This window comes from Cavia porcellus, unplaced genomic scaffold (genome assembly GCF_034190915.1).
Source record: "Cavia porcellus strain 051 isolate PalLab524CR breed Dunkin Hartley unplaced genomic scaffold, mCavPor4.1 scaffold_1, whole genome shotgun sequence".
NCBI lineage: Eukaryota > Metazoa > Chordata > Mammalia > Rodentia > Caviidae > Cavia > Cavia porcellus.
In genome coordinates, this window is record NW_026947484.1 from 172,773,237 (window position 1) to 172,895,132 (window position 121,896).

The window sequence follows — 121,896 nt, forward strand, 5'->3', positions numbered from 1 at the left end:
GAAGATCTCTATATTGCATTTCACTACAGCAGTGAAATGCCTATAGCTACAGTCTTTATTTAGTTAATTGGAGTTGGAACCAGATGTCTTCAGCTGTGACCTCATCTTGGCCTTTGAGGTGTCTCTTTGTTCTCAGATCGGCCATGCCCTGCACATGTGTTCATTTTCCAGTTTTAATGGCTCCCAACAAGTTCTGTTTTTAGTACTAATATCCATTATTTTTCCCTGGCTTGTTCTCTACTATCATTGATCAAGTGATTGCAGCAACTTCAGTGTTATTTGCCTACAGTCTTTCTCTTCCTACCCATTCACCAGACACAGCTATGTCTCAAATATTGTGTGATAATTCATTATTCTGCATAAAAACTTCAGTGACTTTATTACACAGTGTGGTTTCTAAACTTCTTACACTGTGGAAAATTTTTGCAAGTAAATGTTGTAGTGCTACACAATATGTAAGATACAAAATTATAGTTTCCCTAACTTAAATGCAGTAAGGACCCATGCCATAGACACACACGCACACACACACACACACACACACACACACACACAGAGAGAGAGAGAGAGAGAGAGAGAGAGAGAGAGAGAGAGAGAAGAGCAGAGCAGATATGGTCCTGAAAGGATTCCTAAAACTACTGGGGAATCAAGGATGATAGTATAAATATTTTTTTGGAAACTGTCTCTTAGAGTTGCTCCAGTAATGTTCAGGAAGGGATGAATAGTATACTTGAAGGAAAGGATTTCAGGTAACAGAATAGTCACAGCCACTGGGGATAAAATGTAGTGAGTACCGTGCACTTGAGCACTGAACTCTAGACTTATACACAAAAGAAAAAGAAATTTATGTTTTGCTTATGCCTATGTCACTTGGGGAAAATGTCAGTATGACTCTGAGCCAAGTTAAACCCTTGTGGAAACAAAAAACCTTTCCATTTTGTGAAGATGGAAAGAGATTCTCCACATAAACTACTGATGCACATCATTCTACAATGATGCACAATGTAGAATTCTTCAAATAGGGTGTTGATTGTGGTGGGCTGGGTATATTTTGCACATTGAGGAAACGTTTTCCTTTATCTTCTCTTCCTCAAATGCAATCTCAACCCCTCTTTCCAGTCCAGTCTTTCGAGGAACACCAGGCTAGTCATACTTCATTATTCCCAAACACATATCTGTTCTTCCAGATATTTACAGTTTTCTTCTTCCTGTCTAAACTATCCTTTCCTGCCTTCCATCTGGTGACTCTGATTTTGCTTTCATGTCTCTGATGACCTCACTCCTCCACTCCCAGGAAAAGAAATAAGCCTTCACACTATACTCACCCACTACCCTACCCCACTCTGCAATATATCACCCAATACTCTGTATCTCCACCATCTGTGAATTCCATTGTGCCTGGAATTGTTTCCTTGAAGCAGCGTATCTTTCATCACTTTCTGGACATCACTCCAAATTATGATCATGTTTCCTGCTTCATCAAGACTCAAGTTTTGAGGCTGACATGTGATTGTACACCTAATCCAAACTTGATCCATGTGATAAAAAATGCAATGTGTCATTTTCAGATTGTGTGGTATTTCTCTAGAGACAGGCTACCGCCAAAGCAATGACTTGAAAACACAACGAGATGTTTCAAAAGACCACAATGCTAAAAGCATTGCCTTATTCAAAAGATTGCTTTTGAAAGTACATCTAAGAGTTAACAATAAGCATGCTATTTACCCTTCTTAGTCAAGAGGTGAACAACAAATCAGAAAAGTAATGATTCTATTCAAAGATATAGGTAGTAAAATTCAGGACAGAACTTGTAGCCAGTGTGTTCTGATGCCAATGATAATATCATATCACAAGTCAGTTCACATCACTGCATAAGAAACAAACAACAGTAAGAATGACAACCAGAGCTAATATTTATTGAACACATACATATTAGATACTGGAAAATGACTCCAATCACAGCCTAATGATTATCTTATTTGTTCTCTCTCTCTCTCTCTCTCTCTCTCTCTCTCTCTCTCTCCCTCTCTCTCTCTCTCTCTCTCTCTCCCTCTCTCTCTCTCTCTCTCTCTCTCTCTCTATATATATATATATATATATATATGGAGTTCATCTATAGATAGATATAGATATCTCTCTCTCTCACTCTCTTGTCATTACTCCAACAAAAAGTTATTGCCTGTAGATTCCAAATCAGCAAGAGAGAGAAAGAGAGAGAGAAAGAGAGAAAGAGAGAGAGAGAGAGAACTCCTTCCTTCCTCATTGCACAGATAAAGAAATAAATCTAGAAAGCTTGGTGACTTGTCTGAGTTAATGTGTGGGTGGCAAGTGGATATCTACAAGGCAAATTATCAGTTAACTAGATAAGACCCTCACCACTTTACTAGAATGTATTTCTCCAAAAATAATGCCTACTATAACTTTGCTTTTATTTTCAGCCTCTTCCTAAAAGAAATGCAAGTCTCTCCTCTTCACTGCCACAAAACTGGGTACAGCCTTCTATTAGAACACTCATCAAATTGAAATTGCATTATAGCTATTAGTTTAAATATCTGTCTCCTCAACTGGTTTGAATGTCTCGTGAGTCACATTCTGTATAATTTATCTTTATGCTGGGCACCTAGAAGAATGACTCATACACAATGATTGTTCATTAAATATAAAAAATTATCAGAGGCATTTAATATGTGTTTATTGATTTGGAATAGCTCTTACCTTCTCTATCTGTGAAATGGGAACATGTCTCCTGTAAATGGACATGATTCCCATTTTTTATGCCAAGCAGTGCTTAAGATTTTGTGAGCCAACACATGTGTGACTTGGCAAGAAACATCTTGGGAAAATGCTGCCCTGTTATTACAATACATTACTGACAATGGACCAAAAGAGAAAATTCCTACCATCCTAACATAATCCAGCTGCAACAGACAAGTTGTCATTACACCAGCAGAAAGTTATTGCCTGTAGACTCCAAATCAGTTTCATTGTAGAAACTTCAACCACACCATCCAAATACATGCTATCCCTGCAAGGGGGAAGCTGCCATTGAGTCTCACCATCAGGTATGCAATCAGTGTCTGCTAGGCAGATTGCCAGGCTGGCCATCTGTGTTGTGCTTGGTTGCTATGGTACTGAGGGGAGCTCTGTAGTGTCTTACTTTCACCCTAGCCACAAAAGCTTGGATCAGTGACAGAGACTTCTCAGAGTGCTACAGCATCAAGGAAATGTACATATTTGGCATAATTCATGAAACTTTCATTGAAGACCAGCCTAGAAAATCATGATTTTTGTTCAAACTCTGAAGTTTTTGGATACCAGCTTAGACATACACGTCTCTTAGTATGTCAAGTCCTCATGTGAAAATAAGAAATAAATGTCTATAGGTGCTACATGGACAAACTTCTAAGCATATTAGCAGTTATGAATGGTAACGTATACAAAAACATTATCATCAAAAGCTGGACATGATACAGTAGATGCTTAGAATAAATATAAATAGCTCCAATCTTCAATGTTCTTTTGTTTTAAATTTTTAAATAAAGAATCTATGAGAGAAAATGCAATGGTGGTAGAGGCAGTCAGCTGCGATGGGTAATGTGAACCTGGAGCTCTGATGGCTGGAGCTGGGAAATAGAACCTAACACTGTAGCATTGCAGTTTGCAGCGCTATCACCAGTGACTAAATGTGGACAAGATAGGCAAAAATAAATTTATTCTGAAAATTACTCCATTAATACAGGCCAAATCTATCTCAACAAATACTTTTGAAAACCTACAGGGCATTGTGACTTCACCAGGCATTGTGAATAAGAAGGAAGACGGGCTTGGCACAGTCTAGCTAGGGTTGTACCTGGGAAAATAATTAATTTCAATTTAGTGTGGTATTTACAATCATGTGAAGTAATGTGGGTATGAGAGAAAGAACACCAATGCTGCCTGGGGAAGGAACAACAAGGAAGTCCTCATTGGAGGTCCACAAAGGAGGAACATTGAATTGAATCTTAAACCCAAAGTAAACATTATCTGAATATGTAAGAAGGGAAAGACACTTCAGGAAGAAGGAGAAGCAAGTGAAAACTTCTGATTGCAAATCAAATAAACAAATTATATTTGTATTTCAGTTGTAAATAAAAAACTCATGAGTTTATTTTGGGCTCTCCATAAGGAATAAATCTAACTGTTGAATAAATTATATATAATCCCAAGCCTAGATTCTTTCTAATATGTCACATCATATTTGTTATTCATATTGGAGACCTCTTCAGTGTGCACCAATTTTTGTATTTGTACTGTATTTACTCTTTACCCAGCAAGCGTAGAATAATAGTCAACAAAAGAAGGAATAATGGGATATAATTTTAAAGGTCAGGATCCTAATAACTATGTAAATTCTGAACTTCACATAACCATTTTCTCTAAAAAAAAAAAAAAAAAATCCTCTGTAGAATAATTCCCCAAGACACTACATTGATTATTTTAGGGAGAAATCCATTGAGTTCTAGTAGAACTCTCCCAAGGACTCCTGTCAGCTTCTACGAAGTCAGATTCCTTAGAAACAAAAATAATGGGAAGATCCTATCCTAAGGGAGAATTTCATTAGAGACAAGGCAAGAAAGATGCATATGGATCTTCGATGCCAAAAGATGGCATTGATTTAAAAAAAACCCTGACATTCGAGGATTCACAGCTAGGGAATGTTCCATGAAAACTTCATTCTCGTGAGGTCACTTAAACTAATCAAATTGGAAAAACAACACCTCCACATTCTGCCTCCTATTCCTTCAAGTTTTAACTTAAGTAATCAAAACACACTGCTCAGATTTTTTACATTCAACTTTTAAAACAAAAGAGTTAATTCAAAAATAGCACAAGCTCTAGTTGTTTATTTTTTTTTTTTTTCACTATCCAAAAAGCAGCTATTCTAAACCAAACTACGTATGTATGGTCAACCAACTATGGATTGGCACATGTCACTTATGGGGATAGTACAAAAACTCTAAGGAAGCCAAACGTGAAAAAAGTTCACTGACATTTTATGGAAGTTCCAGGAAGCAAAATTGTAGGTGAGGTCTGCCTTAATGGATTTCTTCTCCCTAGGACACTCCCTAGACACAGTATCCAAGATCCTCATTGCTGAAGAACAGAGATTTATTTTTGCTCACCTTTTCAATCCATGATGCATCAGCCCCAAGACAGTAAAGGAATGAAGAGAGCAGAAAAAGGCTGCCCGCACTGCGATGACCAGCAAGCAGAGAGATACATTGCTGACTTGCTGTGAAGAAGGTTGAATCTAGTCAGAAGAGGAAGGTCACTGGGAATGTCACCATCCAAAAGTCCCACATATAGGTACATTAAGACTTTGTAGAAAATTCTTGATCCTGATCATAACAGTCTTCACATAAAATAACACATCTTCACATTAAGTGGATAGTTCTAAACATATAACTCAACCTGTACAGCATGGCTCAGTAAAATAGCAGAATGAAACAAAAGCATAAAACTATAAGGTTTAGAGTCAGAGAAGAATTTTAATAGTACTGTGCCATTTGGTAGGCATATAATCTCAAGCCTCTTCCACATCACTGCTTTTTCATATGAAAAACAGGACTCAGACATTCCATAAAGTTTACTCTGAGGATCATGGCACCAAGTATAAAAGCAATTGACAGATAAATAAACTATGATTTTCTTGTTCAATTCAGTTCAATTCAACTCAGTTCTTTTGACTGACATTTATTTTTCTAATAGAAGAAAGGGATGATGGATAGTCTGGATTTCTTCGCCAATGGTATTTTGTTGTTCTTGTTGTTTTGTTTAATGTATATCATTAAATAGTCCATTTCTTTGATTGGTGTTTGGCCCACTTATCCCATATCTGGACAACTTTTAAATGGCTTTATCTATGTCATTTTTACTTTTGTTCATTCTCTATGATTCTCCACATATAAAATGCAATTATCTAAAATAGTGATTATTCTACTCCTTTTGTTCTAATATTTACCTCTTTTCTTTATCTTGTTAATGGCTAATGTTAAACTGACTGTCACATTCTAGGCTCTGTCCTAACTTCATGACTAAACAGTGTGCTGTAGGTGGTGCCTACACTCTACACTATCACTCTCCTTTTGTTGGACTCAACAAAAATGAATTCAAATGAACCAAGCCAAGTTTTCTTTGGAGTTAGGCAAATAACAAAGTGACCCGACACATTCAAGCTTCCTGCAGTGACAGCTAAGGAGCAAGTTCCCAAATGGTTTTTCCCAAAGGTACATCTATCAGCAGCATTGCATCAAAAATGTGCTAGATTAGGGCCATTGGACCAAGAGCCAATTCTGGAGCACTGGAAAGAAGCCACAGAACAAATAGGTTGTTATTTCTGAGCAAGGTTGGGCTGTGCCCCAAAGGACTTTGTTTCACAACTTAGTTGAAGACAACACATATATAGGCATGTCGGCCACCATGAATTGAAGATGTGAAGAGCCTCAAATCTTAAAATGAGCAGCTTCCTGGCCTCTAGTTTCAGGCCCAAGAATTCAGTGCTGTCATTAAAACGAAGAAAATGTTTCTGGTTTATGGCATAAATTTCAAAGAATCCATTCTCACAAATGAGGCATTTCAGGGAAACAGATTCATAATGTATGAACACCGGGGCTAGGGGATTTAGCTCAACGGCATAAGCACCTGCCTTGCAAGCAGGCAGTCGTGAGTTCGATCCCTGGTACCGATAAAAAGGAAAAAAAAAAATGTATGAACACCTTCTACCCTAGAAACATTTTACCTTCCATCTTTAATTCTCCATAGCCTCTGACATCTTTATACCCCATAGTCAGCAGAGGTATTTTATAGCACCTGTATTCAACCAATAAGTTTCTATATTAAGTCAATGACTGATATTTCACATTCTAAAATTAATACCCACATCACCCTTCCTCAGCTTTCAATATCTTGTGCTCTTCTACTAATTTTTCTATAATGCCAGTTTTTCCCTTTGTAACTTATATGCACAGTAAATTCTTGATTAGTCAAGGCAAAATTTTATTCAGATTTCTTCTGAACTCATATTATGTCCTATGTTTTCATTATCATAGCATATATCATATCATATAAATTAAATATTTATAATATTTAATTTACCTTGAGGAAATAGATATTCATTTGTCTCTGAATTTCAATTGCCAAGAACTAAGCCTGATATATTATTGTTGTCCATGCATATCTCTTAGTTGTTCTCATCAGCAAGTTACAGAAAATATTCTAATTTGCTTAGTTAAATAAGAAAAATCACAATTCCTAGATCAAAAGATAGAGCATTTTTCAGCCTTTTTTTTTTTTTTTTTTTTTTTTTTGTCTTTTTCGTTTTTATCAATACCAGGGATCAAACTCAGGACTGCCTGTTTGCAAGACAGGCGCTTATGCCACTGGGCTAAATCCCCAGCCCCCTATTTCAGCCTTTTTAAATGCTGCAATTCTGACTTACATTCCTCTGTGTGTTGTCTTCATATTTTGTCAGGTAGCTAGATGGCTACAACAATCATAAACCTCAGATCCTGCAGATCAGTTACATGATTGAGGAAACAGGCCACTTGGCCCTACTCTCTTCTCATATTTCCAAACCTGATTCGCATGCTGATCCTTAAATTGATCAATGAAATGTGGACTAGAGCTACTGTTAGACCAGTCCTATCTGACTTTATGCTACAGATGGAATGAAGCACATAGGCCTATGCTCAAGTTGAGGTTCAGTTAAGAATTCATTCACTATGACATATGAGCTTAACTATTAACTTGATTGGTTTGGGAGCTGCCTAGAGGATTAGCAATCACACTCCTAGAATTTCTGCATGGATCCTGGAGGTATGACCTTGGGTTCTACATCTGGTCTTTGGCACTTTCCTTTTTGGTGTTTGCTTTGCTTCCTAGTCACCATGAAGCGAGCTGCTTTGCTTTATCACGTCTTCCTAATCATTTTGCTTTAGAGGTAGCTGACCATGGACTGAACTCCTGAAACCACGAGCCAGTCTCCACTGCTTTTAACCTGTAGGTATCAGGTAATTTGTTCTATTGATGGAAAAGTTGACTGATACAGGCATTCAGCTCCTAGACTTGCAGCAGTTAAATTAACAGGGCTTTTACTTTCTTCACATAACAAAACATAAGTGTCTGCTAGCATTAATTGAACTATCTAAAGTCATTAACATGACTGACAACCTTGAGATTCTCTTGCAGTTCCCATATACTTACAAGATGGCTTTTACATCTTCAGAAGGAAATAGAAGAAGGCAAGTAGAGCCAAATTTCTCATAAAGTTAAAATCTAGGAATATTTGATAACATTTTTGCAGGAGTTGCAACTAGACCACAGTCACTTCCATAAGCCAGAGTCTAAAATTTGAAAATCTAGCTTTCCTATTAAATGATAAAACTAGAGATAATGGAGTTAAAATGAGTAGAATTCCTTGCTACTGTACGAAAGAAAGAATAAAACGTCTTCCCTCTTTTGGCTCTCCTGTCCTTCACACTTGATTAGAATTAATGTTTTGCCATGAAGTCTTGCCAGGCATAAGAAAGGTAGCTGGATTTTCTCCTTTATAGTTTCTCTTATGCTACTATCACCAGTTATTTTATCAAAACCATTTTTTCCCAGAACATAAGGAATGGCAGCTTATACAGGGCTTTTATCCATCTCTTTCTTCCCACTTATCTTTTATATTTTCTTTACTGGGGACAAAATTTCATAACACAGGAGTTGGGAGCTCACAGAAATGCCAGCACCATCAGAAAATGTGTTACATGTAAAAATGACTGAAAAAATTAGTAAATAGTTTAAAGATCTTGTGAGCTTGGTTATCAATTGACAGTGAAGAAATTTACAAATATGGAGAGTGATATGACTAGACTAAGTTGAATGATGTGATATAGACTGAAATTGAAGATGATGAAGTAAAGAAATTTATTTTAATTTCTATAAATAAATACTGATATACGTGTATATATCTATATGTGCCTGTGTGTCTATTTTACATATATTTCTGTGTGTATCATGTATCTACATGTGTTCTAGCTCTTTCTATCTTAAAGATCTAGAAATATTGACATTCCACTTTACTTATAAGGGGTATGGCTTAATACTTAGCACCTTAGTTTTTATATACAATGGACTTTTTATTTTTATATACAATTCTTCTCTAAATACACTAGGTCTACTAAGAGTATCTGGTTACTCAGAGATGGAGAAAGGAAATTTAATTCAATTGCACATTCTGGAATATTTTGTAGTATCAAAAGCAAACAGTTCTTGAGACATGTATAAGAGAAATTCAAAAGACCACCAGAGACAATTTGAAAAGCTCCACTGGCAAGTCCAAAACAAAGTGTCAAAATGAGTGACATTTCAAACAGCAATACACGGTGCAGTAGAAAGAGTTTCAGCTTCCAGTAGGAGACATGAAGTACATCCTCCAAATACATTTTCATTAACCCTCAGTTAATGAACATAAAATAATTATTGGCTAACTTCACAATGAAGCAGATACACACATGTGATGAAAATGAAGTAATGAGAATGAATATTCCAGGTAATGACCCATATTAGCATTTGGTGCCTAATGGTAGGATGCTATAGAATATTTGGCAAATGTCACTGTCAAAAACTCACAAAACTTGAGGAAACGTCAGAAAAACTCACACTCAGGGACAGGCTACAAAATTACTGGTCTGCTCCACTAAACAAGTCAATCATGAAAAAGGAAAAAAGGTTGGGAAATTTTTTCAGATTGAAGGAGAAGGAAACAACGTGACTACTAGAATGAATACATATTCCTAGGTGGTACACAGGACATATAAAGGGTGTTATTGACACAACAGAAATTTCTGTTGTGCATACTCATTGGTTAGCAATAGTGAGTCAGTGTCAGCATTCTGATTTTTATGGTTATACTGATATTATATAGGAGAACATTCTTGTGTTTTAAAAGTAAACTTTTATGAAATTGTAAACTGTACTAAAAATAGTATATATGAATTTGAATATAAGACAAGGAGAATGCAAAGATAAATGTGGGAAAGTGTAAACAATTGAAAAGGCTGGGTGAAGGGACTATGGGAGTTCTTTGTACTGTTTTGCAACTTGCCTGAACTTTTAACATTCTTTCAAAAAAAAAAAAAAAAATAAGAAGGCCCGAGGATTTAGCTTTGCGGCTTAAGCACCTGCCCTGGCAAGCACGAGGTTGTGAGTTCAATCCTTGGTACCAAAAAAAGAAAGAAAGAAAGAAAAATTTAAAAAAAGAAAGATAGAACACAAGAAGTCGCTTGGCAACCAAGAGTGTTTATGATAACATATAGCTCAAACTTCACAAGCCAAACCCTACCACTAAAATGATGCAGGGTTTTTTCTTTTTTGTCAGATTGAAGGAGATTTACCGGCATCCCTCCTCCTACTGCTTGAGTAGAGCAAATGTGTTCTTTTAACAGCTTTGCTGTTCAGTTCACCCATTATCTCCAGGAATCTCCAGGACATTTTAAAATGTTCCGCAACCTTTCCTAGTTGTCACTTTACTATAAACCAGATGTCTGTTTCTAGACAGCCATATGCTTCTTGACAGGTCACCCTTTGCTTTACTGAGATGATTTCACCCCATTTGCAGCTGTTACGCTTCCTGATCTTCTTGGTACAGCCTCATCACCTGCCCGTGACATCACTGCAATCACAGCTTGCCTAGACCAGCTGTCTTCCACAGGGACAGAATGGGCTTCATGGCATAAAGAGTCTTCCTTTGCCTGCTGCCTCAAAATACAGAAAGTACTTACTTTGAAAGCCAAACTTCAGAGATGATTCTCTCCATCAAGAATCTCCAGAGATCCCTAAAACTGAGCATAGCCCCCACTGACTTCCAAAAACAGTGGATAGTTGTTTGCTTTACATCTGTAACAAGAGTTGGCCAAATTTGCCATATAAGCTAAATACAATCCACTACCTAGGTTTATGAATCATAAGCAACTAAATTTTGTAATTTTAAAGCACTAGAAAAAATCAGAGGACTATATTTCATGACTCATAAAAGGAATATGATTTGAAACGAATCTTTAAGTAAAGACCTGTTGAAATATAGCCACACTTGTTCATTTATGTGTTCCCAGGGCTTCTTTTCACTCTATCATTAGTACTGAGTAGGTGTGGCAAAGACCACCTGGCCACCAAGTTTACCACACTTACTAACTCAGCTTTGTATAGAAAGAGTTTGTCAATCTCTGTCCTAGATAATAGCAAACACACAAAGTGCAATCCTTCTTCAAACAAGAGCCAAATCTTCAGTCTTTTCCTCCTCTATCCAGCCTGCCTCTGTATGTTAGAAAACTATAAACTGGTTATTATTTAAACATAACATTTGCATCCTCAAAACCACCTTAAGTTACTGAAACTGATACATTTGATTCCAGGTAAACCTGCATTGAGTTGAAGTGAGCCTTGGGGAGTGGGGCTGCTTGAGTTCTGGCTCCTAATCAAATCTACTATGTTTCTCAAGTAATTGATCCAGGTCAGGATAGGAATTAGTGAATGCCACCAAATCATTTATGAAGCTCATAAATGGAAGGGAAAGAAATGTAGAACAAGAAGGATAGTAGAAAAACATATTTTTGGAATGTAAATTAAACCATACAGTAGGACTAACTAAAGATCTAAGATTCTAATTTAGTTAAAGCTTGTTTCCTGCTATCAGTTCAATTAACAGGCCCATACACTAAAGGAAAAATAGTCTCAGACTCCCTGAATTCTGTTTTGGTCATTCATTCCATGTGATAAATATTTGATATCCTCATTAATCGGGTTGAATTTAACAGAAAAACACTTCCTTCAAAATTGATGTCTATATGGCTTCTGAATGAATTTTAAATCCTTGTACTTATGGAATATTGCTTATATTATTTTCACTCAACTGGAAAAGAAAATTAATTGAGAGAATAGAAACATAGATTTGCTGACAACCACTAAAATTTCACATTTCTCAGCCATCTAGCCACAAAGAAATGAATTCTGTCAGCAACTGTAATGAGCTTGAAAGTGACTCCTTCCACAGACATGGTTCCAGACAGCAGCAACCAGACCAGCTGGCTTTGTTCAACCTTCTAAAGCCTAAAGCAGAGAACTGAGCTATGGGATGTTAGACTAATCCACAGAAACTGCAGGATGATGTTTTGCTATTGTACAGGTGATAAATTTGTGGTAATTTGTCACACAACAGACAATGGATACTGTGGTCAACATTCTTGTCATAGTATATTCAGGCTTCTATAAGTATCGTAAACTAAGTAACTTATAAATAACAAAATTGTGTTTCACATTGCTTTGGAGCCTGAGAAGTGCAAAGTTAAAAGTGTCAGAAGAGTTGACATATGGTGTGGGCCCACTTCCTGGTTTACAAAAGTGGTGACTTTATCTGTGCCTTTGCATGGTACTTTTTCTGTAAACACACTTAGCCATATCTGCTCTCACATCGAATCCTCTCCTGTGGCACCACACCTAATGCCATCACAGTGTTGATTAATGTCCAGTCCATGCATTTGAGAGAATACTGCCGTTCGGGTTATAGCAACCCCTATATGCCCATTTCTTTGTTCTCAAGGATTACCATTTACTGCTGCTGTGGCCCATTTGTGCCTTCATACGTTATTCATGTTCGTAAGAGCCCCCAAACCCTTACAGACAGGCTTACAGGGGCTGCCCTCAGGCACCAGCTGTAAATGCTGCTGCAGCACCTGCAAGCTGAGAAGGGACTCAGAATGCAACCTCCATATGCCCCTTTACCAGTCTTCACCCAGCACCCATCCCCACACAAACACAAGAATATAGTAGGCGATAAAGCTAAGAGCACAGGGAACCAATCTGAATGCAAATGACTTTGAAACTCTGTTCAAAAAAAAAAAAAAACAGGAAACTTGCCCACCAATATAGTAGAGAAGAAATGGTATGATATCAGGTGTTTGAACATTTGAGCATGACAGGACAAATTTCTGCCATTTACAGTATGGAGTAAGGCTTTACATGTAAGTTTTCTGATTCACATCGCTCCCCAAAATATCTAGTAATGATATCTGAAACTATTTCAGCACAATACACTGGACATTGTCAGTATATACAAGGCACAGTACTAAGTACTGGGAATGCAAAAATAAATGAAATGTTTTACAGGTCCTCAAAACTTAGAACAGAAGGATAAAATGCAAACAAAGCTTTGCAAATGAGGAAAAGAGGTGTTACTAGGAGGAGAGGATCTTTGCAAATAAGGAAGGGAAGAAGGCTCAAAAGAAGGAAGACACATGAAGATATATTATGTACAGCTACAAAACCCATATGATGAATGTGCTCATTGTATATACATAAATTATACTAAGAAATTTAAACAAAAAAGTAAATGGGACAAAAAAATCAGGAATTTAGGGCTGGGGATTTGGCTCAGCGGCAGGCAGTCGTGAGTTCGATCCCTGGTACCGAAAAAGACAAAAAAAAAAAAAAAAAAAAGAAAGAAAATCAGGAATTTCCTTTTTCATTTCTGTAGTCAGTAGATTCAGGCCTTACATGATAGCCAGTTTGTCTATAGAGTCAATGTAGAGTGAAAAAAATGACTACTGTAAGCTATTGTGATTCAATTTTACATAGGAGAGAGGAGAGATTTTAGGGAGAAAATCTCTCCTGTGTTACTTTATCATTAAAAACCAGCAGTACTCAAAGCCAGGATAAAACATAAATATTTTTCTACAGAAGAAAAAGCCTGAAGTTTAGAGTAGATGGTGTAAAGCACTGGAAGGAGGCATGTGGCAGAATGAGAATGGAGGTTGATCTTAAATAACTCTCATATTCAGGCACAAAGTTGCCCTCTGATAATAGACATTGATTGCCAGTAAGTCTGCTTCCACAATTCTTTTGTGTAAGTTTGGGAGAAGTAAATTAAAAGGAACCGCATTCCAGTGATGAATGAATGATGGAATGTTGAAATAACTGGTAAGGGAATGGAAGAGATTGCAAATGCAAGACACATGAGCCTGGGGTATTGGGTGAGATGGTAACTCAGGTCCCCAGGCTGAATCCCTGGGACCTGATTCCAGAACCTTGGAATGGAGTTTTGAGCCAAAGTGCATCTTAACTGTAACAGACAAGGTGATCACTGAGAGCTGAAGACGTAGGGGATATGTAGGGTGGAAAGATGCAGAGGAATGGACAAAATGCCAAGAGCACGAGAAGACAGACATGACTCTGAGGGAAGCTAGAGAAAGCTGTGTCATCATCCGCTGTTGTCAGCAGGGAATCAAGTTATGAATGAGGAAGCGAAGTAGGCGAGGTACATGTAGGTGTGATCTCTTCCCCAGGGCATGGATGTGTACTTGGAGAAGAAAACCACCTGGAAACAGTGATGGGAATTCTGAGGCACAGTAAACACCACAGTGAGTAGGAAGAACTCAACAGTCCTGGTACCCATGGCTTCAAGACTCTAGAGGGCCCATGATGGGAGGGATTGCTGCTCCTGCCAGTAGACCTGCCACTCCTGCTGGGTTAGGGGGTGATGTGTGCCTAATTTTCCTTTCTTTTCATTTTCAGTCTAAACTCAGTGCCTGAGACCTGGCCCTTGTACTAGTTCTTTTCCCAGAAAGATCAGGAAACTTTTGAAAATAGGAAAGAAAAGAGAGAAAATAAATACATAAGGCAAACAGTGCACTCAAAGGAACTGAATATGTTTTCAGAGGGGCAAACCCATCCTTTAAAATGGAATAGGCCTTTGGTGCCAAATAGTTGAGTTTCTGCCAGTCTTTTTATTACTCTTTCTTTATCATTTCCCCTCAGAGGAGGCAGATCAGAACAGATCCGCATTCCTTCCCCTGTGCTTGGGGCCTCTCCTGGCCTTTGTCAGCTGCTGGTTCGCTGGGACTCTTGAGTTTGAGAAAACCCACCTGGCAGCTCCCATTCTGTTTGCTGCAGCCATTTATGCATATGGAGTGTCATCCAGGAGCCATGGCAGCAGAGACACAACAAACAGACACAATCCACTGCCTTCTGGGGGTAAACAAGGAAGTTTTCCCTAGCTCCTCAGTATGTTTATGAGTAGCTGAGTGGCCGCATATCCCCGGTGCCCCAAAGCTAGACAGTGGGCAGCTGTTGTAAATTCTTCCTGAAGAACTTATACATAAAATAATAAAAGCCAGGCTGGACTGTGAGAGCACAATCGTCTCCTGCTGCTACTGATGATAACTGTCCATTACCTTCTCTCTTCCATTCATTTGTCCTGTCTTCTTTCCTTCCATCCTTCCTGCTTCCCTTCCTTGCTTCTTTCCTTCCATTCTTTCTTCTTACCTTTTTTTCCTTCTTACTTTTCTGTTTTGTCTCCCTTCCCCTCCCTTCCTCCACCCTTCCTTTTTCTTTCCATTATTGTAGCAGAGCAGTAAATAAATGCAGAAAATACATCAGAGAGCAAAGACACTATTTTCATGCTCGTGGAACTCAGTTAACAGGAGAAGCAGTCAAACACATGACATATCACATTTAGAATTGAGTAATGAAACAGAAAATACGAGAGTGTCTCAAAATAGAAGAGTGATTCCCTATTCAAGATAAGGACTTTTAGAGAAGTGTCAAGGAAATGACAAGACCATATAAGGTGGGCTTTTAGATACCAACTAACTGAATGGCGAAAAAATAGATAAACATCTCCACAGATGATAATACTGCAAGGGAAGACATGTAGACTAAAGAAACTCAGACATATTTAAAGAGCTGCTCAGCAACTCAAGTACAAAGTATAGTTGAGTCAGAGAAGCAGGCTCCTAGATCCAAGCAGGAATGAGATCATAAAATCAACACAAAAAGAGTTAATCATTTAAACCTGAGACCTGAAACTATAAAATTCTTAGAAGAAAATACAGTAGAAATTTTTATAACATTGAGCTTGGTACTGTTTCTTGGACATGACACAAAAGCACAAGCAACAAAAGCAAACTTAAATAAATGAGACTAATCTAAAATTTTTCTATGTGGCAAAAGAAGCAATCTCAGATTTTAAAGAAATGACCCAGAGAAAGGGAGAAAACATTGCAGAGTACACAAATGATAAAAATATACAAAATACATAAAGAACCAACATCAATGAATAGGAAGAAAAAAATAATCTGATTTTTAGAAATGAGCAAAAGACTTGAATAGATGTTACTCCACAGAAGAACCACCAATGGCTACAAGTGTATGAAAGATGCTCTGCTTCCCTAGTCAGGGAAATGTAAATCAATGCCATAATAAGACATCGACTTGCATCTGCCAGGATGGCTATTTGCAAAGGGAAAAAAGCAAAAGATAAATGTTGGCAAGAAGGGAGAGAAATTGAAAGCTTTGTGTATTATAAGGAATGTAAAATGGGGCAGCCATTGTAGGAAACAATGCGACTGTTGCTCAAGAATTTACAAATAGAATTATCATGTAATCCAGCAATCACACTTTTCAAAACAGTTGAAATCAGGATCTCAAAGAAATCTGTTCACCCTCATCGTGTTCACCGCAGCATTATTCCAGCCAACATACAGTATATATGAAATATTTCAGCCACTAATTAATACCCTAGATATAAAAATAATGTAAATGTATTCTGACAAATGAACAGACCTGGAAAATATATGTACACAATGCAATATTACTCCACCTTCAAAAAATAAAGAATTTTTGCCATTAGTGACAACTTAGTTGAGCCTGGACGGCGTTACATAAGTGAAATAAAGCAGTCACAGAAGTGTAAGTATTCCACTCATGTCAGGAATCTAAAATAGTCAAACTCACAAAAACAGAAAGTAGAGTGATAGCTTCCAGGGACTGAGGGAAGAGGAAATGGGAGAAAGTTTCAGTTATCCAAGATGAATGATTTCTAGAGACCTGTTCCACAGCATTGTGCCTAGAGCTAACAGTACTGTATTGTGTACATAAAGGTTTGTATGAGAGTATATCTCATGTTAAAATATTCTTACCACAATTTTCTAAAGCAGTCTACAAAGAAGGTTACACAAATGATCCAATCTGTGCTTCAGAAAGACCTTGAATGACATGCAGAACAAAGAGACAAGACGGCTGAAAAAAGAAAGGTCTTGCATTCAGACCTCAATACAAACAGCAGGAGAAGAGATTCACAAGATGCAGTAAGAGTTTAGCATTCTGGGGAATAGCTGCTGAGCTACTGGCTAAGGCTGATTCACTCCAAAAAATACGAAAATTCTCCATATACCTGCTTCACTCAACCTTCAGTCTTCCTCAGCTGAACTTAGTTCTTATCTGCTGTTACCTAATTTGTGCAAACATGACTCCAGGCACAAAGGTATCAAAATAGCTCATACTTTGTACCTTCATGACCTGATTATGAATGGCTATCAATCCTATTACAATAAGATAATGACTGATAATTTACCCCATTCATCAACTGCCACTATTAGATAATTTATTTTTATTTGCCTCATTTATGCCAAAAAAAAATAAAAGAAAATAGTTTGTTGAATGCTTTTCAGATTAAGTTTGCCATGGAAAGACACACAATTTCAGTGGAGGCCAAAGTAGCTCGAAGGGAACCTAATGAAAACCAGGCTGAGCGCTCATTGAGAAAGCAATGTGCTGAGGCCTCAGGGCTGGTGCCCCGCAGTCTGATTTGGATGGAAATCTTCACTATGGGCAGAAGCTGATTCTGGCACAGCTTATTATCACACCCAGCTGACAAAGGCACAGGCTCTGAGAAGGGTTTTGGAATATTCAGGGAAGCCCAAAGAGTAATTCCTCCCTGAAAAAACTGGTATCATGGAATTACACCGGATTGGAATATATCTGAGTTTGCTTTCAACCCTACATGCTCTGAGATTTGAATACTCTCTGTTCTAAATTTCCTCTTATCTGTGTAATGGACATGTATTTCTCTTCTAGAACATTTTCTACGTAGTTTCAATGAAGCCAGAAGAGAGCTACTAAAAGCATTTTCTACATCTTGCCTGTAACAGAGTAGACATTTCAAAATTATACGTGTAATAAAATACTATGAAGCTATAGTATAGGAAGTTATATTCAAATATTTCAAGGAAAAAAACACTATGGTAACTACTATTAAGTCGGGTTATTTGGTGGTGAAGCACTGGGTTGCTGAAACTGTCATGCTTTGACCTGTATTGTTATGTTGTTATGTCCTCTTTTATCTCAATCTCTCCCTTATTCATTAAAAAATTATTTAGTTATTTTTATGATTTTTTTAATTAAGGGGAAAATCAAAAAAATTAGCAGGATATATTATAGTAGCTTTTTTGATTTCCTATTAACTTGATTTGAAGTCCTATAGTATTCCCACTATCTTTTTTTTTGTTGTTGTTGTTTTTTCATTTTTTTTTTTTTTTTCATTTTTATCAGTACCGGGGATCGAACTGACGACCGCCTGCTTGCAAGGCAGGTGCTTAAGCCGCTGAGCTAAATCCCCAGCCCCCATTATTCCCACTATCTTGTTTTGACTGATTAGACTCTGTTCTGTTCTGTATGATAGTATCAAGTTCGAGGGTATAGGCAACTACTTTGAAGGCAATAAGATTCACTATGATGCCCATTCTGGTTTGACTATTATCTTCTTTGGAAGTCCTGTAATGTTTACAAGGTTTAGGTTTTATTGGTCTTGTTCTCTACTGTTTTGTTCAACTTTATAATACCTAATGAGATAGACAATTCTTTTTAAGGAAGCAAGAGGCATTATGGTAACCATTGTTGATACCTTGTACTCTGTTTTTACATCATGTGCTATGTGTATCCTTGATTTTGACTGACAGCTTTGTTTTGCCATATTTGACTTTATTCTCTTCCAAAAAAAAAAAGTAATAAGAACTAAGGAGTAATAAAACCCAAAATGTGTAAATTTTGTTGTAAAAAAGAAAGGAAAAAAAATTACTCTAAAGGATACAACTGCAAGTGTGTTTAGGGGTGTTAAATAGATGACCATATTAATGTTTTTGGTTGGGTCATTGAACACAACTGTTTGCAGTCTCACTGTTTGAATGTCCACTTTGTATGCTTTGATAGTGTGATTTGAGCAACTATCTCTAAGATGATAATGTATAATCTACTAACTGGTGATTTCTTACTGTTTTTTTTTTTATGTAGTTCTATATTACTTCTACCATTACACCGCTTTGTTTTGTTTTTTCTCTTTTTCCTTTTAAATAAAATTTAAAAAAAGAAAGATATGGGATACGCTATGCTCTGCTATGCTGAGATATGAAACAATGTGCTGTGTTCTGCCTTCCCTGAACTATGTCAGGCATGACACTATTAACTTTAATGACAGTACAGCTGCTTACTCATTTTTGTTGCATTAGACTTAATGGTAACTATAATTAGTAAAAATTTATGTGTATTTGTTAAAAGAAAAAATAAATGGTAAGGAATGCAAAGGAAAGGGTGATGAAAAGCCAGCAAAAGAGGAAAAAAAAAAAAAAACAAAGATAACATTCTCTTCCCCCAGTTTAAAAAAACACTACACACTTTTAAAAAAAGAGTCTCAAGTATTTATCTCAATAACTCAGACTGTTTCTCTTTCACTCAGGACTCTTGTACATTTGCAGTCAAATATTAAGAAAAAGTGAAAATGCAGATTCCCTGTATCGAAACCCAGAGAAGGCCAATTATTCACACTTTAAGAATCAGATAAGGAAAAAACAGAAAAACTTTACCTGAAAGTCCGTGTCATTCAAGTGTGTACAGGTAATGTATTGTGAGAACTGAGAGAGAGAGGGAAGTTAATTCTGCCTCGGAAGATCAAGAAAGGACTTTGAGATGGGTTTTGAAAGCCAGATAGGAAACCTACCTTGGAGGGGAAGTCTATTTCTAGGAAATTAGACTTTATCAGGATGAATCCTAAAGATTTCCAGTATCATGAGTCAAATGGTAAGAAGAATTTGACTATTTTTAGCAACAGTTATAACGGTAAATGTGCCACTACTCTTTCAAAGCTGTTCTTGAGGGTGGATTCCGGTAGGTTTGACTCATAAACAAAGTGAGAGTACACAGTCTAACTTGCTTGCTTCACAGTTAGCAAACCTGGGGAACAGGAAGGAGACTCACTAAAGTTTATTCACACAAAACAAGAGACAAGACCAGACGGAAATAAGTTTACTTTAGAAGATCCAAATGGCAATAACTGAGTCTGACAGAACATCCTGGGGAATGATCTCCTGGTTGACTTAGTGTGTGGGGGTGTCTGTGCATGTGGGTGTGTGAGTGTGTGTGTTCTTTATAGAGAGTGCCTCTTATTCTACATGCCTTCACCCTAAAATGAACTTACAAAATCCCATCCTCATCAACACAAACTTGTGATGAATTCATGATACCCTGTGTCTAGAAAAATCAGCATAGCTTTTAGGTACAGTAGCTTAAATCAGATGCCCAAATATATATATTCATTTTTACTCCCAGAACTTTTGTGTGTTATTTTATTTGGAAAGGGATTTTGGCAGATACAGTTCTGTTAAGGATGACAACATAAGATAATTCTAGATTATTTAGGCAGCTCTAAATTCAAGTCAAGAGTCCTTATAAAAGGTACATAGAGAAGAGAAGGAGGAAAAGTGAGCACAGAGACAGCACATAGAATGATTCAGTCACAAGCTGAGAAGCACCCGGACCTAGAACAAGATGAAAATGACAAGGAACAGAATCTGCCCCCTAGAACCTCTGCAGGGATCATCATCCTGATAACACTTTAATTTCAGTCTTCTGGCCTCCAGAAATGTCAGATTAAAAATTCTGTTGTTTTAAACCACCCACTTTGTGCCAGTTTAAGATAGCAGCCATGGGACACCAGTATAAGAACAAGAAGCTGGAATATACTATGTGTAAGTCCATAACTTTAACTGCCAGAAAGCTCATGATAAAAACACAGCTGATGTCTGCATCCCTTTCCTTCTGTTTTTCCTTCGGCTGGGCAGGAAGGGGTCTGGGGCTGTGAGGTATTTTCTCCATGAGCGCTGGGCCCCATTATGAGCTGTGATATTTGTCTAGTGAGGAGTAAATGACAGAAACAATACTGAAATTGTAGTGAAAATAAAACCTCCCAAGACAGGGATGCCTAGGAGAGGATAGTGGAAAAACCAGTGTGAATGTTAACTCTTTTAAATAGCACTGATATGAGATAAACAAGGAATGGCTATTTCTTTGGTTTTTTCTTTCTATAAAATCTCTTTGCGGGTAGAAGCATCACTGAGGTGGGTGTTTTCAGACTTCTCTGGCCACTTTTTCTCTGCCATTAACTGCTCGTAATTCTTCCTTTTCTCACAGTAGTTTTCTTTAAAAAATGTAATGGCAAATACTGTATAATTTTGACAGCAAAATTAAACCCTCAATAAGACACTATCCACTTCAAATTGTACTAGGCTAATTTTACTCTATGTTTCCAAACTTTAAGGTAATGATGATAAATAATTCACCCAGTTGTATGGACATAGCTTTTATTATCTTCTACTCCAGACTCCTCAGGACATTGTATAATGCCCACTACTCTGCATGCAAGTCCCTGCACTCTCTCCCAGTTCTTCCCTTACTATCCCAGCCCCTCACACTTTAAACTTCAACATCACTGAGTAGTTTCCTCCTTTTACTGCTTCCCTATCCCAGAAGGGACCCTCAGGGAAACCCTAACACACAATTGTAAAGTGCAGCACAGGTTCCGCTGTAAGTCCGTCCTTGCTTTAGCTCACGGCATGTGCATCTTGGGAAACAAAATTCTATCTTGACTTTTAAGATACAAAGGATTATTTGTGGGGAATTTAGTGTCTTTGTCCCAAGTTATTCAGCAAAGTAATTTTGTAATATGATTTCCCCTTCGTGGCTCAAATCGCATCCATTTGTATCAGAAAATAAGAGCGTGACATGAATAGAGGTCATCTTCCCATTTTGCCAGTTTTGAAGCCCAAGACCAGAAAAGGAAAGAGATTCCCAGCTACAGAATACAGATCAGTATTAGAGAAAGATTAGACCCAAAGTACCTGAGTCATATAACCTGCACCTTTGACAGTCGAGCTTCTCAGTGCCCAATGACAGGATGCTTCAGTGCAATAGAATGTGCATAGAAAGGAAAGTACAGGTTATAAGAGCTTGAAACCAGTGCATCCAGGCAGCATTCTCTCTATACTACATCCTTTGGGACTGAGGATGAAAAAGAAAGAGGTGGGAACTACTGTATAGCTCGATTCCATTAGCACGATTCTTCTTAAAGGCAAAGGTAGTATGTCCCCAAGGTTATGGCATTATCTGAAGACATTTCTGGTTGTTACAAGGAGGGGGAGGTGCTATTGCAATGGGTAAAGACCAGCGATGTTGTAAACATCCTACAATGCACAGACAGTCCTCCACAGCAAAGAGTTTTCCAGCCGAAAATGTCAATAGTTCACTGTTCATATGGAATCTTTCTACAACCATAACAGCTTTAAATAACATTATTACCTCGATAATTTATCTCTTCTAGGTATTGAGAATATAGTTCATTGAGGCTTTCAGAACACAAAAAGGGTCACTGTAATCACGTCTATAGAAGCTAAAGATACTAGTATTTATAGTAATAACTTGTAATAGCATAATTTTTAATTTGCTTAATACTCTTTTTTTCTCTTCTTTGCTTCATCTGGTAATATACTCATCTGCCTCATATTAAGTGGAAAGAGTTTTAAGATATAAATAATATCAGTACTCCATTCCTGTGAGCTCAATTACAAGGCCAAGGAAGTTGTCCATTGGAATCCTTTCTTGAAATGACTATACAGGAGATTATTGGCAGCTTTTCCCTTCTCCCTGACTTAAGACCATAAAGACATTAGAGGTCTGAGTTCCTGGTGCCATTTCCTAATTAAACTGAGGAGACTTAGGAGGAAGGGAGAGAGCACAGCCTTTGAAGATGACAGGTGAGTATCAGCCCTCCATTCCAGTTCATGATGACTGTCAGCTTCGACTCCTAAAGCTCTGTCTTTTGAGATTCTTTATTTTGTGTCTGTGAATTACCCTGGAACCAGACACAAGAACCAATAATTATTTTTCTTGGCGTATGCTGTTTTGAGTTGAATTTTTCTCACTTGTAGAAAGAGCTCCAACTAACAAACTAACATTTATAAGGCATTTGAGACTTAGCTAAGTGTTTTCACGTTTGTGATCTTATTGAAGCCTCCAAAAAACCTGCACTGTATCTGTCTACCAAGAGAAGTGGAGCACTGTGTGATTGGCATGTGTGAAACTGAAGCACACAGTGCCTAAGGGTGAATGACTATTCCAACACCACTCCCGAATACTGAAAACTATGAAACCTCCCCCAGCAGGAAATCCACATTCCTTACAGTCAGAATGACACTGCGAGAGGCTGTATAATAAAAATAGGAGAATCATAGTTAGCACTTACAGTGCATACCATCTGTCAAACTCCGCTCAAGTGCTTTGTATATATTAACTCATCAGCTCTCACAATTCATAACACCAGCTTATAACTATAGGTACAATCATTTTCTCCATTTTACAAATGAAGAAATAAAATCATTTGAGTAAATGGCCCTAGGTCCTTAAATTATTAATGACAGAACCAGGATTAAATTCAGAGCCCTAATGCTTAACCACTGCACCATATGCAAATAGAGAGCACTTACGTGATTTGACACAAATGTCTCCCACATGTGGCTAGAAAGAAATGGAGCCAGGCTCTTAACCCTGATTTAAGTGATTAAAGGTCTTTATTTTAGGTAGTACTCAACACCCCCTCTCACTTTAGAAGATGGCCTGCAGAGCCATGATCTGAGCCTAGTGACATGTCTTCCAGTGAACCCCTGGGGTACACATTGGTGTGCCTAGCACATGAGAAATCTGTTAAGAATACAGAATGGGGATGATGTGCAAGGAGACTTACTGAGCTACAAACCTATTCCTATTCTTAAAGGAGATGCGATTCATACTGAGACACAGCTTTGGGGATTGAAGAACTTGCAGAGTCCCATCTGCATTTTATTTGGCAAGAATCAGCCTCAGAAGCCGAGTTAAAAATATGTTGGTTCACAGTTCACAGCAAACGTTGGATCTGTCATGCCCAAGTCCCTTTTGTTTCCAAGAGCACATGTGGTGAGACTGCTGAGGATTTGTTTATTTCATGGCTTCCTAGTGGTAAATGTGGACCGAGGATTTTGCTGTCCCTTTTTATGCCTTGCTACTGAAAAAAAAAAAAATAACTAAAATATGACTAAAATGAAAGAAACCTTTGGGTCTAAAACAGATGGTTTTTACAGAGATGGGGACATTTTTTTTTTTGAAAGAGGAAAACATGATACTTAAGAGCAAAATTCATTTCACAATCTTTGGAAACATGATATGCAAGGAATAAATATAAAATAAAAACGATTCCAACAGTTTTCAAAATTTCAGATTCTTTCTGGGTCACCTTTGTATAGTAAGACTTTTAAACTTATTCCTATGAATTCTCAGGAAGTTTCTCCACTTCTGGGAACCTTGCAATGCAATCTGTCACCTTGACACCAAGATTGAACAGCAGGAACATAATCCATGGACAAGTGTGAAACCACAGGCCAGTCCACCAGGCTGGGAGAATTTGTAAAGCCCTAATATGATCAACAGGCTCAATGCTGGCTCAGCAGGAGAAATCTGTAAGTTTTATGGATTGAGGTAGTTTTGCTTATTTTCCTCTTAATTAGTGTACAAAAGGCTCTAATGAAAAGAGTTCAATGCAAGCAGTTCTTTTAGTTCCTTAGGCAAAGTAATATTTCCCTGAAAATTAAGTATTATTTTCCACTTCTAAAATGAGGTAAATATGTAAAAGAGAACGAAATCATTTATTCAAGGTCAAACAATAAATTGGAATAACTTGGAGCACGATTTTTTTCACAACTCTCCACTCTTTTTGAAGCCTAATATATTGCCTTCCCTCAAAATGGAAACTCCTGTGCTCCTTAATCTTGGGATTGGCGGCATCTTCCAGCTGCCCTCAAGGTCAGATATCCTAGATGTCTCTCATTTTCATTTTTCTGTCAATCACTGGTTTCCACAGATTTGAATTCCACACTCTCCTTGATATGTTCAATTATCTTATGCCCCTATGCCTACCTAGACTGTGACTCATTCCTCCAATCTAGTTTCTTTGTCCTGGTTACTTTTCTCATTGCTGACACAATAACCAACATCCACAGTTCAAGGGAGAAGGAGCTAATTTGGCTGGCTCCAAGGCAAACGCAGTTTGATGAAAGGGCAGGGTAAAAGGAAGCAGTGCATATCATGGATTCTGGAAGCAGCCAGTAAAGGGAGGAGCCAGGGAGGCAGTTATGCCATTCCAGTCACACCTATCTTGATGACCTCTAACCAGGTCCACCCTCTGAAAGCATCTTCAGCTGCTGAACTCACCAGTGGATGAATTCACCAATGATGCGGTGCCCCCATGACCCAACTGACCTCCAACACCTTCACCTCTGAGTGCATGAGACTTTGAGGGGAATTAATTTCCAGATCCAAACCCTAGCAATCTTATTCAATCTTCCGTGCAACGCCAGGGTAGAATAGATTTGATAACATTGCTGCCCTACTCCAAGTCCAGTCCATGTCACTGGAAGGATAAGTGTAAGATTCTTCCTGAGCTCAGAAAGCACTGAACTTCTGGTCCTGCCTCACCTCCTCAAGCCTCTCTTGTCTCCTCCTGTCGCTCTCTGTCTCTGTCTCTCTCTCTGTCTCTCTCTCTGTCTCTCTCTCTGTCTCTCTCTCTCTCTCTGTCTCTCTCTCTCTCTCTCTTTCTCTCTCTCTCTCTCTCTCTCTCTGTCTCTCTGTCTGTCTCTCTCTGTCTCTCTCTCTCTCTCACTTTCTCTGTCTCTCTTTTCCAAGCCTTGATTTCCTCTTCATTATAATTATTTGTAGTCTTGCTTTTTGTTTTTGACTTTTATTAGTACATATTTGCAGTACATATTGATTACATTCCTTTTAGGAGATTGGTATATATACATAATACACTTCAATTCCCTTTTTTCCCTACTCTCACCTCCATTTATCCTCCCAGTGTCAGATTCATTTTTTTACCATATAAAACTCATAAAGTTAATTGTCGTATTACAAAAATTGAAACCAATATGCTAAAAAACATTAAAAAACACATAAGATAATTTACTAAGTAGAAGCACACATTTAGATTCATTGTTCATACTGGCTTACAATACTTTTTTGTTTTGCTTTTTTCCTATTATCTGGCTTTTATTCTGCATTTTATACGTATATATTGAGTTTTCACATAAGAAAACCCATGTGCTATTTAAACCTTTGTGATATTCATGCTATTTCACTTAAAATCCAGGTCTCAAGGTGCATCCATTTCCCCATGAATGGTTCGAGTTTATCCTTATTTATGGAAGTGTAGTACTCCATTGTACATAAACACCACATTTCTTTTTATCCTTCCATCTGTAGAGGGATGTATAGGCTGCTTCCAAGATTTAGCTATTGTGAATAGTGATTCATTAAATAGTATACATACATCTATATGGCATCATGTGTTTAACTTTTTTGGGAACATAACTAGAAAGGAAATAGCAGAGTCAAATGGAGTTACTACTTTCTGGTTTTTGAGGAATCTCCAAATTGATACCGATTTAGACAGTGGTTGTATCAATTTGAATTCCCACCAATAATGAAAAAAAAAAGGTTTCTTTCTTCCCATAGATTTGTCACTATTTGTTATTGGTTTATTTCTTGATAGTAACCACTCTTTCTAGAGCGAAATGGAATCTTGTTTTCATTAGCATTTCTCAAATGGCCAAGAATGTTAAATACTTTTTTCATGTATTTATTGGTCATTTGTATTTCATCTAAGAAGTGTCTATTCATTTAAATGCTCGTTTTAATTTGTTCTTTAAATTTGAGGGATCTAGGTTTTGAGTTTTTTATGTGTTCTAGGCTTTAGCCCTTCATTTGAGGAGTAGCTTTCAAATTTTTTACCATTCTCTAAGCTGTCTCTTCACTCTGTTAGTGATTTCCTTTGCTATGAAGAAGCTTTTTAATTTGATGTGATCCCATTTGTTGATCCTTAGTATTATTTCCTGTTCAGCTGGAGCTTTGTTCAGAAAGTCTTTGGTTACAATTAGAACTTCAAGAATTTTACCTATTGGGACTGGGGATTTAGCTCAGTGAAGTAATTGCCTGCCTGGAAAGCACAAGATTGTGAGTTTGATCATTGGTACCACCAAAAGAAAACAAAAACTACATATTTTGTCTTCCAACAGACTGTTTCTATTCTAACTTTTAGATCTTTGCTCTATTTAGATTTCAGTTTAGTGCATGGTAAGAAATATGGGTCTCGATTCAATCTTCAGCATTTAGAAAGCCTTTCCCCCAGCACTATTTGCTAATAAGGCTGTTCTTCCCCCAGTACAGGGATTTGACTCCTTTGTCAACAATATCAAAGCTGAGTTGTTTCTTTGTTTTCTACCCCCTTCCACTGAGCTATGAACCCATTGTTTGTTTTGTTTTTCTTATTTGCCAGTACCATGCTGTTTTTATCACTATAGCTTTTTAATATAATTTGAAGCTATTCTAGGTCTCTTCTTATTCCATATGAGTTTTAGGATTGTTTTCTTCTGTTCTGTAAGGAAAGTTTTACACATCTACATTCTTCAAATTAAATTATATTGAATTTACCACTTTTCAAGAATTAAACATGATTATTTGAATCCCAAAATCTATTTCTCTTCAAACTACGCCAATGAGCCACTCAATGAAAAAAAAAAATCTTTGAAGAATGTAAAGGTTCATGCAGTCAAACATTTTATTGTAATTATTATTATTATTATTACAAGGTGCTCTTTATAAAAACAAGATCCTAGGAGAAAAACATAAAGCTAGAAAAATATTCAGCCTCAGAATTAAGTGATGGCCAAAAGCAGTGGAAAATGAAGACAGGAGGGTGAAGCAGGGCAATCGCACTATGAGGGTCACATCAGGGGCAAGGCAGTCTGGAGGAAGAAGGTGTGGTCCACACAGCAGAGGGCTTGGCAGGGAGGCCTGAGGATCAACAGGTTTTTATAGTCAATGACTATTTCCAAGCATCTGAGCCAGGGGGGCACTTGGCCCAGAAAACATTCTTGGAACCAGGGGCTGTAAAATGAGGCACAAATGAAAATAAATCATGAGCTCCATGTTTTGGGGCTCCCGGAATGCTTTGACTTTGGAGCCACTTTCCATATTGGCACCAGGATTTTTCCACAGAAGTCCTATCCCAAGCTACAATTGCTTACTTGAGAGCTATTGAGAATTATGTTGGAAACAGGTTCCAAAATAACTATTTCACCCTTCTGTCTTGGAGGCCAAGTCTACTTAATCATTTTTACCCAAGAAGAGTAGGCACTGGTTAATAACCCAGTGTCTCAATCTCAAGGGTCTCCCACCCTCTCTGTTTTCTGCGATGATACAACTGGGACTCTGAAAACACTCTGAGAACACTTGCTGGCTCACTCTGCTTTACAATCCTTAAGAGGATTAATTACAGTGCAGTAGAAGGTGGCAAGGTGAAGAGGATTCTCTACTTATTTCCACATCCTGTATGGTGCCTCCAAGAAGCAAAAGATAGCTACCTTGAAGCTTCTGGCTTCTACCAGGATTCCCACCACTCGTGATTGGATGCCTAGTGAGGGATCGGTACAAGCTGGCCCATTAGATCTGTCTCACCTCTTTAGAGTTCTGAGAGTCAGCAGACCCTCTCTGTGGTCTGAGAATGTCTATCTCTAACTACAGAGAACTCACACCCTCAGGTTGAAGCATCAACTATAAAACTTTCTACCATATGAGCTTTCCTGTTGTTGAGACATGGAGGCAGGGCAACTTGACACCAGCAACCTAAAGAGGGAAAGGCTATTTCACAGTTTCAGGAGATGCAGTCCATGATTGGCTGGCTCCAAGGCAGAAACTTTATGGCAAGAGAATGCTGCAGAGGGAAGCTGCTCAGTTTATGGTGGACAAGAAGCAGACGTGGGGAGCAATGCAAGAGGAACTGGCCAGGGATCACATGTGATACCCAATACCAGGACTCCATCACCCATCCAGACACACCCAGGACCATGCTTTGCTAATCTGCTAGGTTGCTGTTATTCCAAGAGGTCAACGTTTAAGGATTAATGGCCTCACTCCCTCCAGAAATGTGAGAATCAGTCATGCTGGCTTCCTCCTCTGCAGTCTTAAAACAACATATCTTATACTTTGTTCCTCCATATTTAAGTGCATTACTAATATTGGAATTAACTCAGTGTCCTCTCATTGCTAGAACAGCTTTCTAACACATAAACTGTATGTAGTCAGTTTCTTATATTAAATCTCATCTATTTGAAGTTCTTGTGTGTTTCTCATTTTTCTCGATCTAAATTTTAAAAAATAGAAGACATCCATATCTCAAATGCAGTTTTATAAATGTTTAACAAGGAAAATTATATAGAAATAAAATTATAAATTCTAGAAAAAGGAAGCTATCCTATCAAATCATCTTTTTCTAAAGCAAGAGAATGTAATATACTAACTCTGCCTACAAAGGTTCCAATTCTTGTATTATGAAAGATACAGTATCAAAATTTAAAATTCTAAGACCAGAATGAGGACATCACACTGTCCGTGAACACAAGGACCAGAAGACTCAGGTATCACACTGAAGAGAGCCCTGACAGTCTACAAGGCAGCATTCTCAGTTCTCAGCAATCCATCTATCGCTTGAAATTCTTGAATTCATGCATTTTGACCTACATTATTGTGTGTGTGTGTCTGTGTGTGTGTGTGTGTGTGTGTGTGTGTGTGTGCGTGTGTGTTGGAGCAAAGCAGCTGCAACATTACAACTGATCAAGAAAAACTTTAATCGAGTGGAAAGGACAAAGACTGGTTGGACTGGACTAAGGGACTGAGCAGGTGGGAATGAGAAGAGGGCATGCTGTATTGCTATATACTAAATTATTGGCACAAACTCAAGGTTGGGAATGAATTGCAGAAGGATAAGTTCAGTGGAATCACTAGAGGATGTGGTACTGAGGAGGATGTGAACAATATCTCCTTTGTAAAGAAAGTATTTGTCAGTGTCCTTTCTGTTTATCAGACATGGAGGCAGAGCAACCTTAACTGCAGAGCAATTACTTTCTAAAAAATTATTTTTAAAATAATTCATGAATCCTCACAATTTCCTCCAGACAACAGACTCTTGGTCTTAATCATTCTTCTGGTTGCGGAGACAAACACCCAACACATACAAGTTGAAGGAGGAAAGGTTTATATCATCTGACAGCCTGCAGAGGTTTCAGTTCATAGTTGGCTGACTCCATGGCAGGGTGGGATGGCAGAAGAGCGTAGTAGAGGAGAAGAAGTTTATGGTGTGGTAGAGAGCAGCAAGCAGCAGAAGCAAGCCTGCCTCTCTCCTCCCTTTGTATTCTATTAGGCTATAAGCCTATTGGTTAGTGCAACTGACACTCAGAACGAGGCTTCTATTATCTACAGCCATAACGGTGCTAAACCTATTTAGTTATCACCACCCTTAATCTCAGTATCACACACCCTAGATCCATCCATACTCAAAAACTTCCACACATGAGTACATAAGGCTCTGGGGAGACATGTAGATGCAAGTTGTAACACTCCTCTAAGACAAAGTCTTTTTTGCCCCAATGTCTAATATCAACTAGGCATTCTTATCAAGCTTTGGAATGATCTGATCAACTAGTTAAATGAAAATTTAGGAAAGATTGCTTATACTGCATCCTTAAATATTTTAACTTATCAAAATAACACATAGTGCAAAGATATCTTCATTTGAACAAATATAGCATACTTTGGTCACTTTTAGAAAACTGTTTCTTCAGCAGCCTATTTCCACAAAATAGTCTGTGTACACCTTTCCTTGTCAGTTACTATGAACTGAATATGAATTTCAAAATTGCTATATGATCCAAAATGTACCACTCTTTAGTATTTACTTGAAATAATTAAACTCAGCATACCATAGGAATACTTGTATACTAATATTTATTGTGATACAACTCACAACAGCCAAGATAAGGAGTCAGCCTACGTTCCTTATCAATGATTCATCAATAGATGAGTGAACAAAGAAAATACATTTATATACCTATTGGAGTTATTATTCAGTCACAAAGAACAAAGTTATATCATTTTCAGAGAGATGGATGGAACTGGAGACCCTCATAGTAAGTGAAATATAGCCAGAATCAAAAAGACAAATATTTCATGCCTTCCTTAGTATCTGATTTTAAAAAAAATGATATGAAAGGAGAAGTGAAACTATTGTTACACAATAGGAATGGAATAAAGGGGAGGAAAAAGAGGAGTGTAAGAGAATGCAATGGAGATGGATATAATCAAAATACATTGCATGCATGTGCAATAATAACACACTGAAAACCAAAGTTTATGAAATTAATGGGCACTAATGAAAATATATTCTTTTAAAACTTCAGCATTAAGAAGCCAGAGGGGCTTTTCAGGTAAGAGTACAGTACATATCACTACATATTTGCATCACTGTAGCAATGCTAAAAGGGATGGAATGGCTTTTCCTAAAGTTCCATGGGGAGCTAGGGCAAGATTTCCTAGAGCCCTGAGTCCCTGTTGGTATTGGAAAGGATCATGACCAGGCAGAGGCTGAAATTCAATCCCTTGCAAGCAACATGTGAAACAGTGCTGGCCCCGGCAGTGGCTTTTATTCAGAGCTTTTCAGAAGAAATCATAGGGGAGGCGGCACTGATGGTTTACCCAGAGCAGTTCAGCTTTTACTTGTCTGAAAAAATGTGGGGTTTTCAATTGCCCAGAGAGTTTTGGCTGCTGTTTCTCTCCCTGAAGTCTATTGCAGTAGGCTGGGAGGATGTGAAGAGAAGGTGGAAGGTGAGTCAGCAGAGGTCAGCCAGAGTGTCCAGGAACAAAATGAACTGACGAGCCAAGCTGATCTCAAGTCCAGGACGTAAGATCAGACACGAGCTCCAGCAGTTACCAGATGCCAGCGAGGACAAGTTTTAGCACCAGTACACTCAGGAGTGTGCCCAACATATTTACTTTAAAAAAAATCACCAACCAGACACAAATGCCCCTTAATTCCTGACTTTATCTAACTGCTTACAGAATGCTATTGTCAGAAAGCACTGCAGGGCCAGAGGGGGGCAAGCTGTGAAGGTGATCAAGAAGATCAATACTGGGCTTCGCCAGGTGACGACACTGGCTTCGGGCAGCTGTTCTCCCACTGGCGCTCAGAAACAGACTCAGGTTCTTCCAAAGTAAGAGGATAGACTTGCCAGTGATTTCTTTGCTGAGGGGGCAGAGTAGAAGCCCTTCAAGTGTGGATGATTAGCAAAATTACCTGGGGATTTCCGCTCCGTATTCCATGCTGTGTTGAGTACAGAAATGTTACAAAGGAAAATGCAGAAAATGTAGAATTAGAACTACTGCTTCTATTCTCCACTCTTGCCAAGTACTTACTTTCTCTGAGCTTCAATACCCATATCCATAAGACAGAACCAACATTTACTCCTATTGAAAGTTTTAGAGAGAATGAGAAAAGAAAATCCATGTAAAACACCAACACTTCATATGTGCTCTCTCAGTGATCCTTCATTCTCCTCTTTAAGGTCATTGTCCCCAAGGTCCAGACCTTTGGTTATCTAAGGAATATGTCATATTTTAGTGAAAATAAAAGCAATATATTCTAATATTTCTAGCTATGCAAATATTTACCATAACCACCCAAAACGTGGCAATCTATGGATTGAAGTTCTTGTGAACAGAAAGAATGGAGGCTAAGGGAGAGTGACAAGTTAAGAAGCAGCACAGAGAAGAGATTGCTAAGGGAAATCAGAGGACCACTCATCTCCTACAGCCAAGGAAGGCTTCCTAAGGGAGCTGATCTCTAAAGGAGGAGTTGAGCATAAGAGTTATCTACATACATGGAAGGCAAGGGTGACCGAGGATGTTCAGGTATTCATTCACTTACTGATTCATTCAGTAAGTGATCAGAACTGTATGGAGACTGGGGACAGAGTATTGAACAAAACAAACATGGTTTTAGATTCTATCGTCAATCCTCCAGTTGGTTGACCAATAATAAATGATTAACAAAGATATTAGAAAGAGATCCATGCCATGGGAAAAAAAAAAAAAAAAGCAGAGTTTGAGGGAAGGAAGATTACTTCAGACTTGATAGTCAAAGAAGAGCTGGACAAAGGAATTCAGTTTCAGTTGAATCCTGTGAGAAGGGAGCGGTCTGCCAGCAAATGATGTAGACAGTAACGTGCACACAGAGAAGTGCTAGTGCAAATTCTCACATTTAGTGCAGCTGTAGCATCTTCTGGGCTCAAAAAGAAGGTGGTCATGGCTATAGAAAGAATGGCAAAACTGACCGAAAAGAGAAAGCATGAGAAGCAGAGAGGGAGTTAACAATCGTACCCACACCAGTGAGCATAAATGAGCAGAAGAAAGGTTCTGTATTCATAAAGGAGGGGAAGCCAGGAGCATGCGGTTGCAGAAAAAGTCAAAACCATCAGCTGGGCCTAGAAGAGCGTGGCCCTCCCAGGCCGTCCTGTGGATGAGAGCTCTGGCACTCTGCATCTCCTCAGTGGCATTTCTCAGAGAAGCCACAGAGTGTTCAGAGCTGGGAGAGAGGAGAGTGATTATTATCTTATCCAGACCTATCATTTAACCGATGAAATTAGTGTTCTTATTCCCATCATCCATACGGCTCTGAGGTTAGTTTCCCCACGGCTCAGCCATGGAGACTGGCTAGTTATATTTTTTTCAGTCCAGAGTTATTGCCTAAAATGACTGCCTCTGTCCCCACCACAAATGACCTGCTTTGTTCCCCTCCTAAAATGCTGTGGGTTGTCTACTTGATTTCCCATGATGGGACTTTCTTTTGCAGCAATCCTGTCACAAAGAGCCTAAGAGAGGGGCTCAGGGTGACCCTGCATCAGAACATGGTGTGCTTGCATGAACTTGTATCTTTTGGTAATAAGTTGGACTTGGAAAGAGGCCGTGTTTCCAGGGCACAGTCTTCTTCTAGGGCTCTTTCCAATTTCCTTCTTCCCAATCCCTCTTTCCTGGGATTGCGAGGGTGAGAAATCTATGTAACACAGAGTTCGTATGTTTTCTCTGGTCCTAGAAATATATTTAACACTTCTTTATATCAACTACTATCTATTTAGTCATCTTCAAATCACTGATGGGGCACATACTAAGTGCCTGACTCTCTGCCTCTCACTGAAATTGTGACAATAAATATGTAGTTCTGACATATGAAGCTTTCAATTTATTGGTTTTTACTGAAAGGAAAAAAATATGAAAAAATATTAAGACTCTAAAATACTCGGTCTTCTTTCAGAGATACATAATTCTAAAACCTCAGTCTTCCCTCAGAGATACATAATGTTTTATAACTAACTTTGTGTCATCCAATGGAACAAGTTTAATTTTAGCTCCTCAAGAACTAAAATTTTAGTTTACAAACACAGTTCTCAAGAAGTGAATCTTTTACTCTCGGTTGCTATTACAAATAGTACCTTAAATGCCTAGCAACTGTGGGTAATGATAATGTATATGGCTAGCCTGGCAAAATAGGTTGTAATGGGCAATTATGTTTTTGCATGAGAATAATATTAAAATTCTGATGTCTTTTTAAGCATTACTATTATCCTTGGATTGTTAATAAGGGAACTGAAGTCTAGAATGAAAGATTCAACCCAATTCAATCAAGCAATAATTTCCACCACTTTCAATACTGTCTTTGCCATCAGTGTTACTTGTACTGTGTAATAATAATGCTTGCATCTTATTATTATAGTGGTCATTATTCAGTCACTAATTTGTTGAACAAATATTCACCTAATATGTGTTGTTTACAAACTGAATTAAACACACTGCTTACCATCCAGGAATTCCCAGTTCTACAGGTAAAAATTCTATTTGCTAACTAATAAACTTTCAATTGCTTAACCTTTTGGCTATTATGAATGACTCAACGTTGTAAATATTTGTGTACAAGATTTAGTTTGAACTTATGTTTTTATACACTGGAAAATTATTCTACTGGAATGAAGTAATGAAGTACTGGCACAATGTACACATGAACTTCGCATGTACCATGATAAGATGCTTGACATAAAAAGGTGCATGTGGTATGATTTTATTTCTGTACAATATCCAGTATAGGGAAGATCTATAAAGATAGAAAGTTTCAAAAGCTGGGAGGAGGGATTGTGGGTACTTCTAATAGGTATTGAATTTCCTTTTGGGGTAATATCAAATGTTCTAAAACTATGTTGAAGTGATGGTTGCACAACTTTGTGAATATACAGAAACCACTAAATTATATGCTTTGAGAGGAAGATGTTTATGGCTTGTGAATTGTAACTCAATAAATCATGTAAGTAAAATTTTAAAAATAAACATGATAAATAACTATCATGATAGAAAAGCTGTAAGTTGCTGTGAAGAACAGTGCTGTGGATATAACTTCTATTTAATTGAGAGACTGCAATATGTTCCTATTACACTAAATCACTGTCTTATTTTATTTCAGTTAACCTTACAGTATCTCTTATTCATTTATTCAGCATCTGTGTGGGAAGGGATACTTAAGATATCCTTGGCACTAGAATCTAGGCATTCAGAATATGGCTATTAACAAACTAAAATCTCTGTCCTACTGGAAGCTCCATTTTACTGAGGAGAGGAAAGAGAGAAGAAAGTGTAAAGGAAAACAAATGAAGCCAAATCAAGGAACACAAAGTCAGGGTGGCCTGGCATTGAGGAGGCTTATTTGTCATTAGATGATTTCTGAAGATTGATAAATGAGCAAAAACTTCACTGATGCAAGAAAACAAACCTTGTGAAAACAGGTAATATGAATGTTCCGAGTGAAACCATGCAAAAGTTCTGCCATGCAAGGGAGTTGGACACATGTGAGCAACAGCAAGAAAGTCTACACAGCTGGAACAGAAATAACAAGAAAAGACAGGCAGAAAGGAACCTCGGTGAGCGGATAGAATATGGTTAGATGCTGTTCAGAGTGGGGTTAGATGCCTTCACGGTTTTGGCTTCTAACCTGCTGGTGAAGACTTCAGCGAGAAGTGCTACGGTTTGATTTATGTTTTTAAAAAGCTACTCTTATGACTGTTAGGAGAACAACACAGAGCAGCAGGAGCAAAAGCATGAAGCAACTGGGAGAAATTTTCCATAGCTTCAGGGTTATATAGAGATAGCTTGCCGTGGGATGATGATAGGGAAGTAATTGAGAGAGAAAACAGTGGTCAGTTATAGATACATTTTGAAGGTACAGAAAGCTGAACAAGTTGGCTGAAATACCACATTTTTATAAGGGAAAGACAAGAAGATGGATACATTTTTGGGGTGGCAGAAATCAAAAGTTTGTTTTTTACAGGTCAGCATTGGACATCTAAGGGGTGATGAAGGACAGGCACAGAAATAAGTGTGCTCACAGAAAACAGCCATGCTAGAAATTAGATTGGACAACTCAACAGCATATAGATAACTCCTGAAGTTATGGGGTTGGATAGAAATGCATCAAAAATTAAAAAAGAGAAAAGAAAAGAAAAGAAAGAAACAAGTAGAAAAGAAGAGAGGAAAACAAACTATTGGAAACTCCATGTTGGAAAAAATTTTGTATGCAGTAGTTATGAAAAAACAGAAAGTCCAGGAAAAAAAGACTGAGAAACGACTGCGTAATATCATGCATGAAAGAGGAGAGAGTTCCAAAGCAAAGTAAAGAAAGTATCTGGAGAAGAAATCCATGAGTAACTGCATGAAATGCTCCTAAGAGGTTGAACAAGTGAGGCAAAAAAAAAAAAAAAAAAAAAAAAAAAAAACTTACTATTCAGGCTGGGCATGGTGGCACAGTCCTATAATTCCAGCACTTGGGAAGCTGAGGCAGCAGGATCATTAAAAGTTCAAGACCAACCCGGGCTACAAAGTGAGCCCCAAGCCTGCTTAACTGCATAATGAGACCCTGTCCCAAAAATACAAAAAAGAAAATGTTTTTGACTATTCAGCTCAGCACTCAGAAAGTCATCTGTGAGAGTAAGGTGTGGGATGAGAGTTTCAGACTTTAAGAAGAGAGAAAAACATTTGACATAGTCATGGGAGAATATTGGAGCCTGAATTTCAGGGAGAACATGTAGAAGTGATGCCTGAAGATGCTGAGGGTATCCTTCAGGTATTTGGTCTTAGAAATAAAGTAAGACTAACAGCAACACCGTGTTTTTATCCTACAATATTCCTGAGCTGAGATATAAGCAAAAGGAGATAACTGAAGGTAAGAAGCTTGAAATGGAAGTCTTGAAAACTCACAGTAATTATAAATGACTGCATGAACAGGTCCTTCTGAGGTCTGGGTGTTGAAAGAAGTCATGTTAGAAAGGAAAAAAAAGAATACAGGAGCTGAGCTATTTCAATGGATCTGCAAAAGCAATTGGTGGACCTGAATTTATACTTTTCAAAGCATATGTATACGTTTTTGCTTTTTAGAGCAGAAACAATTGTCCAGAAGTGGTAAAAAGAAAAATCATGCACGGGACATCAAGAACATGTAAGGAAAACTGATGCAAAAGAGCCTCCATGCATCTGAGAACTGTGGTCTACCATTTTTCACTTAAGGAAAGAATGAAGGGAAGCATCAAGGAAAGATTCTAAGGCTATAAATGGGGGTGAGAAGTGAGAATTTAGAGACTTGGGGGATGGAGAAAGAATGAGAGGGTAATATGTGCTATCTACACAGGCTACCAGGAGCAATTCTGGGCGATAATGAATGCTGAACTTCTGGATTCATCATAGCAATGAACTGAAATAGGGGTTCTAAACACAGCTAATTGTGATTTTGGCCGTGGAAATGGTCCTTTACGTTGTTTGTTTGAAGTGGTACCAACTTGAGTGTAAGGCAGTGAGTGAAGTCTTTGGTCTTACCTTGAAAGTATTATTACTGGTATCCTTTATGGCAGTGGTGATTCTGAGCCCTGTACACATGAGCTCAAGAAGCCTCCTTAATACACTGCACAGGGTGCCATCTCAGTAGAAAGAAGCACTAATAGCATTATTAAACCCACTCTAGAGAGAGACAAATTGGATCCTAGAAATGTTTTGTAAGCACAGGTAGTATTCGTTTGAACTAGTCTCTGAAACATTCTAGCACTCATTAAAGTTGGTGAGCCTTTCACTGGACAGTCTTTGGAATCTATATCCTGAGCACCTCCATTCTTTGTCTTCTCCTCCCAAAGAGCATTAGTCTTGTTGCCATGGCAAACTGTGGACCATGTGGCCGCCCTGACAAAGGGTCACTGTGCCCTCTGACTAAAGCCTGCTCACAATGTCTGATTAACACATGCAAGCCCAGCTTGAGCAGGCACCCTGAAAGCCCACTGACTGCTTTCATATGTACAACTTTATATTCTAATTTAGCAATTTTTCCTTATAATGAAAACAAAAGCAGAACTCCATATTCTGGTCTCCACTGACACTCCCTAAACTACACTTCATTGAAATCATCCCTTTTGCAGGGACATGGTACCAGCCTCCTTCATCCCTTTTGTCTCTTCATGTAGCTAAGGAAGATACATAGGTGGTCTTGGGTGACAGGAGGCAATAAGAAATAATTCATTAAGGTTTGAAGGAAGAGCTGAGAGGTCATATTTGTGAATGAAAAGTAAGACCGTGAGTAGCTGGTGGAGAGTACTAAGTCCTGACAAGCCGAAGAACGTGAGTGGGAAAGAGGGCAAGGGTGGAGGTACAAACACCATGGTTCTATTTACTCAGGTGAAGTTTGGCTTACTTTTTAGACATCCAAGTAGAATAGAAAACAGACCCTTCAGTTGTCTGAACCCCATGTGCGTAGAAGGCAGCCCTTAACCTTGACCAAATTGGTCATTTGGCTGGACAGTCCTTCACTGCGAGGAGGTCTTCTGTGTGCTGTAGGATCTGTAGCAACTTCCCTGGTCTCCTCCATCCACTATCTGCCAGCAGCACAATATCTTCTCCCAAGCTGTGGAAATGAAAATATTTTTACACATTGTACAGCATGGCCTCATGGTCAAATGTTTCTCAGTTAGGAACCATTAATCTAGCAGTAACCAGTGCTAACCACTTGCTGTAGAAGTCTCTGGACCTCTACATGTGTTTATCCATAGAAACATTGGAGCAGCTATATTTTCCAATCTATGTCAATATATGTCAATCTATAGCTTACATGTGTCATGTAGTCTATCTCATCACGCTAGTGCATAGGAATCTATCATTTAAAATATGGCATAATACTCTGTGGCTTGAATACAATCAGTTTTTCTACATCTCTATGACTGGGTGTTTGTTTTTGTCCCATTTGCTTATTTTTAACAAGTTTATAATGAATGTCTTAACATATATTGTTATTTACATGTGCAGATGGTCTCTCAGATAGAAAACATGGAATATTGCTTACAGAGTATATCTATTTTAAAAATAATAAATTTGCCTCACCTAGATAATCTGTAAATACAGAAGAAATAATTTTCTCCTCTCTGTATCCAAGCTCCTTTGCAATTTGATATTGGACTTGCTGCATCCTTTTCAGCACTTCTCAGGTTTGAGATGCCTTTGCAAATGCCTTTGATCTGCAGAAAGTAAAACTGGGCAGAAGCTAAAGCTGGGGGGTACCTTGCACACTGTCTTACCCGCAGGGCATTAAAGTCAGGCAGAGCAACCATCAGGCAGATAGGAGATGAAGTTCCCAAGGTTCTAAAGCAGTAAAGCCTATGGAGGAGTTGGGGGGCAGGGGCAGGGGAATCAATAAGGAGTGAGTCAGGAGAGCAAAAGGCTGAAATGATTTCCTGGGGAAGCCAGATGTTGAGAGTTGGGAAATTGTCACTCAGGCTTATCACAGATAGAATCCAAATAAGAATCTTCAACTTCTCTCCGGGCATTACTGAGTAAGTGCCCAAAATTCTTACTCTCCCCTGTGTGTGCATATTAGGCTGTCAGTTACTGAATGCCTGCTAACGCAGTGAGGTACACATGTACAAGACCATTCATTATGTCCCCAGGAGGAGTTCGCCCTGTGCCAACCTATGCATCCATGAAGGAAGGAGTCTGCTGCATGTATAACTTTTTTCAGAACATAAAATTATATCTTAGATAAGTGGTTTAAGCAGAAATCAAAAGAACATATTTCGTGGGGATAAGGTCTGGGAAGCAGTTGGTTTTGGCTTTGCATCAAATCAAAGGGTGGAAGGCAAAGTCTTGAGAAGCTCTGAGAAACAAACTGAGAAGCTGCATCCTTCTCCCTCCCTACTGCTCTGCCAGGAAGTCTTCTTTGACTGTTGAGCTACCCTGTTGAGCTATTCAACACTTTTTCTGAAGCAGTGCTCAGCAGCACTGTAGCTTTAGTCAGTGGCATGGCTGGTAAACCCCTTTTTGTTTTCTTTTCTCTGGCTCTCTCTTACATCCTCCTCTTCCTTGCCCACCCCCGTTTTCCTCTCTGCAGGGTTGTTTTCAATGAGAAAAAAAGTATTTCTTTATGAAACACAAAGAATTCAGTTACTGACTTAGTCATTTTGCAGATGACCTTATATACTTGGTACAAATGTTTTTCTGCATAGCACATGGAAATCCATGTTGAGACATTCATTGCAAAATCAGTTGAAATGAAAGGAAGGAAGGAAGACAAGAAAGAAGAAAACAGGGATGAGGGAAAGAAGGAAGGAAGGAAGGAAAGAAAAAAGAAAGGCAGGAAAGAAGTGAGGGAAGAAAAAAGGGAGGAAGGAAAGGAAAGGTCTATGGACAAACTGTGTGACAGAGACATTCTTCAGAATACAATGTCAGTATTTTCAAACCAAAACCAAATCCTGATAGCTCCTGTATGCCCATATATATAGATATCTCTAAGTATATATGTATCACAGTATATATGTAAGGAAGAAAAAAGAACATATTCTGTTGGTAGCTGTGTCCACAGGGAAATGTAGAAATAAATCTTTTAAATTTATGTAGTCAATGAGAATCACTGTTCCTACTAACTCAGTGGTTCTCAATTTGGGTCAATTTTGACACCAGGAGCCATTGCAGATGTCGGGAGACACAGTTGGCTGTCTAAATGATGGGTACGCAAAGCAGAGCTGTGGACAGGGCTGCTGGTATGCAGTGTGTTCCGGGCAGGAACCTGCCCAGATCCTACAGTGAGCTGAGAGGTCATGCCCCACAAACAATCCCCGTGTGAGAATGCCACTAATCCAGGGTGGAGAAACTCTGTATTAGGAATACAAAGAGGGACAGGGGTCATGAAATGGACATTAAAACAAAGTTTATCTATAATGTTTCAGACCTTTTAAAGAGAATTCAATTATGAATTACTTTTCATAAGTAGAGAGTAATAAAAAATTAACCTTCAGTGGATTTCCATTGACAATAGAAGATTATTATTCAGTCCATCGTCAGTTCTCCCTGACCCCTAGCATACATCCTACATTTCATCTTCTTTTAATAGAAAAAGAAACAGAAAAATCAAAATATTTTATGCAAAACAAAATATCCTAGTGAAATTCTACTCATTCTCCAGAACTTAAGGTCCCTTTGCCCTGCTCTCCCTTGGGGAAGCTGTTCTCTCTTTCCAAAACAGCTGGTAAGATACAATGTCCCTTTTAATACCCTCCTTCCCCTTCAATTTCATATGAAAGATTGATTTTTCAGAGAGAGCACTACGCCACCAGCCAGCAGGAAGCCTGGCTTCCTGAAGATCCTGCTGAAACACAAAAGACAGACTACCTGTCACGTAAGATTAAATATGAGCCTTTCTACATAGAAATCCAGGAATTCTCAGAGTATCATGAACAGCCTCAACATGCACTGTGTGGTTGGGATTGTAAATGTGTGAATTGGCATGGAGGGCAGTCTGGCAAACCAGAGAGCTCAGCCCCCTCTAAAGGAGGAGTTTGCCTGCACCCCTACTGATTAGTGCCATGTAGATCCCATGTAGTCAGATCTTCCAAGATAAACAGGAAATCCAGAGCTTGTTATAACATTTCTCAATTCTTAAAATTTAACATCCAAAATGTATGTTTTAGGTAAGTATGAAAAGGTCATAATGAAACCCATTACTCTATGTAATCAATATATATTATAAAAAAAAACAGTAACTGCTATATAATTTTAAAAGTCAATGATTAATTTAGAAGTAAAAATATATCAAGGGATCCAATCTCTTTTAAGGACTGATTTCTTTTTCATTTCATTTTGTTTCAGTTTTTGTTCATTTGTTTCTGTTTTCAAAGCAGGGTCTCTCTATGTAACTCAGGCTGACTTCAACCTGTGAGAAATCCTCCCGCTTCAGGCTCCAGAGTGGTGGAATTACAGGCACGTGCCATGGTGTCTGGCTATGACCACCAATTTTTAAGTGCTTAACTATTAGGGTATTCATAAATGAAATTATTGAAATAAATAAATAGATAAACAAACAAGTGAAAATCATCAAGGCACCAAGCCCCACGGGAAAACTCAAGAAATGTCACATGTCAGACAGTCTCTGACATGTCATCTTCATTCTCCCGGGCAACAGACAAATGGGAATCAGACCCTCACCACTTTCAAATCTATCAGACCTTTTCCTAGGGGATGAGTAACTGAGCAGGCTAAAAACAAGAACATTCATAGAACTTCTTAGATGATGGAGGGTCCTATTTCATGGATTGTGATTAATGGGAACAAGAGAGACAAAAAGAGGATGTTTTCCCATGTGTAATAATATTAAACCAAGTTCCCTTTGATTATTACCATATAGTCCCATCAACTGTTTGCAAACGCCTAACTCACAAATTCATCAAGTGATCAATAGATAGACATCCCAGGGGACAATATTCCAGGTACATCTGTGGAGTCTCTGGTGCCAGCTGCCTCATGAATCACACTCCTTGGAACAGAATCTTGATGGCCAGTGTCCAGATGATCTTTTCATCACATGGCTCTCGGAACCCAGTCAAAACCAGGAGCCAAGTGAAAGGAGGAAAGGGGCCTTGGCCTCAATTTCTGATCTGCCACAAGCATGCCAACTGTCCCTGGAGCAGACTTTATTCTCAGAGGTCTCCAGTGGTATTCATGGTAGTTTTAGGATCTTGGAAGCTACCCTCAGACATTTCTCCCTGTGCATATAACATAGGAGGGGAGGCTGACTCATGGTACAGTCCATTCAGACATCCTGGAAGAAAGTGGCACAGGATCAGATTTTCCAAAGGAGGGAAGACTGTGAGGTACAGACTTGCTACACGGAACATGCTGAGACATGTGCCTGTTGCCATGGAAACCCCATAATGCAGGCAAGCAAACGAAGCCTGAATAAATGCTCACTGAGGTTTCTTGCTTTCAGTCCCTTTCATCATCAAGCTGAGTCCAGCTGGAGCCAGAATTAGTGATGGGTAAAGAGCTCAAAAGGCTGCTGGTACCCTTCCAGGGTATCTCCAATTTATGTAAAGCCTCTTGGGTTTGGAAGACTTGAGTGGTCAAACCGTCCCGTGAGAGTCCCAGCTCCTCTCTTTCTCTCATCTTGGGCCACAAACTAACATCTTGTTCTGTGACGGAGGAGTGGTGTGGAAGCTAATCAAAGCAGCTTTTAAAAGACTGTTAGTGAAGAAAAAGGAGTGTTTTGGGTATAAACCAGAGCGCAATTCTGCCCCCAGCCTGTTTCCCCTTCTTTCTTAAATACACACAGATTGAGTCAGGCTCTACAGCAACAAGGTTGGAATAAGAAAAACCTTTAAACAAAGCTATTAAACATGATTTTTTCTGCTCCAGAGGGAAGTAGCAGCCATGGGATAAACATAAATCCAGAATGCCCCAAAGTTCTATTCTAAAGATTTCACAGTAATGAGAGAAAATAAAAACACATTGCTGTCCTGAAATCTTTTCTGCAGATGTGTCCAATGAAGTTTCCCAGAGCCCACTTGTATAGCTAAACTTTGCTTCTAAGTACCTAGAATAAAATAAACAAATACAGATGTGGCAGAGTTCATTTAATAGGAGATAAGAGGTCTTCATACAGCTCATGCAGTCACCCATGCTACGGGGACAGCTAATGTGGCAAGTAACTGAACTCAGAGAAAAGTGAATTCACAAATTTCTATTTGCTTCAAAATTTTAAAAGCTTCTTATATCCCCTCCTTAAATATCATTAGGTGAATTCATCTGGTCCATCTGAATAGGGATAAAAAAGATGTACCAAGGAAAGTTAGCATTATCAGAAAGTCACAATCATATCTCTTCTCCCAAGGTGTCTTCTACATCCTAAATTCATATGGCAGCGAGAAGGAAATAGCTATCACTATTCTCATTTAGAATGTAGGGCGAGGGGCTGCTACATTTACAATTATGTTCATTTCCCAAGACTTGCCACTTGAGTAATTAGTGATAAAACGGAAGGAAGTACAAAATTGAAGCCAGTGTGTACATGTACAATTCTCCATGGCTCTCAGCTCGAATAGCACTGTGATTCCAAGGGAGAGAGGAAGTGGATCGTCTGCATCGTCTTGTGAGATCATGGACAGGAGATGCTGAGAGATAGAAGCACTGCTCTGAAAAGCATGCAGCTTCGTCACACCTACCACATGTCCCCGAGCAGGGCAGCATCCTCTACAAACTTGTCCGTCTTTTTATCCAAGAAGATTAAAAATGATAAGCTAATTGTTTGACTTATTTAAACATTAAAAATGCTGATGAAATAATAAAGTATCTACTTATTTAATTTCACAACCAAGTTACTGTGTATATTTAAATGTACAAACTATATTTCATCATTTTTTTCAACTATTAATTTTCAACAACCTACTTTACAAACTCCTGACATTGTAATCCGCCATCATAAGTCATACAACAGCTTTCCAGGGCCCCAGTCGTCTTAGCATTTATGATTTGCTTGAGATCTCATTCCTTTTTAATCCACAAGCCACAAGTACAGATTTGCCTAGCAACACAACCCTCTGTTTTTCTTCTAATCCGTTCTATAGACATGTACATTCTTGAATATCACAATGCAAACCCTCAGCAATATTTCCACATATCATAACTACTTTGTTTCCTGCTTTATCATTTGTTCACATGGCCTTAAGAGATTATTTTTGATTCATATTTATTATTAAAAATAAAGTAACTGGCCAAGTATAGTGGCTTATGCCTACAGTTCTATCCATGAAGCTGAGGCAGGAGGATCACTTAATCCTAGGAGTTTGAGATCAGTCTATGACATATAGTAAGATTCTATCAAAAAAATAAATAAATAAAATAAGAATAAACAATTGAGAAATTGCTATTGATCTTGCAAAACTTACTTAGAATGTGGTCCTGTTTGCCAACATGAAACTTCTGCAGAAAATAATCTCTCTGCATAAGCAAACGAGGCAGTGTCTTATGTACTTTTATCAAGTCCTGCCCTGATAACTTGAGATAGAGCATGTCCTACATAACTATTGAGTAAATGAATTAATCAAATATCTAATCAAAGATCTCATATCAGTTCAACACTCTTTCAACTCTTGAATTAAAAATAGAAGGGGAGTGTTTTAAATTGTAAATGTAGCCAAGTTGTTTCCTAAACTAAAGGAGCACATTTCTTTGTCTCTGGCAACATTTCTGGGCAGTTTTACGGGGCAGACACACACAGTCACATCTCTGGGCTCAGGCTCTTTATCGCTGCTCCCTCAATAGCAGAAACAATTAGGCCCGAGCCAGCCCAACACTTAGTAGTCACGGTAAATGGCTCAGGAGAGCTGATGCCAAAAATGTGGTTTTAGAGTTCCTGCTCTCACGGACAGCTCCCCCAAGGACAACCAACCTTTGTCTCAGTGCATTGCTGATTACAACCCTGCTTTCCAGCCCACAGAGCTCCCAAGAGCTCAGTCATCTCCCCCACATTAAGAGTGGCACTTGGATGCCAGCATTTTCTTGGATTTGGTTTGCACTACTATATAATGATCTCAAGTTTGTGGGGAGAGAATTAACACATATAGGATGTGAGATAGGAAGGGCAGTGAGGGGCATTCCTGAAAACCTGGATCATGACTGCTGTGACTGTTGCAACTTTAGCATCAGAAAAGCCATCCTGGGATCTCTTTGCTGGGATGCAGAGAGTAGGTACAGAGTTAAAAGGCAGGTCCTGTTCTATCCGGCTAAGCGATAGCTTATGATCCTCTCCCAGCTCCCAGTGATGCCCTGTCATGGGGATCTCCACCAGGGGACAGAACTTCCAGGGCTCACCAAACCCATCTGTGCACTCTCTCAGCTCCTCCCACCCTCCCTGAACCTCTTTTCTGGTCCAGAGCCTTGCCCATGAGAAATGTCTAATAGATTCCTTTTCTCTTTTGTGTGATTAGCTAATTCATGTCTTGTTTGTATCATTTTCACAGCCATTTTATTAGGAAGGCCTCATTATAGTCTTTTGGAGTAAGCTGCACAAGGATGAGAGAGTGTATTTCACAAATGCAGTAATTAATTTCTCAGAATCCCCTTAGAGCACTCAGGATGTGCTCATCTTGCTAGGATGGGTGATAAGGCACTCCAGGCTTTGGCCTCCACCTCCTTCCTTTGCTTCTCTTTTCTTCCCTCCACCATTCATTCTATGATAAGTTAGGCAGAACTACCCATGGTTCCTTGAAACTGTCACTACCACTACACACCGTATTTTGACCCATACGTTCTCTCCTTCCTGGAATGCCTTTGTACCTTCCTCTGGCTCATAGATATGCCTTGTCAACTGGCATGACAACTTCAAGGTAAAAATCACCTGCTGTCTCCTGAGGCAAGCAGCACTCTGTCCCTTTCTAGGCTGGTGAAGAGCCCCTGGTATCTCCAGAAAATCATAGCAACCATCGCCTATCAGAATATTGTCTTTTCATGTTCCAGCTTTTCTGCTTTCGACTCTGTTTGCAAATCCAAGAAACTGAGGATGATAATGAACTTAAATTGCTTTGATTAAAACAAAATAGGGAAAAGACATGTTGGCTCAAAAACACCACACCATACTCAGGACATAACTGAAACCAGAGACTCAAATCATACCACCAGATTTCAGCCTCTTGTAGCTTCCAAACTCTGTTTTTTTTTTTTTTTTTTGTGAATTTTGTTCTCAAGAATCCTTCTGTTCATACAGCCCTTAGATAGAACAAGTAACTGTTAAACGTTTAGATAGAAGGTGAACCTTGTTGTGAAAGACTGTAGCAAGCAGAAACTTAGGGCCATGTTAAGGAATGAAGATTTTATAAATGCATCAGGAAGGCATGAGGCACAAGAAATGGTTTTATGCTAAGACATCTACTTTTGTTTTAATTGCATAAAAATGAATGGAAGAAGCAAGCACGGAAAGAGGCCAGCATCTAGGTTACCATAACTAGAGCTCAGGGGTGGTGAACTGAATTATGGTGATTACAGTGAATATGGAGACAAGTGGACAGAGATAGGGCATGCTTTTGAATTAAAAATTAGATACTTTTACCATGATCTAGCTAGGGAATATGGTCATGAAAAGGATGGCTAGAGCATTTAAAACCTGTCAAACAAGGTTCTGCAGAAAAGATGGATTCAGGGGAAAGAGATCATAAAAAGGAAGGAGGGGGTGAGTTCGGAAAGCAAGGTCAATAGTTCCATTCGGGTTACTGACTATTAATGAGACAGTTAGGTGATGTTAGTTTTATTTTTGTACAGATTTGCCTTCCCCAACTGCTGCAGATCTGGGAAGGATATTTAATAGCTAATCAGAGGAGAAATGGATGTGGGAAAGTTGATCAATACAGACAACAAAGTTGATAAACACAGCTCACCTATGAAGTACTGAATTAAAGATTTAGTGTGAGAGAGATCTGTGCTTAAAATAAGGTGATTTGGGCTCTATTACCAATTCTGCTGGGCTCTAGCTATATGTGACCTCAGGCTCTTCAATCATACAAGGAAATAATTCCACAGCTCTCATTTGTGTTATAAACTATAGGGAAATATAGATGGTATCTGTAAATCAAAGTTACAATCATTTACATGCAGACAGCCATCAGCACCAAAATGATCCACTTGGGGAAAACTGGGTATATTCTTTCTTCAGACCGTAGAATTTTGAGACAATCCCAAGAACAGCCTCAGTCTTCTTATGTCAGTGAAACCCTTTGCTCACTCTGTTTCTAAACTTCCCCAGCATACCTAGTCAGTTGCTTACAGTTTGTCCCCTCTGACCGGTATTCAAATGCATTTCTTATCCATTATGTCCTTGATTCTAGGGCTAAATTCATTCCATTTGGCTGAAGAAACAGGCCAGATGATATCTGACATGACTGTCTTCCCCCCAGCCACCAGGGAGCTAAGAGATGATTTGAAATAACTTGCCAAGAAAAGGCTGAAGACTGAAACAATTATTTGTGTGCTGAACATTGTAGGTTTTAGGGCTGTATTTTTTTTAACAGTGAAGCCTGGAAATGCCCAGGAAGCAGATGAGATCATCTGTCTGGTCTGTGAGCAGCATGTTCTGCAGGTCTTCTCATTCTGCATTACGTCATGCTGGAAGGAGAAAGTGTCTGGACGGTCCGTATGCAGTCTGCAGGGGTGCGAAGTGAGGCAGACACTGGCTTGCTGCAGAATACTGATTCCCAATTCTGCTCATACACAAGCACACACATCATTAATTCTGCAGCAGTTACAGAATCCTCACATTGCGCGTGTGTTTTCCGATGTTAAGATAATCTACGTTCATTCCTTTATTCATTCCTTTACTTATGTTTATTTTGAGTGTTTCCTATGTGGAAGGTGCAATTGTAGGTGCTGGGGATAGATAGGCAGACAATACACAGTCTCTCCCTTTGTAAAGCTAACGTCAACTGCATGGGGTGGACAATTAGCAAAACAACACGTAATATATGATGCAAGGTCAGATAGATGTGCCAATGTAAAAATTAACAAAGATAAGAAGATGCAGACGCATAAGATGGCATTTTGATTTAAGTTTTGAAGGAAGGGCCCATACATAAGAAACTGCCACTTGGACAAAGGACAGAATAAATGGAGGGATTCAACAGCAAATACCTGGCAGAAAGGAATCTCCAGGCAAAAAGATTAGGTGCAAAGGTCTTGAGACCAGAAAACATTTTAGGAAAAAGGCTGTAGTTTTTCACATCTATTAGCTTGCAGCATACCTAAAATGCTTTATTAATCCCCCTGAAATTCTTCCCATCATACAGGTAAGAAAGTTGTCCATCCAAGAAGATATCAATTCACATTCTCTGTAAACAAGTCCTCATATACTTTCCACAGATTAAACTTCATTCTTTTCTGTATTTATTTAATTCTCAATTTATTTAATTCTCAAGAATGCTTAGGCATTCTTCCTACAGAAGAAAAATCAAACTAATTGTTACATGGTTTATGTTATTAGGAAAGAAAAGGAAGAGGAAAGAATTCTCTTACTTCCTCTTTGGTTTGCATAACAACACTGAATTGCTACATTTGGAGAGAAAAAAATCTAAGGCAGTCTGTCTAGCTATATTCTTGGTCATGTGCAGTGCTCCAGCCAGTTGAGAGTTATCCCCTGGCAACACCAAGGATGTCACAAAGCCATCATTCTTTTTGCAGACCAGCTGGGTGCTTACATGCACATTTGCATTCAATGCATAATTTGCTCGAAACAGATTTGTCTGAGTCTTTTATCTCAGGTCTTGGGATCATGAATAGACCTTATTACTCAAGCAATTATTCAAAACCTTACTCAAAGGGTGCTTTTTGCACATGAACATAGAGTAAGACTTTAAACATACTCATTTCCCTGATAATAGGACCCATTTTCATGAAATTAAAGTTCTGATTAGTTCCTTTGCAAGAAATGGGAAATGACAACAGAAAGGAAAAGAGAATTAAACAGGAAATGGGAAAAGAGTTAACACTAATTATGTGTCAGATGCATTTAGTCCTCATCCTAACCTCTTAAGTTAAATGACAGTATCTGTATTTAAACACAAGCAGCACAAAGCTCTATGGAGACTCCAGAAGAGCTAAATTCTAAACTCACTGGGGAATGCCTTGCTAGAATTCAAATTCAGGTGTAGCTGTCTACATTATAATCCATCCACCAATACCCTCAGTTTTCTTTCCATAAAGGTAGATATATTCAGCAAGTCTTTGATTTTTGGAGTCTGGATTCTGTTCATTTTTTTCAGCATTAACATATCAAGAAAATGAAATTTTTGCATGGTACCCCCAAATTCCTAGCCATTCCAAATTTAAGCAGAGAATTCAGATTAAACAGAGAATGATATTCCTTTAAAGAAGTCCTTCCAAACAATTCTGGCTTCAAATTTCTGGCTCCCATTTAAGGTTGCTTAACAGAAATCATATAATAGATATAAATAGCATTGGGTAATTGTCGAGACTCCTTGGTGAGTGACCACTGGCTCAGTCTGAGGTTTGGATGACACTATCACAAGAATTATTGGGACCAACTGAAACTATGCTCCTTATAACAGTAGTTTCTTTCCAGAGGAAGTAGAATTATTCTTAACAAAAAGATTTTGCAAGCTACTTTCATTAGTCACATAATTTCCCATGTTGTGATTATTTGCTTGCATGGCTGGGGCACATTTGGAGTGCTGGCTTGTGCTAGCAAGTTGGTGCCCTGGTATATTTTATGGAGTAGATATCAGTTATCTACTGGAACAAAACTACTCCAGAACTTAGTGGCTTAAAGCACAACCATTTATTTTGTGGGTCTGCAATGTTAGGCAGCTGGGCAGCTGTTCTGGTTTCTTTAGGGATCCTACTGACACGTGAAGTCAGATATGTTCAGCTAGGCAATTCTGCATCCAAGGCTATGGTCTACGTGTCTTTCTCTTCCTTCAGCATGCTGACCTGGTCTGTTTCCATAGCTTAAAGGGTTGTAGGAGCAGGAAGGAGAAACAGAAAAAAGCAAAATCTTTGGCAGCCAGGACTTAAAACTAGCTTGTTGTCATTTCTGTCACATTTAGTTGAACAATTTGAGATTCAGTGTCCAGATTAAAGTCATGGTGAAACAGATTCCCCGCTGGATGAAATGAGTTGCATGTCAGTTTCAGCAGATATGGAATGACTAAAAAATCAGAGCCTCTTTTTTTCAATCTTGTCTTTGTTACTTTTTACTCATTGCTAAGACAAAATATCTCAAGCCCAAAATTGGGAAAGGAAAGGTTTATTTCTTACAGTTTATGTAGGTTTCAGTCCATACTCAGTTGGCTCCAAGGCGGGGTGGCATGGCTGGGCCGCAGTTCATGGCGGCTGCAAACAGCAAGGCAGAAACTGGGGGCAAAAGAGTGAGATACACCTTCTTGCCATTACATTACATCTTGACTCCACCCCTAGGCCAGTGTAGCACTCACACCCCCAATCCAAGCGCTAGACAATGAGCCAATCACAAATGCACAATGCAAATTTATGAGGCCTGGGGGCCACCAACATAAACCATGACAAATCTATATGAGAGAATTTTCAATAAATTAATGCATGAATGGCACACAAAATTATGGTATATGACATATTTTCTTACTAAAATTAATGACTTCTTCCGTCAATAGCTTACTTCCAACCCAGATAAAGGAAATAAAGTTCACCAGTATCTTAAAATATGGACAGCCCATTTTCTATGCACTGTGTCCAAAATGTGATTGAACTTCATGGTTTGCATTTCGTTTGTCCCTTGTAGGAACGAGCATTTCCTGACCCCCAAACTTTATTGTCTTCCTAGACTTATCTTTACTGTATCCTAAGAGGCAGCAGAATGGTTGGGTAAGAGACAAGAGACAAGGCATTTTAAAATTAGACAGATTGGTTTTCAAACTCTAGCTCATACATATTCTAGTTATGTGACCTATGCTGTCTCACTCACAGGTTTAGGTTTGCTTCTTTACCTGTAAAGTGAGAATTATTAATAATGAGTGCCTATTACATGAGACGTGCATACACAGTACTTCAATGACTGTCAGTGCATAAGTGATCATAAATATTGATTCCCTCCACGTTTCTCTTCTCTTAGTCTCTGCATTGCTAGAGGGCACCTTCCCATAATTTTTTGGCAGGAACATGTATTTTAAATATTGATATGAAAAGCTGTTCTGGCTTTACTCAAAATCAATAATAAATATTGGGTATAAATTTTATTTGAATTTTTGAGAAAATTAAGAATCTTAACTGGAAAGCAACTTGAACAAATAACCTGTATTAAAAGAAACCTAAATGTGAATTTATATCTGGCAGTTATCAGTAAATAAAACATGTGAGCTTCAAAAATTTTCCAAGAGGAGGATTGCACTTTAAGCTAGAGTATATATCTATCCCTATAGTTGGAGAGATATTGCAAAAAGTTCAGAGAATCAAATATGCTGTAGATAGACCAAGAGTTGATCTTGTCATTGCAGAGTCCTTCAGGTGTTGAGTTCTATCTTGTGATATCTGCAATTAAAAAGAAATTCTCTCTTTATTTCCATTCTGAGCACTTTATTCCTGAAAATAAAACTGGCTGACATCAATTTTACCTCTGTTCTATTCAGTGTTCCATCTACCAGCTGTGCCTCTGTTATATCCCTATTCTGATCCATACTTACTTTCTCCTGTCTTGTCCAGCATCCCAGAAGATTCCAGAATGATTTGCTCATTATTTAGCTAAATCTTGATGGAAGGGGAACCACCACAGTCCATGATGCTGCTTTCTGCCAAGTCAAGCTCCAGCTTTCACACAGCTGTATAATTCTTGTAGGTCACTCTTGCATGAGACTAAAATTCAGTCAAAATTCTCAGACATAAGTAAAAATCTACTTCCATAACTGATCACCATAGACACTGCATGCATTAAGTCCTGTCCTTCCCCACAATGGGTTCATCAAAGAATTAAAAGCTGCAGATAATAATCCAGTTTTAAAACCATTCACATAGATATCTATCCAGAGCAGAGACTGCAGTCTCATAGCAGTCAGCACAGTGCAATGGTTCCCAGCACAGGGTCAGAACCCAGAGCATGCTGATTCACACCTTACCTCTCGAACTGGCCAGCTGTGTGGCCTTGAATGATCAATCCATTTGTCTGAACTTCAGTTTCTTCCCGTGTGCAAGGCAAATGGTGATATTGTCCTTCTTGTAAGTTTGCTGGGGGACTGAATGAGTTAACCGCAGTATTTCAAAGATTCAGTATGTACACAATTGGATTTGTGTTATTACACACGCAGTTTCAAATAATCAGTTACCATGTGATCTTGATCAGGTCATACAAATTTGCATCTAATTTTATAAATCTATAGAATGGATATAATAACATTTGCCTTGAGAATGATTATAAGGTCCAGGGTATATAAAATATTCAACATAACAGTAGCTGCTACTGAGAGCAGTAACAATTGTCATTCTCATGAAGTAATCAAGATAGTAATTACTTGGGGAAATGAGGGGCTGTTTAAATATAAAATTATGTTTGAAAACTAATTTTCATGAATCTGCCATGCATAGAGACAGGAATTAGAAGTGAAGGCATTGCAGTTAATAATGACTGAATTTGAATTACTAGGTTTACTACTCAGCAAGAGTAAGACAATGAAACAATGCCTTCTCTTTATTACTCTTTCTTCTTTGGAAAGGCTGGAAAAATACCACCTATCTTGCAAGGTTGCTGTAGAATTGAACAGGATACTATGTAAAAGCACTTGGCACATAACTGGAGCTCAATCAATGGTAGCTATAGTACATCAAAGGTCGAAAACAGGAAAATGACCATAATTTTTATTAATATGAAGTGAATTGAGAAGGAAAAACCATGATTTATTCTTGCAAGTTTGGCTCTGACTAACTTAGTGGAGATGGAAAAATAGAAGAGGATTGAGAGCTAGTGGAAGTAAGTATACAGAATGTGCGAGGAGTTTTGCTGAGGTTAGCTATAAGGAATTTGTGGTTTGATTCAAAAGGCTGGAGTTTTATGAGGTTTGAGGGCCTTTTTCAAAAGGAAACCAGATGTATGAATGGAAAGCTCAGGCAAACTGTGCTATCGTCTGCAACCCTGCTTTGAGTCTAATGCTGTTATACTGAGTAGGCACTCAGTTGATTCTATACTGCTTTTAAAGACCCATTTGGTCATCCTGCACTTTGAGTGATCTCAAATGAGTTGTTAGGCCTGTATTTGTAAGCAATAATCCCTACAGCCAGTAGCAGAGGAATTATTCCAATATAGCCCAGAAAACAGTGGCACTTCCCAATTCAAATCTCTGCTTTAAATCTTGGAAGAAGACCATGGTTTCTTTCCCTTGAATCCAGGATCTCTAGATTTAAGGTTCTCTTAGCAGAGCTAACTGGGAGGAGCCAATTGAAAGTTTCCTAAAGTCTCTTAGTCACCTTACAGGCCCAGAAGGAGGAAAAAGCTCATGAGTCCATAAACAAAACTGAGTTTCTAGCATGCTCATCAGAATTAACTTGTAGATCTCATTAAAAGTTTTTGTATTAAAGAAGAAAACCTCATTGCAAGATCTTCAATATACATGCATATAGATTAGGTTCTCACAGTAAAATATGGTGCCTAAAATTTTCCATATACAGACCAAGTAAATTATTATAATAAGTTAGGCACTGTCTTTATTCAACATAGAAGGTGAAGAAAGCCCACAGAGATCTAGTGACTGGTTCAAATCTGGATTTGAACTTCTCAGTCTGTGTCTGTGTCTTCAGACCAATGTTTGTCTGTGTGTGGAATGCTTCACACAATAGTTTGGGACAGAATTTGAAGTGGTACAAGAAATATATATATATATAACCACTTTAATGGGTATTTGATTGGTATGTGTGGCAAAACATCCAGGAATATAGAGCTGTAGTTTTATGCAACTAATTGCCTAGTATGGGGTTAGCTCAACCTGAGTCTATTTAAGGAAAGATAAACAGAATTTTAAATATTGAAAACACAGATATGGAAAAAGTTAAGAATGAGGCTAGCAAGTACTGAGTAAGCAATGAATATACGCTGAATTATCAGAAATAAATTCTTAAAAGCAATGCCTGGATGTATACATGGACAAGTATAATCAAAAGCCAAGACTAAATTTTTCTACCTTCAAGTTTATTCTTCTGCTACTGTCTATTAGGTGCATTCAGCAAGATTGTTGTGACCCTTTCACCTGTCTTACTCGAAAATGAACAGTATAAGGAACAGATCAGGGCATGGCGTGGTAATGAAGTCTACTAACTGGGAAACCAGACAAAATGAAATTAGATCAATAGCTGAATTTTTAAATTAATTATTTTGGTTGTTCTAAAGCTCACAGTATTAAACTAATTCAATGCATATCTAACAGATAAAGCATGTTAAATCTTATTACCAGAATGGAATGTACAGAAACTTTCTCTTAGCTAGTCTGGCTCTATGGATAACCACAATAATAAATCTGATATAGTTAGCTGAGATCACAAGTACAATGAACAGAGCTATGAATCAATGAAAGGATGCATTCTAAAGTGACTACATACTGTGGTACATTCTGCATAACTCAACAGGTTTGCCCATTTTCAGGTAGGACTCATTTGCTAAAAGAGGTATGCACCTTCCTCTGACTCAGTAGTGAGGAAATAAAGTACAGAGTAAGTCCTCTAATTAAGAAAAGCTTAGGTAATTTGAAAAGAAGAACACTTCCCTAGGGTTTTTTTTTTTCTTTTTCTTTTTCTTTTTTTTACTGTAACCATTCTCAGGTTCGTATCTTCAATCTTGTCCCTATATTCTTGCCTATATTTTACAAGGCTACTGTAGTAGCTGCTTAAATATTATCTCTACTGCTAACTTCCTTCAATATCCTCTCTCCAGTTCTAGTAGAAAAACACAAAACTTGGTTGTGTGAGTTAACTTTCCCATTGCTGAGTATAATACCCAATACCTTGCAATTTAAAGAGAGAAAAGTTTAACTGGGATAATGTTTTAAGGAGATTTAGTCAATGGTCAGAGTCAATGGTCAGAGGGTTGCAAAGCTGAAAAATAGTGTGGTGAAAAAGCTGCTTAGCTCATGGTGATGCAGAAGTAGAGTAGGGGAACAGTGCCAAAAAGGATGGACCAAGCTATCAGATATAACACCCATGGCCATCTCCATTACTCACTCGGGTGCACCCAGAAGTGTGCTCCACCAACCCCATGGAGAGCTCCCAAAGCCAATCAAGTTGACATAATAAGACTTAGCCATCACACCAGTTCATACATTGGCCCACAATTTTTAAAAATAGAGATTAATTTCCCCAATTTCCTTGTAGCTAAGTTGGACACGTGGTGAAGGCTTGAAGGATAGGTTAAAATCAGAAGTATATTAAGTAAGTTCTGGAAGCCTTCTTTGAAAGAACACTGGAGTTTGCCTTTAACTCTTTTATATATTATTTCTTTCTGCTTCCTGCGGTGACTTTAGGTTTAGAAAATGAGTTTGAATTCTTATATGTGGATGGTTGAAAATATCTAGATTTTCTGAATAGAGGCACAATAGCAGTGCTGAATTATAACTGTTTTCTTGTACATGGAAAGTAAATAACTTCTACAATTTTTTTCTATGTCCTTGGGAAATATCATTCTTAAGTAGCAGTTTTTCTCTCCTCTAAAATGAAAAGTGAAGGCCTTGCAGACACCCTGACCACCACCACCAACCACCCCTCAGCCTCAGACTGCCTATGCCTCCACTCCATGCACTTCCCACATGTCCCATGGATGCCTGGACTGAAGACTCTGGCCCAACCCTTGGTTCCAGACCACCTATGCCACCATGTTGCACACTTCCCATGTACCCTTGGACACCCCAATCAAGGACACCAGCTCACCTCTAGAGAACCCCCTATCTCCTGGACCTAATACTGCTGTTGATCTCCAGCTCCCACCATTTCTCCAGGAACCTTGGACTACAGTGGATTAACCATGCTAGTTTGATGGGAGATTCAGTCACTGCCTCACCCAAACAGAGGATCTCAGCAGGCTCTAGTCAGTGTGGTGAGTATGCCCCTAAAACAGAGGTCTGCAGTGGGTAAATAGGGGGAGTAGTAAAGCTCCCTCCAACTAACTGTAAATCCTTGGCAAATCTGGAAAGAGTGTGGGTGACTCCCTCTTCCCCATAGAGAACATCAGGCAGGGTGAGGAGTGTGCCAGTAAGGCCTCTCCCAAATTGAAGAAAATTAAATGGGCTTATGAGACATACAGGAACACAGTAGGGACACAGAAGTGCCTCTGCCAATACAAACGCTATATACAGGGAGATTTGGTGTCCTGAAATAACCTAAAGACAAAGTAGCAGCAGGAACTAAGAGTAGACCTACATCAATACTGCTAGGCTTGTCAGCCCAGGAAAAATATAGGACTCACCCAACAAGCTTTGCAGGAGAAATTCAGGTGACTGGCCCTCCTCTTCATTGTGGATTCAGCAATCAGACAAACATCAGCCACACAATAGGACTCTAAGATGCACATGACCATTACTTGAGACTATGGGGATTGAAAGACCAAATAATTGCCCAAAGGGTGAAAAGAAAAAGCAAAATGCAATCTCAAACATGTAGCCCATCAGGAGCAAGTACAGGCAACATTGAAATAGAGGATTTTAAAAGTCACACCCCACAAATCTCTGAAAAAATAGCAAATGAAATAAAGAAACAAATCCATGAGGTGATAGAGGAAATCATATTACACATAGTTTCCCATGTAAAGACAGAAATAACAACCTTAGTATAGGAGTTGATCAGCAAAGCCAGAGAAGAAATAGATTAAAAAAAAAATACAAGAACATGGGAAATTGATTGAAACCTTGAATGAACAATATAGAAAGCAAGCAGAATCAATGAAACAAATTCAAAGAGATATCCAAGAAACAAAAACTTCTACTGAAAGCTAGAAAAATCATTTAAATGAAGCTGAGGATAGAATTTCAGACCTTGAGGACAGGATCACAGTTAGCAATCATGAAAGAGTAGAACTTTTAAAAACAACAAATCAACATGAAATGACAACATAGCAGCTTCAGAATGATACCAAGAGAAACAATATAAGCTAATAAGCATCAATGAAGATGCAGGAATCAATGCAAATGACATAGGTAAGCTATTCACAGAAGTAATAGCAGAAAATTTCCCAAACTTGGGGAAAAAATCCGATATACAGAGAAGTGAGGCGTATAGAATGCCAAAGAGTCACAGCCAACATAAATCTATACTCAGACATGATAATTAGAATACCAGATATACAAGATAAAAACTACTAAAGAAAAGACACAACTCACCTAACAAGGAAAACCCAGCAGAATCATGGTAGACTTTATAGCACAAACCCTCAAGTTAAGATGAGCTTGGAGTAAAGTATTTCAATCCCTGCAAGGGAACAACTTTCAACCCAGACTTTTATGTTCCTAGCAAAACTGTCTTTCAAACTTAATGGAAAAATAAGATACTTCCACAACAAAGAACTAAAGAAATTTATGTTCACCAAACCACCTTAGAAAGAGTATTGAAAGACATACTAGATAGAGACAAAAATGACCATAATCTCTAGAACAACAGCAGAAAGATACCACCAGGTAGGGCAAGCAATTAAACAATGAGGGAAAGCAGAAAACAAACAACATAAACATAACGTGGTAAAGTTGAGCCAGTACATATCAGTTATATCCATAAATGTAAACGGCATCAATTCACCTATCAAAAGAAAAATGTTGACAGAATGAATCAAGAAACTGGGTCCCACAATATGCTGTATACAAGAAACACATCTGACCCAAAAGGAAACTCATAGGTTAAAATTCAAAGGCTAGAAAACAATATTCCATGCAACTGGAACCCAGAAAAAAGCAGAGATAGCTATTTTGTTGCAGACAATGTGAAGTTCAAACCTAAAATGATTAAAAGAGATAAAGAAGGTCACTACACAATTGTTACTGGAAAACTTCAAGAAGACGAACTAACAATTAAAAATATATATGCACCAAATACAGGAGCATCCAACTATATAAGATAGATACTAATGGGCATGAAAAACTGAATACACAAGAGCACAATTATAACACAGGGCTTTAACACCCCATTGTCACAAAGAGATAGATCAACTAGACAAAAAGTCAGCAAGAAAATAATAGAACTGAATCATACCTGTGAGCAATTGGACTTAGTAGATGTTTACAGAGTATTCCACCCAGTCATATCAGAATACACATTCTTTTCAGCTGTGCACGGGACATTCTCCAAAATAGACCATATATTAATCCATAAAACATTGTTAAGTAAAGGCAAAGGTATTGAAATTATCCCATGCATAATAGCTGATCATAGTGCACTGAAATTGGAAACTAATGGCAAAAGAAATCACAAAACTGGCATAAATATGTGGAAATTAAACAAAAAACCTTCTGAACAACCAGTGGGCTACAGGTGAAATTGAAGAAGAAATAAAGCAATATCTACAATTCAATGAAAATGAGGATACATAGCAATAAATTGTCACATCAAGAGCGAGCACAAATAAACAACCTGATGCTACATCTTAAGCTTCTAGAAAAGGGAGAGCAAGTCAAACCAAAACTCATAAACGAGAGGAAATTGTAAAGATCAGAACAGAGGTTAATGCAATTGAGACTAAAAAACAATACAAAGAATTAATGAATCAAAGAGCTAGTATTTTGAGAGAATAAACAAAATTGATAAACCTCTAGCCAATCTTATGAAGAAAAAGAAAGAAAAAACTCAAATTAACTCAGGAAAGACTGAAAAGATATGAATCACTACAGATCCCATGGAAATTCAAAAGATCATGAATAAATACTTAGAAACATCTCTACTCATATATGGTAGAAAACACAGAGGAAATGGACAGATTTCTAGAAACATATGAACTATCAAAGCTCAATCAAGAAGATATAGCAATTTTGAATAACTCAATATCATCTATTGAAATTGAAAATGTGATTAAAAATTTACCAACCCAGAAAAGTCCAGGTCCTGATGGATTCATGGCTGAAATCTACAGGAAATTTAGATAAGAGTTGACTCCAATACTCCTTAAACATTTCAAAGAAATTGACAGAGGAGCAATCAACCTAACTCATTCCTAGAGGCATCACTCTGATACCAAAATCAGAGAAAGACCCAATCAAAAATGAGAACTATAGGCCAATCCAACTAATGAACATTGATGCAAAGATTCTCAATAAAATACTGGCAAATAGAATGCAACAAGTCATCAAGAAGATTCTACATCATGTCCAAGTGGGATTCATTCCAGGAATTCAGAGATGGTTTAACATACACAAATCAATAAATGTAATACATCACATCAACAGAGCCAAAAACAAACTTCACATGATCATCTCAATAGATGCAGAAAAATCTTTTGATAAAGTCCAACACTTGTTAATGAGAAAAGCCCTACAGAAACTCAAAATAGATGATGTCTACCTCAATCTCATAAATCCATATATAACAAACCAACAGCCAACATTAAAGTAAATGGACAAAAATTGAAAGCCTTTTACTTCAAAATCAGGAACAAGACCATTCCTTTATAGTCAGCAATCCCTCAGACAAAGGACTTATATCCAGAATATATAAAGATTTGAAAAACATCAAGCTCCCAAATTTAAAGACCCTTTCCAAAAATGGGCATCTGAAATGAACACACATTTCTCAGATGAAGATATATAAATGGCAAATAAATACATGGAGAAATGTTCACCATCACTGGTCATTCGAGAAATGCAAACTAAAACACTGAGATTTCATCTCACTCCAGAAAGAATGGCTGCCATCAAGAAATCACCTGATAATAAATGTTGGCAAGGCTGCAGGGAGAAAGGAACACTGTTCCACTGTTGGTGGGTGTGTAGACTGGTACAGCTACTGTGAAATCAATACAGAGTTTCCTCAGAAGACAAGGATTGGAAGTTCCATTCAGTCCAGCTATTGTTCTCCTGGGTGTTTTCTCAGAAAAACTGAAAAGGTCATATCACAGTAATATTTGTGCACCCGTGTTCATAGCAGCACAATTTGTAATAGCTAAATCTGGGAAACAACCTAAATGCCCATCAACTGAAGAATGGATGCTGGGGATTTCGCTCAGCGGCACAAGCACCTGCCTTGGAAGCAGGCAGTCATGAGTTCGATCCCCGGTATTGATAAACACACACACACACACACACACACACACACAAAAAAGTGGTATTTTTATACAATGGAATATTACTCACCTATAAAAAGGATGATCTTGAGGCCTTTATAGGTTAATGGAGACAACTTGAGACTATCCTCATAAGTGAAATAAATAAGACACACATATGTAAATATCACATTCTCTCTAGTGTAAAAAATACAAAAAACTGAAAGAGTAATAAGATCCAAAATGTATACTAGAAATTGTGAAAGTGAAAGGAAGTGAAAGTGCTCTAAAGAATATAACTATATGTATGTTTCATAGCATAAGATAGAATAGAATATTAAGTTTTCCTTAGATCGTTGAACAGAATGGTTTGTACTGTGATTGTTTCAGTATCTGTCTACATTTGAGGCTTTAATTTTGTAACTTGAACTATTTCTAATAGGACAATATGTAACTCATCAACTAGTATTTCTCAGTGTTAATATTTTTCTTTGAAACTAGTATTACCTCTACCCTTTTTTTCAGTTTTGTCTTTTTTTTCTTTTTCTTTAAGTAAAAAAATAACAATAAAAAAATGAAAAGTGAAAAATATTTACTTCATATGATGGTAGGATTACTTGATGAGATAATTACTAAATGAAGTAGGATTACTAAATGAGATAATTTATATATTACTGATGTCATATACCTTTAATAAATTACTAATTATTAATTATCACTATATTCTAGGAAAGTACATGTGGCTTTAAAAAGTTACCCCTAAAACCCTTAAGATTCCAGACTTTAATAAATTATTAATTATTAATTATCACTATATTCTAGGAAAGTACATGTGGCTTTAAAAAGTTACCCCTAAAACCCTTAAGATTCCAGACATAAGAAACACAGAGCTTATTAGAAAACTAGTGGGGCCATCATCTTTGCACAGTGGGTGAGTACAGGACTGGGTGTGCTGGTTTTTGACAGTCACTAACCCTAACCCTAACCCACAGGATTGCTGTGAGAGCCTGAGGAAGTCACTCCTGCCTCCTAATCTCACTATCTCATTTGCACAGGATTGAAAGTGCTCAGATGTCAGAGGACCAGTTTTAAGGAGAATTTTCACTGGCCTACTTTAGCATTCTTACTCCATTAAACCACACAAATTTTGCTCTGACATGGCCATTCTGACAAGCTTTCCTATACCCACAAACCCTGGTTCACTCACGCTTTTATGGGAAGCAGGATGACTTCATTACACCTTCAGATTGTGGCCTGATGATGCATGTTTGTGCAAAGTGGGTGGTTGGCCCCACAATCTGGCACTGGGGACATCTGTTTACACTTAGCACAGGGACAGGCTTTCCACAGTGAGGAGTCAGCATGCTGCCTGCTAAATAGGGCTAGGCCCTGCATGGCTGCAGAAGTGGACTTCAGTCTGTACTCTGGATTCACATGTCAGGAAGAATAACCCAGACATGAATGATTTGAGGTAAAATTCAGCACTCTGATACCTCTGCATATAGATAAATAGCCTATGGATATAGAGCAGAGTTGGCCAGGAATGAAACTATTGTACTGATGAAGATGATTAAAGAAGATTTTGAAGGGGTCTTTGTCCCCAGGAAGAAGTCCAAGCCTCGGTAATACTGGTCCACACAGAAAGGGACAGCTGTCTGGAAATAGCCTTGGCCTCTGGCTCACACGATGGGAAGAGGCTCCCTCTCTGCACGACACTACTCTGAAGAATGGAGATCTTGCTCCAATGCAGAAGACACTGTCCCTGCAGAAAGGGACATTCGTCTTTGAAGTATTTGACTAGCCTTAATTCCCCAGTCTTCCATTCCCTCTGTATATCCCTGGACAAGTTACGCTACTTCTTTCAACAGCAGCTACTTCTTCTAAGAGAGATGCCACATGGGACCAACTAACATGTTTCATGCAAATGTTTTGTCTAATGTGAAATATTATCTGTATATCAGGAGCTGTTGTCATTATGCAGAGATCTCAAGATGACAGAGATAGAAGCAAATATATTTAATTACAGAAATTATTCTACATACCCCTTGAGAGATGGTTGCTCACATTTCCACATCAGTCATTCATTTCCAAGGATAAGTGACCATAGCCTGGCAAAAAATAAAAAAATAAAAAAATAAAAAGCCAGCTTTCTTCTCTGAGAGCTGTAGTGGTCATAAAATCCTGCCAAAGTCCTATTCCTTCCCATCATGGGACAGGTCTTGGTCAGTGTTCTCTCCTCTGCAGCAAAAGGAACAAATGTTCTTTTTCTTTCATGAAAAGCAATATTTGGAGTCTGCATTGGAGAAAAAATGCCTAGCCTCTAATGCCAAATTATGGGGGCTATTTTACAAGCTTGTATCTGAATAAGGGGTAATAAAGATGAAATACAAAGGGACCCAAAATAGGTTGAAATGCAGTGGCAAAGGGGCTCTTGTCTCCCTACAACAAAGAGCCCCAAGTGACTGGTACACCTGGCTTTCTTCACTTAGGTAGGGGCATAAGCAATCAGTAAACCTGCATTCCTCTGTCTCCTTCCATCCATGGTGTTTGTCTGGGTAAACAACAGGATCTCAGCTGTTTTTATTTTTCCTTGCATTGTGTTAGTGTGCACTCACACTGCCTTTCTCAGAAAAGGCTAGTTAGGCTTTAATTTTCTTATCGCATCTCCACACCAAGTAGTCCTGGGTTTATGTCCTGCTTTTCTAGTCTTTATCTACATTAGCTTGGGCATGTTGGGTAAACTCAGTCAACTTCAGTATGACTGATACAGGGAAAAGAGAACGAGGATTAAGCTCAATGATGTGTACACCGGGGAGCAAGTCCTCAGCACGCGCTAACTGCTGCATTAACCCCTTGCCACATGGTTGTTAGTGACTTGACTTTGTCATACTGTCAGCCCTCATATTCGACACATAGGGTTAGGAAAATATTCAAATGAGCTCATACTCCACTTGACTAGGTCATCCGCAGGTCAACTCCTTGTGCATTTATAGAGGGTCCCCTGTGTCCACATCATTAGGCACCACTGAGGAACTAAAACTGAAATGTTTCTTTCAAGAATGCGAAAAGACATTTGACAGTGGTCGTGATTCCAGAGTAGCTGATGTATGATAGCTTGGGAGTATAATGGGACGTTTTCACTTCTGAAAATTTGCTTTCCTTGTCTTTTAAAAGTATAACGTTTCATACTGAAATTACTTGATTGCTCTCGTAAAGGTCCACATTTGTACTTTGAGAACTAGCATTGTGACTTTCCCAACACTGCGTAAACTGTAGTCACTTGCTCTAGGCTTGCTCTTCTGCTGTACTCACTGAGAAACAATGTCATGTGATCACAGTTATTCTACATTCAATAGGAGCACAACAAAACTTGAGTGTTTTAGTCAGACTCTTTAACTGATGTTTATAGATCCCTCAGCTTCAAATCCAAGTTTGCTACTATTGTCGCCAGGCTTCCCTTAATTTTGTCTTGTATGCTTTTGAATCCTACTATGGACCTTCTATCTCCCACTTCACTCACTTCTGTTACTTGACTGAATATGCAGTCTAGACTCAGTTCTGCCAATTTCTTTGGACTTCCTGAGAGAATCTTGCCCCGCCATCCCTCAGTAGATGCACGGACACACACAATTTCTTCCTGCTGAAAAACTTCTTGCCACTTTCTCTGCCTGAAAAACTGCCTATACTCTTCTTCGTTGAGATTAGCGTAATGATTAGTATTTATGAGACCCCCATCCCCAAGCTCCCTAATATGTCTTGGGGTCATTTCTTCTCATCCCAAATCACCTGATCTTTACTAGCATCTTGCACTGACACCACCTTTGTTTTTGACACCAATTTTTAAAAATAATTTCCTATTTCCTTGTCTGTAAGCAGACTGTGAGCATATTAAGAACAGAAGTCATGCCTTGTCTGTTCATCTTCACGTCATTTTGAGTGTTTCATAAATGTTTCCTGGATGAATGGGCAAAAGCATCATAGACAAATGTGTGAGCAGTTTTCAGGGCCATGGGCAACGACACATCATTTTTCTTCTCTGGATCATACTTGTGAAAGACTCAATAAATCACCCAGTTCTCTTCGTACCCTTTAAAATTAAGAAACCTCAAATGTTTGAAATTAATCTGTGAATTGTCACATTCAGTAATAAATACTTTACTCCTCTTGAGAGCCATTTAAAACTCAGTTATACCATTTTTTTCATTGATTTTTAGATATTTCAAAGACATGACAAGAAGTCTTTCCCACTCTCCTTACATCGTAATAAGTAACCATAATCATGTGTGGAGTTCTACTTTCTTTTAACTCTTTTCAAGCAACAGAAATTATGCTGGAAAAAGGGAAAGAGGAAGATGAAGCGGCCAAGAGAGGAGGAGCATGTGGCTAGATCATCAGGCTTTTATGGTGACACTGCAGTTGCCTATACAAGGTAACTAAACTTCAACTTTCAGCTCTGCCTATGAATTCTTACTGCCTTTTGTTGGTCTTAACTGTCTCTTACTCTTTTGTGAATGTCTGCTTTTAACCGAGCAAAAAAATACTGTTCTGAAAATGCCATCATAGTCTACCAGGTGTAACTGATTCCTAGTGTGTAGACACCAAAGACTCATGTCTAAAACACATGAAATTTCATCTGACTGGCAACTTTCTTTCCTTAAGCACTGCCTCTGTCACTTTCCAAACCCAGAGAAACTTTAGTAACCTGAAATCTCCAGATTGTTCTTGCTTACATGACTTAGGCTGAGCTTTCCTTGATTTTATGTAATCTGTGAAAGTATTTGGTCATCATACATGTAACACACACAATACCACACCGCACCACACACACATAAACACACACACACACACACACACACACACACACACACACACACACACACGGAAGGTAGTTCTGTCAAATGGCCCCATGACAGCAACTGCATTTTCCTGTATTTCAAAAAATCTTATTCACCAAGCTTTCTTTTCTGTATAACACAGAACATGTGGCTATTTCCTCATCTTATTTCTCCCTCTGTCAAAGAGGATTCCTAGGTAAAATCATCTCACCTAAAATAAAATTGTAGCTCTGGTCTAGTTTGCTTTTGTTTTCACTATTGCATTTATCAGATATCCACAAAACTAGAGGCTTTGTCAGTTATGTTAACTATCACATCTCCAAACCTAGAATTGCTGGCACATCCTAGCTGATGGACAGATAGGTGGATGGACAGATGGATGAGTTCATGAACAGACAGATACAAACAGACCAACAGATGAATATCTCCCTCACCTCACTTCCCTTTCTGGCCTCTGCTAATCTCAGCAATCTCATCCTTTATTACTCTCCCAGTATCCAAAGTCACAACAGGCCACTTCTCACATGAGGGCCACATCATGCCATCCTAGAGCTCTACCTGGAATGGTCTTCAGTCCAGTTTTTACCTGGAAACTCAGCAGCAAAAGCAGGGTTTTCCTTTCCTTTTTGACAAAAGATCTGCATTCTCCTCATTAGTCTCTTCCTCATCATCACTTCATTGTCATTTTGGAGAATCATATTACTGTTACTGAATTCTGCTCAGTGGACCATAAGCACTGGAGCAGGAGGAATGTATGTCTTGCTCGAATATTTTGGATTCTAAGGACCTGGAATCATGTCTGGCATTCAATATAAAAGAGGTATCTGTTGAATTAATAAATGTATGTGAAGATCATCATAACTTAGAGAGCTACTGAAACACGTAAGCAAAATCCTATTAGCAACGAGACACTTCATGGCTCCATGAGAAGTAAATCTGTCAGCGATGTGACCGGCACATGTTACATTACAAATGGTTAATAAATGTTGCTTGTTGTGAATATATTATTCCTGTTATTGTCATCTATTCACTAGTATCTCTAGTCATATTTGCCTAGTCAAGATCTCATATACAAAATCCAAATTTTTGCATTGAAAATGAAACTCTCAAATTTTGGGTATTTTACATAGTGTTTGATTGTTAATAATAAAAGCCATTTTTCTGGATGAACATTATACAGACCCCAGACGCTGGCTCTGGTACATGAGCCTATCCTCTGCTCTTGGTGGCTTCGCACTCTCTCCATACAGCTGCTTGGCTTTGATGAGTCATTGGGCCTCACATCTGGCAGAACAATCCATGTGCTGACATCAGAAAGTACCAGGAGGCTGCACCATGCCAGGAAAGACCTGTGAATGTGATGCCAGGAGGACAGGAACGTCTTCAAGAGAAGGTCTGAATGTCCCTCTAATTGCTCCATTTAGCATTTGACTTCATCAGACTTTCCACTGTGAGAACAGTTTTCAGAATTTTACAAGCAAATTGTAAAAATGGTTTTGAGTATGAAACTTGAAGCAAGTTCTTTATCACTAGATCTCCACTTCCCTGGAATGTAACTGATTTCAAAACTGGAAGGGAGCTAAGTGGAGAAATGAAAGGAGAGCGATCCGTTTACTGTTTTAAAACCAAAAGAAAGAAAGAAATCAAAACCAGCGACTTGCTTTGAGTTTGATTCCAGAGGAAGCACGACCTCATTTGTGAGGTTGACTAGTCTCCTGTCTACTAGTGACTCACCAATGTCCTTGTAGCCGTTTTTGTCCCCTCTGTATCTCGGTCTCTCTTCCAACTGATGAAAACTCTGTATCCAGAGCTCTGCATTCCAAGACTTGAAGAGGTCTTCAGAAGACAATGGAAACTGTTAGTCCAGTGGAACAGTGTTTAAGATAAGAATATAGCTGAGAAAAAGGAGTGCTCTTTTGTGTAGAAACGACTACCAAACTACTTCTTCAAAGTGCTTTTACATGTTTGGTTTCCATCTGGTCTGAATATTTTGTCATTCAACACTCATAAAAATTCTACTTGGGCAGAGAATCGCAAGACTCCATGCATTTCTGTGCATCAAAATACACTTTTTTTTTCCTCTTTCGTCTTGGGAAAATTCAAGATGTATGAAGACCCAAAAGTATTCTCAACAAAAATTTTAAAATGTCAGGGAGCCAAGGAGGGAGTTAGCAGTTGTGAAGCTGGTTGAGTGTTGGAGATATTAGGATATACGTGTTCCTTTGGAAACTGCCATTCTAGCATGTCCTGTGGCACTGGGGCATGGTTTGAAGAGCATTTGATAGCACGTGTGTTATGGTGTGTGTGTGTGTGTGTGTGTGTGTGTGTGTGTGTACACTTGAGTGTGCTTGTTCTTTGTGGAACAGCAAATTTAGATCCTGAACTGAGACAGCCTGCAGGATCCAATGAGGGTGCTTCTCTAATCTTGATTGCTGTGGCAGCTGCTTTAGTTGATTGATAACACTCTGTTAGCTGCTCAAATTCTTCAAAGATCCTCTCCTGCGAACCATGCACTGGGCCTCTAATGCTCCCTCGAATTTTTGTTGGGTCCTGTCCCACAACACCTGCTTAAGCACCAGCTGGTACAATAGCCATGCATGATAGTTCTGGAAACTAATTCCATGTAGGCATCTCAGGACAATAGAGGTCCAGAGGAATCCTAATCAGGAGACCCAGATTCTAACTCCAGCTCTGCCCATCACACAGAGTAATCTTCAGGGTATTGGTCAGCCTACAGGCTTCACATTCCTGATCTATAAACTTGGAGATGATAATCTTTTGGCAGACCTAGTCACTTGGTAACTATGATGGCCCAACAAATAGGGCAGAGCTTTATAATCCTTTAACCAAACATCTTTCAATACCCACAAGCTGTTATGTTACAAACAATTCTTAAAAACTTGGACTTTATCGTAAGTTATATTACTTCATACAAATAAAAACAGTCAGTGGTCCATATTCATATGTTCCTTGTCCTTGGATTAGCCAACATTGGGTCAAATGTTTGAATAATAAGACTGCCCTATACTGAAGATAGGTATATTTTTCTTGTAAGTAGGTTATGTGAAATAGGGTGCTATTTCAAGGGATTTTGGATGTGCAGGGGTTCCTGAAAGCAGCTCTCATGGATACTGAGGGATGACTGTACATGCAATTTTATGATGTTTTGGAACTTGAAAACAATAGTTTTTCTGAATAATTTTTCCAAAATGTGGGTAAAAGAATAGTACTCTTTCGAAGTCCTACAAGATGGCCTGTGGACAGAGTGAGGATATCTTAACATTGTGGAACAGTCATTTCCTAGGCAGGTACGTGGTGTGCACCTGTAGCATCAGCTGCTTGGGAAGCTGAGGCAGGAAACCTAGAAGTTTGAGGCCAGAGTGGGCAACATAAAGAGATCCCTTCTCAAAAAACAAGTTAGTGTCCATGCTCAGTTTCCTATCAATATGCTTGTTTAATTCAATTTGGTGGCAGTTTGGTGGCATTAAAAGCCCTGTGATTCTCCTCTTCGTCTCCCTTATCAATAAATGAACAATGGACAAAAGACAAAATAACTGATATATAAAGAGATAGTCTTCCAGAACATGTGTGCACACTTCAGGAAAAGAAAAATATGATGTTTCCTCACCAGATGATGTTGCCAACATGTAAAGGACTGTAGAGGATACATCACCGAAAATTCACTACACTACCAGCTTTTAGAGAAGCCATTGAAAAACCATGTGCAGCAACCTCAATGACCATAGTTACCCAAGCAGTAGATTTTAGTACTAATAAATGTCTGGAACTTAATTGGTACCACTCTGAGGACCTCTTGTAATTGTAGAGGCCAAAGGTATTTGCATTAATCTCAGACATCTGCGTAAATTTAGAGTTAAAGTATTTATACAAGTTTTTTTTTTCCTAAAGTATGTATACATTTTTCAGCAAACTCTGTCTCTCTCTCTTTCTCTCTCTCTCTCTCTCTCTACACACACACACACACACACACACACACACACACACACACATATATATATATATATATATATATATATATATATACATATATATATTCTTTGTTCTTTAAAATAAAAAAGAGATATTGCTGCTTGCCACAATGTAGATGAGTCTAGAGGCAGTTATACTAATGAAATAAGTCACGTACAAAAAGAAAAATATTTCATCACCTTATATACACACGGAATCTAGGAAAAGTTTTAAATACACTAAAAGAACAAAACAGTAGTTATTGACAGTAAAAGTGGGAATGGAGAGAAGTAGATCAGAAGTTACCAAGCAGCAGATATGTAGATGAGAAAATCCGGAGTTCTAATGTTCACTGCAAGGACTACAGATAGCAAAACTGCTGAATTTGGGATTCATACTTAGCAGACTTTAGGTGCTCTTGCCACAAAAAATGCCAAATAATGGACAATTATGTAAGATAATAAATGTTTGTCTTCTTGTCATTAGTAACTTTTTTATCTATGTACATAATTAAAAAAACTTTGAAGAAGTGAAAATATTTTTAAATTAAGTAATTACAAAAATAAATGTTGTGCTACCCTCAATTTTTGACTAGCTGTTGTGGATTAAGAAGTGGTGGTCAACTAACGCCAGCGGGATTATATCAGCATGGCATTGAGCGAAGATGCTCCACCTGAGGAAAGTTGCCAGGATAAATTGGTGGAGAAGAAAGGAGGTGTTGAGGGTTGAGGCATTAAGGAGGCATTGTGGATTCTCCTACGAGTTGCTGTCTGAGATGTTGGTTCTCCTGGAGAAGCTTAGGTCCTCACATCGAGCATTGCTTCCTGGCTCTGGAGGGGAAGACATGTACTGCCTGGTCTCCAGGATGAATTCGCCATGCTGCTTCCTGGCATGTACCCGACTGTGCTTGTTGTCAGAGGAGCTCGGGGCCTCCGTGTTGCTGAGGACAGCTGTGGTGCCTTTCAGGATAGCCCTGGTCTTTGTTGTGAGTGTGACTTCTCAGCTGCAGCGTAGAACCCTCATCCCACTAGCACAGCTCCTTCATCCTGCTGGCATAGACTTTCTGGCTTCCACCGCTAACCCTGGGTCTTCCCGGCACGGATCCGTAAAAGAGACTGGTGTGAGTCCCTTCTGTGGGCTCTGGACCTTCAGTTGGACTCGTGGAGGCATTGTCCTGAGCTCTGGATTTTTATCTGGACTCGTGGGACATTGCTGTGGGGTTTAGGCTCTTAACTAAATAATCTATGTCTTTGGTGTTGTGGATAGATATCCTGCATTTTCCTGTGTTAACTTCCGGTAACCACTATAAAAATACTATAAACTCCGTGTCCTAATCCTAATTGTTCTCTGTGCGCCGGCCCTGACTACAACACTAGCGATACCTATTTTCCATTTACAACACAAAATTTTTTCCTCTTAAAATAATTATAATTAAAATTATTGTGAGAAATGAATTGATGTATAAAGGTTGTTGACAACTGCTATGACTTTATACTCATTATCTGTGGTCATATAATAAACTAGTGCACAAGTCAGTGACTAGAGCAAGGATGAGTATATTTGTCTTTCGCAACAGCTGCAGGCTCGGGCTTTGGGAAGATTCTAGCTCAAGGTCTCTCACAAGTCATCAAACAACACTGGCAATTGGCAAGCTTGCCTGGGGTGAAGGGTCTGCTTCCCAGTCGGTTCAACCATGTGGCCCATGAGTTGGTGATGGCTGTCCCTGCTCATATTGGTCTCTCCACAGTTCTTGAGTATCCTTATGGCTTGGTAGTTTGTGTAGCAACAAAGCACACAATCTGAGAGGTGAAGTGGAAGTGGCAATGACTTTTATAACCTATTGTCCTATATAAACCTGCTCAATTCAGTGTGAAAGAAGACTATGAGAGAGAGAGAGAAAGAAAGGACCATCTTAGACACCGACCATGCTGTGATCTACCACTGAGCACAAATGGAGAAATGTGAAGCCCAACAAGTAGGCATCAGAAAAGAAAAGCAATATAACCAAGCCCAGGAAAGATGTTTCTGTTGGTTAGTTGGTTGGTTGTTTGATTTGTTATTTGGTTGATTGGTTGGGTACAGCCAAGGAGTCCAGAGCTCCTGTTCCTGGGTCAGTTTTATTCTTATTATATTGCAAATACTGACACTAGCTTTGGACTCTCAAATATTTAGGAACACTCTGGCCCTTGCCCAGTACAAGACTTTCTCTCCTCTGGTGCTGTTGCAGCTTAACATTGGTTCTCAGACTTCCCACTTGGGCTTTGCTCCAGTAAACTGACCAATTCTGCAGAGGTTGTCTACCTTTAAGGTTGCAAACCAACTATCCTCAGGTTGTACTTAGCCCAGCTTTATGGCCTTACTTTTTGTGTTGAGTTGCTAATTAAATATTTCATGTAAAACCCAGATCTGGGCTTCTTTTGAAATAGTGGGAAATGTTGAAGTTACCAGTTATGTTTTTTTGCATGGTAACCCATGACTGGAGTTACGTTTAGCTACCTATGTTATTTCACTAAGCATAATCCTTACCACATCTCTGCTTTCTTAAATTTCTTTCTTACTCTCTATATGCTATTAGACTGACTACATTGGATTTAATCAGACACTCATTTACAGGAGAGTATATTGAGGCCATGATTATTGCTGAGTTTCAATCTATGAAATGATTTACTCCTGACTGCTTGTCTGGTCAATGATAGGGCAATGGCCGTGCTAAGTTTCTTTCCTACCTACACTGACACTCTTCCCAAAATACTTTTCCTCTTCTTTCACAAACAAGCTTCAAACTACAGTAAATTCTAGGCAGCAGCTAAGTTAATGTGATTCTCTTCCTTTCATGGCACTTTCAGCCTGAAAAGCGGTCTCATGTTACAGAGCAAACAAGCAATACCAAGGAAAAAGAAACGTAGATTTCGATTCCAACCCATTATCTCTTAGGAAGTGTTTGTGTCTCCATTCTAAAGGAAAGATAGCACATAAGAGATGAGACAGACACTGTGGTAACTACTATTAAGTCGGGTTATATGGTGCTGAATTACTAGGTTGCTGAAACAGTCATGATTTGACCTCTATTGTTATATTGTTATGTCCTGTTTTATCTCAATCTCCCCCTTATTGTTTTAAAAAAAATTATTTAGTCATTTCTTATGTTTGTCTTAATTAAAGAAAAAATTTAAAAAATTAGGATATATAAATAGTAACTCTTTATGATTTCCTATTTACTTGTTTTGAAGTCCTGTAGTACTCCCACGATCTTGTTTCGACTAATTAGACTCTGTTCCATTCTATATGATAGTATTAAGTTTGTGATTTGAGCAACTATTTTCAAGATGATAATATGTAATCTACTAACAGGTGATTTCTTACTGTTATGTTTTTGTTTTGTTTTGTTTTGTTTTGTTTTTTTGTAGTTCCGTATTACGTGTACCCTTACACCGCTTTGTTTTGTTTTGTGTTTTTCTCTTTTTCCTCTTAAATAAAAAAAAAAAAAAAGAGATGATAAATGGGCAAAATTAAAGCAGAAAGCAGTTTCATGTTCTGGGAAGTAAATGGTAACAATCTTCAAACATCACAGACTGTTTCAGCCCATCTGATTAGCAGTGGTCTTCATCTTTTAAAATTTATTATTTATTATTTATTATTTCTAAAAATAATTTATATTAAATCTTTCAAGGAAGTTTCTTGCTTCTCCATTTCCTGGCCTTTATGAAGTCACTGCCTTGGCCTACACATTAAAGGCGAATGTTTTAAGTAGATTGCATATAGAAAAGGATGAGGAGAAAGGGTGAGAGAGATTTTGGCATGGCAAAGGCTCCCTATAAGGGATGAGCTTGAAATCCAGGCTAAACAGCTGCTAAGGTGATCAATAAGCAGAACTCCGATTCTCTGGCACCAACTGGCTGCAGCCAAGACCATGGGCCTGTATCCAAATGCACTGAACCATATCTGCTTCAGAACACAAAGCGGCAGCTCTGTTTTCCCAGAATCCCTGAGCTCAGATCAGGTTCCCTGCTTCTGGTTTGCAAGCATAGAGCATAGGCAATGGCAAGAGACAAGAACCTATTCTGTTAGCCACCTTGAAGACACAAGCCATCCAGACCTGGAGACACTGTGTGCCCCTAGCTAGCGACACAACACTGAAGTACGGAGATAACTTTGTCACAGAGCATTTGAACCTTCTGATGCACCTCCTTTGGACCACATCAGTTCCACATCAGAATCCCATTACCTCCTCCTCCATCCCTCCATGAAGCTCAGAATTTTCACTATGCAATTTAAGACTGGGACTTAGTGTCCCTCACCTAGCTGGCAATGGGGCTAGGCGATGTATTTTTCTACCATGTCATATGAAAGTCAGGGCTCCTTCTGGACAGCAAGGAAGAAATAAAGTGAAAGAGAAAGTCACATCTTTTCTCATTTATAAAGTTTCTTAATATTTTCTGGGTGTTCGTGATATGCTATGTATGTGGTTAATGACTGAGTAGGCAAGATATACTCTCTACTTACAAAATTTCCAGTCTAGGACAAAAGAGTTGATTAAAAAAAAAATAGTTGCAAGGAAGCAGGTTAGGGCAAGTGCTATCATATGGGAAATGAGGGTGATGAATGAAAGCTCATGAAGCAAGGAATGAGGAAGAAGTGAGTGACATCAAGGGATGAGGAAGATCAAAAGGGTTAAACACAACAAGAGAGATAAGAATGTATCAGACAGAGAAAGAGCCCATGAGAAACATTGCTGGTGGAAGGAAGCAGAGTTGCCTCCAGGTATTTAAAAGCTGGTCCATACAAATATGGGACAGGGACCTGGTGGTTAATGTCTGGTAGTATATTTTTCACTTCATGTAAATTCTACACAGATAAAATAAAAACATACAAAAGGGGATGGCATGCAAAGAGTTGGAGTTTAGGGAAAACACTAATTTGCCAGTTAGGAAACAAAGGGGAAAATTCAGTGAAAGTGGCTTTGCTCCCAATCACGTTAATGATGTGTAGCAGTTGCAAAGAGAATACTCAAAACACATAGCTGGGCTCATACATATGATAAACACTTCTGTGAAGGAGAGAATGAAAAATCAAACAAATACACGATAGAGAATGGACTGAAACTACAGGCCTTCTGGACTCCCAGGTCAAAGCTGGCAAAAGCACCCAAGGTTTCTGCTCCTATGGAAAGGATGTAAAATAGTGTTCCTCCAACATGAAACAAAACTCATATCTGGAGTCAGGCTCCCCGATGAGAACAGAAGATGACTGAGATCTCCTGTTTGAGGACAGACTGAAAATTAAATGCTCCACTATCTGGGATGCAGAAACCTGGCAAAAGAGGCCAGCGTTTACAACCTAGCCCCATAGGCAAGAGTTAAGCTGAAGCAAGCCTTGTGTACCTTGTAAGCAGCCAGATCAAAATAGCCCAGCTATGTTCATGGAGCAGGAATCTTGAACGGTTGACATAAAACGTATCTCTGGAGATCAGACATGAGGTTCACTGGAGGAAAACAAATCTTCCAAAGAGGAACTGTTTCACATAAAACAAGACTCTTTAAATGTAAGATAGTCCTACAAAACAAAATTAAGGAACACGTTAAAAAGCTAATATTACAAAAAAAAATAAACTTCCAAACAGCAAAACCAAATTCAAATCCATAAGAAAATCAAGGTAAAAATAATAATCCATAAGTAAATCAACTATAAGCACAAGAAAATGTTACAACCTGACAAAATACTTTCATAAAGTAGTTTATAATTATTTAAAAGTAATGAATAATATGAAACTATAAATAAATGAAGTGATTAAATGAACAGTTGCTAAATAAGCAATTGTGTAGACTATGTACGTTACCACATTCAGAACAAAGAAATGGTTGAAGGAAACTCCAGTTTGATGACTTTGGCTTTTATTTATATAACTCTTATATGTAGTACTGTAATGACTAACAGCATATAAAACTACAGCATGGTACTCTACTGTACAGTGCTGTAAGCAAAACTTACAGTGCCTCTCTGGAGAAGAAACCACCATCAGGCTCACACCTGCTCATTTTCTCACGCTGTAAGTTCAAATGTGGGTGATGAGACTGAGCAGCCCATCACAAGTCTGAACAGTGTGCTTCGGTCATGAGTCCAGAGTCAGTAAACACACAGGTCGTTAAGCAAGTCCTGCTTTTCTGGTTGACCCCTTACTGACACAGCTGCTGCTTAAACTATTAATCAATGCCTTTTATGAGTCCTCTTCTCATAAGAATGCTTAAAACACAAGCTCCTTTGACTTATTTAATCGCAGATGCTTATCCAGCCTCATATCATAAGTTGACAGGCATAGAAAACACAACAGGAGTAAAACAAATACAAAGTATTCTTTTCCATGTTCAGAATCCTACACTTCTGAACCAGCTTCAATCCAGTCATTGACCGGCACTGCAATACACATTTGAGCTGTTCTATCAGGAGCACTGCTCTTGCTGTATGTACCCTTTATAATCTTACGTGGCTCCTGGGATGTCCTGCCGAATCACTTTCTTTGAACTTACATAACTCCTTTTTCCAACCATGAGGAAGTAAGACCCTGCAGACGTGCCTCTGATGGCTGTTTCCTGTCCCTGGCCCCTTCCCCACCATCTTGCTCTGCTTACTATTCTTCCTGTCTGCCATGAGGAGAGCAGCTTTCCTCTCCTGTGCTGTTTCCACTGTGATGGTTCTGCCTGGAGCCAGCCAACCAGAGGATGAAACTGCTGAAAAGGTGATCAAAGCTAAACCTTTCTTTTCTCTCCTCCTCTCTCTCTTCCCTTTCTTCTCTCTCTCCCTCATTTTGCTCTCTATACATATACAGTGATACAGCTGTTGTCAAATGGCTGCAAGCTTGAACTTTCTGATACTCACAGAGCAAAGTTTGAAAAAAAAAAACTGTACTCTGTGTTCATAACTTTGCTCAATGGCCACACTCAACATCAGACATGGAAAAACCTGTGCAGGCTAAGATGAGTCGCATGCTGCATCTCCCCACAGACATAAAGAGGTGAGGCTTTGATCTAAGAGCCACTCTCACCCAGACCACACACAGTGCTCCTGTTAGTGCCCTAGAACATACGTCTTTGTGCTTTGTGTTTTGTGCTTTATTTGTGTAAAATATCATAACCATGACTCCAAAGAAGGAGTAAAGCTCCTTTACCAGCAGTAAAGCTAGGAGGAAAATATGAGGACCACAATAGAGTTAAAGAAAGAAATTATTGCAAACTTTGTTAAAGTACTGAAAAAATGAATTTTTAAGTGTAGTATTGGGCCTCAGAATCAATTATTTGGTTTTCTATTATTTATTATGGGAAAAATATATCAGTCTCGAACTTTCAGTATTTGAATGTGGAATGAATTGAGTTTGACAACCAAAATGTCACCGTATGTATTTTTAGTTTCTTATAAAATAAAAATTGTGCACCCACAATAATTACAATCATCATGTGCTACAAACATATGCAAATAAATACATAAATAAAATTTTAAAAATAAACCTTTCTCCTTAAAATTGTACATGTCAGATATTTTTGTTCCAAAACCAAACCAAACAAAAAAGCTGACTAGTACACACAGGTAAATGCTTCTGCAAATCAGTACACTAAATACTAAAAATCTGAAATAAAACAGATCAAAAAAGCAAGATACAAAGTCCCAACAGTCAATAAACGTTAATATAGATAATCATTCTAATATTGAAAAATAACATGTAATATATAGATATGAATATATGACCCTAACATACATTCATTTAGAAAAAGAAATACTATTACACTCATCAGCTTGTCAAATATCTCATAGGGCCATTTATTGGCATTACATGGTCAGATTACATGGAAATGGATATACTGATAGAGTACAGTTGCAGAGATAAGTCAATACAACAACTTGAAAGGGAAATTTGATATTTTCAGGAAATACAAATGCAAGCATGTTTTATGCACTGGATATACCACTTCTAGGTATTTACTCCATTGCTTCTTATGCAAATATGCACCAAGAGATATGCACAAGGATTCTTATTTCAGTGATGTTTCAAAGAAGATGGAAGCTGGGCATGGTGGCACACTCCTGTAATTCTAGCATTTAAGAAGCTAAGGCAGAAAGATCATTGCAATTTCAAGACCAACCTGGGGTACAAAGTAAGGTGAAGGCCTGCCTGAACTGCATAGTGAGACCCTGTCTCAAAAAGACAAAAAAAAAAGAAGAAGAAGAAGAAGAAGAAGAAGAAGAAGAAGAAGAAGAAGAAGAAGATAAAAACCAATTTAAAACGCATACCAACATAGAGTAGAAAAATAAAATTATGTACTATCCACATAAGGGTATTCCAATTAGCAACTAAATAGGAATATATCCTACACCTATCAACACAGCTAATTCTCAAAACAGCATTGTTTAGAAATAAAGGAACTTGCATAATGATATGTGCAAAGTAACACAATTTATACCAAGTTTAAAAGTATGTAAAATGGGCCAGGGATTTAGTTCAGTTGCATAAGTACCTGCCTGCCAAGCACGAGGTCATGAGTTCTATCCCCGGTTCAAAAAAAATAGTGTGTAAAACAATACTACATATTTCTTTTACAAATATATATTTATGCTTACAAAAATTTTCTAGCATTAAATGACATTTAGTTATTCACTAAGTTACTCAATTATTTTACATATGCTTGTATTATTTTGTAATATAAATATCTTTTAAACTCACTAAAGTATATTACAGAAAGCAAGGCTGTTGGCTAACAACTAGGTCACAACTAGGTCACTCTAAAGCAAAGCCCAGAGGTGATTTGGATCACACAGAAGAATGGTGGGTGATCAAGGGTGCCGCCTCCTTGGGGCTACTGAAAAGGAAGACAAAGGGCAGAAGATGCCACCCCCAAACTTAGGGTCTGCAATCATAGGTGTACAAATAATCAACAGGAAACTTCAGCTGAAAATATTTTTGTCCCTCTTTCCATAAAAAAAGGGACATATAAACTCAAAACCAACACTCCTGGTCATGAACTGCACTGAAAGTTTTGTAAGAATTTGGCCAGAGGCAATCCATTCCCCAGCAAACAACAGACAGAAGGCTTTAAACCAACACTGCACTTTGGGAGGAGGCAATAATTAGAAGGGATAACTGGACCAAGAGTGGTGTTAAATAGCTTATTCAAAAAGATTCCTGGAGAGCTGAACACCACATATTCAATTTAGAAAGCTAAAAGGATTCTTAGACTCCAAAAATCTTAGGTGAAAATCAGTATGGAAATTCCTCATAAAGCTAAAATTAGAAATTCCCTTGGACCAAGATATTCCCCTTCTATTTATCTTCCCAAAAGAGTTAAAGACATTGTATTCCAGTGACTCATGCATACTCATGTTTATAGCAGTATAATTCATAATCACTAAATCTTAAAAGCAGTGTTTTATATGTCCATAAACAGATGAATGGGTTAAGAAATGTGGTATTTATATGCATTGCAGTACTATTCTGCTGTAAAGGATAAACTTGAGTCATTTGTAGGAATGAGTGCACCTTGAGACCATAATATTAAGTGAAATAGTTAGACATACAGCCTCTAATGTCATATGTTTTCTCTTATACTGCAAGTCTCAGAATTACAAATGACATTACAAATGTTGTAATATAATATTCCTAAATCAGATTCATTCATAAGTCCAGCAAATTGAGTCTTACACAACTTTGACACAAATATTCAATGTAAAGCATAAAAAATTCCAAACACACTAAAAAAAAAAAAAAAAGGTGAACAAACTGCTTTTACTTTTACAAATTACCTTAAAAAGAGAAGGTAGAAACATGAGCTCCTCCTTGATTTATTTGCATTTGCAAATGTTAATAATGTGAAGTCTATTTATATCTGTGAATGTTCACAACTTAAGTATTCATAGGATGAGAACTTACTGTACGAGAAAACCAAAATATAAATAAAGAACAAAATAAAAGATAAATAATAGGAAAGGGGGAGATAAATTTTTTCAAAGTGGAAAGGGACCGAGAGACTTAGGGAGGGGAGATGGACAGGAGGGGAAGGGAATGAAGAAAATAATATCAATGTGTTCAGTACATGCACCAACTCCACACAAGGAATATAATCATTATTTACTGCAAACATGTACAAATAAAAAAACAAAAAAAATAAAAAAGAACCTTCTCAGTTGTCAGAAAATATATGTCCAAAAGTTCACCTGATGCATTGTTTAGCTTCCTAGCAGATGAAGAGCTGACCCATGCACCATGGATGTCATTTGATCCTTTTAACCTTTCATAAAAGTAGTTCTACATCAAACAGACCTGCATTCAAATTCCGATTTTGCATTTGTGGGCTAAGAGGTTTGGGACAAGCTTTTAAGCTCAGTGCACATCAATTTCCTCATCTGTAAAATAGGAATGAGAGTAATGTCTCCTTTGTTGTTTGTCATGCATAAGCCAAATAAAAAGACATGCAGCAGATGGCAATTGCCCGATAAATGTTAGCTGTTATAATTATTACTGACTGTGTTCCAGGGAGAAAAAGTTTAAGTCCAAAGCAGATTCATTCAGTATCTTCTCTGCACTTGGCAGCTCTCTAACCAACATATCCTCACTTTTCTAAATCTGACTTTGTGCTTTTACGCCTGAAGAAACCAAGAATTGAGCTACGGCCATCACCAGATGATTCTGCTCTCAGAGTCCGTCCAGGCCAGTGGATAACACATGACTCACCTCTGCAGTCTCTTTCTTGACATCCATGGTTTCATTGCATCTTTTTAAGAAAGCTCAGTGCTAGAAATCTTGGATATGTCTTTTAAAATCATATATCTTAAACATTAATGGATCTTGTGAAGTTTACAGAAGTTTGCTGGGTTCATCCTTTTGGCTTTTCACATTTTACTGTTTCAAATACATTTGGGTGGTCAACTAGAAACCTCTTCTGTCCATTAATTATTTGCAGGTGTTAATGCTATGAGTTGGGGGAATGGATGGTTCTGGAAAAATCTGTGCCATTAGGTCTGCATTAGGACATGGCTTCATACACACATTTACAAGTGTGTGAACCCATATAAAAGCTAACTCTGTCCAAAATATCACATAAATGTTTCCTGACACCTTAGAGAATGGACTCAAATTCAAAGCAGACTACAAATGTTGAACTCCATCACAGAATAAGACTGTGACATCCAGAGGGAACAAATGCTTTCCATATGCCAGGCTGTGGGCTAACAACTTTACATTTGTTTATTAATCCTCATCTCCCCAGCATGAAGCTGTTTTAATTATATTATTATTTTAAAAATGAAAAGTCTTGAAAAATCCGACAGTGTAATTGAGTTATCTAAGCTAGATTGCTGATGAAAAGGCCCTCATATAAAAACCAAGTGGTTCTGATTCTAGCACTGGAATTCTTTTTCCATTGGTGACCCAAAATGAATAAAGAAAGAACATAAGATGAGCAGCTCCCTCGACTGGAGAATCAAACAATGGAAACCCTGCTTATCATTATCCTCATTGTACAAGCAAAGAAAGTTAGGCACAGAGGTAGAGGCTTGCTCAAAATACCCCAGGCGGTGGAGGTGGACCTGGAGTTCTAATGTAGAGTTCATGCTCTTGCTCATTACATCAAACTGTTTGGAGAAAATGAAATATATAGCAAAGCCATCTCCAAATGCATTTCACCTGAGTACTTCTGATATTGTTTATGTCACTGGGAATTGTACCATTTGACTAAGCAATTATGTTTAAATTGTAAGAGCAGAGAAGGCTCAACACTTGGTCCAAATAGAGTCAGTCTTCCATTGAGTCAGCCAGAGGCCTGTGGTTCTATAGTCATGGCAAGGAGAATCAAAGGACAGAATTGCTGCTTTCAGCAGAAATATTGTAATGGAAATCATTTCATGAGCTGCAGCAGCGAGACTTCCCTTCTCCTCACACTTTTGCTTCAGGCACAGTCTGTGACTCAGGCATGGGCATTTGAACGTGTTTCTGCCACAAAAGTTTTACCGGTTGGAGTCCCAGAAGAAAAAAGTAAAGAATGAGGGATCCTCCTATTTTAGGGGAATAGAATGTGACTGTTTATCAAAGAGTATGGGAAAGTTCCTCGTGTTCCTTTGTGTCCACCAGGCAAGCAAAGACATAAACAGGTTGTGTTTTTCTCATTCGGTTTGTTTTAATATTCACAATGGACATAGAATATTTTAAATCTCAGGAAAAGATGGAGTTTTTAAACCAGACCATTTTCACTTGCATCTTATTTCCATATCTACAGCCGAACAAGAAATTTAGCTTGTGCAACCCTGAGTTTCCTCTTGCATAGAATGGACATAATAGAAGAAAAATTACCTTGCAGTCATTGTGGGGGTTGACTGAAATAAAAACAAAGTTTCTTGCAGAGAAAATACACTCAATGGATGCTTAATAAAGATTATTTTTGTTTCTTCTTGATAAGGTTGAGCTAAGGTCAGTGAAAACTGTTTGGAAGGTATAATAAACTGAATAATCTTCACACCCAAAGATGTTACCTTATATGGGAAAAGGAACTTTGAGGGGATGATTAACTAAGTATCTTGAGATGAAGAGATTATCTCCAGGATTCTTGTGAAAGAAAGACAAGAGGGTCATATTTAGGAGAGAAACTGAAACACACTCATCTACTGTATTTGAGGATGAAGGAAAGGTCCCATGCCAAGAAACACGGGCAGTCATTGGAAACTGATTTTCCTTGAGAGTCTTAAGAAAGAAATGGCCTGTTATCACCTCAGTTTTAGCCCCAGGACACTGACTTTGGACTTCTGACTTGAAAAAATTGTAAGTCTGTGCTTTCTTACATCATGAAATATATGCAAATGTGTTACACTAACAATAGGAAAATAAAACATAAGGGTATATTACAAGCAAAGCTTCATCCCAATATTGAGGGAATCCTTACACCAAAGGATAGTTAGATATGACCCATATCTTAAGGTCCAGCAATCTGAGGACATGCAGACTCCAAGAAAAAAATGTATACACACTTCAGAAAAAGAAACATAGTATGATATTTTCAACACATGATGCTACCCTTGTGGCTGTGATATCAACAAGTTACATAAACAACAGTGATAAGTAGGGGAGGTATGGTTATTGACTGAGCAACATAAGACCATGTTAATGTGGTATTCAAAATTTGAAAATATTGTTGAAGTACAGTGATTATGGAGTCATAAGCTTGGAAAGGAACCTCCAGCACACCTGACAATTTCATGAATTCCTAATAAGTTCAGAAAACATGGTACCATGTGTGACATGTATAAAATAAAACCAGCAGACCTCATATGCCAACAAGCATTGCTTCCTTGGCTGTGGTGCTAGAACTGTTCACACATTCACCACAGAAGGCTGCCTCACAGTGTGCATCTGAGACAGGAGTAAGCAGGACGAGCATCCAGAGCATTGTTAAAAGAGCAAAGTGGAAAGTTCACATCCCACCATCACTACATGCAATCATTGCAGATGATTCTGATCAAAGAACCCAGTTTTGTGAGTGATTGAAACACATGATAGGCAAGGATGAGGAGTTTGTGAGGGAGACCGTGTGGTCTGATGAAGCACAGTGTAAGTTATATGGAACAATGAACTGACACAGTTGTGTTTATTGGGCACCAGAAAATCCTCACACGCATGTACACAAAGCAGTCTGTTTTTAGCAGGAGTCACCAAGATGGTTAATAAAAGCATCTTTCTTTCAAGATACTGTTACACATCAGGCATACCTAGGCATGTGATGTACACCCATCTTACCTGCCTTACATAAATCTATGAAAATGATGCATCTTTCTCTTCAAAAATGGCATACCACCACACTGCCACAAAGAGTCCTTGCAAGTTCTGTTTTTATCTGGAGGAGAATTTTCAGGGACACTGGCTAGGACGAAGAGGTACAGTTGAGTGTCCCACACATTCTCCTACTTTAACACCTCTACGTTTTTAACTATGGGGCACCATATGGGATGTTATACATCACAGAAAACCCCACTACACTGTCAGCATTCAGAGAAGAAATTGAAAATGCATGTGCAGCAATCTCAGTGACCAAGGTTACCCATGCAGAAGTTCTCCACGCTAATAAATGTCTGGAAGCTGATGACCACCCCTTCAAGCACCTCTTACAATTGTAGAAGGCAATGTTAACTTGTGTTAATTTCTATGTGTTTCAGTAAATTTAGTATTAGAATATTTATATTTATGAAAGTTTTTCTTTTCCTGAAGTGCATATACGTTTTGTGGCAGACTCTGTATATGAGTTCACAGTGTGTCAGTGGGTGACAGCAATTCCTAAGAAGCCCAACTGTCAGTTCCCAATAACTCAGTCTTTGGTGTTGTTTTGTTCCCCTGTTACTTCAAATGCTCTCAGAAACAAGTTCATCTCACTGTTCTTTGAAATTCTTCCAAGAGCAGGCAGTTTTAGGAAGTCTTCCCAGGACCGTAGATACAAGACCCTTGGTGAGAGCTTCCTTCTCTCCCAGACCCTCCTCCTGGCTTCTTCCCAGTCCACACAGCCTGCCAAATACTGCCACTGAGCTCTGGGACTAGCAGGAAGAGAGTGCATTGCCATATTTATTGTCTGCCCACAAAGTACAATGCTTGTTCTGAGAATCCTAGTTTTTCATAATCATACTTGCTTCAGCTTTAAACACTATCCCCTTACTTGGGCAGAAAACCATAGTGGCATCTCACCTCTCAACTTTACTTCAACTTTATCTTCCCCCTTCCCCACATAGCAGAATGTTTATCTCTTTCTTCTATTGAAAACTGATGCACCATTCATTTTTGCAATTTATGCAATTAGAGACTTGATAGGATGGAATATTACTAACTTGATTTGCCAAAACCTTGAACCCTAGCTTTGGCCTCTGTAAAACTCCGTTATGTAAGGATAGATGCTGTCTTTCTTTGAGCATGTGCCCTCATAAAGAATTCCTGGATTCTACATGTGATGACTAAGACCAGTGGAAATAGTTAGGCTTCAGGGTTTTTCCAGAGTATTCACTTTGTATTTTCAGAAAGATGTCTACACTGTTCATTTCTGATTGTTCTCTGGTATCTGACTGTAAATGAACCAAGTTGGCTCAGAATGACTCTTGTTTTTCTCTAGAAGATGATTTTGGTATAGGAAGGAATGTGCTAGATACTATTTCAGAACACCAGTCTTTCTCTGACATTTGGAGAAATCTTTTAAGTAAAGCAATATGGGAGAGAACAACACTGTCGTCTCTTCTAACACCAGTGCAAATACCATTGATCAATAGAAAGGTCTGATAGTTCAGACTGAGAAATTCAGGCAGTAAAAGGATTCAGAAGATAACACATTATTTTTCATCAAAGATAAAAAGCCATTGAGAAAGAGAAGTAAATGCAAGTGTTGGGAATCAAAGCATCACTTGTGTTACTTTGCTACTGGTACATCTCTAGTTAGAGAGGGTCACCCTGCCAACGCATAAATGGAAGTCTGGGATTAGATAGGCCAACCTGCCAATCTGAAAGCAATTCTGAACTCAAAGGGTGTTTCCCTTGATCCTTGAGAGGAAGAGATAGAAAGCCTGCTCCCTGGAAAGAGCTCATGCCCAATATGTAAAGACAAGACTGGTGCAAAGTACTGCTCAAACAGCTGCTGGCCCCTGTTGATATGTAAGATTGGATGGGAAATGGATAAGAGTGTGTAAAGAGAGCAACAACAGAATTTATTGGTGTTTTCTCCAAATGAAGTACTGCAGCCACTGTAGAAGATGGGGTTATTGTAAGAACGATCACTAAGAATATCCATTACTCCTTTCTACTGGGTCTATTCTTCTGGTACTGTTACCTTTCCTATTCCTGTGGCCATGAGATTGGTTGGTAAATAACATGTGAGTTATTTCTCAGTAAGCAGTTGGAGTGCCATTGCGTGCATCCATTATCTTTCCTTTTCTTGTGCCATAGAATAGCATTCACACATATGACTTCTCCATCAGCCTTAACTTCAGAATGATGATGAGTAGGCTTCGGAATTATAATAACTCAGCACAGACATTAATTTGATGAGAAAAACATATTTACTCTCTGCCTACCTTGTCTTATACAAGTACGTGGAGATCCTTACCCATATACATCCACAACAATCAGCAAATTTCCTTTTCTACCTAAGTTTCTCTTTTCACCCATCCATCCATCCATTCATTCACTGAGTATTAGCTCGGACTAGCCATTATCAGGGATGTAATGATGAAAATATAAGCCTAGTGGGGATCCAGTTATGTTAGGAAATAAGTTGAATGGAAATTAATCTGCGCTATATTTGAAGAATGTACAACATTTCAAGAGGGCCAGAGGAGGAGGGATGATTTGTACCAAATGAAAGGATTAGAATACACTCAGGATCCCTGCAGGATGGTCCCCTCATCCCAGGGAAAGCCACAAAATGTGACCAACATGCCATGTGCATTTTGTTACTGTTCTTGTTCTCTGGAATGCAAGCCTAGCAGAAAAGTCAACCAAGATGTTCAATGGATTGCCCAAAGTATACTGAATGTATGTCAAAGTCTGTTACATATTACAGGCAATCAGAAGGGGGCGAGTTTTTCATTCTGAATCTGCCCTTAGGGAGGTCTTTAAGGGCTTCTGGATCTCTCAGTCAAAAAGTGAAAAGCAGGTTACATTACTCCAGATGAAGATAAGGAGCAGATCATTTCAGAGAATAAGCATAGAGTGGAGGGCAAGAAAATGGGTTTGTTTCAAAGAAAATGTGTAGAGCTAGGAGGCAGACTGGTGTGAGATTGAAGATGAAAGTGAGACAAAAAGGGGGCCTTCAAGGCAGTCCCTACATGCAAGATGAAGGCCTATACGCCTCAGGGGAGATGAGTCATTGACTATTTGTAAAATGGAAACAATATGATCTACAAGGCAGTTTGAGATAATGGTGAGATAGCCCTCCCTCATGGAGGGCGGGACAAAAGACCCTACTGAAGATGGGCATCCAATGAGGAGGCTCCTAAATGTGCTGGGCATGTGCAAACCTAATCCCTGATCAGGAAGAAGAGGGAAACAACATGAGAGGATCATGGAAGAGAATACCACATTCTGAGTTATTAGGCCTCTGAATGTGGTTTGGGTTGTCACAAGAGGTTTACCAAGGAGGCCTTGAAGTTAGGTCTTGAATAATGATCAGAATTCATATAAACAGAAGGTAGCAGATGGGGAAATATCCAGAAAGCCTTTTTCAAAATGATGATATGTACATAGGATTTTTATAGTGGTAAAACTGGACATGAGGCCAGCAAGTTAAAAACAATGCTTATCCAACATGTATAGCCACATTTTCTTCCCTGAGTCCTCTTAGGAATCCTTTAAGTTCAGTACTTTCAACCCATTTTGCAAATGAGAAAATGGAGGGTGTACAGACCAGCTACATAATTTTTATGAGGCACAGTGCAAAATGAGAACATGAAATTTCTCATTTAAAAATAAGCAATGATATTGCTTATTTAAAAATTAGAACTTTAAGGCTGTGACATCAAAGCAATAAGACAAGTACAAAGTCTTTCTGAACAATGGGCCGCTCTTAGGTCACATGCCCATGAAGCCAACTCAGATCCCATGCTAGGCAATGAAAAATCAACAAAAAAAAAATCACAGCCAAAAGTCAAATTGCTCACACAATTAATGAGCAGACAATGATGGAATGGACTAAAAGGACTTGAACCCCTAAAGTAACATGAATAAGAAGTAAATTCATATTGCTTTAAGCCACTTCAACGTGAGAGTGTTTGTTACTGAAACATAACGTCGCCCATACTAACTCATACAAGATGGCTTAGAAAAACTCCTGTAGCACCAAAGTAGAAATCAAGGTGCTGAATCTTGGTTACAAGATTTTTGCAAATGAAATAATTAACAAACAATAGATGAGCTTGTTGGGAGCCGCGGCCGAGCCCGGTCGCCTTACTTGGCAGACGTGAGGCCTGTAAGAAAGAGCAAAGCCTGAGCTAGATTACCCCTCCCATCGAGTGTGCTAAGATGGCGCTTATCTCCTGCTTCCTGCTTGGTAAACAACCCGCCCTGTAAGATAGTCTGCCTAGCAACAACTGATGTTAGCCAATCAGCCCGCATCGCGCGCTTTGAACTGATTGGCCACTGTAACCCTATAAAAGTGAGTGCCTCTCCCGCCACGAGAGAAGAAGCAGGGAAGGAGCCGCGGAGAGCGGACCGGTAGAGGCTTCGGGACAGACTGTAGAAAGAAGCACGGAAGGAGCCGCGGAGAGCGGACCGGTAGAGGCTTCGGGACAGACTGTAGAGAAAGAAGCACGGAAGGAGCCACGGAGAGCGGACCGGTAGAGGCTTCGGGGCAGACTGTATAAGGAGAGAATAAAGAAAAGCCTGACCACCGCCAGATATTGTTGCGTGTTCTTCCTGCCGGCCGGGAGCGACACCGACATGAGCTATGCATATTACACATTACAGTAGCATTTTTCAGTGCATATGCATGCTCAGAGTCACACTATCCCATGCATTTCTGCCTAGGGGTCACTATCAAAACTTGTTTGAAAGTCACTGTTTTGAAAGTCACTGTTCTATATCATGGTTTCAGCACAGGAAAGGAAAATAATTCCGTGATTGTTACCCTAACAGCTTATTCACCCTAAATTCTGTGACTGTCACCCTAACAGTACTTTCAACCCATTTTGCAAATGAGAAAATGGAGGGTGTACAGACCAGCTACATAATTTTTATGAGGCACAGTGTATTTATTCTTTTTTTTAATTTTTTGTCAATTATCTAAACCTAAATTCATTACTACATGGTTAAAATTTTAGACTTTATAGTTTCTTAGCTACACATTCAAAATTTTACCCATGTGAAACTTGACCTCTGTAATGTGTCCTCCTTTAACTCCATTAATTCCCTACCCACTGTCCCTCATTAACATTTTATTCTACTTTAAAAGAACCATGAAGTCATCATTTCGGATGCAGAGAACAAACCTTCATTGTCTTTTGACACAAGCAGACAAATTCTGGGCACAGATGTGCCCACTGGGGCAACTACAAAAAAGCAGGCAAGAAGCCACTATGTCACCAGTCTCAGGGTCTGGCGCCAGGCCTCTTCCTTTCTTCAAACCTGACAGGCTGATCCCTCAGAAGTGAGTCATCCCAGAGCACCAGCATCTGCCCACAGAGGGAAACCCCGTAACTCGGAAAAAAATCTGTGGCAAATCCTCACGCTTTGGTCTGCCAGCAGCTGTCAGATCTGCCCCTCACCACAGCAACTGTGGGGCCAGACCCCCAGCTCTGACAAAGCCAGAAGTGGAAAGAGCTTTTACTGCAATTATTTGGTGAAAAAATCCCAGATGTGAGATGCTGTGATGTGTGGCATGCCTGGATGGGTTCTGAGTGTGGAGAGTCTCTCTGAAGGTCTACTACCACCCAGCAGATAGGACATCATTTATCATCTTGTCACAAGGTGACAAGGTTGGGTTTCAAGGTTGGGTTTCAACCTTACCCTGTTTCCCTAGGTCCTGATCAATGGTACTTGGAGCTTTGAGGAACAATGTCTACAGTTTTCCTCTACACAGGCATCACTTTCCCCTGGCACAAGACAGGTGCAGTCAGCTTGTGGAGGTTCCAACTCTGGAATGTCCACCTGACAACTTCACCTTTGACAAGGATGTCTCCAGATTGACACTCTTTTCTGTCCCTATGTCTCTTGTCATTGTTGCTAATAGCCAGAGTAGTGCTCTGAAGTGTAAATCTGTTCAACCACTCTCTTCCTTAAAATTCTTCAATACTTTTAGTTCCCCCCCCAAAGGTTTAAAAACCACATTTCAGCCAGCTCAGCCAGCCTCTCCTATGCTCAAGACCCATCTCAAGCTGTTCCCTTTTTCCTTGAAAGTGCCTACTGGTACACTATCCTTCCTGAAGTTTCTGAAATACATCAGCTGCTTACCTGCTCTAGACGTTTGCATCTTCTGTTCTAGATAAACACCGTGTCTGTTCTTTACAGTGCTCCATAATGTTGAACCCTAACAATCCTTCTATTCTCAGCTGAAACACTACATTCTAAAGACACCTTCCCTTGCTCCCAAAATACACTGAGTTTTGCCCTATTCATTCACATTATCCTGCCCTTTTGAACTATTGCCCTTATGATATAAATTTAAGAATGATTTTCACATCTTTCTCCCACTAGACTAATCTTCACAGGTACAATGGTAGTGTGCCTCATCTTATATATCCTTGTCACAGTATAATTCCTGGTGCATAGAAACTTATAAATAAATATTTGTTGAAGAAGTGATAAAGTCACTTTTATAAAGACTTCTCTGAAACCTAAATTCTTAAAAAAATATTTTTTACTCCAGAGCTGATAATTTCCTGAGAGTAGATGAGTAAAACAATTTCTCTGTGCTTCCTTGGGACTTGAGAAACAAAGCTATATTTAAGACTCAAATATATCAATCACGGTATAGAATTCTGCATCTTGTACTTTTCTCTATACTTAGGCTTGAATTTCTGCTTCTAACTATAGTCTCTTAGGGTGGATTTTTTCCTTGATGTTTCCTGGGAAAGAGCACTATATGACAACAGTTTGAAAACTACTGCAGCTCTTCACAGCAACATTCAGGGCAGGAAGTTCTGTGGAATTTTTGAAGAAAGAGATGGAGGCAAGTAAAAGGTGTCTGAAGACCTTTGCTATTGGAGGTGTGCTAAGAGATCAGGCCTCATGTTGCTAGAACTTGAGCAAACTTCAAACCTCATATTCCTCATTTGGGAATGAGGGGAATGGATTATGCTTGTCAAAGCTGTCAAAACACTGTAGAATGTTGTTGTTTGGTAGATTAGAAAACAACAGAGAGAGGAACAGAGGAAGAGAGAGAGAAACAAAACAGAGAGAGAGAGAGTAAAAGAGAAAGAGAGAGATAGAGAGACAGAAACAGAAAGAGACAGAGAGACAGGGAAAGACAGACAGACAGAGACAGACACAGAGAGAGACATGAACAGAAAGAATATGGCCGTGATCAAAGGAGGTAAGTTTTGATGAGATCACATTTCATTTCTCCCATCCAGGACTGGCTGATGGGCAAGATTTCAAGTGAGTAAAGTTTTCCAGGACTACACTCCTTCTCCAGCCTCCCTCCTGGGTCTTACTCATCTAACTGCTGGATGCAATCAGATTCTGAGACCCCCCACCGGAGTACACTGAAAGATTCCTCAGATAGTCTCCTGTCTTTTCCATTGTTTTCCAGCAAAAAAGCATGTTCTGTGACCAGTTTTTCCAAACTCCATTTATGTCAAGTCCTCTCACTGATAAATTTATCCAGCAAGAGGGAAAGATAAGGAAAATTAATCATAGCAAAATGAAGGTTATTATGAGGGAGACCCAAAGATATAACCTAAGAATACAAAGATACCCCCATTATGAGAGATATGGTTTGGGTCTGGATATCCCCCTAAAGCCTCATGTAGTTCAGAGAGTGGGCCTTTTTGGAGTTGTCTGAATGTAGAGTTTGTGATTGACTGATGATCTAACGCTGGGATTAAGAGTGTGAATCCTACACCCACCCTAGTGCAGGCACACAGCATACAATGTGAGGGACACAAAGAAGTTTGTCTCACTCTCCTCATTTTTTGCTTTTGCTGTCCTCTCTGACCATGAACTCCTCTTCCATGTGCCACCTTGCATTGGAGCCAGTGGATTATGAACTGAAACCTCTAAAAAAGTGAGCTAAATAAACCCTTCCTCCCTTAACTTTTTGGAGTTTTGGCATTTTGCCTCAACAATGAGAACAGCAAGTAACACAGAATTTAGTGCCAGAGAAGTGAGTTCATTACTGTGACAGTACCTGGCTATGTGGCTTAAGAGGTTTTGTAAATAGCTTATTGGCAAGAGAATAGTTAGGGAAGGTTCAGAGATGTCAGCTGAAAAAGTAGAGCTGGAACATCTTAGGCTGTAATGTATGGGAGATTCTAGTTAGAGCTCAGAAGACCAGAAAGCCAGTAAAGATCATGCTCGGCAGGTTTCTGCTGGGAAGAAGGACTGCATTGGCTGTTGGACACCAGAAGTTGTGCTATGGCTAAACAGAAAGTTTTTCTGCATTTTGCTCTATTTGTCTGAGACAGACAGTAAGGATGGCTGATTAATTAATCTACCAGAAGGAATTTCAAGGCAGTCTAATGTTGAGGTTGTGGCATAGCTAGTGTTAGGGGCTTTTATCCAGATTTATATTGAAAATTAAGAGCAAAAAGTCCAGCAGAATAATTTAAAATGTTCTGAGTTTAGCCAGAAAAAGTTCCAGTAAATGTGGACAGTAAAGACAAATTAGAGTATATATTGATTGCTGTAAAGGAACAGGAGAATAGAAAACATGGCCTGAGGGTGTCGTGAAAAGCAGCAGAACTCCACCCTTTGAGGCCTCAAAATTTCAAAAGTGAAATACTTTCCTTTTAAAAGAAAGCTGCAGATATCATGTTTCAGAATGGTGGCAGCAGATAGAATTTTTTCCACAGAATTGGATTAAATGCACTCAATGATCCAGACACTCAACCGCTACAGCCAAGGGAGAAAGAGATGCCTGGCTCCTGCTCCAGCTAGCAGCAAACTTTGGCATCATCCACATGGCACTGGTTTTAGGTGCATGCAGAATGGAAGATTTGTGGAGTTGGGAAGTCTTCCTCCCAGATTTCAAAAGAAGACTTAAGAGGCATTAAGGACAATGTGTGAAGCTGTGAGCATGAATCCAAGTGTTTAGTGGATACTCTGAGAAATTTGGAGAATCCAAGAACATGGATAATCTTAAGAAAACTGAAAGGAGAAAGCAGAGCAGACCCAAGAGACATGTTATGGAAGCTACAACCATGACAAGTGACATAGGTGTGAAGCTACCCAAGTCTTACAGCACTCACATCTTGCCACAAAATGCCTCAGATGCTGCACCCAGAACTACAGGACTTAATGTTGGCCCTGCTGGGTTTTTGACTTGCTTTGGTCCCATTCCTTTGTATCCTCCTGTTTATAACTTTTGGGATGGAGATGTTTATCTTGTGCCATTGAATGTTGCAGGCATTTAACTTTCTTTTCATTTGTATGAGGGCTCACAGCCAAGAGTTTGTCTTAAATTTTAAAGGAGACTTGGGACTTGGACTTTTCAGCAATGCTGAAACTATTAGGACTTCGACAACTCTTAAATTTAGACTAATAGTCTTCTTTTTAAAGGAAAATAAGTGAATTATGAGATCCCAGGGACAGAATGTTATAGTTTGTTTCTAGATGTTCCCCTAAAGCTTCATGCAGTCTTAGGCATTTTTGGAGGTGGGTGAACCTAGAGTTTGTGACTGATTCAAGATTCAGTGCTGGAATTAAGGGTATAAGTACTATGCTCATCCTATGGCAGAGAAAGATACAATATATGAGACAGACAGATGGAGGCTTGCCTCTCTCTCTTGCTGCTTTTGCTGCCTTCCCCCACCATGAATGATTTCCCCTCTGTCATGTGCTACCTTACATTGGAACCAGTTGATTATGGACTAAAACCTCCAAAAACTGTCTGAGAAGTCAGATATAAAGAATTCATAATCTACATTTTATGAGAGCATTTTCCTGATTTAACATAGCCATATTTTGTCTGCACTCTTGCATGGTAAAAGGAAAGAGAAAATGAACTCTTTTATGACCCTTACAAGGGCACTATTCCCATTCATGAATTCTCTATCCTCAGAACTGCATCTAATCCTAATTAACTCTCAAAGCCTCCCTTTCTAATACCACCATAATGGAGGAGAAAGCGCTAACATATAAACCTGGGTAGGGGAGATACAAGTACTCAGTCCATAACATTGAGTGAAGAAGCAGTCTGTGAGAGGGAAGCTCAGCACACAGGAAGTACAACAAACAGGGTCAGTGCTTACAAAGAATCCTAAGAGGGTAATTATAGCGGTAAGAAATTCACTGCACAGGGTTACTGCAAAGCTCAGGAATTGCTGAGTGCATCTTTCTTTTGGGATTCAGCAAGAAGAAAAATCCAGCACCCATTCTCAAAGAACTTGTAGTTAGAGAAACTCACAATCAAGTAAACCATGAGTAACAAATCAGTTTGCAGAGAGCAGTGACTTGGGAAGCACTAATTTGGACATCATGCAAAAGGGAAACTTGAGCTGACTTCTGGGGGAATTCCAGTGGCTTCACACCACTAAGAATCGGGGTATCATCCTTATGTCTAGAGCAGCTCTCTTGTTTCTCTTTGGATCCTGGGCTTTTCTGAAAAAACACTTGACTGCATGAGCCTGTAATCCTGGGAATCCTAGGGCCAAGAGCACACATATAATCCCTACCACTCTCTCTCTTTTCTGTGTTGTCTCTTTAAATGAATAATAAAGTGTTTCATCCAAGGATTAGACAATCTGTTTTTCTTCATCTGTCATGTCACTAGGCATATACAAGGTGCTATATGAGTACTTACTGATCTGTAACTAAATAGCTCCATTAGATTTATTATTGACTTTTGCAGTTGGCACGGAAAGTGAGGCATCACCTGGTAAGTATCTGTCTCCGTTACTTTACTTTCTCACTTTTTAAACCAAACACTTGACACCCAAAGTTAGGAAAGGGACATTTTATTTCTTACAGATTGGAGGTTTCAGTCCATACTTAGTTTGGTTCCAAGGCAAAATGAAATGACTGATATGCAGCGTTTCATTGTGGCTGAAAACAGCAAGAGAGAGACATGCTGTTACACTGTATACTGGCTCCACCCCTGGGCAGGTGTAGCATTCACACCACCAACCTGAGTGCTAGACAACAAACAATCACAAATGCTAGATTTAGCTGCATCCATGATTGCATGAGACTTAGGTGGGGGGTATCTAACATAAACCATGACAGTATCTTTCAACTGCAAGGTCATCAATAGGTTTTGATATCAAAGAATTCTTGGCTTAAATTCCAGCTGTATCACACCTTTTAGGACATTTGGAGTGTTACTTAAATTTTCAAGTTATCCTTTCTCACATTCAATATCTCTTTTTTTGAACTGAGTGTGAAAATGCACTCTAAGACTATCAAACATAATAGATTCTTGATAAAGATTTATTTTTAATAATGATAGCAATAGAAGTGGCTGAACATTTACCATGTTCCAGACAATTGACTAAAGCACTTTACAGGCTTTTTTTCCTTTTTAATCTTTGTGTTGTCTCTAGACACCTTCACCAATGATCATTCCAATTTAATATGGGAGAAAATGGAGGCTCAAAGGACTCAGTATCATGCTCAGTGGCATGCACTGATTCTCAGTTGAGCTGTGCTTTAAACCTAGTTCTCTCCCACATTAGAACAAGATTCAATTATGACCTTACTTTCTCACATATGGTCTCCAGCTTTTCCTGCGTGAGAGACACCAGAGCCATGAGATGTTACCCAAGGTCATCCCAGTAATCCTGGCTACCATGCCATGTTGAAACATGTGTTCTGGTAAAAGCCTTCTCACCACAATTAAGCAATAAGATCCCCAAATTTCCCCTCATTTTTTACCTGGAAATGATGTGACATGAGAATGTGTGAAAAGTTTCAACAATGCTTCCTATCCTATGTCTCTGTCACTAGTGATACAGTATTACCATTCAAATCCACAAAAGATCAATGGAATGTTAGCATGCCTCACAACCCAGAAATGTTCAGAGCGGTCAGAAAGCACACATAGTCCCTGAAGCTGGCATGAGAAGTGCTGCATGATCTGCTCCTGTCCTCACTATATTATGTCAAAATGCACAGTTCATAGGGATGCCCACAAAGGCATCTCGTATCTATCACTGTTCTTCAGGATCTGTGCCAATTTAGAGTAAATATCAGAGTAAAAGAAGCTTCAGAATGAATATGAAGCTCGGTTGACCAAATTTATGGAAATGAAGATGGATAATAAAATGTTATCACTGTGGTGTGCTGAACTTTCTTTATGGGACATTCTTTCATTTATTAATCATCACACTCCACAGAAAAACATCAGTTTTACATATGAAACAAATCACCCTTAATAATTTGCCAAGTAATTCAAAGTATAAAATGGGAACTTCACTGCAGCATTGACCTTGCCCTCCACCCCTCTGCCTGCAAAACATAAGCTGCCTTTGCCCCTCATCCGGGGCTGCCTGCCTGCCTTGTGGTAGAATTTAAAGGGGTGCAGGACAGTATTTCCACTCTGCACAGGTGATCTCTCAGGGTCTCCCCACCACCAAAGCTGTTCTGCTACAGAAGAACATGGTGGAGCAGGTCCTGAGCCCTGAGCCACCGTAGCACAAGTTCATTCCATGGTCACTTCACTGATGCCATCACCACCAAGCTGAAGCTTGGCAACCCAACAGAATGAAATGTGTGTTTTAAAGTGAAGACGACAGCATTGCATAAGTGCCATGTGCAGCTCAATGGTGGGATCATTGGCAACGGGGCCTCAGTCAATGTATTTGTGATGTTACAGCCTTTCAGTTATGATCCCAATGAGAAAAGACAAGTTTACGGTTCAGTCTATGTTTGCTCCACCTGACACTTCTAATATGGATGCAGTTTGGAAGAAGGCAAACCGGAAGAAATTATAGATTCAAAACATAGATGTGTGTTTGAATTGCCAACAGAAAATGATAAACCACATGATGCAGAAATAAGTAAGATTATATCTACAACTGTACCAAAGACAGAAACACCATCAGTGTCTAAATCTCTGACTTCACTTCTGGATGACACTGAAGTTAAGGTGATGGAAGAATGTAAGAGGCTGCAAGGTGAAGTCCAAGGGCATAAGGAGGAGAACAAGCAGTTCAATGAAAAAAGATGGACTTTAGATGAGGAAGACAGTTCAGAGCCACAGTGCCACTGCAGTACTTGCCACAACTGGGAAGGAGGAAGGGCTCAGCACTCGGTTGCTGGCTCTGGTGGATCTGTTCTTTATTGTTGGTGTCATTATAGGAAAGATTTGTAAAGTATGCAAAGGACAGCAAATTGGATTGATGGATGCATCATATCATGGAATTTAAATTTACATAAAAAGGGTTAAATATTTGATGACATTTCACTGGTCTTGCCTTTAAATTAGCCCTCCTTGTGCACATGCACTTACAAATGAACACACAAATGTAACATAACAATATTTTTGAAAATTTAAATGTATAGTAAATGATTGAGAGGAAACAAATGATCTGTGTTAATGATAAGGGAATCCATGATTAATGCCACTTAATGCCACAAGGGCATATTGTAATCCACTTGAAACATTGATAGGCCTTGGTACATGTTGCTGGGTTACCTCTTAAAACAAGACACTCTCGGGACCAGTGATTTAGCTCAGTGGTATAGGCACCTGCCTAGCAAGCGTGAGGTTGTGAGTTCAATTCCCATTACAGAAAGAAAGAAAGAAAGAAAGAAAGAAAGAAAAGTTATCCCTTGTAGAACAAGACATTCTTCCTTACCTGTGGAAGCTGGAGCACAGTGTGGTGGGTATGCAGCTGTAGCCACAGTTCCCCTCATGCTGCCGACTCCCCAGACTGCTTTTCCTCATCTTTAGTTCTATCAAAGTCATTGGCTCCCTGAGACTGATGAAAAGCAGCAGAAGCCTAAAAGCATTGTGTGGGGGCAGCATTCTGTGTGACCATCTGGAGCAGAGGCACAGCTCTACTTACTCAGTGCTTTGAAACACAAAGTCCGTGCTTTGTTTCCTGAAGGGGCCAAGCTAACAATTTCCCTTCCTGTGAAGTCTTTCACTGATACCCAGAACACTCTGGCAGCTGTTCTCTGACATCCACATGACCATTCCCAACACCCAGAACCTCCAGAGGCCAGTAGCCACACCAGCCCCTGTTGGGGCTCCACATAGGTGATGTTTAGGCTACAGCACTGTTTGTGCTCTTGTGACAGTCAGAACATGAGATGAAATACATTAAATAAGTTAAATGTGCATTAATCATCTACATCACAGTTCAGTCTCACTACATGAACCAGGTTGACCATAGCAAATAAGGGGGTCTTCTTTCTACCCTCTCTTTGAAGGTAAATATTTTTATTACTGTTTTTGCTCTATTCTGATTAATGGTACTGCTCTATTCATTATCCTGTTTTGATAAGTTCTATAATATTCTATATTTCATCTCATTTTGATATATGTGATTGAAAGAACAATTATTATAAAGATAACAGAATATACTGTGAAACCTATTACTGTTATCCCAGTAACCTACTGTGACGCTGCGTACCAATTTCACTGTACAATCTTAATTGAATTTATTCTGTTTTGTTCTGTTGTATTTTACCACTTTCAAAATAAAATTTTAAAAAAAGAATACAATGCCTAGTGCAAATTAGGAACTCACACATTACTTGTGGAAGAGATGAAGTAAAACATAAGGAAATAAATGAGATTCAGTCCGTGTCTTAAAAGAGCTTAAAGCCTAATATCAATCTGAAAGTGAAACAAGTAATGAATAACATCAAATACAAATAATTATTAGAAATCAAGTTTGATGCAAGTTATGATGGAAAAAAAAAGATAAAGGTCATATAAGGCTTTTCAGAGGAAGCAAGGGACCTTGAAGTTGAACTTAAGCAGAAAGATGGAATAAAAATGATGTTCTGCACAAAGCTAGACAAAAAGTTCCAAGAAACTGGGATGTCTTCAAAGGCTCAAATAGAGGCTACAATAGAGATCGTGGGCTTATGATCTGGAATAACACACAGCAGCAACTTTGTGGAAGAATGTGTGGAGATATGAGCCTGGAGACACTGGAAGAGAGCAGATTAAAAAGAACCTAGAAAGCAAGTGTAATGGTGTGGACCTCTCAGAAAAGCAGAAAGTTATGGGAGATTGTCAGCCAAACCAGAAAGTCTTTAGATTTGTCTGTTATACATAGAGTGCCTGGAATGGTTGACACCAGGGGCAGCAAACACTGTCATAATCCAAGGCAGAGGAGAAAACATTGAAAGTTTAATAAAACATAATTTCAATTTTAGAAGATTTATGGTCTGAAACTGACAACTGAAGATTGCTAATAATTTGAAGAAGTTTGTTGCCAGAATTCAAAGTTAATTTTCCATATTTTGTACCTGTGACCATGTGTGCCTGTGAGTTTTGCTGGACTAAGAAATGTCTGGAAGATTACTTAATCACACTTATGAATATATGTTGGTGGTTAGGCATGATGGTCCTTACCTCCTCTCTCCTCCAGTTCCCCTGCTTTACTTAATGGCCATCATAAAATGGTCTATCTTTGCTTCACCATACCCTCTACTATGATATTCCTGCCTTGGAATCAGGAAACCATGAACTGGAACTTCTGAAGCCATAAGCCATATAAACCATTTCTTCCTTTTAATTGTGGGTGCTAAATATTTGGTCCTAGCAACAAGAAAGCTGGCTAGTTCTTAACCTTTGAAAATTCAACTTTAATTTTCTCAAATAGAATAGCTAAAATAGCATCATTTTTTTCTTTTGTATAAGTATTATAAATAACTGTGTTTCCTGACATATTAAACCTAGTATCTGCTATCTAGTAGGTGTATAAGAAGCTTCTCATATGATTCTCTCAGTAGTCCTTCAAGGTAAATAAGTAGCTATGATCAGTATCTCAATTTTATAGGTAGGAAAATTGAGGCTCAAAAACTTGAGTACCTGAGAGTCAATTCGAAAAAATTCCAGATCAAGAATAAACTGCATAATCACTCATGTTTACCCCAAAATAAGACCTTATTGTAAAATAATCAGCCTTGAAAACTAGCAATTGAAACTGTCAGCCTCAGGTCAGCCTATTTTTGCCTTTCTGCCCTCACTCTTCTTTGGTTCCATGGCTATACTCTACAGCAGATAAGACAAGGATAGACTCATTATGTTGGCAAATTATGACGTCTACTTTTCAAGGATTATTATTTTGTTAGATTCAGGTAAATACAGTCTTAGCCATTTAGTCTACCTATCTCCAGTCTAGAAACCAAAGGCTCGATTCTTAGTGCCTACAGACAGAAATACGATTTTGTGAATAGCTTATCTTAAAACTTGCTTTCAAAATAATTTTTAAAGGAATGTTTTAATTCAGAGTCCACAAATAGAGCTAGAAGACACGAGGAAGACAAAGAAACCTGAAGTAGTTTAAAGAGGCAGAAAAATCTAAGATGGTTACATATTCTAAATATTCAGGTCACAGTGGCTCTGTGTGTGCTAAATCCATATCTGTACATGTTTATTCCTACTGACAAGTGAGGTTTCTGGTCATTGTCCCTGTCCCCAGCCCCTTTTCCCATTGGCTTCTACATATGCCAAGCTCTACGCATGCCAGAAGTCAATCCTCACAACTAGCGTGCAGTGAGCCGATGCTGGCTGATGACAAGCATTCCTTAGGAGTCTTGGCCCATCAGGCTTTATATTCTGGGACAATTCTCCTCCTACAGCATTAAGAAAGACAAAGATGATGAAATACATCTTTCTACCTCCTGTAAAGCCACATCCTGCCAAGATTCTCTTGGCTGTAGATACTAGCTCCTTCCCTCAGTCTTCTTCCTGGACCAGGTGGAGATGAAGTCAGTGTCCTGGCTCTTCCAACTACTCCTTAGCCATTCAGCTCAACCCACCACTCTCCCACACCATATGAGGATCATTGCTGGTCACTAGGACAAGGACAAAGAGGAAGAGGATTCACCAAACAGAGAAGAAAGTATAGTCAATGGGACCTGGCTCCATAGAGCAGACACTGCTATTGTTCATCCACCCACACTGTCTCCTTTACATGGAGGATAGATCATATGTCTTCATCTTTTGCCTCCCAGAAGTCTGTGGCTTGCTTTGGCCAAGAAAGCATGAGAGAAGCGATGTGTTCTACCCCTAGGAATGAGCTTCTACTGAATAAAGTGTGGCTGTGTTCTCTGTTTCTTCTGTCAATGATCCAAATAGAAGCTGCTCACCTAGCATTGTCACCTAGCCCAGAAGGTCCTCTGTACCCCACCACCTGGGTGCCAGGCTGGGTAGAAGTAAAACAGGACCACAATAAGCCAAATTGCCAAATAGAGAAATGAGCTTTATGGATGTTCACTGATATACAGGGATCCTCTGTTACCTAAGCCTAACCTTGACTGGCTCCCTTTTTGCATTGCTTCTCCATCCCTTAAAGTGGGACATACATTTCTTCTCTGAGTTCCCTTACTTTCAGGTAAATATATTTTCACTTTCAGGAAATATATTCAGGTAAATATATCCCCTAAATGTTCCTGTATCATCATTTGTTCCATAGTTTACTGGAACACACATTTATTGAAAATCAATCCACCAAAACCCAGACTCTATGTTTCTTCATTTGTACCTATTCAGTTCCCAGCATGTGGATCACGCTTAATAAATGCCCACCAACCAAAATGAACTTATTTTTTCTTGTAAAAAGGCTTTGTGTTATATTTTGAGTATGACACTGCATACTTGGACACAATAAAGCAGATATCAATGCTCCCATCATAAAACTCCCAGGAGAGCAAGGTTGGCCTTGAAGCACTCCCTTGCTTGCCCTCATCAAAAAAGCTGGGAAAAGTAACATAGAATGATCACATAATTTGTTCTGGACATAGAATATTATGTAGGCATCCTAGGAAAACTTTTTTCTTTTTTGATGGAAAGAATGAATATAAGTAATGCTTACTATACCTCTTCTCCTTGGTGAGATGCCCAAAACTGTGACTTCCAATGTGAAATGTTGTAGAAAAACATAAAGTACAGACATAAACCTTGACACTGTAGATTGGGGTTATGGGGTAGGTAAAAATGTTAGTCTCAGAGATTTTTTTCCTGCTAGTCAACAATTCTGTCACTGGCAACCAACCACATCCTAACTGATACCACGACACAAGCTCTTCATTTTTGGAGCATAAACTTTTGTCATCTTCCTTCATTGTCTGCTCCTTCAAGGCTCTATCAATCATTGCATTCCTCCAAAGCCTACTTTGTGTGTCAGAGCACAAAGTTTAGACCCATTCTGCCTGGATCAGTGAAACAATCTGCATTAATTTCTTATAAAGAACTTTTAAAATTATCCATATACTTTTTAAATCCTAGGGACAAATTCTGCTCATATTTTCGATTTTTCAGGTAGTCCACAATGACCATCCTCTCTTGATTGTAAACATTTTAAACTTTTCCCACCTGAACTTGTGAACACTTTTGGTAAATCCCAGGAGCTTGAGTGTGACCTGAAGCCAACCTTGGATACCAGATCAGACATAGCACCTGCAGACACCCAGTATGTACTCCACATTCCTGGCTATGTCCCAACCCAAGTGTAATCTGAGGACATTGGTTTAGTTGTACAGTACTGGCAGTTATAACCATCAAGAATGTCCTAAAGTCATCTGTTTTCAGGTTTTTCCCTTGGTATTGAACATACACTAACTGCACATCCACATTTGTTTGGCTTCTATGAAGATTGTTAATTTCAGGGTCCCCTAGTTCAACAAATTCTCTCCAGTCTACTTGCTGTGTCATTCATAAAACCATCACATATCTAGTTGTGTAAAAACAGTCTTAAAGAAATAGGACCTGGGCTTGAACTCCTCCCACAGTAGATCCTGAATAAAGAAAGGAGTGGCAAACCAAAAAGAGTATAAAAACAGCCTCCACACTCAATGGCTTGTTTCCATCTTTCTCTCCAAAGTCTCTTACAGTCATAGGTGAAATTTTTTTCAAAGGTGGCTACATCTAGAGTTTATGAAGCAGAAATTGATTCATGATGCAGTGCTAGGGTCAAGGGCACTGGGATTAAGGTTGTGAGTGATACCAACTCTAAGTAGTCTTTATAAGATATAAGGGATAAAAAGACTTGTGTTTGTCCCTGTTGTTTTCTACCTTCTGCCTGCCATGTACAGTTTCTTCTCTCTAATGCCTGATTAGCACACCACGCTGCCTTGGAGCCCTCCAGTTATGAACTGAAATCTCTACAAACTGTGAACTAAATAAACCTTTTCCCTTTAACTTTGGACATCAGGTATTTTGTCTCAGCAACAAGAGAAAAATAATGAAGAGATTGTACATGGAGATTATGGTATAACTTAGGGCTCAAATATTGGCTTCACCACTCTTACTGGCTGTGTGATCTCAGAAAGATTACACAATCCCATAATGCCTCAGCTTCTCATAAAAAAAAATAAGGATTACTGTAGAAGATCACCTGTATTGCTCTCCTTGAATGTAGAATAATTATTTCCACTTTGGCTAAATGTGGCCCTGTCTCCATGTACAGCTATGTACAAAGCTGGCTAAGCTATTTCCTTTTCCTTCAGTTGACTCTAAGCAATGTAAACAGGGCTAACACAGTATATTTGTAATTTCTGAAGCCAGCTGACAGTAGACTCTTTCCCCATCTTAGTGCCTCCCTTTGTGACTGAACACAGCAGGATGGCAGAGCCAATGCTCCAAGATTGTTACCTGGGTTCAAGCCTCAACATAAGAGGCTATAACTTCCCAGGGCACAAAAGTTTACACATCAGAAACTGAAGCCACATACTTTTAAATGTTAAATGCTACTTCAGTTGTGCTATGCAGATTGGTCTTTCTGCATATCCTTCTCTCAGCATAATTCAGAGGTGCTTTCTGGCATCCTAGCTAGCTGAGCTCACAGAACTCATGTGATTTCTGCCATTGTGACAGTAACTCATCCTTAGCCACTTCCTTCTTCATGAATTAAGAAATTCCAGGTCAGATCTTGGTTGTGGCCTTTGTTCTGTGTACGCTCATCTGGCCCTTAACTGTAAATATGTCTCAATGTCTTTATTCTTGCCATAAGTTGCCATGGAGATGGTAAATTAGAATTACCATCTCCAAGATTTACCATGATTCCAATAATGTTCCCATAGGATTACAAATACAAACTTCCTGGAATATGATGAGGATGGAAAAAGGGTTCCTATGTACTACAAGTACCTACTTCATAGAGTATAGCAAGGATTAGCTAAGCTGACACATAGAAGAAAATGCTTAGCACCATATGTAGCATATAACTCTTCAATAAAGATCAACTGATCAATAAATAATACAACTTCTATAGTATTAAGGTGTAGAAGTATAGATCCTTGGTGTCAAAGCCAGGATCTTCTATGAAACTTTTCAAAGAGAAAAATGTATGCAAATTAGTTGATAACTTAACGAGGAATCAGCGAACACAAAAGCATAATGTTAATAAAAATTGGATTGTTCAACACGCATGCTAAAACAGATTCAACAGGAAAGGACGCTGGAACATGATCAAGTAACTTGATATGGAGAAATAATTAGACACAGACTGGTAACAAAAATGACTAAAAGGAAATGAGGGTTAGTCTAACACTGTGTGAAGAGCACTTCCTCATTGCTGTTATCCTGGGATGAGCTCAGTTTAGAATTAGGAATTCAGTCCCCCTACGTAGAGAAACTGAACAGCTGCAGTTCATTTTCAATTTCTATCAAAGAAATTGGATGCAAGAAGCAGGAGCAAGAATGTAAGCATGTGACATTGAGGGAGGCCATGCTCTCCAGGGGGCCATGGAAATGAGGTAGATACAGAGGTATCCATGACTTCCAGACAGTAATGTGAATTAGGAAATACTCAATGGGGTGAGATAAATTGCACCAAATATGAATTTCCTCTTTCAACTTGGAACTGGTTAAGGTGCATCTTGGTTGTGTTGGCTGGATGCATATGTCTGAGCCTAGACAGGGACAGAGAGCCTGTCGTCTCCAGCTAACTCACACAGTGACTTTGAGTAATGCCTTCCCTTATCTGGGCTTCATTTCTCACCAACTCTAAAGTGGTTCAGTTGACCACTTATAAGCTCTTTCCAGCTTTATATGTGTATGACATATGGTCGTACAGAAAAAAAGTAACTATTATTGTGGTTTTAAAGACTCAATAAGTTTACAAATAGCAGTCATTGCACCTCAGGTAACCTCATTAATGGCACCCCTTTCTCCTCCCAAAGCCAAATTCAAAATCAAATCAAAATTAGAGTCATGCTTAAATTTAAAAATCAAAATTTTAGCTTTACTAGCTGAAAGTTTGGTTGTGGAATATGGTTTAGGTATATGAAGTTGTGAGATTTCCAGTATTGTACTTGAAACTAACATACAGAAATACTCACCCATGTGTTCTTCTGGCTCCACTAGGCAGATTCTTTTTTTTTTTTTTTTAACCCAATAGCAGAAAGCAGAGCTGAACACAGGCTGCTTCATGTAGATGGTGGAACTAGATAATCAGTGGTTCTCAAGCTCCAGTGGGCATCAGAAACGCCTGGTAGGCTTGTTAGTGCACAGATGCCTATTCTGCACTCTAGAGTTTATTGTTTAGTAGGCTGGGGTGGAGCTCAAGACTGTATTCCTAATATGTTCTCCAGTGTTGTTGACATTGTTGGTCCTGGATCCAAATGGAGAACCTCTGAGCTAAGCAAATTATTCAGAATTTCTTCCAGGCCCATTACTCTGATTAAGTTCTTCTTCCCTACTATATAGGAAAAGTTATGAGGAATAAAATCCAGTCTATAGGAACTCCAGTTGATGCCCCTCTATGTAGGGTAAGGGATAAGTACCTTTCACACACACACACACACACACACACACACACACACACACACACAACCAATTCATGCCTTACATCTTTTGTAGAACTGTCATGAACTACTTATTGATTTATAGATAAAAAATTATTTTAAAATACTACTATAATTGTACTTGATTATCTCAAATGAATCGACAGTTCATTAAAATATTCATGACTCCTAGGAATAGTTACACTACCATCTTAACTGAAAGTAAAGTTAGATTAATTTCAAAGTGCTAGACTACAATAAAGTGCTGGAAGACCCAGAGAAGAATTCTTAATTTTAAAATTACGGTAATTTTGAATTAGATATTATCGTGAACCTTATACATATGATGCTGATTCTAAAAATTTGTGATTATTAAAAACTCACTGAGACCCTTAATAACTTCTTGTATCCTACATACTTGCAAAAGCCGTGTTAGATATTACAGATTAAGATTATGATCCATCCTGGCCTTTTTTAAAGTTGGGTGGCTTTAGGCATATCATATTCCCTCTTGGATCCTTTCTTTATCTCTCAAAAACTGAGAGATATCTTCAGATATCTTCAGAGATATCTTCAGACACTTGAAAAGTCTGTGGTATCTTATCTTTCTATGGACAGTCTTGAGCAATTTCTATTTCTTCATGCTCTTGGTTTGTTTAACGCCTATTGATGAAGAGCTCTTAAAATTAAGCAACTTGTCTCATCAAATAAAATGTGAACAAAATCATGGATGCTTAGAAAGGTGGAATGTTAAAATGGTGGCTGTCAACTTCACCTTCTTTTTAGTCTAAATTGATTTGATGAAAGAAGAAAAGAGTCCCTCTAACCCCCAGGTCTAATGAAGAGTTCTTTGTGCTAATCAGTCAGGTGGAAGGAGTTTAAATTTTCCTCTGGCTTTAGAATTTCTCTCAAAGTTGAATAAACTAAATCAAGTCAATGCATATCATCATCGAACACTCAGAAGGAATAATTTCCATCACCCAGTTACTTGGAAAGTGCAGCTTCTCTGTCATCTTATGGTATTGTCTACTAGGAGGATTGTAAAGGAGTAATATGAAAATAATAAATGGGACTGGAATAGACACACAGTGCATCCAAGGTCACTTTAAAAACTTTTGATTAACTAACAGTGGGGAATTGGCTGAGACTCAGCATTCCATGCTCCAGACAGGAGCCAAGTGTAGAGTCAAGGCAGAGCATGGAGATTCAAAAGCAGTTAAAGTCAAAGTCCAGACCTAAGTGAGAGGATGGTGGTAGGAAGGGATGGACATATCCTACAAAAATATGAAAACATAAGAGACAGAGAAGGAATAGCCAGAGAGATCCAAGTAGAAGAATGATGCAAATGGATGTCAAGGATCCTGAGTTTCAGCAACAACCAATTAATATTATTCATTTCAGTGAGGAGTTCCAGCCATTTGGTTTAGCAATAGAATCCTGGTTTCACCTCAATGGGAACTAACTTGTGGAAGGAGGGCGGGCAGGGTGAAGGATGCTGACTAAAACGGACTGATACGTGACTATGAGATGAGCAGAGGAGTTAATACATGTAACACAGACTGAAAGACTGTGAATGTGATCAGAACCAGGCATAAAGAAGAAAAAGAAAAGAAAGTGAAGGAATGGTTACCCCAGGGTCAGAAGAAAATGTCATGCAGGACACGGCAGATGATGAAGATTCTAAGGTTTCTACAGGGCTCTTTTAGTTAAATTAAATTATGTATCATTCAAGGACATGTATCCATGAATTACATTACAAGCCTGAAGAAATAACAAAGTAAAAGTTATCTTCTCCCTCTGGACAGATGCTTTGCATCTTTGGCACATATTCTATTCAGTCTAAATATTTATGGAGACAGCTTTACATGGAGTTGCACCCTCTCATTGAAAGGATGTTAGCAACATGACAAGGAAGCAAAGAAAAATGGTAATGATGTTGCATATAAGATGCATGGTAGGGAGGTTGAAAATACTGGCCCAAGGGTTCTGGACACTGCATTTTCCAGAGAAATGCGTATAGAATCCAGCTGAAGAGCAGGAAGGTATTCGTCACAATCCTTAGTAACATCTCAATATGCACAATTAGAATGATTAATTTGTTTCTAGCTTCACTTTCCTCTTTGCAGGGATGTCATAGTGTAGTCAGTAATGCTGAGCAGGAAGGAAGTGATGGGAAAGGTCTTATCCATTTGACTGTCATCTTCTACCTGGGGACATGTCCAGTATGTGATGTGGCTCTCTCTACATTACAGAGTTCTTCTTTCTCACTTCCTTTAGTTCTCTGATCAAAAGACATTCCCTGAAAGAGGACTTCGCTAGTCACTGGTCACTATTTAGAAAATAAATCATCAAGACTGGATTATGCTCTTGAGCTTTACTTTGTCATAGCCTCCACCACTGCTGCTTCTTTGAAATGGATTTGTTTAATTGTATATGCTACATCTCTCCTACTACACTGAGAACTGTTTTTATTTTCCTAATGTGACATTCCTTAATGTCTGGAAGAGTATCTGGCAGTGATGTGTTAAATATTAAATATTTGCTGCATATGTGAATTCATTAATCAAGTTAATTAATCCTCTGGAAGCCCCCTCTAAATTCTTTGGCTGGGTAGGCTCCCTTATCTCTACATTCTGTACTTATATACTACACATGATTTTATAATAACTTAAAACAAGCTATTCTCCTGTGTAACTCTCTAACTTGTCTGTAAACTACCAAAGCTCATAAAATGTGACTGCTTTATCCTTCTTTGGTGTCTCTCCAATGATTGTTGTTTACTGAACTGAAAGGGACAGGCTTTATAGGCCAAATGTGAGAAAAAGAGTAGATTCGTAGAATTTAAAGTGACTCATTTAGAAGATAGTGAAGTAGTGCTACCATACACTACATTATATCAATTAACCAGTAAAATATGCTTAGTACCCACTCATAGTAATGCATCTGGTTAAAGGGAGCATTCTGAACTGAGGCCCAGCCAATCTCCGTCCTGCACTTGGTCTTTGTAGAAGTCTGAGCAGGGCCCTCCCTTTCTCTTGGTCCATCCCATTGGAGAAAGCCAGACCATTGTGTGAATAAAGACGCTTCCAACGTGACATCCCAAGGTTCTCCACACATCTAGCTTAGTGAATGATACAAGAGATATAGAATATTTCTTAGTGTATTCTGCAGCTAGTCTTTTAACTCAGAGGGCCAGAAGATTCTTTTGTAAACACCATTCTAGCAGTTTGGCTATCTCAAGAGCTGCTCTAGTTCCCACTGACCCCCACATAAAAGGAGACAGTCTCTCTCTCCAGGCTCAAGTTTTCCATACACTGCTTTGGTAGCTCTGAGAAAACTGTATTTGTGTTACCCGGGAAATCTCTTGAGTGATTTCTTTTGCTAGAATCCCATGGTAAATATTCTTACAGATGACTTACCGCCTGTCACAACTTTCTGATTTTCCCTTTCCAGAAAGAATTCCTGCAAAATGAGGTCAGTCACTTACTAACCATGATCCATTTTTTTCATCCCGTTTGGTCTTTCTTTTCAGAGGCTGAGCAACTGTCTCTTGCTACATCAGTGGGTCATGTCCAACAGCTGTGAAAGCAAAATATTCCAGCAGTCCACAAGAGAGTCCAGAGGATCCAAGAGACAAAGCACAGACTCCAAATCTAATCAGGGTCCAAGGAGTAAATTCCAAGTTACTAAATCCAGTAACCATGGAGTGGAGTTAAAGAGACATTCTCAGATATGTTTCTAAAAGTTTTGGAAATGAACCAGTATGCCAAGATACCTTCCCTCTCTTAAACTTGCTTCACTTATCAATGACCCCATGAGACCAGGAGGGTGTTTCATCTCACAAAGTGCAGGAGATAATTGAAATAATTGAGCAAAGTGTCCCCTGGATTACAGCTGATACCCCCTGGGCAGTGGTGGCAACGACTCCCCTGACCCAGCTGTGTAGGAGTACAAGCCAGGAGTCTTCGTGTAAGCATTTTTCACTATCCTCGGGATGTCTGTAGATGTCTCGTGTGATCTCAGAATGGGCACCCAGGCATATGCTCACTGTCACAGTCTCACATTGCTAAGTTATGCATACATTTGCTAAATTTGTTATCTCTCTCACCTAGCTGAACCTTGAGGCATGACAGTTGTAGAAATAAGGACTTATACACTGAAGTAAAAGACTTTCAGATAACCCCTTAATTAGAAAATTGCTCCTATTTCTACCTCCAAGTAGATAATGATCTCCCCATCATACTTTGATAAAGCAACATTTGTAACATTTCAGAAACAGCATCAAAGAAACATCATTTCATTCAACCTATTGGTTTTCTATTCAGTTATTCGACAAATCGAGGCAGAGTCCCTGAGAGAATCACAGGCCCTCAAGCTCTACTACCAAGTTTGAACCTCGGCCTTTTCAGCAAGGCACCTACCACCTCAGATGCTCATTTTCCTACATCACAAAATGTCAATAACAAAAAACTAACCTAATTATTATGGTTATGGGAAGTATTAAGAGCCAATAGTTGTGATATAGAGAGCCTGATATGGAGTAAGATCTCATTACCATGTGAGTTATTGTTTAGGATATTAGCAGTAGCATAAAAGTAATGTACCATAGTAATGATGATGCCAATAGTATAACACTACCACTCTGAATAGTATGATAGCTGTATTATGATAGCACTAACAGCATAACTATTCAATAGTAATAGTGGTAATTGCAACAATCATAGTACATTAATGGCAATAGTGTTAGAGTAAAAGGCAATCGCTGTGAAAATAATGCAGTAGTAGTGAAGCTAAGATAGTAACAGTAGCATGTTAGTACTGCAGAGGATAGTAGTGTGTTAGTATATGATACAAGTAATAGTGTTGAAATATGGCAAGATGGTAGTAACAGTAGTTAATATTTTCCAAGCATTGGGGGGGAAAAGACCTTTTCTTGATGTCAGGGAGCTGCTAGTCTCCCCCAAGAGTCCATGATTTTCTACAGTGGAAGTAAGATTTGAAAATAAATTTGTGCATTTTCCACACTTTCTTGATCAGAAGCCTAACATCTTTTTAAAAGGGTTATTTTTCTCCTGTGCTACTATTTCATCACAGCCAGCAGTTCACAACCCATGGGAGCATGGAATGTGAGGATCTTAGAACTGGGAGCTGGAAGGACTGAGCTCAGCGCACTACCTTTCAGCCAGTTCTCAAGCAAAATCACAGCCCCAAATATCAGGCTCCAGAACCCTGGTGGAGCTCTGTGGATGAGACAGGGCTCCCCCAGGAAGCTGGCCAATAAAAGTAACAAATACTTAAAGGATAGAATCATACCAAGCAAAAACCCAAACCTCAAGTGACCTTCGGGGTCACAGTCTATCGACCAGACTGTCAAAGGCCCAACAATTAGTCATGATGCAGCTCTCTCTGTACCAATGACAGTTCATGGTTCACTGAGACCACGGTCCTGACCGCCACACATGATGGGAGAAGTGGTCAGGGGCACAAAAAAAGCAGCACTGTATTCACATATGTACAAATTCAAACACTGGTTCTACTTATGCATGGTTTCAAGCTAAGGTTCAAAATGTTTGCCTTGAATTTTGAGAATAAAACAAAATGAAATTATGGGACTAAGTGAAATTATATGTTATAGGACTAAGTGAAATTGTATGTGTAAACAATTATTTGCATATAATATCATCTTGTTAAATAGCAGTGCTTGTCTCTACCCTTGCTCATTGTCAACATACGAAGTATGTTAAAATTTCCTTATTACTCAGTTCCAATGCCTCAAAATTTGTGCAAATCCATGTAAAAGTAGCAGTACTGTTTGCTCCCAAATGAGTAAAGATTTATTGTACACTTAACACGTAGAGTACTGCTCACCTTGGTGAGGGCAGCGATAATATCTGCTCTTGTACCACACAGACGATGTCTTCACTGAATGATTGCAAAATCCTTGATATTTCAACAATTAATAACCTAGTAATTTAGGAGATAAGTTTGGGATCAGTCAGGCCTAAGAGCAAATATCAGTCTTGCCAATCACTAGTTGTGGAGTTCTGGTAGCATAATTTAATCTCTCAGACCCAGTTTACTTAGCCATAAGGAGTATCTTCATAAATGAAGATACTATTAACATAGCTAACAGAGATACATAGTCAAAATGTCCCGGTTAACTCAATAGATATTCTAAAACATTGCCAATGTACCAGGAAGCATTCAAGGGGCTGATCAGTCATCATACACTAAACAATGTCCCTGACCTTATGGATCCTCTTTCCAATAAGGGAAAAAGTTGATATGCAGACAAGCAAATAGAAATCTCACAAGTGCAATGAGTACTATGAGGAGAATCAATGGAGAGTATTTGCGCACACAGTGACAGGAGTGATGATACTAGAAATAATCACCAATTATTCTCCCCATGTGCTCACAGTTCCCCACTTTTTGAAACTCAGCTTTCCTGCACTCTTGAAAACAGTCCTTGAGGAAAGATGAATAAAGATTTTACACTATTGAATGCAATCATCTGACAGCCTTTCAATAAAGTTCTGGACACCAATAGAGGAGTATATGCCCATCACCAGAATGGATGGAGGTGAGTGTCACTTTGGAGACATTTGGAGACACACAGTTATGCTCCATCTCCAGCCTCGTCAAAGTGGACACTGCAAAGCCAGTTCTTGGGGGAAAGGAGTTCCCCTAAAAGGAGGCAGTCCTCAACAATGCCATCTTTGTTGTAGCAGAACATCAGTGCCTTGTTCTGAGTTAGGCCCAAGCTGAGGGGAGAGAGGAATGGCCAGCTGTGAAAAGATCAATTTGTTTCCAACCCACTCATTCTTATGGTCAGAGAGGCTGGTCCCCCACCCTGGCTGGGCCTGTCAGGGACAACTGCCAAGTAGGGCACAGACTGAAGAAATACCCGCTGTTCACACTGAAGCAGGAGCTTTCAGTCTTCTGAATATGCAGCATTAGCCATCTGAAGCTCTAATGCTTTGGCAAGACATAGGTTGGGAGAGCTGAGAGAGTTGCCTTAAGTACAATTCCAATTCAAAACTGTAACTATACAATCCTTCTATTTATTCATGCTTGAAAATACCTAGTGTTAGCCAGATGAGAGAAAACAGGCATTCCCATATATCACAGTTGGGAGTGTAAATTGGTATGACCTCTCCAGAGACCCACTTGGCAGTATCTATGGAAATCAAAAATGCATAGATCTTTTGTTGCTACCAATTCATTTCTAAGAATTTGTCCTTCAGATAAATTCTCAGAAGGGCATCAAAATCAATACCCAAGGAGAATGTCTATTGTGGCATTGTTTATAGTAGCAGAGGTCTAAAATCAGCCAAACATTATGTTATAGCTTAAAATAATAAAGGACATGTGGATGTCGGTAGAAAGATGACTAAAAGAAAAAGAAGAAATATAGTTTACAATATTTGTGTGCATGGTAAAATTGACTTTATTGTATATAAAACTAATCCCTCCATCAATATATACATTCAGTGTAACTCTGCTTATCCCCCTGACTCTTTCCACCCTAATCCCAAGATTTAGTAATACTCACATGGCAAAAGGATCATGTAGTGCCCTGTGGACTCACAAGATAGACATGCAAGTAGAAAACTCTCAAACATCTGTATTCTAGGGCCAACATGGGGTGAAAGCAATAATTATACGTGCAGTAAGTTGCTTATATGCTTTATGGCTTTTCCTGATCTCTATTTGAATGGGCAACTAAGACCATAATCTTAGTATTTTCTGTTTTTCAGGCTTTTCATAATGGATGACCCATTTCCCCCTTTCACCAAACAGTACGCAGAACAAATGTGAAGGAAACTGAAAGTTCCCCAAAAGAAAGACTAGTTCATATTTATATAAAAAGAATTTGCTCCTTTCCAGAAGAAAAATCTCCTAAGAATTTCCATTTACAAATGTTACCAGCAATTTCTCAATGAGTAACAAATGTTGATGAAAAAATAAATAATTCTATTCATCCTTCCACTTATTAGCTGTAGAATTTTGATCAAACTTCCTGATTTCACTGGGCCTGGTTTCCCTGTGTCTCATGCGATATGGACTCTAGTCCTTGGTTGGGCCAGCTCAGGGGTGACAAATGCAGAGCACAGGGTTCCTGTGTTCCTGCTTCTCCAGATAAACATAGCTAATGAATTGTAACATTTCCTACCAATCTCAGTTCAGTCCTCTGAATCTTTCTTGACACAGAACTCTAAGCAGTCACCAACAATTCAAGCTGGCCTAAAAGACAACACGTAAGTGCTTTCTCCAGGAAAGGATTTACCTAAAGTTCAGTTTTTAATTTAGTATTTTATATCCATAATTCAAAAATTCATTTGACCCTGGTAAGGTGGTACACAACTGTAACTCGGCACTCTGGGAGAATTGAGATTTGAGCCCAAAGTCAGCAAATTATCAAGACCTTGTTGCAAAATAAGGTAAGGGGGATGGAACTCTCCAGTGTAAAGGCTCTGTGTTCAGTTCTCAGCACCACTTACTTGTTGGCACACACACACACACACCCACACATACGCACGGACATACACACACTTGTGTGCCAGCCCACTCAGGAGGTCAATCTAAATAATCTGGGTAGGTAAAACAGAAGTTAGGTTTCCCTACTCTCAGGTTTTCGCAACTGATCTTTTAAAGTCCCTGTGAAGTTGCCTTCTGGCTGCTTTGCATTACTATCTCGGTCTTATCTGTACCACCCTGCTGTTTCTCTGGATGGTACAGATTAACTAATCATAGGAAAGACATCTCGGCTGCTCACTTTCTAACAGTGGTACACATACCTTCAGAGACAGACTTTCCAAGAAATGCAGCCTTAAAGGAATTTTCAGATCTTCTGAAATCTAAGTTTAAATTACTTTTCATAATTGTTTTTCTCTCTCTCCAAAGCAAAACATATTTTGAGCTGCTCTGATATCAGGAGAGACTTAAACATCAAACAAATGTGTAATTCTAAAGTTCCCTTATAAATATTGAAAGAGTATCTAATGACCTAGTAACAAATATTTCACAAGCAGTGTGACATTTAACACTCGCTACCACAAAACTGAAGGGAAACCTAACTAAAATATCAGTGGTTAAATTATTTAAAATGCTTTCTGAATCCAGGCATGGCAGAGCATGCCTGTAATCCTAGCACCGAGGAAGCTGAGACAGGAGAATTACCCTGAGTTTGAGGCTGTTATCAGTTACATAGTGAGTTCAAGACTAGCCTGAACTACATAGTGAGACCTGTCTCGAAAACAATGCCTTTTGAAATATATAATACATTATTGTAGACTACAATTACCCTACTGTGCTACAGAACACTAGAACTAATTCCTTCATCTAACTGCATTTTGATGTGCCTATTGAGAGTTCAAAGTTTTCCAATCCCATTTAATCATTTACCCATTTATCATTTAATCATTACCCATTGTACACCTGTGTCAGATTATTGTACTATGCTCCACAAATATGTACAAATGTGTTAAATAAAATGTTTAATATTAAAACTAATGTAAAAAATCTTCTTCTTAAAAATCAACTGGCAGAACACAAGAGTCTATTTAAATACAAAAAAAATCCAAAAAGTATTTTTTGTTCATTGATCCCTTCTAAATTTTGACGTGTATTCTGTGTAGGGGGTTGAACAGCATTATAACAGAATTCTTTTCATTTCTATTTACTTCTGTAAATAGTTTTCTCAGCATTTGTAGTCAATAAAACTATGAATAGAATTTATATAAAATCAGATCATACTAGCAATAATGAATATTCAACAGGTATCTAATCTAAAACTTTTAACTCATTCAGAAAAACATTTCCAATAAAATTTCATGTTTCATATCATGTTTTAAAGGATGTATGGTAGATTGATGAACTGAATGCAAATAATAATTGTCATGATAGTTTAATCCAAAAAATGTATCTGTTAGAATAAAATACTTATGGAACATTAAGTAGATTTTAATACCAATTTATAAACATTTTTAGAGAAATATGACAAAATTTTCAATAAAAGAACTTCAACTGTTAAAACATACAGTATTAGCTTATATTTCTGCGGAGAAATAAAACAGAAATACACGTTTAATAGAAACAAAGGAACTAAATTTTCAGTTGTTAAGGATATTCATTCTCATATTTCCTAGTGGAAAAATAGTATATCAGTATGGAATTCAATTCTGTTAAATTTCTTTAAAACAGTAATGAAACAGTTTAGTTTTTAAGCATATTTAGCAAAATGATTTAGATTGAATTTTTTGCCACTATTTAAACTTATAATAAAACATTTGTCATCTTAAAAATTCAAAGCTTTTCACGATTATCTAAAGGGAGCAAAGGAAGAAAAACTGAGGATCCTATGTTTTACAATATTGAGTTCTCTTCAAGTATTGTAACAGAGGAGATCAAATGGTAAATGCTTAATGGAATCTGATTTGTTGATGGACTAATCTTTTCAAGAAGGTGAAGGTGAACACAAAAATTTATAAGAATAAATGCTACCAGTCAAATCTGTGAAGGGCTGAGGTTGGAGTAAATCTAACCTTCCTTCTTCATTCCAGCATCAGTCTCATCCTGGGTCCCACTCCCTGACCCACACTTTCCTATATAACTGATTCCCTAACTTGCCTTAAGAAATTGAAAGAATTTTAAGCCCAGGGTCTTTGCTGACTTTAACTGCAGAATATGATGTTGATATCTAAGAGTCAAGCCTTGCCTGAAACTCACACGCAAAGCAATAAGTATTTGTATCTTTTCTTGGAATTTTATTTCCTTCTTTGATCTTATTTCCAGAGGCCATTCTGAACAGACTACTGAGCAAGGACGAAGGCAAGAAGGGGAGAGAAGGAACAAAGTCGAGTCATCTACACACTGTTGTTTAAGTTTTAAATTGGACTACTTTCCATCGATTCATTTAGTAATCCTTTGCCAAGTTCTAGGTTAGGATCACAGACTACAAAGGTCAGGAGGATGTAGATTCTGTCACTAAAGATCTGTTCCAAATTTAGAGAGGAAAAAATAAACTCAGAAACAAATAACTATGACATTCTGTGGTAAGTGATGTATTAATAAAACCATCAAGGTGCTAGAGGAGTCATCAATTCTACAAAAGGTGATGATATTTGAGCAGGAAGAAAGAAGTTAGGACAGCCCTAGTGAAACATCTGCACACACTCTGAAATGGCAGAAAATATAATCATGATATTTTGGTGAATAGAAATTATATTGTGGTTTATGAAGATGATGAATTCAGCATTTGGTAGGTTTAGGCAGGAGATTAAAACTAAAGAAAAATGGACATGAGTTGCAAGGGCTTTGAAAACTCTTTCAGTCTGTTCAGGCTGCCATGCTGAAAGGCCAGAAAGACAAGTGTGTGGCAATAGAAATTGATTCCTGAGAGTTCCAAAAACTGGACAGTGGTGATCAAGGCATCCGCAAATAGAGTGTCTTATGAGAGCCCATTTCCTTGTCCTTGATGATATCTTCTAGCTCTGTCTTCACGTGGCACAAGACAACTCTCTGGAACCTCTTCTTCAAGGGCAGTTGTCACATCTATGAAGGCTTTGCTCCCATGACTCAATCACCTCCCAAAGGCCTCATCTCCAAACACCACGATATGGGTCATTAGTTTTCAACCTATGAATCTGCAGAGGACACAAGCACGAAAACTATAACAAAAGCTTGTACAGGCACTTGGGATTTGAATTTGTTCTTCTGAGTAACAGGAATTAAGATGAGAAGGACTTGAAGATAATTCTAGTTGACTATGAGATGGAAGACAAGGCAAAAATGCCTATCCCAGTACTGGAAATAAAGCAATTCTCCAAAAAGCCTTAACTGACCTCCTGACTCCCTTTTTATCTCAAAGAAAGCAAGATTTTAAATTCAAAAATTGTAATGCACCCAACAAATAATGAATAAAGAAAAAAGAAATGAATACAAATAAAGCAATAATGATTTGTTTCATCAATGGTTTATCAGATGTCTGCCTCTTTCCACATAGTTGTACACAGTTTTGAATAACAAATTCAAACTAGTACCAACTATGACCCTCACTTTATTGATGTAGGCAATGAATGGACTGAATAACTTATCCAAGTTCACATAATTAACAAGCATTATGTTATTTACAAATCCAGGCAAAATGACATATTTAATTACAATATTATCTGCTTATAGAGTTTCTGATTACTATGTTACTGCTATGGACAGTGAAAATAAAAACACACAGAGATAACTGGTAGAGATCTTTAAGAATAAACTTTGTCTTCTCATGTCTCCATCCCAGGTGAAAGAGTACTGTATGTACACAGGATCACACGCTGAGATGAACAAAGTATCAGCACAGTTTCCTACTCAGATCAATCCCTTAAAAGAGTCCTGTGGTCACTATTGTTCCCATTCTGGGCCAAGACCAAACCCAGTGTTCATTCCTCAAGATTTCTTTTGAACCTAAAAACCAAACTCAGTGAATGTCATCATAAGCTATAAGGCCTCATATTCAAGGTATGTTTCTCTCTACTCTATTATCAACCTCCATAAATCATCAAATCCCAGTAAGTTTATCTTTAGTATCAATAGGACCTACTCACATCTCTCCATTCCCAGTTTCTGCTCTGGTCCAAGCCACTCTCCTCTCTGGTATAAATGACCACAGCAACTCTCACTGGTATCTCTAGCTGCAGTCGGTCTTCTTATCTCTGTTTCACATTGCAACTAGGATAATGTTTCTAAAGAATTCATCTCTTCTAGACCCCTTTATTGCTGCCTTGGAATGGTCTCCTATCACTTTCCTAGAGAAGGATTTCAGAATGCTTCACCCAGATCTCAAACCCTGCCAGTCTAGTCTGCCTCACTAGTGCAAGCCCCAGAACTGGTGCCCTCCTCAGCCTTCAAGCCAAGAACTTTTCTAGAACACAGCAAGCTGTATCTCAGATCCATGTTTTGGTAGAGGTGGATTCCTCTACCTCATCCCATCTCTGCTTTATTCCCTTCATATCTCTAACTCTAAATTATCTTCAAGATTCTGCTCAGGTAATCCTCTCTAGCAAACCTTTCACCACCTTGAACCACCAGTAATTTCTAGGTGCTCTACCTTCCCTACCAATGCATATAACCCATTAGATTTTAGTGATTATTGTCTGATTCCTTTTCTGAGCTGGGAGCTTCTGAAGAGCAAGCCCACTGGTTCTTATAAATCCTCCATTTCCCAACACCCAGGCTCAAGACACAGCAAGTGATAGGTGGATATGAATTAAATAAATGAATTCATATTTTCATTATTATTGTCACCTAATGAATGCTATATAAAAGTTCTCCAAACACAAGTTATGTGATTCCAGAAGAGTGCTTGTAAAAGGTAAGAGAAACTGAGCATTGTTTTTAACTCACTCAGGCCAACCAGCCTTTCTCTCCTAGGAAAGACAAAAATGACTCCAACTTCTCCATGGGATCAAGATCCTTTGAGTGAGAAAACCAAATCCTCTAGCTCACCACAGTTAACAAGTATTCCCTCTGCGGTTTTAAAGGGTTGAGCCAGTCTTCTGATCACAAATGAGAACTGATGAATTTCTCACACCTGCTTGTCCAAAACAGAAAATAATCCATTCCAAATTGTACAAAAGGAAAGTTTTTATAATATTTCTTTTGGAGGGAAAGTTTTCCAAAAGAACAGTCCTGAAAATACTGCATAGAAACCATTTCTTACTCTTCCTGCCTTCCCCTCAGCATACACACAAACTAAGAAGCAGGTGTTTGAAAAGATTCTGAAATCAGGGATTTACCAAGGAAGGCCTGTGTTTCATAAGTTCTTTCACCAAGAGAGAGATGTTGGATTTGCTAAATATCTAGAGAGAAAAGGAAAAATGGCATAACGTGGAATGTTCAGATGCCCAGGCCCTACTCACCCTGTGATACACAGGTGTTGGGGAACAAAAGTCTCATAAATCTGACCTTGAAAGCTATCATGATGTCACTGAATATTCTGTTGTGATGAAGCCCAAAAGGTTCTTGTCATGTCCCTGTGGTAAGTGCCTGTGACTCCTTAGAATCATCACTGTTGAGATTTCCCAGTACATTTTTTTAATAAAAATGAGATTTGGATAGATATAATTTTACTTGAACTGGGAAAAGAAGGATTCTGAAAAATTTGGATAAAACTTATTCTTTTGCTATCATATCCAGGGAATAGTTACGCCATGCTTGTAGAACAAACAAGGTAGATAAATGTCCCTCCAGGAGCTTAAATCATTGACTTATAACACTGTCTATAGTCGTTTCAGGGGATTCCATGAAATGCAAATTATAAAATAATTATCTCAGTACCTGACACATAAAACCATATAATAAATGTTACTCTCCTTGTTTTATGACCTTATGGGAGAGCACATATGGAAGCAATTACACTGAATCCAGACAAGTAGGGTAATTGAGAAATAGAGATACAAATAAAGTATGGAGAGCCATTCAAAAGTGAATGTTGAGAAATGATTAATCAAGCAGATGAGATTTAACTTGAGTATTAGAAGGTACTGCAGAATGGCATTTTAGGTAGGATGTGAAGCCCGAGTTCTCAGAAGTATGTGTAACTAATGTGCATCATTTGAGTGTGGAAAGAAACACTTCCCGGCTCAGCTAATTATACACTGTGTCATTTGTTAACATTATCAAATCTTTTCCATGTGATGCTTCTTCCTGTCCAAGCAGATTCACAGGCACAACTGAAATAGTGGTCCCTGGCATATCTTCATCCTTTGTCTTTTCCACCAACAGTAATGGCAAGAGAATGCTTAGCCTCCACACAATGATTATACAATGACCACCTTGTCTAGAAAATGAAAACAACTATCCACTCCCTCCTCGATGTGGAAGAAGAAAATACACATTTGATGGAAGAGCCACCTTTGGCAAAAAAAAAAGTAGTAGTATCTAGTTAATCAGTGCCTACTTTTGGTACACATCTTAGCTATCGAAGACTAGAACAAATGGTAGAAATTGTTTGTGGACCACAGCCTCAAGGAATGTATACCCAGTAGAATTCTTTCACCCAGAATTTACTGGTAGTGCCCAAAGTACTGTGAAAGACAGAAACTTCTCAATAAGGCCAGCAGCGGGCTTCTCCATTGTATTCTGTGAAACTCTATTCCCAAATGGACATTGCCATTTGGAAGATGGTCAGAGAAGCTGAATAAATGCATGCTTCTTACTACATAGTGTTTGTCATAATGTACTCCAGATGTACATCTCCTCTACCGATCCTCTCTCCATCTCTCCTAACTACCTACCACTCTTAAATTCTCTTTCATGCCTGCCAGCTTTTGTGCATTTTGTATTTTCCACCAGAATAGCCTTCTCAAACTGTTCTGCTTTACACATATTTCAAAATCCATTTCAAAGATAAATCAGCTAATCCTCCCCACAGGCTAGGTTCAAGACATACCATTAGATTTTAATTGTCCTGTTCCCTGTCTCTTTTTTGTACTTTACTGTAAACAGATACTGAAGGTTTAATTTTCCAGTGCCTAACAATGAATCTAGCATGCATGAAACACCTGGAACTTGTGACTGGACGTGACAGCAGCAGGTGTGCTTTGAAGGAGACATGGAAGTTATGCCCAGGTGACAGATGGGAGGCTCTGGAAACTGAATTCAAAACTAGATTTGTTTCATCTGTTTGCTAAAGATTAACTCCAAGAGGAGTCAAAGATATTCCATCACTAGTGATTGGGAAGTCTTGGATTAGCCATGCTTTCTGCAGAAAATTAGTTCTCTCTTTATTAAAAACTGACTATATCACCTAATAAGAGGCATCTAACTTATTAGTGATTATCTAATCCTTGAAAGAAGTGAAATCTGGGTTGAAATCCTGGCTTTTTGACTTGGTAACTATTACCCTTGGTCAGACAGCAAAGCTTAGTCACTTAGTTTTTAAGTGAAGATATTCATCTACACATCACTGCTTTAGAATTACATCAGACGATACTTGTCAGACACACAACACAGCACTGGGGCTAACAGAGCTGTTCAATAATTAGGAGCTATTATTAATATTCACAAATGTCTTACTTTTCTCTCTCATTATTGAGGCAGAATACTTGATGCTCACAGTTAGGGAAACAAAGGTTTATTCCTTGCATATTGGAGATCAGTCCATACTCAGTTGGCTCCAAAGCAAAATGACAGGCTGAGGGGCAGCAGTTCATGGCCACCCCTGCAGCAAAGTGTGAACCAGGCAAAAGAGTGAGAAGACACATCTTCTTCCCACCAGTACACTGCATGCTAGTTCCACACCTAGGCATGTATAACACTCATACCCCCAATTTGAGTGCTAGACAACAAACCAAGTACAAATGCTAGATTTGGCTGCATCC

The 121,896-nt window shown here is 38.6% G+C and overlaps 2 long non-coding RNA genes and 1 pseudogene across 3 annotated transcripts; 1 reads left to right on the forward strand and 2 right to left on the reverse strand.

Annotated features, from left to right (window-relative positions):
* Positions 1-51,216: 51,216 nt before the first annotated feature.
* Positions 51,217-54,331, reverse strand: LOC106025471 (uncharacterized). Of its 2 annotated transcripts, XR_010043991.1 has the most exons (3): positions 53,070-54,331; positions 52,641-52,809; positions 51,217-52,488 (listed from the first exon to the last, which is right to left on the reverse strand). It is a non-coding gene; the product is annotated as an uncharacterized LOC106025471 (long non-coding RNA). The 2 variants fall into 2 exon arrangements; XR_010043979.1 differs by having other exon boundaries at positions 52,641-54,331.
* Positions 54,332-62,018: 7,687 nt separating this feature from the next.
* Positions 62,019-109,146, reverse strand: LOC134473643 (uncharacterized). The gene is made up of 3 exons (XR_010043995.1): positions 109,015-109,146; positions 75,348-75,519; positions 62,019-63,270 (listed from the first exon to the last, which is right to left on the reverse strand). It is a non-coding gene; the product is annotated as an uncharacterized LOC134473643 (long non-coding RNA).
* On the forward strand, positions 76,914-96,981 carry LOC100735517 (vesicle-associated membrane protein-associated protein B/C-like; annotated as a pseudogene).
* Positions 109,147-121,896: the final 12,750 nt, after the last annotated feature.